General features: G+C 39.7%; 4 protein-coding genes across 8 annotated transcripts in view; 3 read left to right on the top strand and 1 right to left on the bottom strand.

Moving 5' to 3' along the window:
- Window positions 1–1,188: 1,188 nt before the first annotated feature.
- Window positions 1,189–31,661, top strand: Scyl3 (SCY1 like pseudokinase 3). Its single transcript, XM_036201819.1, has 14 exons — window positions 1,189–1,552; window positions 5,391–5,588; window positions 12,143–12,328; window positions 13,973–14,086; window positions 16,036–16,092; window positions 17,184–17,286; window positions 18,353–18,464; window positions 20,608–20,685; window positions 21,584–21,723; window positions 22,999–23,180; window positions 24,356–24,527; window positions 26,930–27,094; window positions 27,846–28,531; window positions 29,316–31,661. Exons 2-14 carry the CDS (start codon window positions 5,424–5,426, stop codon window positions 29,370–29,372), a joined length of 2,217 nt encoding a protein of 738 aa, XP_036057712.1. The 5' UTR covers window positions 1,189–1,552; window positions 5,391–5,423; the 3' UTR covers window positions 29,373–31,661.
- C11H1orf112 (chromosome 11 C1orf112 homolog) lies at window positions 29,803–72,852 on the bottom strand. 5 transcript variants are annotated; one of them, XM_036201814.1, is made up of 24 exons: window positions 72,663–72,852; window positions 69,161–69,200; window positions 68,432–68,520; window positions 67,179–67,283; window positions 66,483–66,623; window positions 65,249–65,411; window positions 63,356–63,440; window positions 61,600–61,738; window positions 57,674–57,754; window positions 56,082–56,146; window positions 51,634–51,782; window positions 51,271–51,388; window positions 48,537–48,723; window positions 47,417–47,499; window positions 46,758–46,809; window positions 44,903–44,992; window positions 41,887–42,072; window positions 39,621–39,743; window positions 37,245–37,340; window positions 35,169–35,282; window positions 33,473–33,577; window positions 32,927–33,007; window positions 31,257–31,376; window positions 29,803–30,301 (listed from the first exon to the last, which is right to left on the bottom strand). In XM_036201814.1, the coding sequence occupies exons 1-24, from the start codon at window positions 72,771–72,773 to the stop codon at window positions 30,104–30,106; spliced, it is 2,721 nt and encodes a 906-aa protein (XP_036057707.1). In that variant the 5' UTR covers window positions 72,774–72,852; the 3' UTR covers window positions 29,803–30,103. The 5 variants fall into 5 exon arrangements, 4 of the variants coding, with proteins under 4 accessions (XP_036057707.1, XP_036057708.1, XP_036057709.1 ...); XM_036201815.1 differs by having other exon boundaries at window positions 39,657–39,743; XM_036201816.1 differs by having other exon boundaries at window positions 65,249–65,357.
- Mettl18 (methyltransferase like 18) lies at window positions 72,788–75,355 on the top strand. The gene is made up of 2 exons (XM_036201820.1): window positions 72,788–73,052; window positions 73,933–75,355. Exon 2 carries the CDS (start codon window positions 74,130–74,132, stop codon window positions 75,222–75,224), a length of 1,095 nt encoding a protein of 364 aa, XP_036057713.1. The 5' UTR covers window positions 72,788–73,052; window positions 73,933–74,129; the 3' UTR covers window positions 75,225–75,355.
- Window positions 75,356–116,570: 41,215 nt separating this feature from the next.
- Sele (selectin E) overlaps window positions 116,571–121,896 on the top strand; it is a 13,407-nt gene continuing 8,081 nt past the window's right edge. The window contains exons 1-4 of the mRNA XM_036202634.1: window positions 116,571–117,301; window positions 118,333–118,519; window positions 120,857–121,008; window positions 121,332–121,415. Of these exons, the coding sequence (XP_036058527.1) occupies window positions 121,358–121,415 (58 nt within the window). The 5' untranslated portion in view covers window positions 116,571–117,301; window positions 118,333–118,519; window positions 120,857–121,008; window positions 121,332–121,357. The remainder of the gene's footprint in view (window positions 117,302–118,332; window positions 118,520–120,856; window positions 121,009–121,331; window positions 121,416–121,896) is intronic.

The raw sequence follows: 121,896 nt of genomic DNA, 5'->3' as shown, positions 1-121,896 counted from the left end.
CTGAACAGAATGATCGGCATTCCTATTAGGGGGAAATGTACAAGTAAACCTGTGGCCTCAAAATATCTGGAATCTTAATCCAGAGATTTAAGAGGTGATTTATTTAGAGACCTGAGTGACATCAGGGATAGTTAAGTGAGTAGATCACTACTGGGGAGGGAAAGTATTGAGTGTGTCTCTTCCAGTCCTCGTATTCCTTCAGCAGGAAACTTTCTTTTATTGTTAATTTTGGAGGAGTAGGTGACCGTCGTGTTTGGGAAAAGAGGATACAGGCTATCCAAGATCCCATCCACAACTGGACTTGGATTAATGATCAAAGTATGGATGAGAATGCCGGCAAGAACTCGGGGCTAGGGATGCTGCATAGAGGGTGAGTCAGGAAAGTGTGTTGATGGCAGATTTCACGTGCTGGGTGAAGTGACTCAAGTCTACTCCTTCAGGAAAAAGGAACAAAACAAATTGATGGAGAGAATCCTGTTCTTTCCGTCTCTCACCTCACCAGTCTCAGCATGCTGACTTGCTTTACAGCACTTGGAAGCTGCTATTCATTCCTGTCCACATTCTTTACCAGGCAGGCAGAGGCTCTCTATGGTGCACTGACCTTCCGCCTAGAGCATCTACACAGTTCTGCTGTGTCTCATTGGCCACCTGCGGCCACCCACACGCAGTTTGGGGTGGTCATTTGGTCTGAGGCTATTATACTGAAGGTTGAACAAGCGAGGAGATCGAGAACGTCAGCGGATGTCGGAGCTAGTAACAATATAGTGTGTACCGTCGCCTTTTCCTCCTCTTCCTCCTCTCCCCTCCTCTTATCCCTTCCCCTCTTTTTTCCTCCCCTCCCTTCCCTCTTCTTCGGTCTCGAGGAGTAATATTCCTTCTAATTTTGCTTTTCCGCTGGATTGATTCTAGGCTTTCCATCTGAAACCTTAAGTCTTAAGCCTGAATCACCATGATTTTGACAACTTCAGTAGCTCCAATCTGACAAGTTCAATAGTTTAGGGAAAAATAAATAAATACAAATAAAAATCTCCCCAGGTAGCGCGGCCAATCAGGGTGGCCGGGATGCAAAGAGTCACTACCGGAAAAGTTCTGGCTCAGCCCCAAACTCCTCTCCTTTTGCCCGCCCCTTTACTATCGTACTTGTCTGAAGCCAGAGGTGGCCATTTTGGATTCGGGCGGAAATGAACTCAAAACCGACCGGCTAAAAACCCAAACATTAAAACCAGGACACTGTGCAGTCGAACTAAAAACACAAGCCGACAGGTTTCTTTGCAGCCAGAGTAGGCTGCTGGGAGCAGGCGTGAGGCACGCGGCTTCCCTGGCGCCCACACCTAAAGATGACCCGGACCGGAGCATCACCTGGGCGGCCGCTCTAGCTCGGTTCCGGGTTCGCGCACCTCGGTGGTGGCGTCGGAGGAACTGAAGGCCGGTCTGTTGACCCGTTTCCGGGCCCTTCTCGTGCGGTCTGAGCCCGGTCCTCGGGAGACTGTGGGTGGAGGGGCCTAGGCCTGCGTGTCGGAGCCAGCCGCCAGCCTGCTCCCGCCGCCCGCAGGTAAGCGGGAGCCGAGCGGCCGGGGCGGCAGGGCGGGAGCGGGGTCGCCGCTCGCGGGGAGAGCTGGGGCGGCCCGTTGAGCGCTGCTCCGGATTGATCGGGGTGCCCCCTTCTCGGGGGACCCCCGCCGTCACGGCCGAGGCCTGGAGTCTAGCGGGAAGGTCGCGCGGGGCAGGGTCCCAGACAGCGCCAGGCCCCCGGCGGCTTCCTGCGTGGAATAAAGCTAACACAGTATCTGCCAAAGTCGTTTTTTGCTGACTTTTGGGGATCGCAGTGACCGCTGGTTTGAGGGATTGGTGTGTATCCTGAGCTGGGGTCAGACGGAGTACTTTTAATCTATTCTGTCTACATGACGTTTTGCTTGTCAGCTAGCACTGTGGCGTTGAGTTCTTTACCGGGAACACACATGGCTGAAACACACCAGAGCACGGGGCTGCTGGTAAGGTTTATCACCCAGTAGCTAAGTGCCAGCGAATAAGGCATACCCTTAGGACTCTTGGGGCAAGTCATAAGTTTTGGAACTTTGAAGCTAAGGGAACTGGAGCCAAGAGACTCTACTAATTCTTGGGAGAAGAACCAACAGGGATGTATTTCTCTCAGAGGACACAGGTTTTATGGTTGAGTCCAGAAGTTGTTCAGTGACTTAGGCAAGGGTGCTTCCTAACTACAGGTGGTCTCTAAGCCCCACCTGAAGCCAAAGAAAGAAAAAGTTGGAAGAAAATAGGTAAACACTTTTTTTAAAAAATTTTTTAAAGACAGCTATGGTGTATATTCACATCGGAGGAGACTGTCAACTCAACGTTTCATTATAGAAAGTAGTAGTGTATTCTGTAAAATGTCTGTGCTATATTGGAATATTTTTTTCTACCTTCATGTGACTTTGCATTTCAAATCTACCTGACACTATTTCATATTTTCCTCCTTACTCCTCAAACAAGGAAGAGTATTTGGAGCTCGGAGTGTTATTTACATCTTGCATTTCAGTAAGTTCCTTTCAGTTTGGTTCTCGGTTGGTTTTAAAAGCACTGTTTATGCCAGTAGCGTCCTGCCTCTTACATACAGTTGTGGGAAGAATCAGTGACCACTTTAGGGTGTTCTCAGACCCAACCATCAGTACCTCTTCCCTGCTGCATTAGGCACAGAACTCTGCTCTTTGATTGGCCTCACATTTGATGGTGTCAGTAGACATCACTCAGCATGGCCAATCTTTCAAAACAACAAAAGTACAAGGCTTTCCACTCTCTTCAATAGGAATTGAGCCATCCCTTTTTAAAAGTGATTTTTCTTAGGGTCATAGGCAGTACACTGCTGTGAGAAATGACCACTTTTAGTATCTAATATTTTTGTAAATCTGAAGTTATTAGTTATCATCTGTTTGTATTTATAATATTAAATTAAAGGTTAATAGATATTCTGAGGCCCAGTATTCCAGCAAGGACATGTTTTACTATTGGAAATAAGTAAATTAAAAATGTCTACTGTCCTTGCCTCCAATAGCAGAGAGCTCATGAATCTTGGTGAGCACAGTATCTCTTCAGGACTAACGATGAAACTCAGTAGTATGATTTCCTGCCAGGAAGGTACTCATCTGCTTGTAGTTCCTTGTTCTGTTTTTCCTTTATTGTTTGTTGATACTGAAAAGTTTTATTTTGTAGTGAACCAAGAATGCAGGCCAGCTTCACATACTTTTCATAGTAATCCTTCCTTAACTGATGCCTATGGTCTCACTGGTGTTTTAAGCAGGGCTTAGAGTAGAGATGTCAGCTGGTTTCAGAGAACATGGGCCCGTTCGAGCCAGTCTGGAAAACTGCACACTCTAAGGGTTAGTCAGTGAAAAGGCTGGATTAGAAACTAGCTCCTCATCCTCCAGGCCTGAGACAGGTCTGAGATGGGGATGCTGGTATGCTTCCATAAAAAGCCATTCTCCCGGCCTGAGCTTGTTATCCCACTGACCACTGACTTCCTGGGGCCCACCAAGTTTTTGCTCCCACATGGCCCTCGTTTACCATAGCCCCAGCTCCACCTCCTGGTGCCCCCAGCTTCAGATGTGCTACTAGTGATAAAGAAAAGCCTTGCCTAGTTCAGTTTCATGGAGGAGACAGTGGCCTGCTCCTCCGTGCCAGTTCTGGATACTGAAGGTAGTCTGTCTGTGAGTTGACCGCTCTTTGACCCGAAACAAGTCATTAACTGTGGCCAGGAAGCAGGAGGAAGGCCCTCTCTGAGCAGGCACTACTGTATCCCCAGATAAGTAGAGTTGCATTTATCCATTACCCCAAATGCACTGTTTTAAAAAGTGGGTGTTTCTTAGTCGGGCGGTGTTGGCGCAGGCCTTTAATCCCAGCTCTCGGGAGGCAGAGCCAGGCGGATCTCTGAGTTCGAGGCCAGCCTGGGCTACAGAGCAAGATCCAGGACAGGCGCCAAAGCTACACAGAAAAACCCTGTCTCGAAAACAGACAAACAAATAAACAAACAAAAAGTGGGTGTTTCTTAAAATTGAGGCTGTTGGATATTTTAGTATTGTTCTTAGTGTCACTTCTGGTTTTATTTTTATATTTTGAAATTATACCTTAATTATATCATTCCCCTCTTTCCCTTTCCTCCCTCCAACCCTTCCCAATCATCCCCCTCCCCATTGTTCTTTCAAATTCATGGTCTCTTTCTTTGTTACAGTGTGTAACAAATAAATAAATACATAACTACAACCTGCTCAGTCTGTACAATGTTACCTGTATATATATGATCTCAGGCTTGACCACATGGTATTGGATAACCAGTTGGGAACCCTTCCCTTTGGGAGAACATGTCTCTGGTTCTCAGCATTCCCCAGTTGCCTGCAGTTCTTTGGCTAGTGTTGAGGTTGTATGAGCTTTCACTTTTTCATGTTAGCATGTCCATTGGTGTCCTTGTTTGGATCTTATTTAGGCAGCCATGTTAATGAGTCCGGATGGTATCGTCTCTTTGACTTTCTAGGAGATACAATCTCACAGCAAACTTCCTGTTCCTCTGGCTTTTACAAACCCTCTTTTCCTCAGTAATCCCTGAGCCTAAGAAAGATAAATTGCTAGGTATGTATGAAAGAGCTCAGGGCATCTGCTAAAGAGCAAAATTAGTTCTTTCCTACAGACATTCTGAGATTCTGAAAAACTAATTCTCTGTAGCTTTCTGCCCTAGTACATTTTCTGTCCCTCGTGTAGTAATGTGTGTGCATCTGTACACATTTTAAATTCTATGATAAGCTTGTATTTTAAGCATCATTACACAGATAACAAATTATTCTGTGGCTCTTCATCCACGTGGAAGGAAAATCTAAGTTGAGAGACTTGTGTCATGATTATTAGGTTTATATTTATATAAAGACTACTTTTTTATGGGGTCAGAGGTTCAAGACAGGGTTTCTCTGTGAAACCCTGGCTGTCCTAGAACTGACTTTGTAGACCAGGCTGACCTTGAACTCAGATATCCACTCTGCCTCCCAATATCGAGATTAAAGGTGTGAGCCACCACCACTGTCTAAGACTACTTAATTTTTAATAAAATGTTTTACAAGCCTTTATAGAAATTTGTGTGTGATTGGGTTTGGGAAGGAAGTACATGTGACTATTTGGAAACACACATTTTCTCTGGAGTTGTTTGTTAGTTGTTAATTAACAAGCATTCCTGATAACTTGCTTTCCATTGGCCGTTCATATTATCAGAGGCAGTTGTTAGCACTGCAGGAATGACTAAGTTTGAATGGACACTTTGGACTAAGCTGGGTAGCCAGCCTGCTTAGCCTGCTCAGCCTGCTTAGCCTGCACATAGATGTGGAATGTTCTCACTTGTTTTCTGCTTGTTTTAGATCTGTTTGATTTGAGGAGGAACTGCAAGAGGGATGGGATCAGAGAACAGTGCTTTAAAGAGCTATACACTGAGAGAACCGCCATTTACCTTGCCCTTTGGACTTGCTGTTTATCCCGCCACACTGCAAGATGGGAAATGCGCCTCAGTATTCGTATATAAGAGAGAAAATGAAGACAAGGTTAACAAAGCCGCCAAGGTACTGTGATGGGCTGTCTTCACAGGGTTTCTAATTCCCGGCTTCCTCTCACATGGACTTAATAAAGGTCCAGGGAGATATGGTCCCAACAGTGGTACTTTATTACTCAGTGTTTCATAAAAACAGTTGTTCCATCTCTAACATACCGTCCCTACAGCCAGAGAGCTTCACCAAACTCTTTGTGATGGTTTCTATCACAATGCTTTTAATGAGAAAGGTAGGCAGGTGATTTCATATGGCCAATCTAAGAGATGGGATTCATCTAGTTTAACAGAATTGCTGATCACTGGTATTTTAATTAGTGTGTTGATGTGCTTGAAAATAAAGCACTCTAGGAATTTTATATTATCTTTCCTGCCCTGAAACACTGTACTGTCACAGCATTTTACAAAACATTTTATTTTTATTTTTTGTATATGAACGATTTGCCTGTATGTATGTCTGTGGGCCATGTGCGTTCACTTAGTAGCCAAGGAGGTCAGAAGAGGGCATCAGATCTCTTGGAACTGTTAGGGTTAGGGTTAGGGGTCATGTGAGTTCTGGGAATCATACCTGGGTCCTCTGCAAGAGCAGCCAAGTGCTCATAACTGCTGAGCCATCTCTCCAGCCTTTGTCCCAACATTTTTAATTTGTGTGTTAGATCAGATGCCACAGAAAGAATGTTTACCCTGCCTTTGGTTCTTGGTGAGAGACCTTACAGGGTCGTAGACTTCTGGAGGCATCCATTTTTGCCCCAGTAAGAAAGTACCTTTCGCCCCTGGTCACTGCCACCCTTCATTGAGAGCATCATTGCAGTCAGTTTGCTATGTGATTCAATGTCAGGGGACATTGACAGTAAGAAGAAATGATGCTTAGGCTGGTGGTATAGCCCAGACATGTAGTACTCCCATGACATGGTTAGTATATGGATCTAGCCTCAGCACACACACCAAAAAAAAAAAAAAGTAAAAGAGAGAAAAGGAAAAATACCACAGAAAAAGAATGATCCCATCTTGGAACAGTATTCAGTAAAATAACCACTTTTCTTAAAGAAAAGCAGTGCTGTGTGCTGGTAGTTCCATGAATAACTAACTTTTGCATATTTTCTAATTCAGAGCATCTTCAAGGAGTAGTTTCTAGAGAGAATACTACAGTTGTGTTTATGAATGAACTCTTCAGTGTTTCTGTAGTAGAAATGGGAAGTAATTCAGTTTGAACTGATACCTGGTTTGTTTGAATCATGGTCTGTATCAGTAAGAATTCCTTTTCAAAAGTCAATAGATGTAGAACATTTCACAAGCTCTTTAAATGGTTTCTTTCTTTAATGGCTTTAAAAGGTTATGTCAGTAATATTGATATTTCATTGCTCACACTAATTAGTTACTTGATGCCATATCTTTGATTAAACACAAAATTGACACTTAAATGGTTCCTAAGGAAAATGACATGTGAAACAGTCTTCTCAGTACACATTTTTTTGCAAGCGCACGTGTGCATTCATGCTCTGGGAGTGGTACATGCTGGGTAAAAATCATATTTTTGTCTCTTCCACCCCATCTAGATATTGTTAATAATTCCTATTGTAATTTTGCAAAAGATGGGACATCATACTTTACTCTTACATGCAGTTAGCATTTAATGTTTTCACTTACTTTCATCTGTTAGACTGGGTGTGTTGTGTTTTATTATTTAGAGTGACTATAACCAGTGAGGCACTACGCTTTAGTTCTTCCTGTTCTTAAGGCTATCAAGAGTTTTTAATTACTACCTTTTGTAGCTTATGGACCCTGAAGTAAAAATAACACAGCTCATAAATTTTTTATAAGAAAAAATCCCAGAGATCTGCTCTTGGTGATGAAGATTTCTGTGCTGTAAGAATTTTAAAGCTTAGATAAAGAATTTCCTACCTTCAGATCCCCTGGCTGAGACCTTGCAGGTAGCCCCCACTTGTTTCTTCAGCCCTACAGTGAGAAGTTGGGACAACAACAGAAGGCTAAGGAGTTGGTATTATCAGGGAGTCCTGGAGTCTGAAGAACTGGTCATGGTACTTAAGAAGTATATGGCATGTAACATGTTAACTTTAGCCAGGCGGTGGTGGTGCACGCCTTTAATCCCAGCACTCGGGAGGCAGAGCAAGGCGGATCTCTGTGAGTTCGAGGCCAGCCTGGGCTACAAAGTGAGTTCCAGGAAAGGCACAAAGCTACACAGAGAAACCCTGTCTCGAAAAACCAAACCAAAACAAAAAACACGTTAACTTTAGGGATGTAATGTCCTAGATTTCTAAGTACTAAAGCAACTGTAGTTAGCAGCCCCTGTCTCTAGGGTGGGTTCTTGATCCTACCTCTGAGAGCTTCAGCTATTACTAGGGAATAATTCTATTCTTTCTCTATCATTATAAATTAAAAATCATAACCATACTATATTGTTGGCCTCTGGAAGAAGAAATGTAGCCATATGGTTTGTCACAGAACAATATATGAAGTAGCTAAGTCTCTCCAACCACATTTTATCATAAATTCATCAACTGTAACTAAAAGCATAATCTTCTCACTGGGATTAAAGTTCAGTTCTAGCCTATGGCCTGAAAGAAATGAAACATCCTAAGAATGTGTCTGGTTACTGTGGTCTGCTACAGTCCAAATGCAGGTAGGCTTCATGGGAATCACAAGCTTGTAGAGATGATCCCAGAACCCATTGGATTCCAGCACAGCTGCAGAGCTATTCTTCGTTGTTCTCTTTGGCATCCTGAGGTACATAGGCTCTTCCTGGTGGAGTGTACCCCAAACCAGTAGATGCCCACACTTACTGTCTGCATTTCCACCTGCCTGTCCATTACCTGAGTCTCCAGAGTAGACGTCGTTCTTCTTTGTTCCTTGTCTGCATTTGTTTCCTAGTTTGTGATCCAACTCTCAGGCCATCAGTATTTAAAACAGCGTATCTGCATCCTTGTCCTAGATGCACACACATCTTTGAGGAAGAGGAACAGGCCATCTTGGTTATTTTATTATATTGGTGTCCCAGCCTAAGTGATGGCCTTCTGTCTAAGAGCATATGCTTGCATTTACACTGTAGAGGAGAACATAGAGTGGGTCAACTTTATGAAGTTCTGAAAGTTTTTTCTGGACATGTGTGGGAGGGGAGGCAAAACTAAAATTTACCTGGGTCAGGTGACCACTTAATGACTTTGTGTCTTCCAGCCAGCATAGAATGAGTGTTTTCCTGAGTAGTAGGAGAATAAAAAACAGTACACAAAGATCAAAGGAGGGCTTGCCAGGGCTTAGCAGGTAGAGGTGCTCACTGCCCTGGCTGTTGACCTGAGTTCAATACCCAGGACCAAGTGGTTGGAGGAGAGAGTCCACTTCTGCAGGTTATCCTCTGACCTCATCCACACCATAGCCCGTACCCACACGAACATAATAATAAATGTAAAAAGTATTAAAGAAGAGAGGAAATTAATTAGATCCTTAAGACATAAAGGGGGAATCAAGAGTTTTTCTTAAACAGAGAAAAGTGAAATATTTCATGTTTAGTTTGAAAATTATTTGAAATAACTTAAAAATTGGAAGTATGAAGGAGGTTACGGAGGGTACATAATTTTATATAGAAATTATAGTTTAAAATGTACATATAAGAAACTCTCTCCAATCAGCCATACTCATTTAGCCAGCCCGCTGTCAGGAGCTTTGGCTCCTCTAGGTCCTCCTGTGCTCTCTGTGACGGACTGTTTTCAATGCAAGTAGTCAAGTTCAAGTTCAAGTCAGTAGCTTGTGATTACCAGTTAAATAAAAATTTCTTCATGTTTTTTTGTTTGTTTGTTTGAAGTAATTTTGTTTATTTTAGTTTGTTTTTATCGAGACACAGTCAGGCTTGGATGACACTTTGTGGAATAGACTAGTCTCAAACTTGCACTGACCCTCCTGTCTGTCCCCACTAGTGCTGGTTAGAGTGTACATCCATACATTGACCCTGCCTGTCTGTCTGTCTGTCCCCCAGTGCTGGGTTATAGTGTACCACCACACACTGACGCTGTCTGTCTGTCTGTCCCCCAGTGCTGGGTTATAGTGTACCACCACACACTGACGCTGTCTGTCTGTCTGTCTGTCTCCACAGTGCTGGATTAGAGTGTACCACCACATACTGACCCTGTCTATCTGTCTGTCTGTCCCCACAGTGCTGGGTTAGAGTGTACCACCACACACTGACGCTGTCTGTCTGTCTGTCCCCACAGTGCTGGGTTAGAGTGTACCATCATACTCAGCCAGTAGTCAAGTTAAAATTTCCATCATATGAAGCATGTACTAGGAATAGACAATCCAGAGCGACTAAGGCTGTAATAGAACCAGCAGTAGTGACTGTCACAACACTCAGTTAGCAAGCAGTTGACTTCCTTATTTGGACCTCAAGTTTCCAGTTGCTTTCTCTTGTCTGCCTCTGAGTGCTAGTTCCAATCTCAGCTCATATTTCAAAACCAAAAAGGGAAGAACCACTGTGATTTTAACAAAATCAAGCAAAAGGGACTTGTACTTGTCATCCTTTCATGTATATTGTCTGTCTGCTAAGGAAACTGATAGGGTATTTTATATTGGGGATTTCTAAACATGAGACCAGAGGCTTCTCCATCATAATTCATTGTAGTTTGAGGGGAGTGGGACTGGCGACTTAAACTCCTTCTTATCTTTTAATATTTGGGTATTTAGTGTGTAACCCTGGCTGCCCTGCGATGCACGATGTAGACCAGGTGGCCTCCCGAGTGCTGATTAAAGGCATTTGCCACCATGCCTGGATGTTGTTTTCTAGTACTATGTGTTAAATGTAGGTGTACTTATAGCATATGAGGCATTTTTGTTGGTGAGACATGTAACTGAAAAAAAGCATGGCAATCACTTTTCAGTTAATGAAACTTTTTAAAATGTTGAAATATTTTAAAAGGATTTGATATTTGATAAATAGGTAAAAAGATAATAAAATACAATGTTTAATAAGAATTATATATCCCAGTGACAGGGGTCAGCAAATGTTCAGGGCAGGATGAGCTGAGAATATTTTATGTTTTTCGTTTGTTTGTTGTTTGTTTGTTTTGTTTTGTTTTGTTTTTGTTTTTCAAGACAGGGTTTCTCTGTGTAGTTTTGTGCCTTTCCTAGAACTCAACTTTGTAGACCAGGCTAGCTTCGAACTCAGAGATCCGCCTGGCTCTGCCTCCCAGTGCTGGGATTAAAGGCGTGCGCCACCACCACCTGGCTATTTTATGTTTTTAAAGAAACTTTTAAAATTTGGCCCCAGAAGCCATATGTCCTTTAAATCTAAAATGTTTATCCCACCAGGTGGTGGTGGCACACGCCTTTAATCCCAGCACTCGGGAGGCAGAGGCAAGCAGATCTTTGTGTGTTCGAGGCCAGCCTGGGCTACCCAGTACGTTCCAGGAAAGGCGCAAAGCTACACAGAGAAACCCTGTCTCAAAAAACAAAAAAAAAACAACAACCAAAAAAAAAATGTTTTTATCCCATTCTGTGTTAACTGAAGTTCTTAAATTTGTGTATGGAGATTTGGGCCAGTTTGTATTTTTAGTAATTATGCTTTCTTTATGCTCCTCTTTGCCCTTTTGAGGAACTTCATTACCTGCATTGGACCTTTCATTATCGTCACACAGGTTCCGCTGGCGCTGACCAGTAAAACAAACAGGCGTTCTATTCCTTGGATTGGTTAACAGCTTCATGTCATATTCATACAGTTAATCCATACCTTGAGTTTTTAATTTCCCATTAAAATTGGATCACATTCTCAGGCTGAATAGATTTTGGATTCCTTTTTGGATATTTTAATGTGGTGTGGCAGAGATTATCAATTCTGCCTCCAGTTCTCTAATAAGGCTCTTTTCAGGCTTCAGTTAGAAGGCAGTTAATCTTCCTTAGGTTCAGACCTCAAATTCCCAGGAATAGCAGTTCAGATTTCCTTTCCTTCCTTGAACCTTTGCCCTCCTGGTTAGGTCTTTCCCTGTGCCTGCTTGCTGTTCCACAGTTTGAGGATTTGTGGCTTCACAGAAGGTCAGGCCTTTCCTTCCCCAGCTCGCTACCCTCTGGGACAATGTCCTCATACTCTGCCCTTCCTGGGCTCCTTTCTGATTCTAGCCTGAAAGTTGAGATTTGGGGTGCAGTTTTAGTACCTTTACTCCACTGCTTCACAGCTGAGGCCTGCTGTTGTTCATGTGTAGTTCGTCCTAAGAAGAGAGACCCAATTCATCCTCGGTATTGTCCTCACTGCTCCATAATGTGGATGCCTGCAGAGTCCTTGGGTCATTTCTGGCTTTCATTTCAAATTCCTAGCAATGATAGTTGGAAGGCGTAAGGGCTCGGGAGACTTTAAAGGGAATAGGAAGTCTCTGTAGTTACTTAAATATTGGTAAGTTGAAGAAAGTTAGAACAAGTTATAGATTCTTTTTTTGTCCTTGAAATTTGGGGTAATATGGGGAGGTAGAAGGGACCATCAATAAAAGCATGACTTTTATTACAGTGTGTGTGAAACTAATTAATCTGGTTTGAGTCATTAACTTCATCAACTCTTGTATTTGTATTTTAAAGCACTTAAAGACCCTCCGTCACCCTTGCTTGCTAAGATTTTTATCTTGTACTGTGGAAGCAGATGGCATTCATCTCGTCACTGAGAGAGTGCAGCCTTTGGAAGTGGCGTTGGAAACCCTGTCTCCTGCAGAAGTTTGTGCTGGAATCTATGACATATTGCTGGCTCTTATCTTCCTTCATGACAGAGTAAGTGGTTTGACAGTCTCCCTCACAGCATTGATGGGGACTGAAGTGACCCTCTGGATGGTGGTCTTTAGAGACCGGTACAGAGAGAAACTGAGACAGAAAGTGGAAAGAACAAGAGATCCTACAGAGAGTTTGTGGAATCAGCAACTGGTTCACTGTCCTTGAGCAGTTGTTTAGACAGTTTTCTCTCAGTTGACTGTCTTCCTCTTGTTTTAAGTAAGTCTTTATCTAAATAGAGCTACAGTCAGTGTTGGGTAAGAGAAAGGTCTGCCAGTAGTGTTGCTGTAGACCAAGGCTCTTGTTGGTTTCCAGTTCTGCTCCACTTTAGATTTCAAAGAAAGAAAGAACCGTTTCTTGGGAAGAAGTGGTGTTTCCGTTTGGGTGGGTGAATCCAATAAAGAGACAGCCCCGAAAAGAAGGTGATATAGCCAGTAAGCCTGCCTCTGGTGATGTCTAGTTGGGATGTTGGTTCTGCACTTGCTTATTTATGTCTGTCTGTTGCCACTGTTCTGAGCTGCTGTCTGTGGTGTTTACATTCTGAAGCGTGAGGTCTTTGGCAGTCTGTAGAGATGGGACAGCAGCAACGCAGGCGACACACCCAGCACCAGGCTCATCTTAGTGTCTAAAGCTGTTTCTGTCAGGGGGAGACAGGCTTTCCAATTCCAGACTGTTGAGGTTCACATGGCAGCAAGAGTTATTACTGTCTCGTTGGGGAGGAGTATTTTTTTGTTGAAGAAAATGTATCAGTAATAGAAAAGCAACAGTATGAGGGCAAGCTAAACCTCGGTCTCATCTTTGGATCTAATTGTCCTCCAGAAGCAGCTGTGGTGCTCAGTGCTTTATTCTAGAGAAATTTTGTGTGTGTATCAAGCAAATATTCTGTTTATTCTCTTATTTTTCCCCAATGGAAGCATATCATATATTGTAAAATCTTCCTTTGCTATATATCAGAGTCTTCTGTATAAAATGCATACACATTGGATCATGTGACTAGAATATTTAGTGTACTTTTTGTGTACTGGAATGAATGATTCCTGGTTTGAAAAAGAAATTTAATTACTCAGGCCCTGTTTTCATTTTCTCCCTTCCTCATTTTTATTGAAGTTATACTTTTTTTTTTTTAATAGTTTTAAACTTGATTCTTCTGTGATGGGTGGGAATTTTTCTGGTGGTCCTTGTTCCAGTTTCTCCTCTTCTGGAGGGATTTTGTTAATGTCTACTGACTGCCCAGCTTTCAGGTAAAGCAGTCTGGGTTCCTGACAGATGACAGGCAAGAAAGACTTTGGGGGAAAGTGACAGAACCTGCAGGAACCATCACTCTGTTTAAGGAATTGGAAGCAAGCGATCCAGGCCATGGAGACTTGTGTATGTTTAAGGACACACATGGCTCCTGATTCCCAAGAATGGGATGATGCTGTCTGTGCACTGGCTTTCATGTCTTTCTGACCTTCCTGCCAGGCAGGGAGCTAGCGGAGCCTTCCCTCCTCAGCTGCATCTCGTTTGTTCATTTAAGCCCAGCTCCATTCGGTAGCCTCCAGGTGCCAAAGACCCCATTGCCCTGTGTGTGGTAACCAGTGTTTAATTGTTTAAAACCTTCAGTTTGGGGTGTCAGTCTTCTTCCTCTTCCGTTTGTCTCTTTCCCAGGGACATCTGACACACAACAATGTCTGCTTATCATCTGTTTTTGTGAGTGAAGATGGGCACTGGAAGCTTGGTGGCATGGAAACAGTGTGCAAAGTTCCTCAGGCCACACCAGAGGTGAGCCAGCTGGCAGCCCTCTTCCTCATGGAGGGTATGATGGTGATGTGAGATGGGGTTATTACCTGGGCACTCTCCTTCACTGTTAGGATTTTAGATTTGAAGACTTGAACTTTCTTCTGTTAATGCTCATGTTCAGAAAACTGAATGTTTATTCCTCAAAGAAGTTCTGAGGTTCATGTCCCTTCTCATTTAGTAGGTAAGGAGCCGAAGATGGAGAGGTAAACGGTTTATTCAACATTGAAGCCAGGTGCCTGCCTCTCTGTTCCCTATAAGTACTTGTGCTTCCTTAGACGTATGCTCAGGGCTGAGGTCAGCTTTATGCGTCCCTTCTGTCCCAGCAGTTGAGTGTCGAACTCTTTCTGTCTCCCCCTGGAATAGCACCTGTCTGTCACAAAGGCCAGAAGTACTCACTGCGCATTGTCTCAGTTGCCCAGGGTCAGAACACTGGATTATATGGAATTGTGGGCCGAGTTCTTGCTGCTAGGGTACTTTCTGTACATTTCCCTCCTGGTTGACAAGCTGCTCTTCCCAGTTTTGTTTCTTTTCACCTTTTCATGCTGTTTCTGGCTCACTTTTTCTAAAAGAAATAAAAGTCACTTCCTTCATAAAGTCTCTGTGGAAGTATTGGCTCTTTTTTAAAGGTAGGGTGCGTGCGTGCGTGCATGTTCTACATCTGTGCAGATGCCCAGGGCGGCCAGTAGAGGCTGTCAGATCCCCTGTACCTGGCGTGATAGGCAGTTGTGAGTCACCTTAATGGGTGCTGGGAACTGGCCTCAGGTCCCCTGGAAGATCGAGGAAGCACTCTTCACTGCTCTCTCTTTGATGTGTTGGTTCAGACTGTCTTCTTGAGCTGTTTCTACACTTGACCTTCATGAATGGTACTCTGTTCTGATGCTGCCAGTTCTGTAAATATTCTCTCATTACTTCTGTCTCTGTTGCATACTTTCTTCTATGTAGTCCACAGCATAAATTCTTTGTAATGCATACACAACTCTTCACAATACCTGTCCATCCTGTCTCAGCTCTGTTTAGCACCCACAGTCCCATGCTCCTGAGCTACTGCTTACACAAGCAGCTCTGCTGCTTCCCTGTCTGCTCTGATGTGATTCTGCTGCTGGACCACCTTCTTCCTTCTCATTGGCCTCCTAAAAAACGGAAACACATTAAATCGAACCTAAGTCCATCTCTGAAGCCTTCCCTGTCGAGAGAATTAATCGCTCCTGTGGGCTTCATGGCACTCAGCTATTAGAGCTGTTAGCTTCTCTCCAGGTTGTAAGCACTGGTTTGGAACAGGAGATCTATTGCATCATTTCATAGTCCTTATGCTTTAAATGATGTTTTGGACATGTAAGCTTTTCAGAAATAATCTTTGAATAGGTGAGTAGGTATACCTATTTTGGGGTGTTGTTTTTATCTGTGCAGCCCATAGGAGCCTCGGCTTTTATGTCTTGTGACAGCAAAACTTAAGATTCCCATCATTTAGTGACATGTGGTAAATTTTTGTCATGTGCTGACCAGTAGCTTGCTATTTTTTTTTTTTTTTTTTTTTAAACAGGCTCTCACTGTCATCCAGGCTGGTCTTGAATTTACAGGCTGAAGTAACCTTCCTGCTTCAGCTTCCTTACTAGTGGGCACTTACAGGCATGTGCCACATCTCACCAAAACACCTTTCAGTTATTCTATCTGCGGGAAATAGGTAGTTCCAGGCGCTTCGGACACCAGAGCATGATGGGAAGAAGAACAGCTGGCATATTCTTCCTAAGCCTGGTGCTGTACTGGGGCCATATTCACACTGAATCAGGAAAGTTTTAAGTTTGTGTACTGGATGTATGGCCTTGATTTAAAGGTTTCATGGCTCCTGCTTCCACTGCTTATTTCTTTTTTAGGTTGAACTAAGATTAACTTACCCAATACGTTATGAGTTCTTTTTCTTGATTTCTGTCTAGTTTCTCAGAAGTATCCAGTCAGTAAGAGACCCAGCATCTATTCCTCCTGAGGAGATGGTGAGTAAAGGCCCCTCTGTGCAACTCTAACTCAAGACTCTGCTGTGTAACAGAGTCTAAAACAAAAGCCCCTTGCCATTTCCTCTGCCCTTTCTTTACTAAACTATGGATGCCCCATGATGCTTCTGACCTTGAAAATGTCCGAGCTTAATTTTACTGTCACAGTTAGGGATATCGCAGCTTATGGTTTTTGTTTATACAGAAAAAAAAAAAAAAAAAAAGACGGAAATGCCCCAGTGTGGCAGGAGTGTCGTATTTATTTCTTAAGTCGCTGTCCTTTGCTGGAGACCGTGATTATGGGGACGCAGTGACCTCATCCCTCCCTAGCTAGCACTAGCTGGGACTCCGTGGCATGGAGAAGAATGATAGTCAGGTCATGGGACGGAAAGGGCCATTTACTGCAATCTAGAAAGATGAGCCTTACACAGTTTTTACAAGCCCTAAATTAAGCACCAACCTCCAGACATTGTCAATGTGTTCTAGAAATGCAAAGCCCGACTGTAAGCTTCAGAGACCTAAGATTTGCAATCTCAAGAGTTAGCCAAATCTGTTGTATATATGCGTAGACTAGGGGTCTTTAAAACTGATGACTTATGGATTTTAAGTCAATTGATTAGCATTTTGAAAAAGTTGAAAATATAATATCTGGGCATTGCCAGATTATAAGAAAACAAGATTGTTTTTTGTTGTTTTCATTGTTTGTGTATACCTATTGGATTACGTATAGTATTTTTTACCCTGGGTTGTAATCAGACACATTTCAGAAAGCCACAGATAAGCATTTTCTTTTTCTTCACATATGATATTTTTAAATCTTTGATGGGTTCCATCAACTAATATTTCAAAGTTTTCCCATATTTGAGAGAGACCTACTATTTCCTAATAGTTCAGAGTTTCTCCATTTTTGAGAGAGACCTACCATTTTAATTGACGTACAGTTGTACCAATTTGTCACATACTGTGTACTAATAGTTCTTAAAGCCTGTGGAGTATGGTACCGTTAGATTTGAGTATAATAAATGCAAACATGGGAGAGCGTTGGAGACAGCTTGTAAAGTAGATCGTCTCATTCTAAGTCTTACTGCATTTAGTCTCCAGAATTTGCAGCCCTTCCAGAGTCCCATGGACATGCCCGGGATGCCTATTCCTTCGGAACTTTGGTGGACAGCTTGCTCCCCATCTTGAATGAGCAGGGTGAGTTGGAGCTGTACTGCCGAATGCACAGATTAAGTAGGAAAGGCATCCCCACCCGCAGTGTGGAAATCCAAGGGCTACCTTTAGTGTGGTGGGGAACCTGCTGCTTACCAGTTTACATAGGACAGCAGCAGCAGGAAGCGGGAAAGCTTGGGGTTCTATAAGTATGAATAATAAAAAGGAATTTTAAGTAGGAAGCACTTCGAACAGTGGCTGCCCCCGTCATGTGTGATTGTCTTCTGAGTTCATTATTGAGTTATCTTGTGGCAACTAAATGCCCTTAGTAACTGAGCTGCAATAGCTTGAATAGTAGAGTATGACTCCAGTGTTCTGTTAAATTAATTCCAAAACCAGGCTTAAACTCTCTTTTCTTCCAACGTCATTACTTTTTTCCTACTATAATTTACTTAGTATTTTTTCTTGCATGCCCTCTTAAAGCCCAGGCTACGTAAAGACAACTCTCTGCTCCCTCTGTGTTCTCTAATTGCATGCTTGGCAGCTGTGTCCCTCTCCTGGGATGGCCTCTGGGACATTAGTTCTGCACCTGTGAAGGTCACTGCGGTGTGTACCACATTAGGTCCTTCAGTGCTCTGTCTCACTCTGCTGACTCTTCAGCAGTCAATGGAGCTTCTACTGGGATCCTAAATGTTTGAGAATTAGAGCCTAAGGCTCTGTGGCATTGCTCTTTTTTGAACTAACTACTCTCCCATGCACCCATAATGGTGGCAGATGTGTAGAAGAATTGAAAATATAGGCATTCGGTCGACTCTGTTGTGAAGGACCTACCCAGGAAAGACCTGCAAATGTGCCCCTTTGAACCATCTTTTTGGATCAGAGGTGGAGTCAGGAAACGGGAAGCAGTAGAAGGGAGGCACCTGAGGCAGTGTTGATCATGCCGGCAGGACAGTGCTGTATACCTGCCTACACGACAGAAGTCATGTAGCAACAGCCGGGGCTTTGTGTGCTTGGGCTTTTACAGGTTGGTTTTTGCTCTCACCAGACTCCAGCTAGAGAGGCCCGAAAAGAGGGAGAAGGCACTGGAACTAACTGTAGCTCTGGATTTCAGTTTCAGCGGATGTTCTCTCCAGCTTCCTACAGACCTTGCACTCAGCTCTGCTGAATCCCCTGCCAAAGTGTCGGCCAGCGCTCAGCACCTTACTGTCCCATGATCTCTTCAGGTGAGGGCATCATGTGATGTGCTGCAGAGAGAGAATTTGGTTGCCTCTCAGGTTCCTATCACAGAAAGTTTTAGGAATTCTTAGTTGTTGTGAAGGAATTCTATCCAGATTCATAGGGATTTTGATTATAAAGAAACAAATCTGTGTGAAATAGTTTCCAGTTGTATGTTAATTGAGAAAGTCGATAAACATGGCCTCTCCTGTGTGCTGTCACTGCATCAGTGGTATGTTTTGGGAGGGAGGCACGTTGGTGTTACTTATGGCAGTAGACTTTCCTCTGTTCCAGAACATGGAGAAGTCAGTTAGAAGGAAGGCAGGGCACAGTGTAAATAAATACTTCCTAGGCTCACAGGTGGTATTGAACCTTCAAGGTTAATTTTAATTTTATGTTCTTCATTTCTGTGAGCACAGCCTTGTGCCCACATTAGTTCCATGTTTGTGGACTTTATTAGCAGAGCTCACCTGATGTTTTGTAAACAAGACATCTTTCTGTGTTTGTGCGTAGAGAGCTTGGAGGGAAGCACAGCAAAGGAAGGCTGTGCAGCCCCACGACAAGCCACCTGAGAGGCATGTGTGGGGTGGTTATTGAAGTCATGCCTGCCTACAGTTATCAGGAGCCAAGAGTTGCCATTTATGTTTCTGAGAAAATATTTTTAACTTTTCCAGTGCAGCAGGCTACACCCTCCATTTATTTCTTAAATTGACAAATACAATTGTATACATTTAGATTTACAAATCTTACAACAGTTATTACAAACATGTATTTTCTTGTGTTTGTAAATGGTGCTTCATGATATAAAAATCTCTACACAGATAATTCATTGTAGTGAATTGTTACCACTCCGTGTAATATAAGTTCTTTAAGAAATGTGTATTAGTATAGAGGGAAGAAAAAAACCAAAGAGTACTCCAACCCACACTCACACATCCCACTGTGGCATGAGGAGTAGACAGGCCGGAGGCAACAGGATGAAGCAGCCGCCATCCATCACCGAGGCAGCTGAGGCAGTTCCATTTGACTAAAGACACTTGTCCCTGTGCTCTGCTGACTCTTAAAAGACATGGGGCCAGAGTGCACAGATCCACTTAGATTTGACATGAATCTTTAAGGTTTAGAAAATTGAAACTGAGACAAATTTCATAGCCTAGAAATATCAAAGGAAGAAACGTGTGATGAACACATAAAATATACTCTATTTATCATCTGGGTCCATGACGTGTAAACAAGTTGCCCTTATAAGAAGTTAAAGTTTATGAACACATACTCATATATTTATAGACCATATATGCTACCATTTGCAGTGAGAGATGTAAACAGATGTAAAGATGTAGTATTAAACCATAATTGCAGAAAAACTCATTGGAGCACATATTGCTGGTATGCTATAGTATTGGGTACCGTCCTGAAACAGCATGTGATACAAAACATTTCTAGAAAAGCAGAAAAATAGCTTATGTAGTAAAAAGTGGTCTTTTGAGTTTCTTGAGTATTTTCCTAATGATGAGTTGTCCAAGGGTCTCATGGAGGTGTTCACATGGGAATAGATGTGGTACCTGTGCATGCCATGTAGGCTGCCAAGCTTGCGTGCTTAACTGCCATGCAGTAGTTTCCATATGGTAGGATGTGAGCCATGCTCTCTTGGAACAGAACAGTTTACAGGTTTTGGACTGTCTGTGGACTCCTCAGAAACTGACCTTGCCTGACTGCAAAACTCAGAAAAGAAAGAAAATACCTGTGACTCCTACAGAAATTCCATTTCCCAGGTGTTTTCACTTCACCAAAAGAGAGACTTGGGAATCAGCAGCTTCTGTGAAATGGTTATGCCATTTCTTCCAGGATAATCCTTTTACCAGTGTCCTGTTACAGTGAAAGATTTGGAAAAGTATGGTCGCTATCGAAGCCTAAAGTACACTAGCTTATGCATTTCCATTTATATCCTCTGGCAGGTGTTTTTGGAATTATTAAGTTATTAGGCTCTTACAGGTTTGTTCCACTGTATTTATCTCATAAGCTACTCTGAATCTTGCATAGGAAATAGAGAACATTTCTTCATTGAAAATGGTGCTATGGTCTGTGATAATGGCTTCAATACTTAACATGCCTTTAATCTATTGTCCTACCATTTTATCGCATTGCATTTAGAAATGATTTTCTAGAAGTTGTGAATTTCTTGAGAAGCTTGACATTAAAGAGTGAAGATGAAAAAACTGAATTTTTCAAGTAAGTTCAGAAAGAAACTTCACTAACTTAACTTATGTGAGCATGTCAGTGATCCAGGGATGACAGACTTCTGACTTCACAGTCGTTATTAAACTTCCTACATGTCATATTTTCCACTGTGCCCGGGACAAACTGTACTGGTAATGCCGCCATAGCTAGACTAGTAACTGAAATGTAAAGGTGGGTGTGAGTCTTGCTTTGCTGGGAGGGAGGTCTTTAGAGAACCAACAGGAGTAAACGCACAAAGGTAAGACCCACTGTGATTGGTGTAGCAAATGGCAAGCACTGGAATCCTGCTGGGGGGCAGACTCCAAAACAAGGACAGGTAAGAGGTGATCCTCGAATAGCAAGGCAGAGTAGTGTAGGTAGTGGACTTCTTGCCTTGAAGCCACAGAGGGAGTGAAGGTAAACCATGAGATAGGTAGAGCTCTTTTTACTTATCATTCTGTTTGTGGAGGCAGACTTAGGTCACGTGAGGCTTGTGTTGGTTAGTATATAGTGGTTCAGTCAGCAGGTAAGAGGGTGATGTAAGAGCATTGATGGACCAGTGAAGGAGACACTGAGATAACAAAGATATAAAAGATAAAGCTGGGAGGTTTGTAGGCTGAGGGGAAGAACCTGTATGAAGTGGAGGGAGCACTTAGAATTGCAGTAAGGCTGGAGACTGAGCAAGTGCGTGGGAGAGGAGGAAGAAGGTAGAGCAGTGGCCAAGGAAGGCCATGTATTAACACTAAGCATGTAACAAGCCAAAGTTAAAGAGCTAACAGTCAGCAGCAGTTAGAAGCAGGAGATGGATAGCAGAACACCATCAAGTAAGGTGATCAGCACATCTAGCAGAGAACAGAGGGGACATCACCAGATTGGAGGCCAACAGCATCTCTTCTTCATCTGTCCTCAGATTTCTGCTGGACAGAGTGAGCTGCTTGTCAGAAGAATTAATAGCTTCAAGATTGGTGCCTCTTTTGCTTAATCAGTTGGTGTTTGCTGAGCCAGTGGCTGTTAAGAGTTTTCTTCCCTATCTCCTTGGCCCTAAAAAAGGTGAATTTTTTCTTAGTATTACTAGTTATTAAGGAGTCTGGCAATTATTAGTCCATTTTTTGAGTGGGGTAACATTGCAGTATTCCAAAGTTAATGTTGGCACAGAACAGCTGCTCAGATGATAGCTTCAATTCCAGCTCCAGTACCAGTGCCCATGGGTGAATGTGGAACAGCTTACATCTCTTCCTGGAGAGTCATATTCACTGCTGCAAGCAGTTACACACACACACACACACACACACACACACACACACACAAATGCAGGGTGGTGCATATATGAGCTTTTAATTGGTTAACACATGTTTTCAGGTTATCTTTTCAGTGATTCTTAGGTCTGTGCTTCCTAAGATACTCAAAGCAACCCATGCTGTACTTTAGTAAAACGTTTGAAAATCTCCAAGGTCACTTTATTTCTTGGAACTGTGGGTTTCTGAAACATAAGATTTATAGGGGTTAGGGATTTAGTTCAGTGGTAGAGTGCTGGGTTCAATCCTCAGCTCCAAAAAAAGAAAAAAGAAAAAAGATTTATAAGATGATAGTCTTTTTTTTTTTAATCGATGATAGTCTTTAGATGGTAACACATCAGATTAGAGAACGCATTTTTAATATACTAAAGAATTTAGAGTTAGGCTGGGTCCTGCTTTAATAATTCATTTCTTAAATAAGTTTTTTTTTTAATTTAGTTTTATGTGTATGAGTGTTTTACTTACATGCGTGCCTGGTCCCCATGGAAGACACAAGAGGGCACTGGATCTCCTAAAACTGGAGTTAGGAAGGAATGATTGTAAGCCACTATGAATCCTGGGACCTGCACCTGGGTCCTCTGCAATCGCCATTGTTGTTAACCAATGAGCCATCTCTTCTGCCCCCACAGAGTTCATTTTCTTAAATGGTGCCATCCTAACAGATACTATGGGTAGTTATTTCAGTTTAGACTTGCATTTTATCTCTGGATTGAACATATTTACTTTAGCCTTGATTTTTCCCTTAAAGCTTTCTGTCCTCACTGGATTTGAGGGAGAACCCATGAATCACCTCAGTGCTCTTCAAAGATCATACCTGACCCACTAACCAGGAATAGACAGGATGCAGAGAGCACTTGAGACAGTAAAGCCTTCAAGTAATTTTGAATCTACCTAAGAAATTCCTTTAGCTCGGGGCTTACAATTGTAGACAAATACATAAGCTATGTGTAAAATTCTGGACTTGGCTGACAGATTATGTTCTTTACCCTTTTCGCTGAACGACTTGTCTGTACCCTCTGATTTGGGGTAGAGAATGCAGGAGAGACTCCTTGCTTGCTCTCGCCAGCACTGTTCCAGTCACGGGTGATCCCTGTGCTTCTCCAGCTGTTCGAGGTCCATGAGGAGCATGTGAGGATGGTGTTACTGTCCCACATCGAAGCCTACGTGGAGCACTTCACTCAGGAACAGCTGAAGAAAGTCATCTTGCCACAGGTCAGGACCAAGCTGGCAGTGGGCCGATGAGAATGCAGAGTGCTGCCACTTCAGGAATGAAGGAGAGACATGGTTTTCAGATAACTCTCACAAAGCCTTGAGATGGCAGCTGAGTTTAAAAGTTACTAGAATATAAAGGGGTGAAATTGTATTTTCATTCCAGTCTTCTTGGCAAATTAATTAACCTAAGATGTTTAGTCTTAATCTGTGAGCAACTATGATTCTGTTTGCTAATCTTGGAGATAAATAAATGAGAAGACAAAACCAAGCCCAAGCAGACCCATGGCCCGTCACTAGCATTTGTGGAATGATAGTTACATTATGGTAATTGCCCTGGAGAGAACACGAGACTGTTATCAGTGATTTTCAACCTGTTTGCCCCACCATAGGAAATGTTAGGATTTGCGCTCAACCAAAGTTTGTAATCATTTTTTATGCCATAAATTATCAGAGCTGGGTGTGGTGGTGCACACCTTTAATCCCAGCACTCAGGAGGCAGTGGCATGCAGATCTTAGGAGTTCAAGGCTAGCCTGGTCTACAGATCAAGTTCCAGACAGCAATGGCTGTTACACAGAGAAACGGTCTCAGAAAAAAAAAAAAAAAAAAAAAAATCACAGTGATGTGGATCAAATAACAAAAATTTTTCAGGAGCTCTGGAGAACTAAAGTGTGAAGTCAGGTGCAGCTGCTGCTGAGGGCCTGCATACAAGCCTGGATACTCCACTCCCAGCAACAGTACTTAATGTATGTTGTTGGGCAGCTCTGTCAGGCAGTCCACACCCATTTTCATGGAGCCTTTGCTCTGGGGCTGGCTCATAATTTGGCTATTTAGGAGTCAGGAGTCGAGAGGTATGGGTGGCAAGCCATGATATTTTGGGAGGGCAAAATATTGTTTCTTTCCCATAGTTAGTTGGAAAACTGCTGACTTAGAAATGTTCAGGAGCCCTTTTCTTTTTCTGCTCTCTTCCCTCCGTGCGATCAATATCTCTGTCTCTCTCTCCCTCTTTCTCTTTCTCTCTCCCCCTCTCTCTCAATAAAGCTCTAGAAAGGTAAAAAAAAGAAATATTCCAGAAAATATCATTCATTTAAAGAAGCATTATGGTTGCAGGCCAGTTGCTCCTTTCTGGGAGAGAAAGGTAGTAGTTGTCTACACTCATCCCCAGTTCTGCTCCTAGGTATTACTGGGCCTTCGTGATACCAGCAATTCCATTGTGGCAATTACTCTTCGTAGCCTGGCAGTGCTGGTATCTCTGCTTGGACCAGAGGTGGTTGTGGGAGGAGAAAGAACCAAGATCTTTAAGCGCACTGCTCCAAGTTTTACCAAAACCAGTGACCTTTCCCCTGAAGGTAAGATTAAACATTATTTTATTAGGTTTTTATTATGTTGATACAGGTTTATGTTGAGGTCAAGAAATATGAGGAAAGTGGTTTCCCTTTTCAAATTCCTCATAGTGGGTACCTTTAATGTTTCAGTAAGAATCCATTTTTTGTAAGCCCACAAAGGGACACAGATTTTTTACATACTCAATGTATGTGTTTTTTATAAGAGTATATTTAATGATGCTGTGCACAAGTCTAAAGCTTATTTTCATGTATTCCATATTAAAGATGTGTTCCCAGGCCAATACATAAAAACCTACCTCACTTTTATACCTGCCTAATATTTCCCTGAATCCAATTCAGTTATTTATAGTCATAGCTGTTGTATCCACTGCTAGATTTTTGACCAGTGTATAAACTGTAGTACCATAAACACCCTTACATATGCATCTTTCTTATGTGGGATTCCATGCCTTAAGGTAGTCTCAGAAGGAGACTATGTGGGTCAGAGGGTATATTTGAATTTTAGTTGGGACTATTAAAAGACTGTTATTCTTTTTAATACTTAAGTTCTTTTGACTTTATTGGACTTTGGGTAAAAGCTGTTTTTGTGTACTTCAGGAAATCTTTGATTTTGGTTTGTTCCCACTGTACTCTATGGGAGAGGTAGCATGAGAATTTTGTATCAACAGTGTCATTGCCTTTTTTGCTACTTTGTATGACCTTGAATGTGACCATGATTTCATTACAAAATTCTGGTCTTTCTCATGCAGTTCTTTGGCTTGTAGTGCTAGGCCCTGAGGGCTGAGGGTGAAGAAGAGAGAGGTGCTATAGAGAGCTGAAGCCTTATAATGACAATTGACTCCCCTTACCCTAGCTTTAAGGTAGGGGAAATATTCAGCTGTAATTTTACTAAATCTTTCTGGTCAATATCCAGTCTTGAATATAAGCTTCCTGGTAAACTGTTAAAGATAGCTACTTTCCTCACTCAAGGTCAAATATCCACAGCATAAGTTATTTTAATTATTTTCAATATATAGTTATGTGGTATTAAGTCATTAATATTGTTTGTTCAGCTTGTACTCTTACTAGCCTTTTATTCTTAAAAGGAAGTTAGAATCAAGGTCTTAGATTTTAAGGACTGTAACTTACCAAGGTTTCCTAAAGATTTTATCTATGTAATACTTCATAGTTCTGTCCAATCACCACATGTTCAGTGGACCCAACCTTATCAAATGTCCCCTGGGTACCTGCCCCAAGGAGATTTCTCCCAGAGTCGGGAAGATGCTTAAAAGCACCGGGATTCTAATCTGAGGGATATCAAATGAATCTGCCTACACCAAACTCTTTCAGTCCATTCACTTTATTGTTCTAAGTTAATTCCCGGATCTCTTTGCTGTTCTCTTTGTTGTCTAAGTCCACAGTGTCTTTTCACCTCTCATCCTTCTCTTCCCTGATTTTCCATATTTCTAACAGGAGACTCCTAGCAATCCTGAGAAAAGTTTCAAAACCCTCAAGGTCATAGCACATTCCTAGAATAGACAATAAGGAGCAGAGCCATTACCATGGTAATGCAAGCTTCCAAGGTCTCAGGAGGGAGCGCAGTGCCCAATGCAACAAATAAACTCTGAGACATAGCTTTTTATCAGCAGACTTGGCAAGTGAAGAACTGACAAGCTTTTCTTAGGGTATTTTGTATTAGTATCCTTGGTGAGACTCCTGCAACTCTGACCTTATAAAGTTTTAAACTTATGATATATTTACAAAGGTTTTTAGTATAGTTTGAGCTTCCTCTGATGTAAAAATGAGCTAAATGAGTGCAGTTTGTGTTAGACTGAGGAGCGATTATTATTTTCTGTTAGTCTGAGCAGAAGGAGCAAAGCAGGCTTTAAGTGTCTACAGTCTCATGGGACAATGGATCTGGCTATGAAGGATATCCTAGTATATTTTCTATATATCAAAATTATACAGCTAAATGAAAAGCCATCTTCCTGATCATCCACAGATATATGTGCCAATAAGACAGAGATGTAATCATGAGATTACATATATACATTTTGTGAAAAGGCATGGGTAATGGGAAAGCTATTATTGCACAAGAAGTTTACAACAAGAAACAGCCAATTCATTCAAAAGGCAGTTAACTCCAAAAGCCTTGGGTTGTTTCCTCCACCAGAACCCTTGGTTCTGACAGGTTGACCTTCTGAACATTAGTTGTCATCTGCTGTATACTCCCATGGCCTTTTGCCACCAGCGGCTCTCAATACAACCTGTCTTAAACCTTCAGAGCCAGGCAACCCATTTAATAATAGCTTTTGGTCAAAGAGTTGATGTTCTTTTATCAGTGCTAGAGACCCGTTTCCCTTGACTGTTATTCACCAATCAAGTGCTAGATCAGTGAGCATATCCACTTCCTTCCCTTTCTTCAGCTTCTCCCATGCATGTTGTCTGCAGCCAGCAGAGTCAGATCTCACAAGTCTTGGAGAACCCCTCTTCTAATGCATTCCCTAAATGGCTGTTTTCTGGCAACATGCCTATCAACAGCAAGAAGCACATACAAGAAGAGTGTTACAATAATACTCTTTTACAAACAGGTAAGAATTTTAACTGAGCTTCCCGTTACCTCGATCTATTCCTGAGAATATTAAGCTTGAATTTTGAAAATCAAGTGCACTTCAGAGTTCCTCTATGCCTCTCTTTTTACCTCTCCTAATTATTGGTTATATACCTAACCTTTCCAAATAATGAGTTAACATTACTTGAATTCATTTTTTTATCAGATACATCCAATGCTTCTGGCCTCTGTGGGCGCTGCACTCACCTGTATACCCACACACAGACAAACACATAATTAACAATGGATCTTTGAAAAATAAAATGGGCTGGGAAGATGGCTCAGAAAGTAAAAGCACTTGTGGTGAAAAGCTAGTAACCCAAGTTCAATTTTGGGAACTCACATAAAGTAGAACCAACTGCATGATTGTCCTTTGCCTCCATACCTGCACTATGGCATTCATGCACCCAGAATGTGAGGGGACACCCCCACAGTAAATAATTTTTTAAAACTTACTTGAGCACCCATTTTTGGATGTAATTACAACCTCAAGGGTAAGAAGACTGCATCTGTACTTATTTACACCCATGAGTGTTTGGATATTTAGTCAAAGGTCTAACAATTAGTTATTTGTGACATGCTACGCTTTAAGTTAAATATATTTGGAGAACTTATATGGCTGTTTGCCTAACTTTTTTGCTAGTGTGCACGGATATTTCTAAATAATTAGACCTCTACTTATTTGCTTGCTCTTAACATTTTATGAGACTAATTCTTGCATATACCCATAGGTGATCAGTTTTCCCACTCTATTAAATTCCCTATGAATGGAATCTCAGATGTAAAAAACACTTCAGAGGACAATGGAAACTTCCCAGCAGGTTCTAGTAGTAAGCCCGAGGAGTGGCCTGACTGGAGTGAGCCTGAGGAGCCTGAGCACCCAACTGCCAATATTCAGATACGGCCCCAAGAACCCTGTGATGTAGCAGAGTCCCGGCACATGAATCTGAACACAGAGGAGGAGTCCTGGGATGACTGTGAGTCTAGCTTTGGTACTGAAGGAAACACAGTGGCTGGAGCCTCTGCTGCCATTTCTGTTACCTCAGGGGAGCAGAAGCCTACTGCAGCAGCTTTGCTTCCCCTCACTCAGGAGTCTAAGCCTTTGAAATCTAGTCCTTCCTCAAAGACCAATCATATACAGCACGGGGAAGTCAAACCACCAGATGTAGCCCAAGAAAGACCACTTAAGGTTCGGTCAGAACTTGGGTTAGGAGAAGAGTTTACCATACAAGTCAAAAAGAAGCCAGTACAAGATCCTGAGTTGGACTGGTTTGCAGATATGATCCCAGAAATTAAGCCTTCGGGTACTTTGCTTATTTTCCCTGAACTGAGGACAGAAGTGATGGTCCCTGACAAGGATAACATCTCACCAGTGATGCAGTTTTCCTCAAAATTTGCTGCAACAGAAATGACTGAGGTGAGTTCATTCTTTGTACCAAATGTGCTAGTCAGGGTTTCCTTGGACGTCCTAGTTAACAATAAACAAGTAGTTTTTTCATGAAAGTATTATACACAGCTGGTTAAAATAATCAAATTAAACCTAGAATCAACAATGCCAGTTCCTAGAAATGGTTTCTTTTCATGGTGCTGCCAAAAAAAAAAAAAAACAGGACTAATCCCTCAGGCACGTCCAACCTATTGCACAGCATTGTCATCTACAAAGTTCCTAGTTCAAAACTGTTCAAAAAATCAAGTTACCAAACTAAAATCTTGGGGTTGGAGAGATGGCTCTGTGGTTAACAGTACTGGCTATCCTTCTAGAGGACCCAGGTTTGATTTCCAGCACCCTCATAATGCCTCATACCTGTCTGCAACTCCTGTTCCAGGAGGTTCAATCACTCTCTGACCTCTATAGGCACACAAGTGGTGCATAGAAATGCATACACATCAAATAAAAATAAATCTTTAAAAGAAATCTCATTTTAAACCTTATGTGTTGTGCCTTGTGTATGGCTGTCCTGAGCCATGCCTGTGCATGAGTAACTCCTTGACTTGGGAAAAGAATCTGACTGCTTTTACTGGACTGCACAGTTACTTTCCATTAGTTGTGGGATATAACATTACAACCAACGCAATCTTGCTCTAACTTCGGTTAGTTTTATCTTATTGTGAAGCAGTCTCTTCTGACATAAACAAATGGGCCATTTTCGAATGCTTAGTGTATATAATCTGCCTCAGATAGTTGGTGTGTTCTGTTGCAGGGAGAGGCAGAAGGCTGGGAAGAAGAAGAGCTGACCTGGGAAGATAACAATTGGTGACGATGAGGAAGAGCTTACATTTCAGGAATAATTCTTAAAGAAGTAATACCTCAGAGCAAGCTGCATGGATGTAGAACCCCAAAGCAGCTTGTGTTCCCCATACCAGAAGCTCTTTTTGCAGTCTGTGCCAACTCAAGCTGAGACCAACCTCAAGTTGCTGACTAAGCCCTGGGTGGCAGAAGGCTCGGTGCCGGATTCTAGGAAGAAGAGCCTGTGTGCACTTGACCAAGGCCAGTTCCCATTGCAAAGTAAGTAGCTAAGAAGTGCTTTTTCCAGGACATTCTGGAAGTAAAGAAAATAAAAAATTCAAGCTGGTAAGCTTAATTTTGTGCCATTTCTTTAAAAGTAAGAGTAAAGCTCTATTGTGAAATAATGACTTACTAAAGAAAAAAAGATTCTAGCTGTAAATTATAACTTCAAACTGCTAAGGTTCTTTAAGCAGCTTATTTATTTGTTTACAGTTTATCATCTGAGTAAAAGAAGGTCCCTCCTTTGGACCTGGGCAGTTACTGTTTCACCTGTATTAAACTGTACCAAAGTTCTCAACGAGAAATATCCCCCCATCTTGTTCTCTATGTCAAATAAAGGTTATTTTCACATTTATAAAAGTTTTATATGTGCAATGAAAATGTACAAACAATTTACATTCGTAATTTCATTTACAAAACAGCCAGGCAGGGCAGCTGATGAAGAATCAGTCAAACCCAGTTCTGTCGACTACGAGAGTCCATTCATATACCCTCAGGTACACAGCACTTGAGCTTCTCAATCTTTTCTTGCAGTGCCTCCAGTTCCACTACCAGCCAGTCTGGAGCGGGGGCCTGCTGGAGTAACATCTCCGTTGTCTCCAAAGCCCCTGCTGCTGCTTGAAATGCTAACCTATACTCTTCTTCAAAGGGCAACTCATGCCGGGCTCTTTTTGTACAAGGCTGGAAAATAGGGAAAGCATGAAACAAGTAATACCATAATACTCATTCTAGAAATAATTCAAGAGAAACTGTAATCCTGGGATCACAAAGAGCACCCTCCCCATCTACAGTAATACCTAATCCTAATTGTCTGTGGCAGTCCAGGAGAACTCTCCATGCTGTCTTGCCCAACAACTATCAATGAGTGTTCTTTAAAAACACCATTAAGAGAAATCAAATGTGATTTTCCTAATATTAAGTTTATAAATGATGAGAACTAGTTTTCAACATGCTTTGGGGGCCAGCTGAGGAAAACTAAGGCTCAAGACATCTTATACAGGGAGGAGTAAGAGGAACTGAGACCCAGACATATCTAATAATCAGTTTTCCAAAGGGATGTCACAATTTAAATTCAAGGGCTTATGAACATAACTGACTTATATTGAACTTTATGTATTTCAGGCTTACAGCTACATCTTAAAAGGAAAGACAAAAACAAAAATTACTATTGCCTGAAATTCCAAATTATATTATACTTATGTTAAAAACACAATTTTGAATTACATAGTAGTGTCAAATTTGTGCCAATCAATAGGTACATGTGATAATAGAGAAAGGTAATTATGAGGCTGGCTTGATGAGGAGAAAAGACATGGGCTATTTGCTGATTGTTATCTGTGAGTCAGAAAATGCATTTATGTCATCATTGGTACAATATGTGACTTCCAATAATAAAAGTATATTTGGTATAATGTTTACAACTATTTTTTGTAGTTCTTGCCTGTGTTGCTAACACTTCAGGAAAAATATATGGTTTTGTTTTTGACGTGCAACTAACATAAAATGGGAATTGTATGTGTCTAGATTGTACTTGATATTCAGCACAAAGACAAGAATCAAACTAGTTTGTTTTATCAGTAATGAGGGCAGCCGTTCCATTGTTTGACCATTAACCATACTGAAAAGCAGCCCATACCTGTAGTGCCAACCCATTGGCTTCTCCTCCAGTCACCTTAGCAGCAGGTTCCCAGAAGGTGCCTTTCTTCTTTTTAGCATGGTCCACTATGGCAGCTTCAGTTTCATCTACAAGTCCTGTCTGTCAGAGATCATCAAAAACCACTGACACATTAGCATTCTCATACCACTTGGTATCTAGTGAGAGTTAGAAGAAGAAACTGACTACTTTATGTACATGTCTATAAGTGCTGAGTGTTAAATCATTCTGGCTTAACCTGTGACCAAGCAAATTCTAGGTTAGGTAGACTTCTCTTTTAGTATAACCTGAATACAATCCCCTTAGAGCAATGTTCTCACCCTTTCTAATGCTGCCAACTTTAACACAGTTCCTCATGTAGTGGCCCCCCAACCATAAAATTATTTCGTTGCTACTTCATTAACTATAATTTTGCTACTGTTACAAATCACAAGGTAAATGTCGGATATGCAGGATATGTGATATGTAACCCTGTGTTGGGAGGGTTTTGACCCACAGGTTAAGAACCAGAGTGTTCTTAGAGAGCCTTAGAAGATTCTTCACTACAGAATTGAGAGTTGTCTCTCCAACTAAAGTATGCTAACATTCAACTTATTGTTCAGGGTGTGATGCTGGCAAAAGTTACTTTTACACATGTACTAACTGTAACACATATGCATATTTATGTTTAGTAACAACTCAAGTGAGTAATTTATAAACTACAGAGAACCCAGTTAAATATGTGCTTAAGTATAATTTACATTTCCTAGTATTCTAAGTTTGACAAGTATGCTTATTAGTATATCAATTACCCCCTTACATCATAACACCAGAGTATATATTGGATCCCTATATTTAAAAGTTTTTTGACTGTACTCAACTGTAGAAACACCACTTTACACACCCTTAATTCCAGCACTCAGGAGGCAGAAGCAGGAAGATCTCTGAGATCAAATCCAGCCAGGGCTACACAGTGAGATCCTATCTACAAAAATAAAGTCTGTCTCTGTATATTAGAAACACATTCTGAAATCATACTAAAACATAGTAAAAACCATAATGCTAGGACTTGTAATCATGTGTAGTCAATTATAATCAGCAATGTTAGAGATCCATACTTTTTCATCTTGTTGACAACGTTTAAGTCACTGTACCCATAAGATATAGCATAAAGTCATTTACTTCTCTGATATACACTCTTAACTGATTCATACAAGTTGTGGTTCCCTTTACATTTATACAAAAAATGCTTCAGATTTCTTTCACAAACAATCAAGATACTGTGGGGACAGGTACCAAGTATGAACATATACCATCCCTGAGGTAATTTTATATAATATTTTTAGTAATTTTATGCATGAAATAAGGATTCACTGCAAGGTATTTTCTATGTTTCTTCCTCATATTGGTGGCTCAGAAAGTTTCAGATTTGGAGTACTCTGGATTAGGCATGCTTACTTAGCCTATCTGTATTACCACTATGCAAAACACTAAATAGTTTAAGGCTTGGGTTGTAGCTCAGTAGAGTAAAGCGCTTGTCTAGTATATGCAAAGCCCTGGTTCAAACCCCAGTACCAAGAGGAAAATGTTGAAGCTAAGGTAATTATAAGTAGACAATTCAAAAATATATGATAAAGAGTAAAACATGGACTTGATACATAAGTAATAAATACCTTCTCCAAAAAGGCTACAACTTTGTTCTTGATTTCTTCAGAATTGAGACACTGTGGAACTATGTCCTCATGATTTGTTCCCTATTAAAATATGAGTAAACAAGACATCACTCATAGTTCATCAACTTGTGGAGTCAATGAGTTTTTAAATTACTACCTTAACTGAAAACTCATTTTAAAAGAAAGTAGTACCCAAGGATTCTCAGAGTTCTGCAGAGCCTTAGGTAATTTTGGCTTCTATACACATGGTGCTGCAAGGGTTAACTACTTGCATCACTCTTGAGCAAAAGGCATGACTCACAAAGGAGAAGTTCCCCCAGTAATGCTGAAGGCAGTGTCTTAGTCAGGTGTTGACTCCAAATGCTTAATCCTTGCTAATCAGAGAACCTTGGGAAAAGGCACTTCATTTCTTTAGATCTTATAATGAGGCTTTGTAAAGCAGAAAATTTTACAACTGAGATATATAAGTAGCTTAGTATGTTTAAATGTTTTAGAATATTAGAAATATTAAAATACACAGAGATCAATATGATAAACTGGTCTTACCTCAGCAAACTGAGTAAATGCCTCCAATGTATGTTGCTCTAGCAGCCAATTCTTGTTGGCTAGCAGTAAAGCAAAAATACAAGACAGGTTGGGCAGCACTTTGTCCTACAAAAAGAACCAAACCTTGTTGGAGAAAAAAACATCTTCAATACAGGACATTGTCAACTTCTGGGACACATTATGTTCTCTATTCCTTGCTCAAATCCTCCTAATAACTTCCAATTTCCTTCAGCGAAAAACCCAGATGTTTACAATGATCTGCAAAGCATCACTTATCTGTCACCTAGTAAGGGCTTCCTTTTCTTATCCCCCTTTGGAACTACCCCTCATATTGTGCCCCCTTTCTGCTTTACTTTCTCCATAGCACTCACCACCACTTATTATACTACATATAGCATGACTTTGTTGTCAACTCAGCAGACCGAGACTGCAGTTAAGTTACTACACCCCCAGCATATACTTATTTGAACCTGTCTTAGAGCTTTGCGTGTTGCACATGCTCATCAATCTCCCATCTCTTCAGGACCTGCCCTTACCCAGCCAGGTTTATAAGGCACTGCTATTCTGACAACAAAGCATTTGATGTATGGGTTCTGCAGCCAAGCATCACCTAGATCTGCAGGAACAAAACAGCACTCTAGAATAAACTTATTTATAATAAAGAGTATGTGTCTGTAATCTCAGCATTCTGGAGGTTGAAACGGAATTGCAAATTTGAAACTACCCTGGGCTACATATTGAGGCCGTTTCCAAAAAAGATGAAAGCTCAAATGTAAGTTGGTATTTCTGTCAAAAAAAGAAGCTGCCACCATCATCTCATGAAACACAAGTTTACATGATGGAAGCAGATGAATTTGTGCCATTTTCTTGTGAAGAAGTAAAAGAAAACTTTTGGAATTCAACTTTGTTCAAGGATTTTTATCCATATGTACTGAAATACAGTCCATCTTGCACCTTGAAAAGGGTCTCACCAGAGAGCATTTTATAATCTCTTTGAAGGTAAAACAAAGCCAAGAATCTAGAAACACTGGGATTTTATTACAAGAGTAAGACAAAACTCCCAGTTTAAGAGAATCTAATTTTGTCAAGAGGTCTTAAAATTTGGTAGTAGTCTTTCCCCAGGCCACCAGAATATAATTTTGGAAGCAAAATACACACTTGTCAGCTACACATATTTTACAATATTGTTAAAATACTGTCTCTAAAAATCAATGCTGTTTCATGAATCTACCCACACAATAACTAATTCCCAATTTCCTCACTGGACACTATTGCCTGTAAGACATGAGTGCTTTCTTCCTTCAGATACTAGGACACAACAGACTATCTCAGAACACAGTAGGCAACTTGGTAAATTATTTAAATGCCAACTCATATGTTTTTTAAAGAAAATGGTTTAATATGTACTCTATTTTGACAATAACCCTTCCTTATCAGGAAGTATTTCTTTTCCCACAACTTTGTTAGTAAATGCACAAGATTTTAGAAATCAAAAACCTATACTCAGTGTGGTTCACACCAGTTCTGGCACTTAAGGAGGCTGAAACAAGGGACTTGCCTCAGGTTCTATGCCAGGCTAGGCTAGAGTGTGAGACTGTCTCAAAAATAACCAAACAAAAATCAAAAGCTTAAAATTTCCCCAGTTAGTACAGAGATTGCTTTTAGATTTTGTATTTTTATTAAAGAGTGTTATTACCTGGATAGCCTGAGGTATAAAAAGTCTGCCCAGAGAAGATATGAAATCCAGCGCTGCCAGAGAGACATGGTCAGGAGGCTCTAATTTAAGTAATGAGGTCAGTAAAGTTACTACCTGATGAGGTAAAAACACAGAGCAGTTGTAAGAAGAGCTGCTGCCAAGGTGTAGTTGTGTGGAGAGGGGGAAGATGACAAAAGCCCGTCTACAAAGCCTCAACTGTGGAAGCTGAGGAAGAACATCAGAGAAAAGAGGATTTCTTCTCACCATCATCTCTTACCTTTGCTTCACTAATAAGCAATCAGAATTTTGTGTGGGGGTTAACTGCCCAGGAAATAGCCAAAGTTAGGAGTCCTGGTGGTGTGCTAAACTTCTTCATTCATATAGTACTTTAAAAGGCACCGTTAGCAGCTAGCTATGAGGTTACAGAAAACTGCCACCATGAACTTAAGGGAGATCCTCTGTTTCCTTGAAAAAAAAATAAGACTGTTTTCAAAGACTGGTACTGCTGAATTCCTTCTTTGGACCCCGGCTTATTTGACTGAGCATAGAGACATCTGTGTACCAAAAATGTGTGCCAGCTAAGCATTTTGCATTTTCAATTCTACTGAAAGAAGTTCATTATTTAAAGCAATGATTTGCAAACTTGTTCTATAAAAAAAACAACCAGTAAATTTAGGCTTTATAGGTAACACATTCTGTGTTACATATAAATATAGTTATGGATATTACATATGACAAATATCATATAAAACTAATATATATTTAACAATCTTTAAAAATGTAAAAAGTTATTCATTGCTCTTAGGTTAAAAGTAGTAAAGTGATCCTCAGCTCAAAAAAAAAAAAAAAAAAATAGTAAAGTGAATTAAATCAGGAGAGCTTAGTCAGCTCCTGATAATGGAAAGGGACAAAAGTGAAATCTACAAAGAACACATCCCTATTTGAACAGTTACATTATAGACCTTAGTTGCTTAAAGCTTTTTAAAACTAAGCACTTCTTAAAATTATCATATTTAATTTCAGTCAGCAGCAAATTCAAACATTACTGCATTCAGTATTTGTTTTACCTTCTTTCTTTACAATAGTTCACATTACACATAATTAGTATTCGCTTGCTAAGCTAATTTCTTTATATATACAGTTAACAAGAGTTGCCTGAAACCAAGCTTTACCACTACTTTTAGTTTTATGTTTCAGTCCATCATATATGATGACAGATTCCACCTCTTTCATACTCATACTAAATAAGAAGTTATTTCTACTGTTTTTTTTTTTTTTCCTCTGCTTCCTGACCCTGTCCAATATGGACTCATTCCAAAGCTCTCAGTCACTTCAGATAAAAGGAAGACACTCCCATGTTTTGTTGCCTCAGAAGCACCACCTTAGAGACACTCAAGACAGTAAAGCTGCCTATGCTCATCCAGGTAAGCTGAGGTCCAAAGAGGAGAAATTCAGCAGAACCAGTTTTTGAAAACAATTTTACTCTTTAAAGGAAATAAAGACATGGCAATGTTGCATAATCTCAAAGCTAGCTGTTGACAGTACCTTTGCAAGTGCAATAAATGCAGAGTTCAGCACAACGCCAGAACTCCTAACTTGGTTATTTCCTGGGTTGTGCCACACAAAATTCTGACTATGTAATAGCAAAGCATAAAGCCTAACGGTGACAGAGAACAAATGGAGGCTGAATCAACAGCAAGAACACTAACAGACGCAAGAGAGACATTAGGTGACAACCTTGATGAACATAAGCTGACACACTGAGTTGACAAGGAGAGGACTACACAGATGGTAGAGTGCATGCCAGGTATGCACAAAGCCCTGGATTCAATTCCCGGCACTGCAAACAAACTTGGTGTGGTGCCACATGCTTCTAAAGATAAAGGACAAGAAGTAGAATGGTATCCTCTGCTACATAATGAGTCTGAGGCCAGTCTGGGTTCCAGAAGACGGACTGAAGGAAAGAAGGACAGGCAGGCAGAAGGGACAAAGGATTAAAGGGTTACAAGTAAACCAAATAAATCATTGTAGATTCACAAACAATAAGCAAAGAACCAACTTGGTCACTGTTATTACCTGACTTATCAGCTGTGGATCTACAGTTTGGATGAAAAACGCCAGTAGTTGAAGTAAAAGGCTAAATGCCTGTTGAACATAGGGTTGACTGATTACCTTGAAAAGAAACAAAGTAATTTTGGTGAGAATTTTCAATTATGTAATGTAAGAGTTAGTTTTTCATCAACATGATACAAGCTACTTATTTGGGAAGAACCTCAATTTAAAAAACACCTCAGGGCCAGGCAGTGGTGGCGCACACCTTTAATCCCAGCACTCGGGAGGCAGAGCCAGGCAGATCTCTGTGAGTTGGAGGCCAGCCTGGACTACCAAGTGAGTTCCAGGAAAGGCACAAAGCTACACAGAGAAACCCTGTCTCGAAAAACCAAAAAAAAAAAAAAAAAAGAAACAAAAAAAAAACACCTCAGGCCTAGAGAGAAGGCTCAGAGGTTAAGAACACTGGCTATTCTTCCAGAGGTCATGAGTTCAATTCCCAGCACCCAAATGGTGGCTCACAACCACCTGTAATGAGAGCTGGCTCTCTCTTCTGGCTGCAGGGTTACATGCTAACAGAACACTGTATACACAATAAATAAATCTTTAAAACAAAAACAACAAAAAAAAACAAAACAAAAAACCCTCTATCAGGCTGCCTGTAGATAAACTGTAGGGCATTTTCTTGATTAATTATTGATATGGGAGGGCCCAGCTCTATGTGGGCAGTGCCACCCCTGGGCAGGTGGTCCTGGGTGTTATAAGAAAACAGGTTGAACAAGCCTTAGGAGCAAATCAGTAAACATCACTCCTCCATGGGGTCTGCATTAGTTCCTGCCTTGAGTTCCTGCCCCTGACTCTCCTGGATGGTGAACTATAAGATGTAAGATAAAATAAACCCTATTCTCAAGTTGCTTTTGGTCATGGTGTTTTATCACAACAGCAAGCCTAACTAAGAAACATGAGAATAGCTACAATAGTATTTTACTAAGCATTTATTATATACCAGTCAATCTGTGGTTTATAATTACTACCTCACCTATATGCTTTAAAACAACTAAGTGGTAGATAATATCATACCCATTTTATTTTTGTTTTTGTTTTTTGGTGTCCATTGTAATAATAACAAAACAGGGTGAAGAAAGTATTTGCTCAAGATCACATGGCTAGGAACAGAGGAGCCATCATTCAAATAGATGATTTAAAGGGTCTAATTACCACTGTCGGCCACTGAAAAACTTGTATGTCCATTGGTGTTGGTCAAATTCGACCTCTTCATAGTGTTTATGTCAAACTGATGTGAGGCCACATCTCAGGACTGGGTTGCTGAATGGCTACTAAGTGCTATGTAAACATCAGTGGCAGGCTCTTACTAAAGTGACACCACTGCAAGATGATAACATGACCATAAAAATGGATCATGAAACCTAGTCTTTCTGCAGGGCTAGGTTGTAGCTCAGTGGTAGAGCACACAGGAAGCCCTGGGGTTTGACTTCCAGGAAACCTGAACATCTAAGAGCCACTATCTGCAACATGATTTCTATTACTTCCCCAGAGATTGAGTTTTGCTCTCAGCTTCCACTGGTTGCCAGAGGTCACATGCTCAGTTAAAGAAAACAAACATTGTACTTTAAATGTTTAAATCTTTAAAATAAGAAACTTAAGTTTATAACCATATGTAGGGGATATGTTCTAATTTTAGCCTAATAACCACTTGATTTCCTGGCTTTGCTGGGGAAGGGGAATACAAATTAGCCACATCCACTCACTAGCCCCTTTCACTTTAAAGTCAACTTACTATCTTGTCATCTGAATTATTTAAAAACAAACAAACAAACAAACAAACAAACAAACCTCAAAATGACAAAGACATCAATCCAACAGGGGGAAAAGAAAAGGTGAAAATTAATTTTTAAAAGGGTCCGACAAGTTCATAAACGTAGATAGATAGACTGTGGTTGCCACTATGGTAGGGTCTAAGATTAATATCACACACTAGAGAAAAACAACAACAACAAAAAACTGCCTGAAAGGGCCAAAGGAGATGGCTCAGTCAGTAAAATGCCTGATGTGCCAGCACGAGGACCTGAGCCCCAGGAGCACACAAAAAATGAATGGCAGGGCTCATGTGTAACCACAGCACTTTGGGAAGAAAGGGGTAGCAGATGTAGACACGTGCACATGCATGGGCATGTGCACACACACCAAAAACCATGCATATACTCCTTTATCCCCACACACATATATAACAAATGCCTGAGAGAGAACACAATTAGGTGAATTCTAATCACAACTTTGACCTATCGCCTCAAGAAATTAGAAATTTTAATCTATAGGGAGATTGCAATATTCTCTTGCCAATATTCTGTAGTTTTCAAAGAAATGATGAGTAGCTTTCCTTACTTGTTGAATGTTTATAAAAGCCCAAAGCTGACTCACAACTTCAATAACTGTAGTTTGCTGTCTAATATCCAAAGCATCACCAGCAGAATTACATACAGTAAGCAAAGCAGAGAGTGCTGTGTTCTAAAGGGGGAGAAAAGAGAAAGTTTCAGTTTACAAGTCTAGTCTAAAGGACCAGGGGCCCAATTGTAAACCCTGTATGAGTTACTTACAACTGTTCGTAACAATCCACATGACTAAGAGATAAAGCCATCTTTTCCAGCTTTTTAAAACAAATACATATTAAAGTTTTAATACAATTATATTAAAGTCAGTTTTCCTTGCACATAAAAGCATGTTCTCCTTTTAGATTGAAATTTTCATTTAAAATAGCAACAGCATTGACTTTTACTAGGTTTTTGTCCTGTTTTTCTCTTGTTTTTTTTGTTTTGGTCAACTTGATAAATGCTAGAATTATCTGGGAAGAGGAACCTCAATTAAGAAAATGCCTCCATCAGATTAGCTATAAGCAAGTGTGTAGGGCATTTTCTTGATTGGTTACCGGTGTGGGAGGGCTCAGCTAACTGGGGGTTATGCCACCCCGTGAGCAGGTGGTCCTGACTGTGGATGAGAACAGGCTGAGTAAGTGATGGGGAGCAAGCCAGTAAGTGGTGCTCCTCCATAGCTTCTACTTCACTTCCTGCCTTGAGTTCCTGCCCTGATGTCCCTTCATAAAGGACTATGAGCTGAAATGAACCCTTTCTTCCCCAAGTTGCTTATGGTCATTGTGTTTGTCACAATAAAACCTAACACATAGTGAGCAAGGTTGGCCTAATTTAAAATATTTAATTTTTCATCTGTACACACAGCAATCTGCATAGGTTACTGGATTTTTTTTTAAATTATTTTTGGTGTTTTACCATGAGATAATACAGAAACATTACATTTTATATAAACTATAAATAAAGTATTTAAGAATATGCCATCTGAAACAGAAAACAACCTTTTCTGGATTCATTCTTGATTCTATATACAAAAACTCAGATCTCTTTCTGGCTTGTACTAAAGTCTGGGGGTGGTGTGTATAGGAAGAAGGCCATACTAGAATCTAATAATCAGTAACACTGACTTGAATCCTATATTTCAGTATCTACACCCATGCTGGAATTGCCTTACACCATCTCTTTCAAAATTAATCTACTTCCCTTTACAAATAAATACATTTAGCAAGTTTTGTACATAGCTTAAGGAGTTAATTTTAGAAAACCAGTGCTTCTACCCAAAATATTTTCATTATAAAAAGTGTAATGCATATTGAGAAGTCTACTAAGTTCGCTGAACAATTAGAAATTAGTGAATATTGAATACAACCCATCCATGATTAGCTATAATAAATAAAATAAAGCCACAAAAGCCTTCTTTGATTTTAGGTAGATGTTTTAAACTACCTTAATAATTATGGTCAACTGCCATTTTACAACAGTACAGAAGAACAACTTAGTATGGAAACATATGCCTTGAGCAACTTCTAATCAAAAATTAAAAGAAAGCTTCCAAGTGTTTGAATGTATACTTTATCCCTGCTAAGTTTTTGTATACTTACCATAGAGATACTTATTATACTGTGTACTGCTTAGCTAGAATACACATCTATACGAAAAGGAGGTTTCTTAATTTTGTTTCCTGTTATATCTATCCCCCAATAACTAAAACAAAACGTAAGAAAACCAAGTTTATTTGGTGAATAAATGAGCAAACAAATGAAGACTGAAGTGAAAATCCAACTGCATGTACTATATCTAGTTCATCTTTAAAATCATGTATCTTCTAATTCCAGATGAACTGTTTGTTTGTTTTATGAGGAAACAAACAGAATGCTACATAAAGGCTCAGAGCAGTTTTCCATAAAATGCCTGTAGTATTATGTCAAGTAAAAAATATCATGTCTAAACTGTCCGTAATGCACTAAAGAGGCTAAGATCCTGAGTTCAAAGCCATCCTGGCCTATGCAGTAATAAGATCCTATATAAGGGGCAGGAAGTGAATCATATTTGCTTCATCCAGATAGGTGCTACCAGAAATAGAAAATGAAGTGCTGTCATGTTTTCCAAATGGGTCTTACCTCAGAGGAAACCTTCCTGATCAGTTTACAATAATCAATTAAAATTTTCTCAAAGGTCCTTTTATAATGTGCAGATCTAAAAATATTGCTAGGTTTTGAAAGAGCACATCTCAGAGACTGTAGCTATCAGCTGAAACAGTGCTGAATTAATCAAAACTATCTCACCAGATAGTCAAGTTCTGCCAAAGTATGACTGCTGCTCAACCATTTTATGCACTGTGCTGTGCATACTCTGATCACTTCACACGCAGCTTGTTTCCTAAGATCAGCAGACAATGACTGGAAGGAAATACACTGCCATAGAGGCAAGTTGTCAGCTTCTTTTGGAGAAAATCTCCGGATAAATTCCACCTGAAAGAAGTTGAGAATGAAATGAGCAACTTCAGACTAATGGATGACTGGACATACAAACAGTGAAAATTAACTTCAACACTTATGCCAGGTGTGGTAGTATATACAACTCCAACATTCAGGAGACAGAGGCATAAGTATCTCTACAAGTTTGAGGTCGCCCTAGTCTACATAGTGAATTCCAGGGCAGCCAGGGTCACATACTGAGATCTTGTCTCAACCACCAAAAAATTTTAAAATCTGCTTCAGAAATGCATAGTACTGGGTACTAGACCAACATAACATAAATGAACATGATTATTTTTGTTGCTACTGTATTTGTTTCCAAAATGAATAGTGCATGTTATAAAATGCACTAAGGAGTGTTAAATAATATATTTCATTATTATTCACATCAGATATTTTATCTTCTTTCTACCCATTAGATCTGCTATCTTCCAAGTACTCATCACCTTATACAGTTAAGTCAAACTAATATCCAGATATGGCAAGGTTAATTCACCACTCTCCTGGCTTTTAGCTTAGCTTACTGCATTTGAGAACATGAAGCCAAGATCATAGGTCCAGTTTTCAAATGATTAGCTCGCTCTGCTCTGCCTTAGAGGACATACTAAATGAGTCTTCCAAAAGAAAGCTACAAAACAAAACAAAACAAAACAAAACAATGATGTGATTGTTAAATCCATTCTTTCCTGAAATATAATCCAAAGTGCTTATTGCTTTAACAGAAACAAAATACTGTCCTGTTAAAATGCAGATGTCAAGACTCAAAAATAGGAACTAAAGTTTCAAACACTAGTCCAAATGTTAGATTCGAAAAATGGTGAATTAACTGTTAAATTTGTAGAACCTAAGAAGAATACTAGTATATTTTTAAACAAATGAGACAACTTTATTTATAATACTTAAACTTCACTAACTATAGGCAAACTTGTCATACAACAAAAGCTAAACAAAAATCCCTTCTAAGCCCAAAGCAATACAACATGACACTTGATAGTGCCAGACCTTTCTATTATCTATTTGTATATGTAGCTGACAAAACAAGCGAGAGATTGTGGTCACCTGCTGTGACAGAGCCTACAGTGAGAAAAAGGATCCTTCAAGAGCTCAGTGTCCAGTATAACAAGCAGCTTCAGCAGAAAACTAAAGTGCATCAAGAAAGCCATGATTTGGTTGACTGGAGAAACCATTCTTTTTTATAGTAAGGTTGAATAAATCAACAAACGGGTCCCCTTTCAAAAAATAAATGACATACAATAATGTCCTATGCAGTAAAAATATTTTTTAAAAGGTGTTACCAAAACTGATCACTTCAGAGTTCTAGACTATCCTGAGGTTAAAACATCACTTTAAAGATTTAAAGATTTAAAGGGCTGACAGTTCGAGAAGAGTGGAGTGTAAGGAAACTGTAGAAAATACAGATTCCACTAAGAAGGGAAATATACCTGTGGGCTTAAAATGAAAATGTAGTAATTGTTACCGTACATAAAAATAGTATCGGGCTGGGAATTTAGCCTAGCAAGCGCAAGGCCCTGGGTTCGATCCTCAGCTCAAAACAAACAAACAAACAAAAATAGAAGCACAACATGATGGTTACCTTCAATTGCAACTTAACACAATCTAGAATTAGCTGGGCAGAGTCTCAATATGGAACTGTTTACATTGGGATTGCCTGTCGAGGCTGTCCTATCAGGTTACTGATGTGGGAATACCCACCCTACTGTGGAAGGCACCATTCCCTAAGCAGGGAGTCCTGCACTGTGAGAAGAGTGGAGAAACTAAGCTAGGCACAAGCAAGAGAGCCTGGCTGCATTCGTTTCTCTTTGTTCTTGGCTACAGATATGATATGACTAGCGGTCTGAATTTCCTGCCTTGACCTCCCTGCAAGGAGGGAGGAATTTCAGCCAAATCAATTCTCTCTTCCTTAAAGTTGCTTTCTATCGGTGTTTAATCACAGCAACAGAAGGGAAACTATAACACATAGTTATCAGTATGTTTAAATAAGGTATAATATTTTCCCTTCAATCAGGTAGTAACTAAAATAAGAGTGCTGAGTTATACTACATATGCAACTGTTATTCCCATGGAAATAGAAACACATCTTAGCATGTGTCAGTTGTTAGTAAAACATATCCATTCTGATGTGTGTTAATGCTGCGTCACTGATATAACTCAGGATTCAAGCCAAAGCCAAAGGCTTTATGGGCAAATTTCTTTTGTGTATCTAGTGGATTCCAAGCTCGACTCCTTGTCAGAATCACGTTAAGTGCTTAACAACAAAAGCAAATTGCTGAGCCTTATTCACACCCACCACTGCGTTTACAGGTCAGAGTCCATATACTTGTTTTTAAACACAAACAAAAACCCTGCTATGGGAGTTCCAATGGTACCCATCTACCAGACTGCACAAGGCTACTCAAGCCCCCTCAACAGGAATCTCCTCATTCCTGGCAAATCTTGTTGACTTCACAACAGCAAGCAACTGAGGCTTATCATACTTGTAATTTTTCCTTAAAAATCAATTATTTACTCTGAAAAACTGAGATGCATCATTCAAGGCATAATAGAATTAATAAGTGGACTAAAGGCACAGAGCTATCTCATTGCCCACAAATATCTGAAAGACATAGGGAAACAAAAAAAGGAGAACTGAATCAGATTTTATCTGTAAGCTGAAACAGGGACATCAAAATCTCCACCAACCTAAAATCAATTACCAAAGCATCAATGTGAATTTATGTTCCTGTCACACTCCATCTAAACAAGGAGGGATCTGAACTCCATTCTCACAAGTTACTGAAGACACTGACACAGACAATACTCTTGCCTGATGGGGTGGGCTCATGAAGAAAAAGAGACGCCTCAACAGTAATGTCAGGTTGGTAAGCTGAATACACTCTCCAGGGCAAGATTTTATCTGGAAAGACAGGAGAGAAAGAAGAGAATGAGTTAAAACCAGAAAATCAATTTCTAAGACACAATTATATGCCAAAATACTAATGACTCTTTCTGAGTGATAGGACTATAGCTAATTTTAATTTTTAATTTAGGGCTGTTAATTTCTTTGCTTCAAACAAATCTGGTTGCTTTAATAATGAAAAAGGAACTCTTACGTTGTATTTAAAAACACAATAATTGCCACTTTGACAATAACTTGATATGTTAATGTCGCTATGCAAGATAATTTATGTAATTTTCAAGATCTAAGCATACTAATGTTCAGCAAAGCTGAATTAGCATTTATAAGGTAATCCTAGCCCTAGGAGGCTGAGGCAAGCACACATGAGTTCAAGGCCAGCCTAGCATAAATAAGATATTTTGGTCTCAAAAAAAAAAAAAAATTAAGAGGGACTGGAGATGGCACAGCATTAAGAACATGCAAAGGACCCAAATTTGGTCTCCAGATTAGGCCACTTACAAACCACCTTGTAACTCTAGCTCCCAGAGATCTGATACCTCTGGCCTCTGTGGAAACATGTATTTACATGCCCGTACATACAGAGGCACATATAATCTAAGAAAATAATGTTTTTATTATTCAAAAATAATAAATGTTTTTATTTTAAAGAGTACGTAAAAAAGACTGAAGCTGTAGGACATGTAAAGAATCACTCTCTTGCGCAGCAGGTGCCAGGCCTTCCACCAGTAAGTACCAGGCTGTGAGCTAGAGAGGTATAACGTCAGCTGCTCAGGTTATGCTCCTCATCACGGGAGCACACAGTCACTAAATAACATGCAGAAATACATGACACAGTAACTGCTAAGAAGCAAAGGGCAGACCGGTTCAGACATGAACATTATCAAAGGCTATGAATAAAAATAGCGACAAAAAGGTAATAAGCACTTCATACGGAACACATCGCATAATTAAAAATCACCGTTAAAGATAAAGAAACCATTAAGGCCATTTATGCTGGTACTCAGTAACAAACCAACTTTCTTCTCCTAAGAACAATGATCACAATCACTGAATCCCTTTCACACCATACTGACTAAAATACACAAAAACATAGGAGACCTCAAGTTATATTAAAGAAAAGATGGGTACTTAGCCAATGTCACATTTTCACTTTCACTTTACATTCAATTTTAAAGACATTGTCAACTGACTGAGACTTTTTCCCCCACAATAAACTAAAATTCCACTGAATTCTAAAATTATGAAAATGACAAAATTCTCCACTTTATATGGTGGGGTTTTTACATTTTTTTGTAAAAAAAAAAAAAAAAAAAAAAAAAAAAACTAGCATTAACATTAAATTTAGCTATTATTGGGGCTAGAGACATAGTTCAGTGGTTAAGGGTACTGGCTACTCTTCCAGAGGTCCTTAGTTCAATTTGGTGGCTCCCAAACATCTGTAATGAGATCTGGCGCCCTCTTCTGGCCTGCAGGCAGAACATTGTACACATAATAAACGCTCAAAAAAATTTTTTTTAGCTATTATTGCTCCCATTTTTATTAACATCCAAACAATATCATATCTCTTTCCAGCACTTGGGAGGCAGAGGCAGGCAAATCTCTGTGAGTTCCAGGCTAGTCTGGTCTACAAAGCAAGTTCTAGGCTAGCCTGGGGTATTACACTGAGAAACCCGGTCTCAAAACAAACAAACAAACAAATAAAAATCTTATCTCCAAAGAAAACATAGAAAGTGGGTGTTTTAGGCTGTTTCATTCTACTTACCAGATGAGCCACTAAGGTGACATGATGCATACAAAGTTCAGCTGTTCCATATCTATGACATTAAAAGAGTCACTGAGTTTCCAGTTAGAAGAGCAAGAAGCCAGAAACACCCTCATGAGGACATGTGATCTATTACAGGCTGAACACCCTTTATCTGAAATGTCTTATACCGGAAGTGTTTCAGATTTTAGATTTTTATCAGATTTTAGAATATTTACATATATGTAATGAGATTTGGGGATGAGTCTAAATCTAAACATTAAACTCATTTACCTTTCATAATTGGCTATATACATAACTTTTATTTAATATTTCTAGTAATCTTGAGCATTAAACTATTTCAAGGAATGTAACTTTTCACTGTTGGTACCATCAGTGCTCAAAGTTTGGGGGTTTAGACATTTTGGATTTCAAATTAGGTATGTTCAAACTAGATGCCCATCACCAAGGAACATCAAAATATATAGATTTGCCTAAACATTCACCTACTAGCTTAAACATTAAAAAACCAAAAGGGACACCTGCTTCCAAACTTAGTACAGTGACATGAAATCTAACCATGAAATAATTACAGAAGCAGAACTTTTCTATTAACTTTAAACCATTTACTGTTGGCCACTACTAGAACTCTATCCAAACACAGAAATGGCATTTTTTACCGAGCAAGGAAACACCACACATCCATCGCTAACAATGAGGTGGTCATATTAACACTAAGCACAGCATTCAACAGAGCAGCATCCTAATGAGAAAACAGAAATGTCAATTTATTACTAGGCAGATGTTGGTGAAATATTAACATTATGTTTTTCACACTAAATCAGAACCAAAATACGAGATCCTCAGTGGGATATCTCTACATGCTAGTATCTAAAAGAATTCCAATGCCATTCCTTTATCTGTTGAGGAACCACTATATGTTCCTCATTGTGTTGAGCTGAGAGGGAACAGAAACCAATCTTAAGTGTGTTAACTCAGCCCTTGTGAGCCACAAAGACCATTCTCTGAAAGCTTCCAAGCAATACGACAATTTTTTTCTAAAATATTTTCAACCTTTTAAACAATAATTTATTAAAATTAAATCATCTATAATAGACCAAGTATTACACATTCCTATTTACTTTTTATGAAAGAGCACAGTGGTTGGAAGGAGAAATATCCCCCACAGGCTCAGGTATTTGGACATTTGGTCCCCAGTTGGTGACATTGTCAGAAGAGGTTATGAAACTTTTAGGACATGAAGCCTTGCTGGAGAAAGTACATCACCGAGGGCAAACATGGAGAGTTTATGGACTTGCTCCACTTCCAAAGAGCTTTGTTTCCTGTGTGTGGTTGAGATGTGATCACTCAGCTTCCTGCTCTGGCCACCAAATGCCATACCTCCCCAGTCATTATGTGGACTAGTTTTATGGAACTTTAAACCAAAACAAACTCTTCCTTTTTTAAGTTGCTTTTATCAGAGCAACGGAAACATGACTAGTAGGTTAGGTAACACCCCCTTCTTACCTTTTCCACTTCTCATGGGATTTTCTTATACCCCACACAAAACACAAAGGGTTTTATCAAGTGTTTTAGCTAAGTAGACCATCTAGTATTGGATGAGCAAGGATTGCCATTTCTTAGGACACAAATGAACCAGAGGACAAAATGTGCAAGTTGAGGTGACTGAAGTTTACTATAGTCATTAATTCTCATTTTGTTCTTCTACATATCAAATACAAGTTCAATGAGAAGAAAGCAAAGTGTAAGCTCCACTTTTCAAGTTTGTAGTGCACTTACCAGCTCCGGAAACAGCGAAGTATGAAAAGAAGCCACAAACGCACACAGATGAACACAAGCGTGCTGATACAAAGTGACCGACACCTCAGCTTGCCTGTTATCCTTTACTCCCGGTAAAGGAGCAGTGAGAGAGAGTTCACCAGAACACCGCTCAAGACTGTAGAAAATGGCTTTGATTAGGGACACCCTGCAGGAAAATTAAGAACATGGAGACCAGCACTGTTAGGAGTTAACAAGTAACAGGTAAAATAATGTCATATTACAGGGCTACTTCAGAGAATCAAAAGATCAGGTGATTAAAAAAAGTCAATAGTAATTGAAAATGCATATAAGTATATAGACACATAAAAAATAAATTTCCTGCCAGAAAAAAAAAAAATCTTTAAAGAATTTTCCTGAGCCGGGCGGTGGTGTTGTATGCCTTTAATCCCAGCACTTGGGAGGCAGAGGCAGGCGGATCTCTGTGAGTTGGAGGCCAGCCTGGGCTACAGAGTGAGTTCCAGGAAAGGCGCAAAGCTACACAGAGAAACCCTGTCTCGAAAAACAAAAAACAAACAAACAAAAAAAAGATTTTCAAAATGGGCATGTAATCTTAGGAAGAAAGAGACAGGAGGTCTGCCAAGAGTTCCATGACGGTCAGGGATATACAGCAAGACCCCATCTGAAACAAACAAACAAACAAACCAAATAAAATAAATTAAAAAAAAATCCCCATCACTGACAATAATGCCAAGTTACATGAAATCAAACTCAAAAGTTTTTCATGGAGCTTAGATAAATTATTATTTTTAAACATACGTGGAAGGATCATTTTAAGATAGAAATAGTTGAAATTTTTATGAAGGTTTCAATCAAAATATGAAAGCCTGTAAGAGATAAATTAATCTGATATAATTGAGTTCATGCTATCTTAAAAATAAAAGAGGAGTTTTAAAAAGCCAGAGCATGGGAGAAAAGGGGTCAAACAGTGCCTTCTGGAAAGAACACGATAGTGCACTTATAAACTCACTGAAGTTGTGGTTGCCTACACAAGACCTGTACAAGATCAAGTTAATCAATATCCTCACATGGGTTTGGAGGAGACAATGTCTCAACAGTCCCTGCTCCTGACAATAGATGGCTTCTGACAGTCTGTTCAAGGGTATGGTCCCTGGTTGGTCAACCATAGTCCACTTAATGGCCACAGACCCATGGTTATATGAAAACACATGAGGACACAGAGTTGGGAATGAATGGGAAGTCAGGGAAATTTTAGGGTAAAATGGCTGGGTGAATATGATCAAAATATATTGTATGCATGTATGAAATTCTCAAATGACAAAAATATTATATATATATATATATATATATATATATATATATATATATATTATATATAAAGGAATCGGGTATTAAAGTCAACAATAACAGAACAGGTTGAAAAATTTCAAAGTTGGAACATTACTTCACTTTAGAGTATACCAATTTGAATCTCAGACTGCGGAATGAAAAAGTAGGAGCATGGCAATAATCCAGTTAGTAACAAACTAGCACCTGGACTACAGTGGTGTTAAAGAAGGTGAAGACAAGTGACATTTCCTGGGAGACACTGTACAGTATCACAGTATTTAAAAAAAGGTGTAGGCCAGGCGGTAGTGGCGCATGCCTGTAATCCCAGCACTTGGGAGGCAGAGGCAGGTGGATCTCTGTGAGTTTGAGGCCAGCCTGGTCTACAGAGCTAGTCCAGGACAGGCTCCAAAACGACAGAGAAACCCTATCTCGGAAAAAAAAAAAAAAAAAAAAGGTTTAGTTTTATTTATGTATACACCTGTGTCTACAACTGTGTGTGTATCTGTACATGTGTAGCCAAGGAAACCCGAAGGTGTCAGATTCCCTGAGGCTTGAGTCACAGGTTATTTGTACGCCACTAGACACAGGCACTAGTATCCAAACTTTAGTCCTCATGACTGAGCAACAAGCTCTCTCTTAAAAGATATGCCACCTCTCTAGCTCCTATTTTAGCTCATTTTTACAGGCTATTATTTGCATCTATCTCCATCATAGTCAATGTTTTTACTGCCAACCAACGGGTAATAACCAGTGAATAAAATTAAAATACTTTTAGCATCTGTTATAAATATTTTATATCTTTTACATGGCAGTTTTTCTACACAATAGCTATTAAGCAGACTATGACAAACTGATTTCAAAATGCTAGGTTCAAGTGCTTCTCTGTGTCAGCATCCTGCAGAGGAGAGATTATAAGAACACACCATTATAACATGAATTGCCAAATGGCCTTATTAATAAAAAAAAACCCGGAGGCAGATACTGGGGTGAAAACTGAGAGATCAGAGGAATATAACAAGCCAAGCTACAAGTTCTTACTACTAGGAAATCCTCAGCCCAAGAGACAGCTACTTCCTGTATACTCATTCCTATGTACCTTTCTGTGATCTGCCATCTTACTTCCTTTCTCTGCCCTGCTTCATTACTTCCTCTTTCTGCTCAGTTCCATCACTTCCTGTCTGTCTGTCCAGACCTCCAGACCTCAATGTTTGGATTAAATGCCTGTGCTATCATTGCTTTATTTAATATAGTATCTAGCTTTTTCCTCTGATCCCCAGATAAGCTTTATTGGGGTACACAATTAAAATATCACCACAGACCATGTATGGCTTAAACTAAATTCAAGGCCATTTCAAATAGGCCCCTAAGCCACTGGTAATATGATTACATATGAACAAACTGTTACCTAGCCATCGCTTCTGTGCTGCACCACAGGGTCTGGACATCCTTAGGCTGAGAGGGCAGTTTATCCACAACAACAATCAGGAGTAGGACATGTGAGAGCTGCAGTTCACAGGGCAGGTCTTTTCAGAAATAAAGTCATATATTAAAACAAATGGTAAACATTTCTAAAATATTTTCAGCAGAAATTTAATAGTTTAATACAAAGAAAATAGAAGTATGACTTAATAGATAATATTTCAATAAAAGTACAATAAATTTTAAATTAAAATTTTAAATTTCACAAAATGGTAACTACTTAAAGGGAAACAACTGTATCTGACGTGCCATTATTAAGGAGATGATTTAAATCTGTTTTGACGCTTACCTAGTTTACTATCCAAAACTGCCTGCACAAAAGACTGGGATGTAATCAGCTGACCGATGAGTGGGTCCAAAACCACAAGGAAAGTGCCTGCTATTTCCTCCTGCTGTGCTTTGGAAATCCTGGCAGCACATAGGTTTGGGGGAAACTTGCTGCAAATAAAGGTAAAAAAAACCTCATGCATTTAATAGCTATCTTCTGGATTTAAACAAATGTATTACAAGCTCATGTCCCAGTAGTGAAAAAGCAAAAAAAAAGTACACATTTTATAGGAAAAAAGCTCAAAATACTGAATTGGTAGCAGAAAAATATGAAGATCTAGAAACTAAATAACATAGCTTTAATTCTATAAAGAAAATATTTTCTGGAGAAATCCAGTACTATTTTGAGGCATTGTAATACCATTTGATGATGGTGTCCTTAAAAAAAGTAAAGGTAAGTATTAAATCAACTAATAAAATCTATGTAAGAAGATAGGTCTGATATATTCTGGCTTAGTTACTTCTATTGAAAGTTGTTAAATAGCTTATCTGTAACTTCAATATTCAGGAGGCTGAGGCAGGAAGACTACACTGGGTTTGAGGCCAGAGTTCAGACCCTATCTCAAACAACCAAAAATAAGTAAGTTAAATTAAACTAAAAATAAGATAAAATAGTTATTTTAAGATAGGAAAATTCGTTGGGCGGTAGAAGTGCATGCTTTTAATCCCAGCACTTGGGGAGACAGAAGAGGGTGGATCTCTGTGAATTTGAGGCCAGTTTGGTCTAAAAACGTGAGTTCCAGGACAGCCAGGACTGTTACACAGAGAAAAACAAAACAAAACAAATAAAAGGGGTAAATGTTGAATTTACTATAAATTTTGTTTCTTAGAAGCTAAGCTTTTTAAGAAATAATATAAAAACACTAAAGGGGATTAAAACGATTTTCATAGAAATGTCTCAGTAATGGATTTAAGCTTCAATTAAAACCTATATGAGATATGTACTCAATATTTTTGCAGTTACTTGATATCTAATTATGGTAAGTGTTACAATTATAACCAAACTGTCTAACATGTAATCCAACATTTAAAAGGATGCACCTAACAAATACTTGAAGTCTTTCGAAGTGTGACAAAGAAAAGTACTACTCCACATGTAGTCAATTACCTACATCACTTTGTTTGTTCACTCATCTGACCTCCTTAATTCTGTATTCCTTCCTCTGTGACACAGTTAACAAGATGTTTAGCCGGGCGGTGGTGGTGCACACCTATAATCCCAGCACTCGGGAGGCAGAGCCAGGTGGATCTCTGTGAGTTTGAGGCCAGCCTGGTCTCCAAAGTGAGTTCTAGGAAAGGTGCAAAGCTACACAGAGAAACCCTGTCTCGAAAAACAAAAAACAAAACAAAACAAAAACAAAAAAAAAACCAAGATGTTTAATTGTTAAGAATAAAATAAATAAAAGAATAAAATAAAACACAAGTAATGAAATTCCAGAGACGACCACTAAACATCTAAATACTTTATTTTTCAAATATGTATTTGTACACTATTTCATAAATGTTGAAATGTCTATGTAGCAGGATGCATTGTTCGAGGAGGAGGTTCTATTGTAGTGCTAAAAAGAATATAGAAAACACTTCCCTCTACATGGTTTACATTTTAATGAGGGGACAGTTAATAAAAAAAGTAAACTTGTATAACTGTCTCCTCTCATCTATGACTTGTTTCTTGAAGTAACTGTCTGAAAAATACTAATTGAAAAAAAAATGCAGAAAAAAAATGTTTTTAATTGTGTGCTGTTCTTAGTGACATGATGAAATTTCATACCCTCCTGCTCTATCCCACCTGTGATGTGAATCATCCCTTTACAGTACAGCTTTGCTGCATACATTAGCCACCATGGTTCACTAGGCAGCTTCTCGTTCGTCAGCTCCACTGCTGAGGTATGGCATACTAGTTTTCAAGTAACTTTACACAGTAGCCTATGCCATGTCACATTAACTGTGTCATTCACCTCACTTCACTGATCCACAAGACATTCAATCATCTCACAGCAAAAAAGTCACTATAGTAAGGCAAAATATTTGAGACAGACCAATTCACATAATTCTTACAATACACTATTACTATACTGGTTCTCTTGTTACAAATAAATGCTATTATAGATATGTATTTACATATGCATGAGAAAGCATAGTAAAGAATTCAGAACCATTTGCCTTTCAGGCAACAACTGTAGGTTTTTTAATATATTCTTCATGAATTGTGGGCCTACTATAATACCAGATGTTAACTGTTACACAGAAAAAAAAAAAAAATCAAGGAAAATGAACAGGAAAATCTATGAGGAAGTCATTTGAGGACTGAAATGTAGTGAAAATGAGAGCAAATCTGGAAAAGGACATATACTTGAGGGACTATTTTGTACTGAAATGGGGAAGATAGGAGATGCTGTTACATACTCATGAAAATGATCCAGTAGAGAGGGCAGGCTGATGTCACAAATGAGAAAAGGGCTACCTGTAGGAATTGCCTGAGCATGTAAGAGAATTACATCCAGAACACAAAGAGGCTAGCCTCAGGCACACGTAGAATTAATCCAGGGCAGTGAGGGAATTACTGTACAGACCTAAATACAGGTACAAGGAGAGAGTATATATAAGCTCTCTTCTAATTGCTTCCATTATTCTCAGTGATAAAGGGAATTAATTATTAATTAACATCAAGGAACAAAAAATGTTGGGGATAGAAGTTTAGGACTTTTGGACAAATGAAATGACAGATGTCAGGTTTCAGTATTAAATTTGAGCTCTATTAAGACAACTGCTGGGCTGGAGAGATGGCTCAGAAGTTCAATCCCCAGCAACCACATGATGGCTCACAATCATCTGTAATGAGATCTGGTCTCCTCTTCTGGCCTGCAGTCATACATGCTGTATACATAATAAATAAATAAATAAATCTTAAAATAAAAAAAAAAAAGATAACTGCCAATGTGATTAACCCCTAACTAAAGAAGACCTTCTGAGATGGTTTACAAGCCTAATTTAAACCTCATAAAAGTATAATAAAAACTAGTAAAGACAAAGTTATGACAACATACTTGGACAATATGAAAGGCTAACTCTTAACTCCTTGAATATTCTAGCTTCCTAAAGCTAGCTGAATGAAAAATGAGGAACTTGTGTGGACATGGCTTCTTAGTGCCTTCATACAGGCAATTCTTTTAGGTTCCAACACTGGCAATGAGGCAAGAAATTGACTGTACCACATCAGGGCACTTCGTACAAGTTACCATCATCAAAACAAAACCCCTGAAGTAGAAACTATTATTACCTCAATTTCCAGATGAGAAAACTGGACAGCTGAAGATGTTCTTCAAATTATACAGAACTATGCTTAGTTTCATACTGAAGCTAAATGAAACTTTATGGCCAGCAAGGTGGCTCAATGGATAAAGGGCCCTGCACTTGGGTCCAAAGCCATACAAGTACATGAAATGAACTTAAATATCCCGAGGAAAGGCTCTCCCACTATCCCATGCCCTTTTATTAAACCTTCCTGACTCTCAGCACTTTCTTTCCAACTGTCAACCACCTCTCTGCTTTTGCATTTCTTCCTCAGGAATGTTCCTAATAAAACATTAATGGATAAAGTTTAAAATAATGAGTCTTACTCAGTGCTGAGATAAAATCCACAAATAAAAAAATGTCACCTCATGGCATTAACCTATACAAAACAAGCAAAAAAAAAAAAAAAAAAAAAAAAAAAAAAACCAGCCGGGCAGTGGTGGCTCACGCCTGTAATCCCAGCACTCGGGAGGCAGAGGCAGGTGGATCTCTGTGAGTTTGAGGCCAGCCTGGTCTACAAAGCAAGTTCCAGGACAGCCTCCAAAGCTACAGAGAAACCCTGGGGGCGGAGGGTAAGAATCCATTGTCTCTTCTTCTGAATCTACAGATATGCATATCAGGCTATTTTACATTCTCATACATGCCCTTAATATTCTGTTCTGCTTGATTTTAAGATTACCATTCCTCCTGTATATTGTGTTCCATTTGCTGCTAAATGCTTCTAAATTAACTTTATAATTCTAAGTAAATTTCCAGATCTACCAAAACAGAACTATGCTGATATAAAATGTGAATATACATTATATATATGATACTCTGTATATATACATGTGTATATTATGTATTAGTATCTGCATGTATGTATATACATGTGTGTATATACATACATACATATATAATATATAAAAAATACACCCATATATAAATGCTTTGGTATTAATCACATGGACTGTATCCTTCAAAGGCTTCTATTTCCCAGTATTTTATGCAAGTAGGTAAAACCTTACTGAAACATTAAGAAAAATCATTCTAATATTTTAGTTAGGTAAGTATGTATGTTTACATGGACCGAGTAGCACTGTTACACTTTAGTAACCTTAAGGCACATCTTTTTACCTGTATATCTGAAGATAAAGCTGGTGCAAAATACAGCAAGACTCAGACAGGAAAGGAAGAAATTCCTAAAATAAAAAAATTCTATTCATTCTTTGTATGTCACATGACTTTCTAATTAAGATCCTCCCCCATAACATACAGAATAAAAACTTGGAGATGCCACATTCAAATATAAAAAGAAAGCTTACATGAAAATGGAGCATTGATGAGGCTAAGCACCTTCTTGGCTGCTAGAGCCACCATCACCCACAATTAGCAGCTCTCACTTACTGAGAACCATCTCTGCTGTTCAGTTCTGGCATTTCTTGTTTTGTTTGCTTTTTCTTTTGCTTTTTTAAAAAAATTTTGTTGGAGGGGGTTTGTTATTTTTTTATTTTTTTAAAGAGAAAGAAAATAAAGTTGGGTGGCCAGAGAGATAGGGGGGCATCTGGGAGATGTCAGAGGAGAAAAAACAAAACTTTTTCAAAACCTTAAAAAAAAAAAAAAGACATCAAAGTAGGAGGGGACTTGGGAAGAAGTTCTGAAGGAGAGAGAGGAGGATGAGAAAATTAATGGAGAGTGAAAATGACGAAAACGTATTATATATGTGTATGAAACAACCATCAAAGAACTAAAACAAATAAAATTAAATTTTTTTTCCACACACTCTTGGAAAACTTATTCTATTTTTTTTCTTCTTTTTGGTTTTACGAGCCAGGTTTTTTCAATGTAACTGCCCTGGCTGTCCAGAAACTCTGTAGGACAGACTGGCTTTGAACTCACAGAGATCCACCTGCCTCTGCCTCCCAAGTGCTGGGATTACAGGCGTGCGCCACCACCGCCTGGCCTACACCTTTTTTTAAATACTGTGACAGGCTTTATAAATAGTATTTAAATATAAACTATGTCATTTGCTTCAAACTAGTTTATGCTTATAGAAAATGATTAACTTACAGAATTAATTTTCAGAAAATTAAATAAAAATATCAATGATGATGCTAACAATATAATATAACAGAAGCTCAATATTTAATAATAAACAGTATTAAACCATAAGATCTTCAAAATTAACTTCAAAAATACATTCAAGCCAGGCAGTGGTGGCGCATGCCTTTAATCCCAGCACTCGAGAGGCAGAGCCAGGCAGATCTCTGAGTTCGAGGCCAGCTGGGCTACCAATGAGATCCAGGAAAGGCGCAAAGCTACACAGAGAAACCCTGTCTCAAAAAACAAAAACAAAGAAAAAAAAAAACTTCAAATGACTAATTTGGGCAAGCTGAGGAGTAGGGAGATAGTTAACTGGGTAAGAATATACGCCAGGAAAGCAAAAGGACTTATAAAAGCCAGTTATGACACAGCATACTATAACCCCAGCATTGGGAGATAGAGCTAGGCAAATTCCAGGAGCTCACTACCAAGTCTACCAAAAAAGCTATAGGTTCAGGGAGAGACCTTGTCTCATAAAACAAGGTGGAGAGGAAGAGAAGACACACTCCATGTCAACTACTGCCCCCCACATGTGTACACACATGCAAGCCCACCCTGCCATACACAAAAGGACAATTTAAAATTTTGTGTTTGTTTTAGTTACGTATTACAAAAATGAGCCTTACCTTAGTGTAGTGCAAAAGGGAATTAGCAAAGAAACGACACAATTTGAGTGTTTTCTGATATATTCTGTAGTCAGCATTATCCTGTTCCATAAAGAAATAAGTACAATAACACAAAATTAGCTAAACCTGTGAGACAAAATTTTCTAGAATAACTTAGTAAACAAAGTGATAATAGAATTTTTCATGAAAATATAATTATTCTCTGTATTATTTTATTCCCACCAGTTAATAAGATACTTTATGAATTCTGCATTACTAAAAATGAACTTGTAACTTATCTTACTGATTTGAAAGTGAAATTTAAATAATTTATTTGCTATACAGGAATCAAATTAATCAAAAGGAGGTGATTGATATGTAAAAGGTAAAAGAAATGGCAATGGGGAGAAAAGAGAACACAAACAGCCGATGAGTAACACTGAAAAAATGTCAACCTAATTATGTATCTTTTGGGAAAAAAGGACTGAAGACTATTTGACTAGCAAAGCTAAAAAAGACATGATACATGGTATTCATGAGCTGGGGAGAGTAGGGGGTTAATAAGGACTTTCTCTAATTGCTAGTGGAAGCATAAAGTAATACCGTTCACTTATATCAGGAGTTAAGCTGTTAAAATTCTTTGACTAGCAACTTTGTTTCTGGATCTACACACCACGAAAATACCGTACCAAGTATGTAATGCAATGTTTTTTAACTGAAGGGAGCCAAGCATCCATCACACAGAGTGATTAAAATACTAATGACATACTCAAATACTATAATCCCAGGTAGTATGAAGAACAGGGCAAATATACTGATATACTGTCATGACACAAAAATCTCAAGCCCGGATAAAAGAGTTTTAAATTAGCACCCTAAAGTTAAATCAAATGAATTATCTTTTTTTTTTTTTTTTTTGCCATAACTGCGGACCGAACCTAGGGCCTTGCCCTTGCTAGGCAAGCGCTCTACCACTGAGCTAAATCACCAACCCCCAAATGAATTATCTTTAACTTTGAGAATTATTTCACATAATCTATCTTAACATTAATGTTGACTATGTTTAGTTCTTTTCCTATTATGGCAAAATCCTAGTTTAATCTAATCAAAATCTGAGTTATCCATTAATGGAATAATCTACTTACATCTGACTTTCATTACAAATAATTAGAAATGGTTTTCTGCAATAAAAACTGTAAACAGGGTTGGGGATTTATCTCAGTGGTAGAGCACTTGCCTACCCAAGGACCTGGGTTCGATCCTCAGCTCAAAAAAAAAAAAAGTGTAAACAGAAATTCACATTTCTTTTATATTATCAACATGAACTCTGTTATACAGTGCTTTCCAAGTAAAAAATGCAGAGAATAAAAGCTGGAGAGATGACTCAACAGATATAGGTGCTTGCCACACAAGCTTCAAGATACGAACGAGTTTGATCCCTGGAATACACATAAAAGTGGAAGGAGAGAAACAACTCTACATAACTGCCCTCTGACCTACACACACACACACACACACACACACACCATGAAACATGCACCACTCCCCTGAGTAATTTTTTTAATAACAGAGATTAAAAGATGAATCCACTCTAATGTTAACTTGTATCAGCGCAGACTCTTAGCAACTTGACACTGCCAAGAAGAGTGAAATAGAACACACTCTCAACCAGTTCTCTCTTGTGGGGGTCTCTGCAACTGTGGGAGGCAAAAGTAGCTAGTGTTGATTCAAACTTTGGTAGTCTGACCCTGAGTAGTTTATCTTAGGCATATTTAAGCATAGCACAATTTGGCGAAAATGTTCCTGGTGATATTTAACTCAATCCTTGAGGAACAAAGTAAGCTTAAGAAAGATCCAAAATGACTATGCTAAAACTCTGTAAAGTACATGTGACATCTTCCATAAAGATGAGCTCTACAGACTGAGCTAAGAGCATGCCCTTACCATATCTCTACCTGTGACTTGACCTTGGCCTTCCATGACTTCAGAACTATAGAACTAGATTGCTGCTATCTCCAAATGACTTCATTTTAGGTATTCTGTTGTCAAAAGAACAGTAGACTACTACAGATGATTACTGCTTGGGAAGACATCCTAAATATCAACAGTGAATAGTGTACTAAACTATAGTGAGTGAAAAGGCTAGAGACATATAAGCTACCCCAGAACTCCCTTTCAGTCAGTGAATGGAGTTGGTCACATTTATCAGTCCAAAATTTGCACAACTAAGTCAAAACATGAGAATCTGGTTGAGAAAGTTTCAATTTAATTCTGTTTTCATATAGCCAATTTATATATATATATATATATATATATATATATATATATATATACATACATATATATATATATGCTACTCTCATCTAACCTAGGAACCTCCCAGACTTTCTTTCGGCTTGCCACTACAGGCTATACTATTTGGGGGGCTTTCCCTGTGAGTCTGCAGTGTCAAGCAAAAAGGAAACTGAAAAGAAGGATGAGACTGCAGATAGGTCTATATCAATGGTTCTCAACCTTCCTAATGCTTCAACCCTTTAATACATACAGTTCCTCATGTTGTGGTGACCCCCAACTATAAAATTATTTTCATTTTTACTTCATAGCTGTAATTTTGCCACTGTTATGAATAATAATGTAAATATCTGTGTTTTCCAACCGTCTTAGGCGACCCCGGTGAAAGGGTCATTTGACCCCCCACAGGTTCCAAACTTCTGGTCTAAATCAGGTGAAAAGGGGGACAAGTTCTCTGCATCTACAGGATACACAAGTAAGCTCTTCTATCAGCATCTTGAGAACCAGAAAGGGAACCAGGAAGTGAGAAAATAAAAAGGGGGAATGAAGGCATCTGAAAAGAGAAAGGAAATGCAAACCTCTTCATACAACTATGCCTCACTTCTGTAGGTTTCAGAACTCCTTTTCAGACTCCTATGTCCCTGTGGGATCTGTCCTTCCAGATTAGCCCTGTCCTAGCAGTAGCTGCCACCAGTCTGGGAACTTTGATAGAACTTCTACCCTTCCATCCCCAAGGTTGTTTGGTAGGGAAGAAGACATACACAAAGGAACCTTCTATCAGTTGTAGGTCATATTACTGCTATTTGGGGAAAAAACAGTCAATTCATCTTCCCATAAAAGCTACATATTAGTTCCTGGGTCCATCAATTCTGTAACTCAGGGATGTTTAAATAAACTTATAGTAAGTCTAAATCAAAAGTCACTGTGCTTCTATAATACTTTTATATGAAGATAAACTGTAATTTCCAACAACCCTATTCCACATGCTTAGAACACAGTCTTATTTCATAAAGGTGATGCCAATTCAACTCTGTAACTTCTTGAAATCAAAACAAATGTATCTATCAATTTTTAAAGATGAATAAACACACACACACACACACACACACACACACACATATTGTTAAAGGTTGTGATGCATTAGTGACAGAAAGGTTGACAACCTCTACATTAGGAAGACCTTAAATAAATGTAAAACAGAGAAACCACAACTTTGTTCTAGGTCAGAAGAGAACAAAAGATTCTGAGGAGAAAGTTCTGACCAAATAAGTCTGTAAAAACAATGGGCAGGTCAATGCTATAGAAAATGAAAGTGAATGTGATACAATGTTCTAGGTAAAAAGTAATTATGAGTTGTAAATAATTCTACAGATTTTTTTAAGAGAAAATAATTAAAACCCTAGACCATACCCTTTGTGTTCAATAAGATTTAATAACTGCCTGGCAGTGGTGGCACACACCTTTGAGCCCAGCGCTCGGGAGGCAGAGGCAGGCAGATCTCTGTGAGTTCGAGGCCAGCCTGGGCTACAGAGTGAGTTCCAGGACAGGCACCAAAACTACACAGAGAAACCCTGTCTCGAAAAACCAAAAAAAAAAAATGTACTAACTGCCAAAATCCTAAATCCCCTTTGTAGTGTTGTTAGATTATATTTTACCTGTGCAGCCGGCTGTACCATCTGCTCAGCTAACTGTAAACAGGAATGGAAGGAGAAAACAATGTCTTCACACAAACTAGAAATAATTTCCTTGTGTTTCAACTGGCTTTTTATAACCGACTGATGTTTAAGGCTCTGCCTAAATGGATAAAAAGAGAAGAATTAAAATCACCAGGTTGGGGATTTAGCTCAGTAGTAGAGCACTTGCCTAGCAAGTGCAAGGCCCTGGGTTCGATCCTCAGCTCCAAAAAAAAAAAAATCACCAGAAGTGACATGTGGTCACATCAACTCAGGCCCAAAGAACACCTACTTTATAGAACATTTTCATCAACACAATGTATTACATATTAAACATGGTACAATTAAGATGTGCCAACTTTATCTTCGAAGCTAGTGGCTAAATTTTTGTCTTTGTAAAATATTAATTGAATTTCTATTTGTCAAACAATCTGCTGGGTCTTGAGGATTAGAAATAAATCAAATGGACATAATTTTTGCCCTATCTATATGGAATATATGGCCTAATATAAGAATGTTAAATAAACGTGAGATCAGAATAATTAGTTGTGGTAAATGCTAAACTGAGAAAGCTCTATGTACTATGAAACAATTACAAGAATATGAATGTTGTACCAGGGAACGAAAGATAAGCAGAAGCTTACAGTGCAGAGCAGGAGAGAGGAACAGCCTCTGCAGAGGGCAAGCTGTAGAAGGCCTGGGACAGGGGAACTTCCTGCATCTGAAGAACTGAGAGCAGAAACAAGCAGCAGCAGAGGGGCTGATAAAGGAAAAGTGTCCAGAAAGGCTTAAGTTGTTGCTCCGTATGGTAGGAGATTTTAACAAGCTGGGTGATATGATCCTATTTAAGTTTGAAATCCATCACTCTGAAAACAGAGCACTGGAAAGGAGCAAGAATGAAGGGCAGCTGACAGCAATGCTGGTTTGGTGGGATGAGGATGACCATGTGGTTAACCCACTGAGCATTCACAGGGGTCATGTGAAGTTTCAGCAATTCACAATGGTGAACTCAGTGTTCAGTGCAATACTATCAAAGCAGTGCTATCAGTATCCTATTTTAAGATGAACAAACGAAGGTTCAGAAGAACTAACCAAATTGTCCAAAACTCAGAAGGACTCAGGTACACATATTATGGCGAACAAATGACACTCCTATTACTTTTTTGCAGGTTAACATCCTGAGGGAACAAGCAAGGTACCTAAAAGGAGTTACACCAACTTTTCATACATTATACATGAATAACAAAGTAGCTTAATTATTCCTGCAGTAGAGGATGCCTCTTCTCACCCCTCAGCATCTAATAACTACTACAGGTACTCTCCCAATTAGCCCTTTCCATTTAAGTACAAAGTCTTTGAAAAGTAGAATTAGGGTGGAACTAGTCAACTGTATATAGCAAAGATTAATATCAGCTCCAAATATAGTTACTAATTTCTGACTTAGACACACCATATTTGATCTTGAGAATTACCTAACAATGGTCCATTATTTCAGAGCTACCAGCTAACTAACTACAACTGTAGGGTTTTTTAATTTGTTTGTTTTTAAAAGATAGCAGTATAGAGGAGTTCAGTTTGGTTTAGAAGCTACCTGTCAATATCTGAATTATCATGCAGCAGAGCCAATGAGTATTCATATAACCACATAAAATTTTTCAAATGTAATCTATAAACATGAACTATTTAGAATTTGAGATATAGAAATTATAGTATGAAAAAGGGAGTCTAACAAACTTACTTAATTATAAACTTCCATGTATTGGCATGAAATGCTTGATCCATAGTGGAGATAACTGAGCAGACATCCAATAAGGAATGAATAACTAAAAAGAAAGATAACACGCCTCTCAGGATAATCAAATGTTATATGAGATGATATTCTTTTATATTTGAATGGATCAAGTAAACACCTTAATACTTGACTGAATTAAAGTATGTACTAGTTTGAAAATAAACAGGTCAGCTGGGCAGTAGTGGTGCACACCTGTAATCTCAGCACTTGGAAGGCGGAAGCAGGAGGATCTCTGTGAGTTCCAGGTCAGCCTATACTACAAAATGAATTACAGGACAGTTAGGGCTACACAGAGAAACCCAGACTCAAAACAAAAAAGAAAAAGAAAGAAAGAAAAAAGAAAAAAAGAAAAGAACCAGGTCAAATAATTACTGAAAATAAATTTGCGGTTTATAGCTACCAAATGACAATTAAAACCAAAAACGTTCAGTAGAATAAAAGTTATATCCTACTGTAATTGAAATATTCTATAGATACAATTCTAATTTTTAAAAAATGACACTGCTGAGGAAACTTAACAAGAACAACTAATTTACACTAACTTACATTCATCAAAGTGTTTTTTTTTCTGGTTGTGCTAGATAACTGGCCCCAACTGGCCCTCCTGAAGCCATAATACTATCTTCAGGCATAGATCAGTAACTTGATTTGATAAAAAGGAACAATAATCAAAGCAAGGCAAACCAAGATTTGGTGTGCTGGGACTTGTCCTCCCTTGCTATTCTTGGAAACCCCAAAGCCACAATGATGATTGAGCCTGTGTTAAAATGTACATGACTTTCTCACCACTTCTGCCTCAGCAAATAGCCAGAGGTGAGTGAAGTTCTTAGCTGCAAATGCAAGGATGAGCCAGCTACACAGAAAATTACTGCAGATAATGGGAGTCTAAGTTGCAGGCACATGGAATTGTGAATAAAACATTTTAAACAACAGATTTTCAGGTTGATTACTTAAAGAGCAAAAGGTACCTAATAAGTGCTCCCAAATCAACCTAGTCTCTTAACACTAAAGTTAGGAATATAATCTTTACTTTCCTATATTAGTATATATTTTTTTTTTAATTCTAGATCATAATGCATTAATGAGTGATGAAATCAATGACACAGATTACAATCAGTAACTCCATTTTGTGCTATGTTCATGAGACAGGGCTTTACTATGTGGCTCAGGCTTAACCTAGAACTTCTAAGTCCTCTTGCTTCATCTCCCCAAGTGCTGTGCAGGCCTGTGCCATCACACCTGCCTAATAATTAGCAAGCCTGTAGAATAAAATAGTACATCCAAGGCCTTGGGCTTAATTCCCAGCAAAGAAAAAAAAAGAAATAATAAAGTAATAAATGTAAAATGAATATTATTTTTATTATAATAAAAGTATCTTATACATTCATAAGCCCCCCACTACATACATATACACACACACACACACACACACACACACACACACACACACACACACACACAGAATTCCAGAAAGGAATTTCAACTCTCTCCCCTTTTCCCTTTTTGTTATGGGTTAAGGGAAAAAAAAAAAACTCTAAAGGCTGCTTTCTCAGAATGTAGAGTAGCTTAAAGGATATAAAGCTAGATACATCCTTATTTGTTAAATCTTGTGTGAAAATTACCAACTATAAATTTTACCTCGATATTCAGATCTATAATAAAGTATAAAAACTAAGTTTTACAAATTTAAAGGACAGAAAATTTATCTAGGAAGATTTAGATTATTTTTTACACATAAGCAAGAGAGCATGCATCAACAGAAACATTAGTTTGATAACTTAGTTGATTAGTGAACTATAGCCATTTTTACCCTATTCTAATCTATGATTCTTTGCTCACCTTCCACCATCAACAAAATGTTATTTTCATCTACTGAAGGGTCCATGCAAACCATGTCCAGCAGTCCCATCAGCTTCTTCTGGAGAGAATAGGCCTCCCTGAAAAGACCCTGGAGAAGGTCTGACAGTAGGTGTAAGCGCCCAGAATACAGAGACTCACTATTCTAATCACAAAATATAAGAAGAGAAACTGATCACAAACATCTCAAAATTCAAATTTATTTTAGCCCATACTATCAGAGACTGAGATCATAAATTTAATGTTCTGACAGAATCACACTTTATTAAATGTTCTTTGATAAATGCAAGAATGTAAAAAGTGCATTTTAGGGCTGGAGAGATGGCTCAGCAGTTAGTAGCACTGACTGCTCTTCCTGAGGACCAGGGTTCAATTCCCAGCACCCACATGGCACCTCACAACTGTCTGTAACTCTAGTTCCAGGGGACCCCACACCCTCACATAGACATACATGTAAACAAAACACCAACGGACATAAAATTTAAAATTTTAAATGGTACATTTTAGCACTCCATCACCACGTACAAGTCTAGTTAAAGAGCAATTTGTCATTTACTCAACAAAACATCCATAATGAAACTGCCTGTGTCCTGCAAATTCAAGCCATCTTTTGTGCTTTAAAACTGCTTCAGTGTAGTGGGTAGCCATCCCAGCATTGGCCTGGAAGTTCCAACCCCCATTGAAGCTTCGGTAATGGTCACGCCCACAAGGCAGGGCGGAGGAGGAAGCAGAAGACCCAGGATCAGAGAGGTCGCTCTTGGTTCTGCGACACTGGACACAGGAGGTAGACTGAGCAGAGTTCTCCAGAGAACACCGCCGGACTGTGCCATACCTATCCCTTCATTTGTAAGTTACCCCACAAAATAAACCTCCCTTTAAACTACGTGGAGTGGCCTTAATAATTCCACCAATACTTCAGTAATGTTAAGATGGACTGTGTAAGCCCCTTTGTCCAAGTCTAACACAACAATTTCAAGACTCCTGTGGTTAAACATAACCATTTTCTTTAGGAAGGGAAAAATTCAATTCCAAAGCCACTTTTTATTCACTTGTGAAACAACTGTGTCTATCTTTGGTCCACAGAAAAGGCTATCCCAGTAATATCAACTAAAATGTAAAATCTTATGCATAAACATTTATTCAGTACTCCTGCCTGAATCCAGGCCATTTAAACTCTACATAGACTTTATCTAAGTAGATACATACATCTACTCACCTTACAATGTACAAATGTCTTTTTAATTATATGCAGGATGGATGAGGGAAGACTATGAATATTTTCTAGAATGACGAATTCCTGTGTGGTACATACATGATGAACAAATCCTGTAAGGCCTCCTAAGATCTGCGCCATTGTCTGGAAATCAGGAAAGGTTGGTTTAAGATATACTTTTATGTAGGTGACAAAGAAATTAGGCAGCATTTTGAGTGTTGGACCTATAACAGTGACAAAACATTCTATGCCTCTCTCTTTTCAGTGACCTTCGCACCACTTAGAATCATGACCGAATTCAGGGTGCTATCTTGATCTGTCTTCTAAGATGCTTAACATAACATCATATAAAAATTCAGAAATTGTCTTTCAATTTTTATTGAAGTCCATAAATTTAATTCTAGAATCATGCCATTTCAAAAAGAATAAATGGTTTGTCTTTTTTTTTTTTTTTTTTTTTTTTTAAATTGAAGACGAGATTTCACTCTCTAACCCTGACTGGCCTCAACTCAGTAATCTTCTGACTTCAACCTCCCTAGTACAACAGGCAGGCATGAGGCACACCACCCCTGCTACAAAAAACTTTATTTTTTTTGAGACAGGATCTCACTATATAACCCCATTTGCCCTTAAAGTCAGGCATCTCCTGCCTTAAGTATGTCACAACACCCAGCTCCATTCTCTTTCTAATACACTTACTTGTAAAATATTTCTTAGGGTGACCTGGATTTCTAAATTTTGGCTTGAGAGTTCTGTGGCTTGAGTGGTTAATTCATCTATCATTCCATCAAACAATTTTATAGTCTGTGAAAACAAATCAACTTATAAACAGGAATAGAAATCACTAAAAAAAAAAAGACTTTGAAGGAAAAATAAAGACAACAAAATGATCTGATTATTCATTAGTAACATTTACCCACTTCACAGTTAACCACTGTTCCTAATTTAAAAGTACCTTTTTTTTTTTTTAAGTGAGGCAGGACCTCTTTTTTTTAATTTTTAAATTTTTTATTTTTATTTTATGTGCATTGGTGTTTTGCCCGCATGTATGTTTGTGTGAGGGTGTCAGATCTTGGAGTTATAGACAGTTGTAAACTGCCATGTGGGTGCTGGGTCCTCTGGAAGAACAGCATGTGCTCTTAACCACTGCACCATCTCTCCAACCCGCTTAAAAGTACCTTTATAATAGAGTCGCTAAACAAAGCCTCAAGCCTTGCTTTGCTTTTCATTTCTGTGGTGTCAATGTATTTAGTAACTGAAAAAGAACCCATTCAAAGTTCATTTGGGGGTCTGACAAGCGCAGTACTACTCTATACAATAAAAGACAATGACCTTAATCAAACAAAACTGTTGCTTTACAAGGGCATTTCTTGATATTGGTTATGAATTTATATTGAAGTCTTATATTTAGAACCCATTTATAAATTTTGTTTTTGTTTTGTGAGACAGGGTCTCTATATATAGCCCTGGCTGTCCTGGAACTCTGTGTAGATCAGGCTAGCCTTGAATTCAGAGATTTGCCTGCCTCTGCCTCCCAAGTGCTAGGATCAAAGGTGTGCGCCATTCTGCCAGGCATTGTATTTTGACTAGTTTACCTTTTTAAATATAAAAATCACTTAACAGTAATGAACTGACATATAGAAACATCATGCAACTAGATTTATGCAGCTACTTGAACAGTTATCTAGTCCCAAATGATACACATCCCCATGAAATGTTACACTACAGAACAGCTTTATATATATAAAAAGCTTAGCTGTATTATACCCCTAGTCTATGAAGGATATCTCGAATTACTACAAATGATGAACTATTTTTACTACTTATTTGCACTCAAATATGTTTGATATATTAGAAAAATAAGAGAATTAAGAAAATTAGGAACAGATTATACAAAGTTAAGACCAAATTTTAATAACTTCTATAGTGTGTAAATTAACATAAAACTGTACCTTTGGTAAAATTTGGGAAAAGACACTCTGTTCCAGTGTCAGGTGATTCACATGAGGCAAAAACATATCAGTAATGATTTTCAAAATTCCTATAAAGCAAAAATAAGTTAAATGGGTATGGATACCTGTACTCGACAGGATCCACTACTATTAAAATACATTTTTGAAAGATGTGTTTCCAAAATGGTGAAAATTTGAATTTTAACAATTATAAAACAGTTATATATAATGACCCACAGCTGGGCTGACAGGAATGTAAGGAATGAAATGACACAGTCCCCATCATAATCTAAAAGTAAATTCTGTATACATGTTTGCATGTGTATGTTCATGGACACACATGCCATAGCATGCATGGACATCAGAAAACAGATTTCTTATAAGAAGTCATGAAAACAGATGGAGACTAAAAATTTTCCAAATGACAAATTTATCATCATCTAGAGTCTACACAGTAAACTTTTCCTAATTCAGAGTATTTTCTAAATATATTAAGAGGCTGAAAGTTATAACAGACTGAAATGGTGTTTTATCTTGGTCTTATCAGAGCATAAAATTTTCAATATGCTAATACATCATTAAAAATGGAATTTAAAACTTAAAAACACTATGATTGGAAGGAATTATCTCATTTTATATAACAGGAAGTTACCAAAGCTATAATAAAGATTAAGATCTTATCTAATGACATATGTATACACATCATACACACAAAATATTTTTACTTACGTATATGTTCAATCCAACTCTCAGAATGCTGATATATAGAGTAAATATAAAATAATTAAGGAATAAATTCAAAAGGGACCCTTAAAATTTACCAATAATTCCTAAGAGACTAAAATTATACCCAAATCCCTGATTTCTTTTACCTCTCAAAACTTAATGTCTATCAAATAAACAAACGTTTTGTGAAAATTTTAAGGAAGAAGTTTCAAAACTACTTAGAGCTAAGTAACTTTCAAACTAAGTGCAGTCATGAGATACTTATTACTGATGGAAGACAGTACTGCAGCAATACTGAATTCCAGCTTCTATGATAGGAAAGAACCTCTCCTTAGCATCTCTACCCTTTGTATCTGGCTTAATTCTGCACATTACTTACCTATCTTACCAACCTTACCAGACTGAAAATCTTCTGCTGGTAGCAGGAGCTTGCAAATTGTTGCAACTTAATTATAATATTAGTTAATAATAAACACAATATAAACTATACTTGTACATCACTGAGAATAAGTAGTAATATTTTATTGTAAAAGCAATAAGAACCCTTGTACAATGTCAAAAAAAAGTTACCCATTACTATCACAAAAATCCCTCTTCTAAATTTTAACTTTGAATATTTTATAACTGCAATTAAAATGAGGTAACCTAAAACTTTTCAGTTCAGGAGGGTAGAATCTGCCAACTGGAACAATTCCAGTTTAAATTCAGAAAGCTTGCTACTCCATAATAATAAGTTATGAGTAGGCAAATATTCAGATAATGTCTGGACAATAAACAAAGTGAAAAATATGAAACTAGTTTTGGTAGGTGATAAGATTGTGATCTACTGCACTTTGCTTCCATTTGTTGTATAGGAAGAAAGTAAAATACTAATATTTGAAAAACTACTTGAGACGTTTAGGCATTTTTATTGAACACATATGTGCCAGTCACTATTCTCAGTGGTGAGGCTAAAACAATGAGCAAAACCAAACGTCTGCCTCTATACTTGACAATGCAGTTAGGGAAAAAAATGAGGAAGGAGCAAATAAGTTAAGGATCAAATGGTCTCCAGGAAACCATAAACAACACCATAAATGTAATTGGCTGGTATGGCTAGCTTTATGTCAAACTGACACAAGCTAGAGTCATTTGGAAGGGACTCTAGATGGAGAAAATGCCTCCCTAAGAGTTGCCTGTAGGCCTATAGTACTACACCCACCCCGCCTGACCCGCCACTTTATTGAAATAAGACTCATTTCTAATACGATATATCTTGATTACAGTTCCCCCCTCCCTCTATTCCTCCAAGTACCTCCTTCCCTCCTCTCCCCTCAGGATCTACTCTCTGTCTCTCATTTGAAAAGAACAGGCTTCTAAGAAATAACAAAATAAATTGTAACAAGATAAAACAAAACCATCACACCAGAGTTGGATAAGACAAACCAACAGAAGGAAAAAAACACCCTAAGAGAAAGCACAAAAAAGAATGAGACCCATTCATTCACACACTCAGGAGTCCCATGAAGATAATAAGCTAAAAGCTATAATATATACGCAGAGAACCTGACACAGACCCGTGCAGGTCCTATGCTTGCTGCTTCAGTCTGTGAGTTCATACAAGCTTTGCTCAATTGATTTGTAGTGCATTTTCTTAACTGATGATTGATGTAGAAAAGCCCAGCTCACTTTGGCCAGTCCTCCCCTGGGCTGGTGGTCTTGGGTGCTATAAGAAAGTGCACTGAACAAGCCACAAGGAGTAAGCCAGTAATCAACTCTCCTCCCTAGGTCCCTGCTCTGCTTGAGTTCCTGTCTTGAATTCCTTTGATGATGGGCTGTGATATGGAGCTGCAAGACGAAATAAACCCTTTTCTCCATCAAAATGGTTTTGGTCATGGTGTTTTACCACAGCAATTGAAACCTTAGACAGGTTTCAGGGAGCTACCTAAGACTGAGGACTCTGCAAAGGCTCCTCTAAGGAAGTAACACTGAGGAAGGCCAGAATGAGATGTTGAAAGGCTGGAAAACAAATTCGTCTGAGAACAAAGATTCTCAAGTAAGTCATCTAGTGGACGAGGTGTAGCTAGCTAGGTATGACGGAAGGACTAGGTTCAAATTATGGGGAACCTTGAAGACAAGTTCTGACTTGTTCTTAAAAGTAAGCCACATAGGAACAATGAAGAAGAAATAAAGTGAATTGTTTTTCACTCTAAACTTTGTAAGAATGGATGATAGAAGAGCTGTATAGAAACAAGGAGAATATCACTAGTCCAGATTGTCAAGCTTGGAATCACAGTGGCAGCAATGGAGACAGGTGCATTTAAGAAGTAATTTAGAATCAGGAACAACAATTTGCTGGTTACAAAAGAGTATTCAAGGTTTACTTACAGAAGAAAACCTGGAAGTGAGATCTGAGTTCTTAGTAGGTAGCAAGGTAAGGTAGAAATGGTGCTTTGAATTTAGTGAAGGTGCCTATAAGATTGAGGGGAGAAAAACATCCTATCGTCATTCCCCCTAAGCCTAGCTTTATACCAGACACACATTATATAACTAAATGTCTTTGAGTAGGTAAACAACTGTTTCCAGGAGGAAATTCCAAATTCCTTCCAGGCTGGCACACATATAATTCCAATGCAGCAGACACAGGATCATTGCAAACTCAAGACTAACCTGTTTTGTATAGCTAGTACCAGACTAGCCAGGGCTACATAGCAAGACCTTACCTAAAAAGCAAAATAACTCCATATCCGCACAAGGAGTATAAAAAAAACAGACACTGGTACCACGTTAAGCTAAGCTCTAATGAATGACTACAATGTGCTAGAAATACTTAAGTTATATTGATTGTGAAACATCATTCGTGCAGGGTTTGCACTCTAGAAAAAGTGATGGTCGTGTGTGTGTGTGTGTGTGTGTGTGTGTGTGTGTGTGTGTAATTTTACATCTAAGGTGGAATCAAAGACGTAATACTAAAATCACCGTTTAAAATGAAGGGGGTCGACTTCCAGTTACAATTACAAAGTATGACACTATCATCTGCTCCTGACAGCACGCCAATTCCATCGCGATGAAAGTCAAAACCTGAAAAGCAACGCTTTCTAACTAACAAGGAAACAAGAGGTTGGAAAGAGGAAAGCATTTTTGGCGTACACAACATCCTTTAAAGATACGGTCCCACAGAATAACTACGACTACACCCTTCACTTCTCACACTTCAGATGCCGAGCTGGGCCAGCGCGGGCCGTGGAGCTCAGGCCTGGCATCTCCCATACTCGGCAGCAAGCACGGCCTATGGGAAAAACGAAGGAACAAACTAAGGCATGAGAACGCCAGTCATCTTGAAACGTTCCAGTCGCAATCGTCCGCCAATACCAGGCGGGCCTAGGCCCTGCACCCACTGTTGTCCTCGCTCCCTCCACCGCCACCTCGGAAAGGAATAGGGTTCGAGCCCGGCCACAGGCCGCCCGCTTGGGAAAGGCAGGAGAAGGATTGCCGCGGCCCGCCCCCCAGCGTCCTGCAAGGATATGAGGAGCCGGGGCAGCGCCGAAGGCAGTTCCCGGCGGCACTCCTCCCGTGACCAGCTGCTGAATTTCTCCAGCACGACCCGGTTCGCCTCCACATCGTCGTCCTGAGACATTCCGGCGGCGTCAGCCACGGACGAGTGAGCCCAACTCCCGCCACAAGTTAGAACGGAGGTGACGCCGTCCCAGCAGGCTTTGAGAGCGCTCCGCCCACACCAAACCATAGAGAGGAGGCCCCTCGCCCCCAGGCGCCCGGGGCTTCTCTAGCCGCCGGAGGACTCGTCTCGCTGGTGTGCACGGTGGGCTGACGGCGAGCTTCGCCACGAGTTTCGGACCCCGCGTACTTCATTCACCTTGACGTCTGTCATTAGAGTGCTGAGACCAGAAGTCTTCAGGTGTGTTACCCTCTGTGCCGGGGGCTTTGAGACTCTGCGCGTGGGGTCAAGGGTGAGCGGGACCTGTAACCGGGGATGACTCTCCGCCCCACAGTGCAGAGGGTTGGAAAGTAGAAATGATTTCAGTGGAGCGACTTCTTCTGTCTCTACAGCTCCTGCCAAGTGAACAAAGAGCTTACCTTCCTGAAATGTGCAGATTAAAACAGGTGTTATAAAAGTCTGGCACACTTGCTGAAAATGTTCCTATACAATTGATTTTACTTCCTACGGTCCTAGTCTTTATTCATTCCTCCTGGCACGTGCCGTTTAAAATTAACGGATCTGGATTAAATATGCCGCGTGGATGAATTTACAAACACCAGGTCACACCTGTACGTGTTTGAAAATAGGTGTCCTTCTTTCCCAAATGAGACCTTAAACTGGGGCCTGGGGATTTAGCTCAATGGTAGAGCGCTTTGCCTAGCAAGCACCAGGCCCTGGGTTCCGTCCTCAGCTCCGACAAAAAAACAAAAACACACAAACAAACAAGTCCTTAAACTGGTTTTGGAGGCAGATTAACAGACAGAGATGAAAATGTATCGGAAATTTAAGGGGCTCAAGGCAGCTAAAAGACACCGAGTAGCTAGCTAGTCTGACCTGTCTAAAAAATCTTGGGCTTTATATTTTGTTCTAGTAAAGGTGGTTGCTGTTATGGCTATTCTTTTGTTTGTTTTTATATTTTATCTTCTACTTATGAATACTTAAGGAATCTATATTTTCCTAAATCACCCCCTACACACACACACACACACACACACACACACACACACACACACACACCTTTTTAAAATAATTATCATTTTCTCTCTCTTTTTCTCTCTTTTTTTTTCCCCACTTCCAGGGCTGAATTGAAAGAGGAACAAAGGCCTCTGAACAGTCTTTGGACGCCTCTCTAAGTATATCCAGTGGTGGGTAAGCAGCTAATGAACATCGATCCCAACAGAACTAATTGATCATGTGAATCAATTAAGCTATTGAATCCGATTTCGTAGTTGAAGCATCATCCTCTGGTAAAGACTGTGTGCATATAAGAAGAGGATGGCCTTTCAGTTCAACTTCAGCGTAGAAGAAGATCTGGAAAATAAATTAACACCCCTTGGAGATGGAACTTTGAGCCTGGATTCACCAAAGGAACCATCAGTCTCAAAAAGCCAAAAAGGAAAGCGGGACAAAAAGCGTTCTGCAGAACCGTCAGAGTTTCTTCCGGGTCGCTTGTCTTCCGCTGTCTCTGAAGACACTGGCCACCTACTCAGTGCAGCTGACCGGTCAGCTGACCCAGAAGCATGTGAAAAACAGCCCTTCTTGAGAGTTGCTAGAGAACATGCTATGCCTGAAGATTTAAATCAGGTCTTAGAAAATAAAGCCATGGAAATGTTGCCAAGTACCCAGCATGTTAACATAGCAATAGTGAAAACCATCTTGTTGAAAGGAAAGTTCCCGGGAGAAAACATAGTTTCAAAAAGCTTTTCTTCTCATTCTGATCTGATCCCAGGTGTTTATGAAGGAGGCTTAAAAATCTGGGAGTGTACCTTCGATCTCTTGACTTATTTCACAAAGGCAAAAGTGAAATTTGCTGGGCAAAAAGTTCTGGATCTTGGCTGTGGATCAGGGTTACTTGGAATAGCTGCATCCAAAGGAAGAGCTAGAGAAGTTCATTTTCAAGATTATAACAGTTTGGTGATGGATGAAGTGACCTTACCTAATGTAGTTGCTAACTTCCCTGTGCAAGATGAGGGTAATGATGTAAATGAGCCAGATGGGAAAAGACAAAGAGAGTCAAAAGTAGCCCAAGAAATAAGTAAGTGTCGGTTTTTCTCTGGGGAGTGGTCTGAGTTTTGTAAGCTTGTATTAAGTGAAAAACTGTTTGCGAAATATGACCTCATTCTCACTTCTGAAACCATTTATAATCCAGATTATTACAGCACTTTGCATGAAACACTCCTCAGACTGTTGAGTAGGAATGGCCGGGTACTTCTGGCCAGCAAAGCACATTATTTTGGTGTTGGTGGTGGTGTTCATCTCTTTCAGAAGTTTGTAGAAGAAAGGGATGTATTTAAGACTAAAACACTTGAAATAATTGATGAAGGTCTCAAGAGGTTCCTAATTGAAATGACTTTTAAATACCCCAGTTAATATGCACTGGGCGGCCTAATGGAATAAACAGAATAACCCAGAACTTATGACTGTTTAATTTCTTTTTATTATTTTTTCTAAAATGATGGTGTTTGTATGGTTCTGCTTATTAAAATAATAAGTCAAGTAAAGTAGCAGCCTTGTGTTTTCCATGTAAAACTGCAAGTTTGCCTGAGAAGTTGATGAGCTTTTGAATCACTTTGTACGAAAGTTCTTTCTCCACCTTCATTCAGTTGACCTTTCTACCATCCCTAACCCTCCATATAGGTGTTCCCCTTTCCTACCAAGCTTGTGAATCTCTCTGCAGTCTTTGTTAGTTCCTTGTTCACATGAAGTGCCTGGCTAGATTATTAAGGACTACTTCATCCCTGAGTAATACTGAATGTAAGTGTTTGGTTGAAGGCCTATGTAACTAGGAAGACGTTTTTATTGATTTGCATTGTGTAAAAGCATTAGCATGCTGCACAGTTGAATTTGCATTCAGGTGAACACACAAGAATCTGATACAGTATGAGAAAGTGGCTGGGGATGCAGTTTGGTGGTAGAGTACTTGCTAGCATGCAGGGGACCCTCTGTTCCACCCCCAGGACTTCAACAACAACAAATGTGTGGATGGTAATAGAAGGAACAGTACTGAAAGTTGGCTCTCACCCCTGTAAGCCAAGTATGAGACCCTGGGACCTTGGTTGGAGGACAAATAGGGAAGAACAACTTCAGATTCGGGTCTGTAAGCTCCTCAAAAAAGAAAGGGCCAGGTGGTGGTGGTGACTCCTTTAATCCCAGTGCTTGGGAGGCAGAGCAGGTGGATCTCTATGAGTTCAAGGCTAGTCTGGTCTACAGAGCGAGATCCAGGACAGGCACCAAAGCTATACAGAGAACCCTGTCTCAAACCCCACCCTACCCCCAAAAAAAGAAGAGGAAAGAAAGAAAGACAGGGAGGGTGGAAACATTGTACTGCTTGGTTGAGGCTGCTACAAAATTTTAAATCACTTCCAAAATTGAGATCTGCCATGTTATCTCAACTTTTTCTTTCTTGAAGGAACCCTAAATCATACTATATCTTGGGTTCAATGTGGTATTTATTGGAGCCCTGACAACTAGGTACCATGTTTTGTATAGTATTTTACTTAATAATTATACTCTTGCATGTCATTCCCAGTTTAGTAATGATTTATCATCCTCAGTTATGAAAGCTAACAGTTTGCAGCTTTTATTATATGCATAGTTGATGAGTTATATAATACTATTATTCAATACTATGAGTAGATTAGGTTATAGTAACTACCCTCGCTTTACAGGTAAGTAAGTTGATTGCTGTGGAACAATCTTTTTGTACACTATGAATATGTACTACTCTCATTGGTTAATAAAAAGCTGACAGGCTAGTAGCTGGGCAGAAAATTAGGTATGAAAGACAAACTGAGAATGCTGGGAAGGAGTCACCAGCCAGGTGCAGAGGAAGCAAAATGAGAATGTCACACTGAGAAAAGGTACCAAGCCACGTGGCTAAACATAGATAAGAATTATGAGTTAATTTAAGTGTAAGAGCTAATTAGTAATAAGCCTGAGCTACCTGCTGAGCATTTGTAAGTAATATTAAGCTTCTGAGTCTTTATTTGGGAAGTGGCTGCCAGGTGTTTGGGAGTTGCTGGCAGGACAGAAACTTCTACATGCAGTTGAGACTCAGAAAGTTAAGTTGTCCTAATCACATTTTTACCTTAAATCATAATGTTGTATTTATTTTATGTGTATGGGGGTACCTTGCTCTGTAGCATAGACTGTCAATCAATTGACTATATAGCACAGGCTGACCTTGAACTTATAGCAATCCTCTTGTCTCAGCCTCTCTACTGTTGGGTTTATAGGCAAGGGCTATTATGCCCTTTGCTTGAGTCAGAATCTTAAGTCCTTTAAAAACTTTACAGTTTTCAGATGTCTCAACTTATCAGTGCCTGTTTTGATCATAAATTTTAATACTCTTATTCAGGAATGATGGTTAAATGTACATCCCCACAAATCCCATAGATGCATATGTATGTATCCCTAATGTATATGTAATTGTGTATGTTTCCTAACTTTTAAGAAGAAAGTAAATCAAATACATTGACTCTCATCAGATAAATCCACAGGTGTATCAACATAGAAGATACATAGTGTGCCAGATGCTTGAACAGACATACTGTCAAAATTGCCACAGCTAACAATTCTAGAACCTGCCCCCCCACCCACATGCACACATACAGACACACATGTAGTAGATAACAAAACAAAGACACCCTCCTGCCTGAACTGGCTAACTGAGGAGTTGGAAAGCATCAATGCTTTGATAATCAGTATTAAAGTTTTTGAGGCAGCCAGGTGGTGGTGGCGCATGCCTTTAATCCCAGCACTTAGGAGGCAGAATCAGGTGGATCTCTGTGAGTTCGAGGCCAGCCTGGTCTACAGAGTGAGATCCAGGACAGGCACCAAAACTACACAGAGAAACTCTATCTGAGAATCTTGAACATGGGGCACATTTTTTAGGGATTTGCTTTTGTTTCCTGAGCTTTCCACAAACAGAACTTTATTTCCTGTTTGCTTTACTGAACTCAAACTCCTTCAGGATTTTCACAATTAAGAACAATTTTCTCACCTCTGGAAAACAAAGAGGAACATTTCTAGGAAGGGTGGTACAGATGTTCCCAACACTTCCATTTCATCTCCTTTAACAGGAAATGCATCCATGCCTGAATATTAAGCATTAAAATAACCACATTCTTAACTGCTTTTCATTTTCCCCAAATGAGAGATGATGTCTTGTTGTATAACTTCCCTACCCCAAACTTCAGAATGTTATCTTGACTCCTAATATGCTTCAATATAAGGAGAAAAGTTAGATCAGATTTAAATTGTTAGACTGCTTTGTCTCTTTTAATTTGTTGGCTATCATTTCTTAGTATCTTGTAGATGTTTTAGTCTATTGTATCAAATTAAACAATGAAGCAACTGCAAGAAGTTCAATTTTAATACTTTTTCTCATAATTGTTCCTGAATGAGCCTGCTACTCTAACCTACATAATGCATACATTTTTCTGGAGTAGTTTGGGAAGAAATAAGTTCCCTCAACCCTAGGAGACCCATGGTCTAGGCACTCTTCCCTTTGTAACCAAACAACTCTAGCTTCTTCTGACATCTGCAATCATTCTCATTATATCAAGAATTCTCTGAGGATTGCCTGGATCTAGAGTCGACAATGTCAATCCTCAGAAATGTCAGTTAATGACCTGTTTCTCGTGAGAGATGTTTGCCCTTGTTCTGTATAGGAAGTCAACACTTCCAGTCCTGCTGCATTTCTTGTGAGCCTTTCATAAAAGCAGAATAATGAGCAGATATGTCCCCAGTCGTATCTGTGCTTTGTTTCATGTTGTACTGCGACATGTGCATTTCCTTTGTTAATCAAGGGACTTTGTCAATTTTAATTCATAAAAGGTGACTATTCAACAAGGGGAAACATAACAGTAGATAACTAACGGCTTTGAACCCAAAGTTTCCTAGAAGAGGAGAGATACACAAAGAGCCAAAGACCGAACGAACTAAATAAGAAAGAAGGGAAAAGAAAGAAATCAAGAATGACAGAGGGAGATATGGCTTTTATTAATTAAAGTTTACAGTGAGGCCAGGCATTGAGGTGCACACCTTTAATCCAAGCACTTGTGAGTGGAGCCTAGCCTCGTCTACATAGTGAGCTCCAGGCTAGCTACTGCTGAATAGTGAGACCCTTTCTTCAAACAAACAAAGTAGCAGGAAGTGCTGATACAGGTAAGATAGTTTAGCCTAAGATAGAAGAGCCAGTAATTAGAGAACCAAGAGGTTGACTGGAATCCACACAATAGTTGGATTTTGTTTGTTTGTTTGTTTCAAAGATAGGGTTTCTCTGTGTACTCTGGCTGTCCTAAAACTCACTCTGTAGACCAGGCTGGCCTCCAACTCATAGAGAGCCTCCTGCTCCTGCCTCCAGAGTGCTGGGATTAAAGGCATGTGCTACCACAACCGGCTAATAGTTGGACTTTTAAACAAGAGATAGTTTGGGATTACCAATAGCTCAATGAATAGGAGACAAACAAGGCAGAGGTTAGCAAGACCCCATCAAGAAGCACTTAAGACAGCCCAAGGGATCCCTCTGCACCCTTTGCATATCACCTCAGTGGGGGTTTTGTACTAGAGACCGATACACCTAGATTTTTATGCCTAGAATAACCTACATCCCAATTGCCCAAGACAGGCCCAGTTCATAGGTTGCCCCAGTGTTCTAAGTTTACATTCTAGTACTCTCAAGAGTGCACTGAGGGCTGGGGACAGAGCTCAGCTGATAGAACACTGGTCTTGCAGGATTGAAGCCTGGGTACTGAAAACAAAAGATGAATCCTCAGGACGGAAAAGCAAAAGTATATACTCATTATCCTTTGCAAATTTAGGTCAAACTTACGGCTGTATTAGGACCTTATATTTTTGTGGAATGAGCCATGAATGTTTAAAAAAAAAAATCACCCACTAAGTATCAACTTATGTATCCAACACTGAACCTAAAACTGGGTTACAAACATGAATACATTTTTGCGTTTGGGAAGAGCTACCTATCTAGGTTGGATATAGAAGTGAAGATGTTTCATGTATTATGTGTGATGTTTGCTCTCCATGGCCAACTTGACAGGATTTAGACTCAGTTGAAAGATGTGTTTCTGGGGATGTCTGTGAGGAGAGCAGCTAAAGAGGTTTAGCTGCAGAGGGAAGAACTGATTGTGGCCTGGGGTCCTGGACTGAAGAAAATGAAAGATGAATGAGCTGATTGGCCCAGTTCATCTTTCCGCTTCCTGGCTCAGATGTAATATAGACAGCTTTCTCATGCTCCAGCCTCCACAGCTGGGGAGCCTTTCACCATCACACTGTCCTCAACACAATGCACTGAACCGTCTCAAACTGCGATCCAAAATAAAGCCTTCCTTCTTTTAGTTACGTTTGCCTGTTATGTCACAGCTGTAAGTAATAGAACTGAAATGCTGTGCAAGTTTCTGGTAGAGCCATCTTGTTGAGCTAGAGAGTGAAATCATGTAATGGCATGTACAGAAAAAAAAATATGAGGAAAGGAACATAACTTCCAGCATCAATCATCTGAGCATGATTTTTGTACAGAAATAGAAGCAGGAATTGGAAAGCTGATTACTTTTCTTTTGACTGAAGAGTTCCAGAAACTATGTTTAATGGGGAGGGTATGGCTTTGTTCAGTACAGGATGCTTTGTGAGGAGCTGTAGACTGAAGACAGGTTACTTCCATCTCTTACTTGGAACTTTAGGTGGGTACTTTTCTTCCTTTCTCAATGATGGTTTCCATTATCCCACTGCCAACCCCAAAGGGTAGAGATTTGATTTCATTAGGAAAGAAGACTAATATCCTGGTACACACATAGGCAGGCAAACAACATGAAAAGGAAGGGAAAACTAGCAAATAATGGCAGTGTTGAGACATTACTAGAACAGAAAAAGGAGAGAGACATCTTAGGAGATAACAGTTGTCCTTATGTCTACTGTAAGTGGATTTTCATCAGACTGCTACAGGAGTAGACATGGGGGTATTGAGAGATTGGCTGGCAGAAAGTACTGATTTCTGGAACATGTTAATTCTTTAATTCACTGAGTGTTTAATGAACACCTGCTATCAGAGAGGCATTTTTCTAGGTGCTAGGAGACAAAAGGCAATTTTGCATTTCTAATAGGCTCCAAGAGGATCCAGTGGTCCTGGTTTATGGGTAACATCCTAGGTAGCCAAGCTGCAAGTCATTGGGTAACAGGACCTCAGTCAGGTGTAAAGCTGGCTCGTTGGTTAACAATAGCCTTCCAACTCACATCTGTAAACATAGTACTTGGATGGTAGAGACAAGAGGATCTAAATTTAAGGTTATCCTCAGCTACACAATGAGTTTGAAATTACCCTGAAATAGATGACTATTACTACTCTGAAATAGATAGATAGTTGGAATGTAATTAGTCCCCATAATCTGATATTAGGAGGTGTGCTTTATTGGAGTGTGTATGGCTTTGTTGTGTGTCACTGTGAGGACAGGCTTTGAGATTTCCTGTGCTCAGGATATCACCCAGTGTCTCAGTCAACTTCCTACTGTCTGCAAGGTGTAGGACTCTCAGCTTCCTCTCCAGTATCATGTCTGCCTGTACGCTGCCATGCTCCCCACCATGATGATAATGAACTGAACCTCTGAAACTGTAAGCCAGTCACCCCAATGAAATATTTTTCTTTAATATAAGAGTTGCCGTGATCATGGTGACTCTTCACAGCAATAAAACCACTAATTAAGACAATGACAAGATGGTCTTAAAAGGGTTTTCATCAGCTAAATATCTTCAAATTCTCATTTTAATAATTTAAAATAAAAGTGTTCTACAGACACTTTTAACTGTTGGTAAATTGTTTAAAATTTTTTGAAGCTGGGCATGGTGGCACACAGGGTGGGGGGATAGGGGGAAGACAGGTGAATCTCTGTGAGTTCAAGGCCTGCCTGGTCTACATAGTAGGTTTCAGGACAGCTGGGGCTACATAATAAGGCCTGTCTCAAGAAAATAAAGAATAAAAAATTATTTGAGAATTTCATACACACATATAATGTGTTGATGAAATCTGCCTCCTATTCTCTCCCCTCAAATCCCTCTATATACTACCATCACTTTTCATTGCAAACTTTGTGTGTTTCTTTTAAAAGCCACTGAGTCTACTTAGTACTGCCTATACATGCAGTGATGTAGGGCAATCTACAGGGCATGAACAGCCTCGCAGGCACATTTTTTGAAGAAAACTGTCTCTCCCTACCCGAGTAGCCATTAATTGTCAATAGCTCCTCAGCTATAAATAGGACTTCATGATGCTGGTCGGTGGTGGTGCACGCCTTTGATCCCAGCACTTGGGAGGCAGAGCCGGGAGAATCTCTGTGAGATTGAGGCCAGCCTGGTCTACAAAGCAAGATGTAGGACAGGCACCAAAGCTACACAGAGAAACTCTGCAGGACTAACATGGTATGTACTCACTCATAGTAGGATACTAGATGTAAAACAAAGATGACTAGACTTCTACACAACTCCAGGGAGGCTACCTAGAAAATGGGACCCTAGGAAAGACACAGGGATCACCCAATGACAGAGAAATGGATGAGATCTACATGAACAACCTGGACAACAGTGGGAGTAATGAAGGGCAAGTTTCAAGAGAAAGAAAGCTTAGGGGAGCAGGAGATCCCAGCTGGATCAAGAACAGAAAGGGAGAACAAGGAATAACAGACCATGATAAATGATGACCACATGAGAACAGGAATAGGCAGAGTGCTGGAGAGGTCCCCAGAAATCCACAATGATACATCCTCTGTAGACTGCTGGTCAAGAGAAAGCCTGATCTGACCTAGTCTGGTGATCAGATGGCCAAACACCCTAACGGTTGTGCTGGAACTCTCATCCAATAACTGATAGAAGTGGATACAGAGATCCTAGGCCAGGCCCCAGGTGGAGCTCCAGGAGTCCAATTGTCGAGAAAGAGGAGGGACTGTAAGAGTGAATTGTTGAGACCAAGATTGGAAAAAGCACAGGGACAAATAGCCAAACGAATGGAAGCACATGAATTAAAACCAAAGGCTGTGGAGCCCCCAGCTGGAGCAGGCCCTCTGGATAAGTGAGACAATTGAATAGCTTGAACTGTTTGGGAGGCATCCAGGCTGTGGGACCCAGACCTGTCCTTAGTGCATGAGCTGGCTGTTTGGATCCTTGGGCGTACACAGGGACACTTTGCTCAGTCTGGAAGGAGGGGACTGGACCTGCCTGTACTGAATCCACCAGGTTTAAATGAATCCCCAGGGGTGCCTTGATCCTGGAGGAGATGGGAATGGAAGGGAGGGACTGGGGGGAAGGTGGGAGTGGGAGGGGGAGGGGGGAGGACAGGGGAACCCATGGCTGATGTATAAAATTAAAACACAAATAGAATAAATTTAAAAAAGGAAAAAAAAACAAAACAAAGAAAAAAATCAAAAGATAAATAAATGAATGAATGAATGAATAAATAAGTAATTAGATAGATAGATAGATAGATAGATAGATAGATAGATAGATAGATAAAATAGGACTTCATGAGCCCTTCCTATCCATATGGGATTCTGGCTGACCTCATCTTGTGCAGGTCTTGCATATGCTGTCACGGTGTCACTGTCACTTTGAGTTCATGTGTGCAATGGCTCCGTTTTGTTGAAGACACCCACATCCTCTGGTGCTTACAATCTTTCTGCCTCCCCTTCTAGGGTGAGCACTGAGCCCCGGGAGGAAGGATGTGATGTGGATGTCCTATTTGTAGCTGCTGATCATCTGAAAGTCTCTTATCCTCTGCATGTTGACTAGTCTCGGGTCTCAGGCCAAAAGAAGCTTCTCTGATGAAGACTGAGAGATGTACTAATCTATGGACTTAAAAATAGAGCATAGGGGATACTTTATTACTATTTCCATTTAGCAGAATAATCAAATTGGGTTCCCCCCCCAGGGCCCTTGGCGTAGCCAGTCATCGGGTTTTGGCCAAGTTAATGGTACCAGACCTGAGTTTTGTCTTGTGAAATAGGCATTAAATCCACTCAGAAAGTGGTTGGTTACTCCCATAACGTTTATTCCAATAAGGTATATCTAGCCAGGCCAGTTATTACTGTAGTTTGGAGTTCACACTGGGTAAGTCTGTTATTACTTTTCTCCCCCAATGGTGTGCACAGCACCTCCCAGCAATATGAAGGCTAGCCAGTAGGGATGAAGATTCCAGGTTGGTACTAGCTGGATTTCCCCATGTCCTTCCTGCGACTCAAGTACATGTTGTCTTCACTAACAGGATCTTACCTTCAAGTTCTGAAGGGTAACCAAGAGCAATTACAATAGCCTATGCTATATTTAAGGAGGGAGGTCTATGAGACCATATGGATCAAGAGTTCAAAAAGTGATAACCTATACTTGGTGTTGGGCTTTTTATTTCATAGCCTATGGTGTCTGGAGGATGTCCCCTTCTTATATGGTAACAAAAGTTAAATTCATTTTAGATGTGTATACATTTTAGGAAGCTCCTACAGTAAGCAGTAGGTTTCTACATGGTATTTTCCTTTTTGGTTTTTTGAGATAGGGTTTCTCTGTGTAGTTTTTTTGGAGCCTGTCCTGGATCTCACTCTGTAGACCAGGATGACCTCAAACTCACAGAGATCTGCCTGTTTCTGTCTCTTGAGTGCTGGAATTAAAGGCATGCACCACCACCGCCCAAGATGAGTTGTTGGTTTTTTGTTTGTTTGTTTTGTTTTGTTTTCCTGAGACAGGGTTTCTCTGGGTAGCTTTGGAACCTATCCTGGAACTCACTTTGGAGACCAGGCTGGCCTCGAATTCACAGAGATCAACCAGGCTTTGCCTTGTGAGTGCTGGGATTAAAGGCGTATGCCACCACCACCTGGTGTGGGTAAAGATTTTTTTTCTGTTCTGTAAGTGTATTTTTCCTTTGTTGAACAGATGCGTTTTAGTTTTCCAAAGTCGCATTTGCCAATTATTGGTCTTATGCCTGTGTTACTAGGATCATATTCAAAAGTCCTTTCCTGTGCAATTAAGTTGAAGCATATTCTCTATCATATGTAGGGAATCAGGCCTTATGTTGAGGGCCTTTGTCTATTTTGAGTCGACTTTTATGCAAGGTGAGAGATAAAGGTCTGATTTCATTCTTCTATGAGTAGCTATCCAACTTTGGCTTGCACCATTTGTTGAAAATGCTGTCATTAGTATGTATTTGGGGGCTTAATTCTCCTCCATTAACCAATGTGTTTGTTTCTATGCCATTACCATAATTTTTTTATTATGATAGCCTCATAGCATGATCTGAAAAAGCAGATAACGGTACCACTAGCAGGGTTGTTAATTGTTTAGGGTTGTTTTTCCAATCCTGGGTCTTTTTTGTGTTTTCATAGTAATTTTAAGATTTTTTTTCCCATTTTCTTGGAAGAAGTACATAGAAATTTTGCTTGGACCTGCACTGAATCTATCGATTGCTTTTGGTAGCATGCCCATTCTCTTGATAGTAATCCTACCATTCATGAGCAGAGGAGGCCTTTCCATTTCCTGTAGATTCTCTTTTCAGTGTCTTAAAGCTGCCATTACATGGGTCTTTTGCTTCCTTGGTTAGATTTATTCCAAGATATTTTTTGAGGCTATTGTGACAGGACCTTCTTAAAAGCTTACAGCATGGGAGGGAATAGGGTGGGAGGGACTGAGGGCTCCTGGAGGAGCCAGGAGATCTTTAGTGTGTAGCAGAGGATTTGTACCAGTGGCGCAGGGAAATAAGACCACAGAGGAGCTGCACTGGCTATGGGATGGGAAGAAGCAGAGCCTAGCACAGGCAGGGAAGGATGTACCAGACAAGGGGTGAGAGGGTGGGCTAAGGGCATGGAGGAGCAGACCTAACTGGAGGTTCAGGAAAGGATTAGATGAACCATTAGGGTAGGAATGAGGGGACTAAACTGGTGGTGCAGGGGAAGGGAAGTCCTGCATGAGTAGAGCAGCCTTGGGGTAGTAAAGAGTATATCTCTGTGGTGTCACAGCAGGAGAAAATCTCAGAGGAATCTGGTGGGCCTAAGGGAAGGAGAAGCAGGCCTACTTGGAGGAACACACAAGGTGAGTTCAGGCAAGCCTTTGGGTTTGGAAGAAGTAGACCTGGCTGGTGGCTCAGGCGTTGGGGGTAAGGAGCCTCAGAGGATCTGCAGGGGCCCTAGCAGTGAGAAGGAACTGATCTAGCTGGAGGAATGGGAGAAGGAAGCGCCAGAGGATCCTGATGAGCCCGTGGAGATGGAAGGAGCAGGCCTACCTGGTAGCACCAGGAAGGAACAGGCTTTTTAAGCCTTGGTATTATTTTTCCAACAGTCTAACTCAGTTTAGTACTTTTTATTTTATTTTTTATTTTATTTTATTTTATTTTTGTTTTGTTTTGTTTTTCAAGACAGGGTTTCTCTGTGTAGCTTTGTGCCCTTCCTGGAACTCACTTTGGTAGCCCAGGCTGGCCTCGAACTCACAGAGATCCTCCTGCCTCTGCCTCCCGAGTGCCGGGATTGAAGGCATGTGCCACCACTGCCTGGCCTTATTTTTTATTTTTTGTGCCATGGCACTGTGTGGAAATCAGAGGACAACTATAGGAGTCAGTTCTCCCTTCATATCATGTGGATTATGGGGATTGAGCTCAGTCAGGCTTGGGAACAATAAAATAAAGGCATGAATCGTGCCTTTACCCGCTGAACCATCTTACTGACCCTAGTACTTCGAATTCAAACAAACACACAGTTCTCACTCTTTTACAAAGCTATCTGCACCCCAAATTCAAAGTCAAAGCTACCCTTTCTATAAGGCACATAACGAACTTTGAGCATGAACTCTTGAATTTTCTTACTTTCCTTGCAGATCAATATGTAAAGCATTTTGTTTTCTATAAGAAATGACTGTGAAGTATCTAAATGGAATTTAGCCCCAGGCTCATTTTGATCTACGAGAGTAAGGGTCTGGAATGACTATGGAAGCTCCAGGGAAAGTCAGAGAAACCTTACAGGTTGGTTTTATTTGTCGACATCTTCACTTGGGGTGCTGTGGCTTTTTCTTGATGCTTAGTCACTAAGAGGATCTCAGAGGCAGCAGCATCAAACCAGTGTAAGAGGCCACAAAAGGAGGAGGTGATGGAGTGTGGTGGATAGAACATATAAAGAGAGGCCAGACAGACTCAAGTCCTTGTCTAGACTCTTGTCCTTTGTAACCGTGCACACTTTCATAGAATGGCAAAGATTTGTCTAATGATTGCTTTGGTCAGATGTTGGTATTTTTTCCCATTCACCTCACACATCAAGGATTTTATCCTTAAAGACATCATTTGTAATTCATACTTCCTTTTGTTTCCATATTTGACTAAAACAAAGTTTTGAATACTGTTACTGCCAATAATTAGTCAGTTGCTTCCTTTGTTTATCTCTCTCTAGTCAAAGATTGCCCCACTTATCCTAATGTCAATCATGCAGTCCATATCACAAGATAACAGTTTTTCTAATGTCAATTGCATCCCACCTCTTTCCTGATTAAAATGTTCAACAGCTTCCCATTTTCAAAGACTATAACTGCCAAAGTGAGTATACATGACATTTCATCATAATTCTGGAAGAAAACACCAAACCATATACGTGTATTAGATTTTTAAAATATACATAAGAAAAACATGCAACTTACAAAAACATAAAACATACGAAAGAAATTGATGTTTAATTTGTCTCCTGTGGTATAAGATACACCATAAATTTAGTACAATCTCATAATACTCCACCAATAAGATAGATAAGAGGGCTCCTGATGTCTTCATAAGGAAGTTATACAAGTGGGGACATAATGGAATAGCTCTTTCTGAAGGACATTTTAGGCAGAACTTGCTTCTTGTGTTATGGTTCCTCCAAAGCAGCCTTTTCCTAGGAGACTGTTGAAGAAATACCAAACTCTTGAGGAAAAAGTTAGGGTTTTAGCATATCACTCCTTCACTCAAAAGTTTTCCAGGGCTATTTATTATCTCAAATATTTTTGTCTTCATTTAAAATTATCCTTAATTTAGACCAAACTACCATTCCCATCCTGTTTTAAGAATACTTATGGAGAATCAGTCTCAAAACAAAACAAACAAAATAAAATAAAAGGAATACTGTGGCGGCTACAGTTGTCGCCCCTCCCCTACATCATATATCTCTCCACCATACAGGATATGTCATCAAAATCCAGCACACTTATTTAGAAAGAAATGAAGCAGTTTCTTTTTTTAAAAATTTTATTTATTATTTATTTATGTTTTTTGAGACAGGGTTTCTCTGAAGCTTTGGAGGCTGTCCTGGAACTCACTTGGTAGCCCAGGCTGGTCTCGAACTCACAAAGATCCGCCTGCCTCTGCCTCCCGAATGCTGGGATTAAAGGCGTGCGCCGCCGCCACAACCACCACCACCACCACCACCACCACCACCCGGCTGAAGCAGTTTCAGTAACCTTGATTTCTAGGCAGATAACTGATAGGACGAGGATACCCAAGATGCCCCAAGAATGATGTGGTACATTCAGACTGGAAATAAAACTGTGCCCCATGGGGAAGGAAATCACTTTTATCCTAATAAGGGTTTGATAAATTCTGTCCTCTGTCACTAGGTAGCAAATGGTAGTGTACATGTGAACTGCAAAGGAGCCTGGGATTTAATGAGTGTGTGGAAGAAATGAGAAAGAAGACTGTTAAATGAGTGATGTCAAATGCTGTCAGTTAGCCAAGCAAGGCAAATACCACTGGATCTAGCAAAGTGGAGGTCGGCAGTGATGTTGCCATAAAGAGTTTTGGTGGAGTGATCAGAATGGACATAAAGGGATTAAGTTCAGAAGAATCTGGGAGTGGAGAACCAAGAAGTAGAAAACACATGTAACTTACTAGTTTGAGTGATTTTTTTTTTCCCTAAAAATGAATAGAGAAGTGAAGTGATATCTAGAAGAAATGACATCTGGAGGAGCATGCCCTAAAACGTAAAAGAAAATAAAACACAGGATTTTGCCTGCTGATAGACAGTCCTACAGAAAGGACAGAGAGAGGTAACTGCCAGAGACACAGTCTGCAACAGCCAAGAGTAGATTATATCCAGAGCTTAAGTGGGGGAATTGGCCTCACAGAGGCACAGATATGGTGTATCCTTGGCAACAGTAGGAATCACAAAGTGCATGGAACAGGGGTGGGTAAGGAAGGCCAGGAATAGGGGTAGGTAAGGAAGGCCAGGTCGGATGGGGAGGGTAGAGAAGCTCTGTTTAAATGCATCTGTTTTCTTAGATAGACAGGAAACAGGGTCATCACTTAAGAATGAGGGCAGTGGAGAGGATGGTGGGAATCAGAGGAGACAGGGATGGTTCGGAGCAGTATCCTAAAAAAGTAGGCTAATAAACAGACCTTGAGAAATGTATGCTGATTAGCTGACAGCATTGAGAGGAATACTTACCACCAGTAATTAGGAATTTGAAAGGCAACTAGTAAACAAGGATCTGTAGGTCTTTTTTTCTTTTCTCCCAGCTGTGACCAGATATAAGGGGAAAAGACCCAGAGGAGGACAGGAAGAGAGTGGGGTTTAAGCAGGGCTGATATTTAGCCAAGAGAGACTAATGATCAGAAGGTAGGGTAACAGTGGCCAGTACTTACTCCTGGACGATGTTGGTTCCTCAGTGCAAGGGGAGGATGAGGTAGATCAATGAATCTACTCTGAGAAAAAAGATGAAGAAATAACAGGATAAATGGGTACATCACTGAATCTACTGTAAAAAGAAAAAGGAGAAGATATAAAAATGACAAAAGGTAGATTACTGAATCTATTATGAAAAGAAAAAATACTTTTAAAATGGAACTACTTGTTTTACATAGGAGAAGTAACAAAAATTTTTTTGTCTGAGTTTATCAAATGTTACTGGACTGGACATTGTTATATCTAATGGAGTTTTTTGCCTGAATCTGTCAAATGTTAATGGACTAGACATCATTAATGTAATCTTGACTGTATATTGTATATACTTATTGGATATGATTTTTCTTGTATTAGTTATAAGCTTTTTTAAATTTTAGTCAAAAACGGGAAATGTGGTGGTATTGTGTTCTCTGAAATATTGTGTGTTCCCCAAAATAAACTTATCTGGGGTCAGAGAACAGGACGGCCACAATATTAAACATGAAGTTAGGCAGTGGTAGCACAGGCCTTTAATCCTAGCATTTCAGAGACTGAAATACCTCTGGATCTCTGAATTCAAGGCCACATTAGAAACAGCCAGGCGTGGTGACATAGGCCTTTAATCCCAGAAATCCGCCTTTAATCCTAGGAAGTGACAGCAGAAAGTAGAAAGATATATAAGGCGTGAAGACCAGAAACTAGAAGCATTTGGCTGGTTAAGCTTTTAGGCTTTGGAGCAGCACAGTTCAGCTGAGATTCATTTGGATGAGGACTCAGAAGCTTCCATTCTGAGGAACCAAGACAAGCTGAGGAACTGGCAAGGTGAGGTAGCTGTGGCTTGTTTTGCTTCTCTGATCTTCCAGAGTTCACCCCAATAACTGGCCTCGGGTTTGATTTTATTAATAAGAACTTTTAAGATTCATGCTACAGGAGGATGCTGAAACTGTCAGGTCGTTGGTGCTAACACTTGGGATCCTCACATTGTGTGTATTGCTCAAGGCAAACAAAACAAAAACCAACACACAAAAGAAAACAAAAGTGTGGCACTTCTGAGTTTAAAACGTGATCTAGTCACGACAGCCCCTCATAAGAAACACTTCTTCATTCAAATTTCCACTCATTAGTGCTGCCTTTTTTTTTTTTTTTTTTTTTTACCATTTTCTGGGTTGTATCAAGATGAGTAGTTTGGCTCCTGCTGGAGGGATTGTTTCTAATGCCACTATTAAATGTTTTGTGTTTTCCTGTATGGGAGAATTGCTGTTTCCTCAGTTTTGATTGTTGGTGAGAACAGACTAATACCTTCTCTCTGTGGACTCGTGAATATTTCCAAGCATTGATTAACCCTTCGTGCATGCTTACCAAACTGCTTCTATGCACAAGGTCAAGGCTGACAGAAGAATAGTCTACTTCCCTGATGCTGAAGACGTTCGAATCTTACTGGGTAAGCGGTAAATACTAAAATGCACTTTATCTACATAACAAACAACAGAAACACGTTTCTAGGGTTTCAGAAAAAAGCCCCAAGCTGGCTGTATAGGGTAAGGCTCCTCAGATGTTGGTTTTGAGCTATAGAAGCTGCCCACTGGGGCTAAAGGGAAATGTCCTGGGAGGTAATTTTGTAAGGAAGAGGCTTGGGCAGGGTAAGGGTAATGGACTGGGGGGGGTGGGGACATTGCCTCAGCCTTGTTGGGGCAGTGCCCTTGGAAACAGAAATTTAAATCAAATTACAAAGTCTTAGGAAGTCACTAAGGAATTTTAATTTTCTTTGAGACAACTAAAAACCATTTAAGGTTTTTAGCGCAAGAGTGTGGTGTGAGACTGGAAGGTCTCCATGGGCCTTTCTTATAGCAGAATGCTGTTAGGGAAAGCCATAGTGTGAAGATGGGCTGGACATCAACATCTGTATGATGTTTATTGTGTGACTTCATCATAACTTACAGACTCAATCTGTATGTTTTAAACATTTGACTCCATATTCTAGTATTAAGAGCTGATAGGCTTTTTTATGTGTTTACCTATATGCTTTCTTGCTATCTATTTATTTATTTTATATATCAATATATATATATTGATGCTGTTGAAAGTGATAGGTATATGACTAATTTTTCATTTATGTGTTATCAAATTACTGTCCCCAAATATATATCAATTACATGCACACACATTGATGTATGAAAGTATTTTATTTTCCAGAAACTTTTTTGTCTAATCTTAACCCTAATCCCAGTCCAGAAACTTTCATAAGATGACATTCCAGCATACTTTTGTTTCTTTTGAAGGGGATCCATTTCCTTTTTCAGTGTATGTTTCTATGACTGAGAGTTGGGTTGAGCTTTCTCACATACGTATATGGATGGCTTAGATTTATTTGGTTGGTTTGGAATAAATTTTTCAGCAGTTTGTTTAGTCATAGGGAGCATTCATTGTTTTGGGTTTGGAGAGGGTATTTGTACGTGTGTGTGTGTGTGTGTGTGTGTGTGTGTGTGTGTGTGTAATCAACTTTTCCCCCTGTTTTTCATTTGCCTTTCAACTTTGTGTATGGAACTTCCTGGCATAAATTACATTCAAAACTCAGCATTTTAAGCCGGGCGATGGTGGTTCACACCCTTAATCCCAGCACTCAGGAGGCAGAGATAAGGGGATCTCTGTGAGTTCGAGGCCAGCCTGGGCTACAGAGTGAGTTCCAGGAAAAGGTGCAAAGCTACACAGAGAAATCCTGTCTCAAAAACAAACAAACAAAAAGCCCTCAGCATTTTAAACCTTCTGTTTTATGATAAGGTGTTATGTTTAAAATGTCTCACTCAAAGATTAGATAATTCACAATTCCTAATTCCATTATTTTGTTGTTTCTTTCATTTAAAAATATACATCCAAAATTAATATATGTGTAGTGTGAGGAGGGACCCTAACTTTATCCTCTGACTGCCTCCCCAGTGACTAGGCATCTAAACTGCCTCTAGCCCTTCACTGCTGTGGCTGATGCTCTCTGCCTCACATGCAGCAGCTGTGGACCCTCTGCCCTACAGCTGCATTTTGTTGCCTCCCAGGCACTAAAATGTTTTACCTCTAGTGGGATTCAGACCTCTCAAACAGTTCTCCTTACTCTTTTTCCTTTTCACATCTTTTGGAGGCGTTATTAGTCACCACACAAACAGGCTTATCCATACCCCACCCCCCAAAAAACTCTTTGCAATCATTCTGACAATTTATACCAGTCCTTTTCCTATGCTTGACAACACATGAAATGGACAGAGTACTTTGACAAGAATTGAGATGCCTAGAATATTGAATATACTAATTTGGCACAATGCTATAACTAACTGCTTGTTTTTATTCTTCCTTTTTTTTTTTTTTTTTTTTTTTTTTTTTTTTTTTTTTGGTTTTTCGAGACAGGGTTTCTCTGTGTAGTTTTGGTGCCTTTCCTGGAACTCACTTGGTACCCAGGCTGACCTCAAACTCACAGAGATCCGCCTGGCTCTGCCTCCTGAGTTCCTGAGTGCTGGGATTAAAGGCGTGCACCACCAACGCCTGGCTTATTCTTCCTTTTTTAAATAACAAAATGTTGTTCATACTTTATTCAGTCAGCTAATTGATGCCCAGTGGGAATTCCCTAGAAGCCAGTGACATGCCCAAACTACAAAAACATAACCAAATATGCCAGTTTTGTTTAGTATATCGACAATATTTATAGATTATCCTAAATTCCTTCCTGTTGAGAAATAATCAGATTTTATATTTGCTGGAGTTATTTTCATATCACTACTAATACTTGTGTTTTGTAGTTTAAAATGTAAATCATAATCTAATATGCATTTTGTCACATTTCTTCATGTCAAGGGATTCATCAGATTAATATCTCTTAAATCTCAGACAGAGAAAGCAAATTATTCTAAAAATTCTCATTGCACTGAATACCTGGTATATCTGCTTTAATATACTTTACTTTCTTTATGAAAACATGTGCCCATTCATTAATGACATAGTTCATTCAGCCTCCAATCAAACATTGCTCCAATCCAACACACGGGAAATTAATCGTCCAATGCCAGTAACAGTCATTGAAAGACCCCTGGAGGAGATCTTCCCTCAGGAGAGACCCCGAACCCAAGGAACACACCGAAACCATCCATCAGATGCAAAAAGCAAGAGGGTTTATTTGAATACACAGGTACCTGGGGCGACAAGTCTCTCGGAGGACTTGCGCGCCTTCCTAGGGAAAGGGGGACTTTTTATAGGATCCCAGGGGCAGAAGCACGGTTACAGAAGTGAGAAGCATAGTTACAGGGTTCCCATTGGTTGATTCAAATAAGGCCAGGGTGAACTTGGGGACATCTCGGAATTTGGATGTGTATGGCTGACCTGGCCTTGTCTAGGGCACAGTGGTGTTTTCCTAGCCCAACTGTCTATTCTCCAAGGCCAGGTGGCCCACCATAGATATCCTGTTTTGACTCAACGGTTTCTCTCCCAAGGCCGGGTGGCCGACCACAGTTATGAACTCCTGTTTGGCCTTCTTCCCCTGAACCGCAGATATCCTGTTCTTTATGTTTAAGCCTTGCAAAATGGCGTTGCAGCAGTCAAGCTAAAGCTATTGTAGGGGGTCTTTCATCATGAATCAAATAAAATAAAGCATGCAACCATGAATCTTGGCAGCTACTACATTCTAAAATATATCTTTCAAATATTTATATTGGAAAACAGTTTGAGCATAGATTTTTTTTTATATGATTTGATTCCAAAATTTCACAATTAAATCATAATCTCAGAAATAAATAAATAAATAGAAAAAGAATGCTGAGGGTGGAAAATACAATAAAAAAAAAACTGTGAAATAACCTTAACCCTAATTATCCTGCTTTTTCCCATCTATTTAATATTTCTAGAACTCTAGAGTTTGTAGAAAAGAAAAATGACATGTACGTTGAAAATTACAGAGAGAAACTAGGACTCTGCATTTACCCGTCAGTTTTTTCACTGTGTTCTGAAGTAGGTTGTCTTATTTCTAGTTTTTTTTTCTTGGGACTCTGTATGCTTTTCCGTTTCTCCACATGCTCTGCAGATGTCTGGTTATCATCCTTAGGTAGCTTCTATTGTTCTTAAGGTATGAGAGTGAATGGATACCCCACCCAATGTATTTTCTAACTAATAATTTCTGGTAACTCCCACAGCTCTTTTGGACATTTCCCTTCCATGGAAAGCTCTCCCTCCCTTGCTTTTATGATCCTTCTCTTTCCTGGACTGCCCAGCGTTCACCTGAGGAGGCAGTTACCAGCAGCGGCACAAGCTTTGGAGTGAAAACACATTTCTGACGCGTGGTTCTGCACCTTAGTCATGCTACTGCCTTGAGCCTTTTTGTAACCGGCTCTGGATAGCTAACTGGACCTAGCATTAGTTAGATCATAAAACTAAACTCATCATTTTCCTGTGAGTATTAAGTGAGATTGCAGGCTAAATATATGCTAAGATCTAGTTTTCAATCTCATGTGTAGAAGAGATGCTCCATAAACGTTCATCAAACAGATAGTGTCAAGAGAGAGCCTTAATTCATTAATGGTCAACTGCAAGCTTCTTTGCTTTTACTTTTTGTTTGTTTGGGTTTTTTGTTGTTGTTGTTTTTGTTTTTCGAGACAGGGTTTCTCTGTGTTGCTTTGCGCCTTTCCTGGAACTCACTCTGTAGCCCAGGCTGGCCTCAAACTCACAGAGATCCACTGTCTCTGCCTCCCGAGTGCTGGGATTAAAGACGTGCACCACCACTGCCCGGCTCTTTGCTTGTACTTTTAAGAGAAGAAGCTAATGTAGTATTAGTAGATGGCTTACAAAGCAACTTCTAATCTGCAGTCTAACATTATGAGTGAACAGCCTCAAAAGTAAGCATTGAGAGATTTACTGTGAGGGAAGTGGATATGAATGGGAAACTCCTTGTTCACATACCACCCGCCCATCACCCACCATAGCTGAGAGGATATACAGAGCCTGCTGTGGGGCCAGACAATGTTCTGCTCTTGGATTTCTTTAGAAAACACAATTATATTTAGACACTAACAATTTCATATAAGTTAATGTCTCAAATAACTCCTCATCCCATACAGTTGATCCAGGGGTCACAATATTCCTGATGTCCATGGAAGGAGAAGGCAGAAAACATGGGGATGAGGAAACCAAAGAATTCATTTCACTGTCATGATATTTCCTTCATAGTCATTCTGGAAAAGGAATCCTATCTGAAAATGTCCAACTCTCATTTTCAATTCAGGGTATTTCCATTATCAGTTACCACCATGACTTATAAACAATGAAATTTCTCTTGAATTGGCCCTTAAATGGGTGTATGAATCTGGCCATTTCAGGAACAAAAGGTCAAGAGGCAACTCTAACACACAAAGGAATGAACTAATATCCTTTGTCTGGGCATCTTAGTCACCAAAGACTGTTGTCTGGTTGCTATGAAAAGTGTCTCCTTCAAGCAAGCCTATATCTAGACCTGTCAGTACAATAGCGGTTTTCTTGCTATTGGCAGCAAAAGTTAATTCCAAGAACCCAATAGAACTTGGATTTTCCAAATGCTTCAACTTTTCTGTGCTGAATAGGAAGCAGTTTGTTTTTTTTTTTTTAAAGATTATTAGTTACAACTGGTAAAACACCAAAATCCCCCCCCCCCAAACCCACCAGTATCATTAATCCCAGGCTAAACTTTCAAGCCAGTAGTCACCACCAAGTTCTAGGCACTCTTGCTTGTTCATGTCTCTATGGGATCAAAGTTAGCATAAAAAACAAAATCTTCTTCTCTCCAGTTTGTTTTGTGTCTGCTGTCAGTTGGAATCTCATAGGCAAACCAAGCCTTTCACTACACAGCTGTCCACCTGGCCTTTGGCAACTGATAACACACTGAAGAGAATAGCTGCTGGACACCAGATAAGGTAGTAGAGCACAACAAAGCAGATGTGACTGCCTGTACCCAAAGCAGTTGTCTTTCCTCTAGAAAAATGTCATGCAAAGTTCTATGTCTTTCTCTGTGTGTCTTTGTCTGATTCTCTGTCTCTGTCTGTCTGTCTGTCTGTCTCTCTCACAAACACACACACACACACACACACACACACACACACACACACACCTGCCTTTAAAGAATTGTATAATTGCCATTTATATTTCCTAATTTTTCAAATTTACTTAACATTTGAATTGGGTTAATCTGTCTCATAACTCCATTCAAAGCGCTTACTAAAAGGCCCATTATATTCCCAAATCCCATGGTTATTTCTGGACTTATTATTGAATTCCTCTAAGGTGTCGTCCCTGAGAAGATTTCTCCCAGAGTCCTGGGGAAGACACTACAAGTGGCTGGGATACTAATCTGAGGGATATCAAATGAATCTTAGCACACTGAGTTCTTTAGTCTCTTCACTTCAATCTTCTAAGTCAGTTCCATCCACACACAGAGCTTCTTTTCTGTTCTCATATTTAGCTCCTCTCTGTCCCTTCTCCTGCTGTTTTCTCATTGTTATTTCTTCTTTCCATCTTCATCCTTCCTCTAGTTCTGCAGTTTCCAATTTATATACACACACAATCAGCAATTCTCTGGATGCGCTGCTTTCTAGTAGGGCAGGGGAAGTTTACTCAGTTGCTAGGCAACCTAAGTCTCAATGTGTAGTATTTGCTTAGTAAGCACTTTTGCTCTGAGTTAATTGCTAAGGGGGTGGGAATCTAGAACTGAGATCAAAGAATGAGGATAAAAGTTGGATTTGTACAAGAAATGAAGCTTGGTACATATCATCTGACTGGCTTTATCAGTAGTCTCCTTGGGTCAGTGGAGAATAATTACCTTTACACAGTAACTAGCAGATAGCCAAAACATCATCCCAGAAATGTAAGCAGTAAATCTCTTAAATTAGGGTGTAAATAAACCAGGGTGAAGGTAACAAATTGAGGATTCAATTGTTAGTGCTTATTTTCTCTTATCTGTAGGTGAGATGAGCTAATGCTTATCTATCTGCAGTTTTTCCTTGAATGTAAAAAGGTATCTTAGCTGAAATACTTTTGTTTGGAGAATGGCCTTGGCCAGATGTTTGCTAATGAAGAATAAACACAGCTGGGCAATGTTATCCAAATACCCCAAGTGTATAGGGGAAGTTGTGCCCAAATAAATGATCGATAACACTGTTAGAAGTTCTTGTGAGAGTAATCAAATGGGGAGGCTACAATGGCACACAAGAAATTCACTGCAGGATACAGCTAATACTTCCAAAAGCCAATATCAAAAAGACTCTTGAGTTTTGGTTTTCCTCTGGAAAAACCCTTGATTCTTCCCAGTAATAGCTTTTGCCATTGTCAGCTGAATTCCTACTTCATATTTCTGTAGCTCACACCATATTATGGAACTACTCAGGAGTCATCGACTGCTTATTTAGAGCCCTGTCTTCTCTTGTCTTCTGTGATGTCTCTTCCTGGTTTTCCATTTTGCTTCATCAGCTTCTCAGCCTCAACCTCTTGGATCTTTTATTATTTCTGCATTAACCTTCTAAATGCACCCCTGAATTTCTGGACTTCTTTGCTGGGTATCAACCCTAATGTATGTGTGTGCTAGAGTTCATTCTACCACTGAGCTGCATCCCCCACCCCCTTCATTTCTTCATATCTTTGCCTACTTTGGATAACACATCTTCACCCTTGGATTAAACTGCAATGCATGTGCAAATTACTCTCAGCTTAACATCTCTCCCCTTACCTTTCTACTTAGCATCACTCATATACAACCACCTGATAAAAATCTCCACATGGTGAACTAATAGACCTCTCAAAATTAATTTTACGGTCCAAGCTTGCAGTTGTTTTTCTTGCTCTTTACTTCTTCTATCTCCATACACAGCACCCATTCATTCAGTTGCTCAGGCACAGATGTAAGAAGCATTGTTAATACTCCCTTTCCATATTCTCATGTATTATTAGTAAAACAAATAATTCTAGTTCTAGTTCTCCATGTAAAATTGTATCTTTAATATGAGCTACTTTAATTTATGTATATGGTTACAGTCCTAGTTCAAGCTTGTTGGAACTACAGAAACAGCCCATAATTTATTTAACTACTGTTCCCTATGTATAATTAATATTCCAGACCTATTTTTTTTTTTTGTTTTGATCTGTTTCACTGAAACACAGCCTCACTCTATATCCCTGACTGGTCCAGGATTTGCTATTTAGCTCAGGCTGGTCTCAACTTTACAGTGATGTTACTGCCTCTGTGACTGAGTGATGATAGACTGACTACAACAAATATGTGCCCCTATCCCTGGCCATAACCACATAACTGTATCTCTACATCTGAAGAGATGGCTCAGAAGTTTAGGGCACTGTTGCTCTTTCAGAGGAATCAGGTTTGAATTATAGCACTCACATGGTGGCCCACAACTATTTATAACTCCAGTTCCAGGGAATCTGACCTCTTCTTCTGAGGCATGCATGTGGTACATATACATGCACATAAAATAAAAACTCTAATTTAAATATATATGTATAATTTATCAAATATTCTGGAAATAAGATCTAATTTCCTATTATGGCCTATAAGGGGCTATATTATCTGGACCTGCTTATAATTCTCATCTCACCATATACCATTTCTTTCCCTCCTGGCTCAAGGCATTGAAGGCAACTAATATTCTTTTGTCCCTTGAATAGACCAACTTGCTCACCTAATGGTATTTATACTTGTGATTCACCCTAAAAGTTCTCTCTCTGCATCTTTGCATGTAAAATGCTTTTGATTCATGTTTGTTTAATGACCAAATGAAAGACTTTTCTGCTGCTCCATCCAATGTGTATTGCAGGGCTTACCAGCTAGCCCCTTTCTTCCTCCTCGAATCTTGTATTTCATTACCGAAATCCCCTTCTTCTTCTTGACTTTGACCATGCACTAACAGTTTTCCGTGTATGGATTTTGGCGTGCATTGTTCTCTTCCTTGGTATGCTCTTTCACTCTTTGTATCTCTCTTTATCCAGTGAATTTCTACTTGACTTCAAGCCATAGCTTGGACACCATTTTCTCTAGTGGTTGGTGATCTTGCCCATCTGTTTCCTCTTCATACCAGAAAGCTTGGCGTCCTCATTTAGAAAGTTCAGAGGTTTCCATGTCTTCTTGGAAGTAAATTATTTCCATCACTGTCAATAACAAGAAAAATATTGGTGGTTTTTGTTGAGACAATGGTGTGACTATTCCTGATAAAGGCTTGTTTTAAGTCAATTACCATAGCAATCAAAAAATAGCTATAGTGACTAACAGAGCAATAAAAGTGAAAAAGTTAGACTGTGCAAGGTGTTTCCTATGCCCAAGGCTGGGTTTTGATTTCTTGCCCCTGTGTCCTTGCATTCCTTAGCCCGTTATAGCATACATTTTTCTAAGGAGAGATCAAGTCCAGGAATTGGTTTCCAGTCCGCAAGTCTCAAGAGACTGTTTCTAAGTCATACCAGATATCTAATTAGTTGATGACTGAGCAGACAGGAGTGCAATGTAACTCATGGCATAAGATCATGAAGTCCAACCATGCCCTGTCAACAATGGAGAAAATGTTTAACATTCATAAATGCACAAGTATTATGCTACAATTTTATTTCAGGAAAATTAATTTTGGAATGTGGAGTGTGTTTAAGGATGAAGAATGCAAAGTAAACCTGGGCATGGTGGCACACACCTTTAATCCCAGCACTTGGGAGGCAGAGACAGATGGATCTCTGTGAGTTCAAGGCCAGCCTTATCTACATAATGAGTTCCAGGACAGCCAGGGCTACATAGTGAGATTCTGTCTCAAAACACAAACAAACAAACAAACAAAAACAAAGGATTGGAGTTAAGAAAACTACTTGGAGACCCTTGAAGAAGGAAGGGAAAGATTAGGTTAATCATAGCTTGGGAAGGAATGCTGGCATGAGAAGGCTAGCAACCAGAAGTAGAGATGAGAAGTGCCATGGAGGTGGTGATACACTGAGATCTTAAAAGAGCGAGCGTTGTTGACCTCAGGTTGGGTTTTTGGGTCCATACATTCTTCATGTATCTGCAGTCTCCTACCACCTTTATGATTTCTAAATCTAAATTATAAAGGAAGATTAGAATCTTCTTCCCTTCCTTTCTTCCTTCTAGCTTTTTTCTCCTTCGATAAATGTTAACAGGCATGAATGACATGATAGAAATATAATAATCATATATCTAGCACCCCCAAAGTTTTCATGTGTTGCTTTCTTAACCCCTCCTCCCTTCCCTGCACATTCTGTAACCTCATCCCCTACGAAGCCACTAGATTCTGCTTTTGTTACTCGAAGTTAGTTTCATGTTCTAGAGTTTGTTTAGTTCGTGTTTCTTTTTGTCCACCTTTAGTCATGTGGTGTCAGAAGGAGGGTTTCCATTATGGAGTGAAATGAGTAGAAATGAGAGACTAAGGCATATGATTTACACGAGATAGACAAAGCTACCTTTTGGGGAGACTTCAATTTACTAGCAGAAGAGATCAGACTGCTGGTTTAGGACAGGGGACAGTAGATTTCTCTCACTTTGATGGTACTTTCCATTAGTTCTGAAGAAAGATGTTTTCTTCTCAGGAATAAGCATCGTGGCCTTGCTCTGGTGGACTATCTGATTAGCTTTTCTCAGGAACTTATGAGTCACCATCTTGCATAAGTATCCTGGCTTTGCTGTTTGGTGTGGCCCTTATGATGACGATGAGATGCGGCCAAGTGTTAGAACTGCTCACAGGTAAGTACTAGGTGAACTTGGAATGTTAAACACAGAAGGTGGTTCCTTCAAAGGCAGGGATATATAACCTGTTATCTGCCCAGAGGGCTGGGAGTGGACCTGGTTAATAGCCTGGTGACTTTTGTGCTATCTCTGTAATGGAGACCACACTGGATCCTCCCTCAGACCATTATCATAAACTTGCTTTTCTTAGTCAATATATAGAACCCATTTTATGGAAGGTGTCATAAGAACTTTACAAAAAGTTCCAATGTAGTCATGTGGGATCTTTATTTAGCTTACTTTGTTCTTCAAGGAGATTTATGTATGCTTTATTTTGCACACAGGATTGAGTTAATTATCACCAGGAAAGTTTTCACCAAGTTGTGCTGTGCTTAAGTATGCCTAAAATAAATTCCTTGGGGTCAGACTTTCAAAGTTTGAATCAACACTGGCTACTTAGCTGTTTTGAACTGAACTGCCTTCTTGGCCCTCTGGGATCATTGCTTTGCTGGTTGCAGAGTCTGCCCTGCCCCCCTCACACACATACACAAATAGCACCCAACATGGAGCTCAACCCTCAGAGAAGGTAAGAAAATTTTTTCTTTAGATAGAAGTGGAGGGTAGGAGTTCTGCCCTTAACTCAAGAAGGACAGTAAGTGAGAGAATGAAATAGACTCTTCTCAGTCCTCCAAATCAAAGCATTTTATGCAATTACTCAGAAGTCTGTTAAAATCCAGGGGAGCAAAATAATCAGAGTAAGAGCTCAGCAACTTTGTACAAGTGACTGTAATATTCGATCCCACATGACTACATTGGAACTTTTTGTAAAGTCCTTATGACACCTTCCATAAAATGGGTTCTATATATTGACTAAGAAAAGCAAGTTTATGATAATGGTTTCCTGCACAAGGAGACACAGGTGCTGACAACTGGAAACATGTAGGCTCTAATGTAAAAAGAGGACCGGCCTGTGGGTATTGTGTTCCCTGAAATATTGTGTGTTCCCCGAAATAAACATATCTGGGGTCAGAGAACAGACAGCCACTAGAACAAAGCCAAAAATGGTGGCTAGAAAATGGGAAGAGTAAGCCCTAACAGAAGTTGGGCGGTGGTGGTACACACCTTTAATCCCAGCACTTGGGAGGCAGAGCCAGGTGGACCTCTGAGTTCAAGGCCACTTTAGAAACAGCTAAGCATGGTGACCGACGCCTTTAATCCCAGAAACCCAACCTTTAATCCCAGGGAGTGGGGGCAGAAAGAGAAAGGTATATAAGGTGTGAGGACCAGGAACTAAGGAAAAAAGCATGTAGTTAGTTAAGCATCTGGTTGATTAAGCATTCAGGCTTTGGAGCAACACAGTTCAGCTGAGATTCATGTGGAGGAGGGCTCAGAAGCTTCCAGCCTGAGGAAACAGGATCACCTGAGGAACTAGCAAGGTGAGATAGCTGTGGCTTGTTCTGTTTCTCTGATCTTCCAGCAATCACCCCAATAACTGGCCTCAGGTTTGATTTCATTAATTAGAACTTTTAAGAGTCATGCTATGCCGGCCATACAAGGGGCATAAAGTCCCTGTCCATTATTTCATAATCTGAACTGCAGTAACGTTTTGATTGGACCTTCTCAGGAAGATCATTAAGAAAGTGAGCCAAGTGGACTCCATGGTCACTCTGACTTCCCCATGGTTGGTCACCAAGCCAGGTGTGTGTTCTGAGACCTAGGTCATGCCACCGTGGTGGTCTTTTTCACCTGACAGAGTCTGGCTAGACAAGGCATGTCCTGGGATGGATGCAATGGCAGGTGGGGCTGCAGCAGAGCAGGGGCACCAGGTTTCCACCATGGTAAATAAAAGTAAAATCTGAACAAAGCACCATATGAAATATAAAAGCAATCACCTTACAATTATTTAGGATATATTATTACTCAACAACAAATTTGCCATCATCCTCTTAATTTAAAATGTATCCTCAATTACTTATAAAAAAAAGTGTTGGTCCATGTCAGTTTGATGTGTTTTATCTGCCTATCATGACTATGGACTTGGCTCTGGTCTTTAAGTTGCTTTTTGGAGACTCCTGGTTAAACTCTGTAAAAAAAAAAAAAAAAGCATAACACCTAAAGCAAAGTGAGTTATTAGTTTATTAAATAATGCTGCTGCTAAAGTGGTAGTTCATGGAATTAATCCCTTACTTCCTTATCAATTATCCTTCCTCCTCATCACTGACTGGGATTATATATCAACAAGGTAACAGTATTATAGAAACTTATACATGTCATAATTCCCCACAATGATCTGTAACTCCTTATTTATAAAAAGTTGTAGACTTGATAATGATGGGAAGGACATGTCTTAAACAACTTACTAGTAAAGAGCCTACAAAAATGATCATGCCATTAAATAAAACACAGGTTGATTAGGTTCCACACAGATAATAATTGGGAGGTACCATTAACCTGTTACTTGGGATCTATAGATAATCATTATCCTAAAGATCTCCTTTTAAGATATTTTGAAGATACTCCATGGCTCTTACCTGAAATTACATCTAAAAATCCTGCTTTTAATGCTTTTAACAGATGGCTCTTCAAAAGGAGCTTATGTTTTACATGCAAATTCTCCAAAAATGATTGTACCCCCCAACTGTTTTGTTTTGTTTTGTCTTGTTTTGTTTTGACAGGGTTTCTCTGTGTAGCTTTGCGCCTTTCCTGGAACTTGCTTTGTAGACCAGTCTGGCCTCGAACTCACAGAGATCCGCCTGCCCCTGCCTCTGCCTCCTGAGTGCTGGTATTAAAGTCATGCACCACCACCACCCGGCTTCAGCAACTGAACAGTCTGAACTCAGCTGTATTAGATGTTTCTTAGCACTGAATATTTGAACTGACTCTGCATATTATGCTCAATCTGCTTCTCTTTCAGAGACTGCAAAACTTGAACCCAACCCCACTACTAACATTTTTTCCCAATTATTTCTCTTCCTTCAGATATCTATATGACAACAAACCTTCCTTCACAACTCATAGTCATGCTCATTCTAATCTGTCAGGTTCGTTAACACCTGCCAATGGTCAAGCCAAAGCACTGGCCTCATCTGTGCTCCTGGACCTCTTCACCTTCTTGACTCTTCATTCACACTACTGCCATCTGTTGGCGGAATTAATTCTTGGGGGCTTAAAATCTAGCTCCATTTGTCAGATATACTCATACCACTGAATTTGGACATTTAAAATATGTTCATGTAACAGTTGGTACCTTTTCTAATATGATTATTGCTTCTGATCACAGGGGTGGAACAACCTCAGATGCCATTAATCATTTATCACACACCTTCTCCTTTCTAGGGCTCTTATTATACCTAAAAACTGATAATGGTCTTTCTTCTACTAGAAAACACTTTAAGGAATTTTGCAATTTATGGAACAGGTTCTCTTGGCTCATGCTTTGAGAGGATGAAGTCCATCACAATGGGGAAAGCACGGTGGAAGGACTCCATGACGGAAGGAGCTTGATGTGACTGCCTGATTTTTTTTTTTTCTCAGTAGACCAGGAAGCAGAGAATTAGTGCTGGAACCTAGGCAGAGCTATGCCCTGTCCTAACACAGTATGAAGGCTATCCTGTAGCCATGACGAGTGGAATTTTACCAACTCTTCAAGTGACCTGGGAACTGTGTCTCCTTCCCTAGAGAAAGGAATATCATGACATTTTAACTTCAGTCAAGTGAAACCTGAGTTAGAATTCTGACATGCAGAACTTTAAGATAATAGTCATGTTGGAAATCTGTTGAATCTGTGGTAATTTATTGCTGTAGCAATGAAAATCACATCTTCCTGTCTTCTTTTTCCACTGGACATTGGGTGGTCAATGCCACTTAATGGTGAAATATAAGTCATTGACCTTTTTGCTCTTAGTATAAATGTGCACTAAGAAGTTGCTTGTGTTAAAAGAAATCTATTTATTGCATGTCCTTAGATATCATGCAGTATGACTACTTGGCATGGTTGTAGGTGAGGAAGCCAACCTGATTTCCTAACAGTAAGACATGTGTTCAGGAAGTGTCCCGTTTAAGTTCATTTCCAAATGGCTTTGTATGATTGGTGTCTTGGGACATTGTAGGGAGCCGCCATTCTAAGATGGCACCGACTTCCTGACAGCTTTGCTGTAAACAACTCCATATTTGGCTATGCTTGCTGGGCTGCACGCCTCGAGGCTTGCGCATGCACGTATATGGTAATTTGGCCTTATGTCCTCAGCCTATCCCGTGGCTCCCCGTGCTTGCATTCTGGTGGGATCCAATCACAGATTGACCCGTTCGCTTGGTTCCCTATATAAGCAGCTGCCTTTTGGTTCTTGGGGCCCCTCACCTCCCGCTCTCCCTCAATCAAGAGGCGCTCCAATAAAGTGTGATCTAAGAAGAATCCTCGAATGGTGGTTGTTCTTCCTCGCTGGTCGAGGAGCTCGCCACAGGACATCAGAAACCTTGGGAGACTGAGCCACTGGTACTGTTATTTGCTTCACATAATCCAATTTCAGGTTTCTATGACCATTACTAACAACTCAAAAGGGAAAGATTCATATGACCCAGGATGAGAACTCTGAGAAGGTGAGACCATATCCTATGCCTTGATTTCTTGATTGTAATTAAAAAAAAAAAATCAGTTGGAAATCTCATCTTTTCTTCTTCCCTGTTCACAGGCCAATTTTGACTTTTTTTTAAATTTTAAGTCAAGGTTTCTCTATAGCTTTGGAGCCTGTCCTGGAACTTCTCTGTAGACCAAGCTGGCCCCAAACTCATAGAGATCTACTTGCCTCTGCCTCCAGAGTGCTGGGATTAAAGGTGTGCGCCACCACCGCCTGGCCAATTTTGACTTTTCTATGCATAGAACTGACATTAGGTAATCCGAAGGAAGTGAGGCTGGAGTATAAAACATACTAGTTTCCCAAAGAGCCAATTAATCTAGGAAGGGTAGCTCTGGACTAGACATTTTCAAAAATATCAGGGGAGAGTTCCTTTTCACCAGGCTCGGCATGGCCATCTCCATCATGAAGCAAAATTGTTGTGTGATCTATACAGCTAATAGCTTGGTCTGTGGTAATGAGGCTGTTAGTGGTCCCTCATGGAAGAAGGGAGCAGGCACCAGACCCTCATTTCAGTCACCAACCCTCCTGGACAGGCTGCATATGGTTTGGGGGAGTGATGAAGTATATAGGAATTGAAAGGTGGATTTGGGGTTGAGACTTTTCAGTGGTGATTCATGCTGCATCATCTATGTATGGGATAGAAATTCCTGTTGCTGTACCTACCCAAAAGTCACCCATGCTCCTTTAAGTAACCCAAAGAAATGTATTGCTTCAGCATACTGGACTTGGACAGGGTCCTTTTCTCAGTCCATTGGCTCTTTAAAGAGTAGCTATTTCTTTCCTGTCTTCCCAGCAAAAGGTATACAAAGTCTTCTTTCTCCCTCGATATATCTGCATCTGATTTTCATCCCTGTGATAATAAGTTACCACAAATTTAACAGATTTCCAATGTGACTATTATCTTAGAGTTATGCATGTCAGAATTCTAACTCAGGTCTCTAGGGAAAGGGACAGTCCCCGGATCACTTGAAGAGTTGGTAGAATTCCACTCATCATGGCTACAGAACAGCCTTCATGCTTAGCCCAGGGCTTTCCCCAGTGTTCCAACAACACTTACACTCCTTGTCTTGTGGTGCTGTTCTTTAATCTTTGAGTTTAGTCTTGTGTGAGGCGTCATTCTCACACTTCAAATCTCTCCCCCGTTTCCTTCTGTCTTCCCTCTCTTCAAGCTGTCAAGGAAAGGTTTTCTGCTTTAAGGTCTCAGGTGATTAGTCTGGTGCTGTATAATCCAGAAGAGTCTCACAATCTCAAGATGTATACCTTTAACTGTATTAGCAAAATCCCTTTTGCTACAAAATATAACCTATTCGCAAATGCAGAAGATTGGAATTTGAAGATCTCTGGGGTCCATTTTCAATCTACCATTAAAAGGAATAAGAATTCACACTTTTTCCTTCAAAAAAAATTTTTTTTGGGGTTTTCAAGACAGGATTTCTCTGTAGCTTTGGAGCCTGTCCTGGACTAGCTCTGTAGACCAGGCTGGCCTCGAACTCATAGAGATCCGTCTGCCTTTGCCTCTCAAGTGCTGGGATTACAGGCATGCGCCACCACTGCCCAGCTAACCTTTTATTTCTTGCTAACTAAATGAAGTAAATATGCTTCAATTTAGTGTCTACTATATACGAGATAACATGTGAGATGCTGAGTGTTCTGTCCCACACCCTTTGTGAACTGTGCAGGGTGACAAACATTTGCAAGCTACACAACTTTATTGGATTTTCTCCCCGAGGCACATGGTACCATAAGGAGAACAAGACAGAAGGGACCGACACCATGGGATCCAGCTCAGTCTCCACAGATTAGCAACTGGGGTGCAGTGAGGCCTTAAGGGTGGGAATACTGCTGCCACAGTAGCACTGTCACAGTTATTAGACAGGAAAGAATCAGTTGACCCAAGTCACATGGTGATTTTGATGTGTGCTGTGGTGTCAGCCTAGTGTACATACATACATACATACATACATACATACATACCGCATTTGTTTGGTAAGAACTCACACTTGAGTTCATGAGACATGGAGCTCCAAGCAGTTTGAATGCAAAGCAGAGTGCAAGTCCAGGTATTGAAGGGAAGGTTGTGCATGCTTTGTATCCGTGGGAGCTTGAGAAAGTCACAACCAATGGGAGCAGGACATGGAAACTTTTTCTTTATTTCTGTCAGCAGGGAGTGCCTTCTGAAGCGGAGGAGTTGTTGGAGGGGAGATCAGAATTAAAAATTCCATATGGTGGCCAGGGCACTTCACTAATAGATGAGCAATAAACAGAAGACACTTCTGCCATTACATATATTTTCTCTATTATCTGTTTTCTCTCTTGAAAATGAAAATCTAGAAGTTAAGTTAGAACCAACTGTAAATGCCCAAAACACTAAAGACACCAAATACTAAGAAAGATAAGGAGGAAGAGGAATGTCCACCTTTGCTGATGAAAATCCAAAATGGTAAGACTACATAGAGAGAAAGTCTGTCATTTCCTGATAAAACAACACACACTCTTTTTAATGATCCAGCTCCTTGATACTTACCCACAAAAGGGAAAATTTGTGTTAACACAAAAACTCTCACACAGTTGCTTACAGCAACTTTGTACACAATTGCACAAGTTTGGAAGCAAACAGGCTTCCCTTCGGTAGATTAATAAGTAAACAAGCTATGGGACACTTGATGGAATTTTGTTCAGTGCGTGTCATACTTAGGGTTTCTATTGCTATGATAAAAAACTAGGGCCAAAAGCAATGTGGAGAGGAAAGGTTTTGTTTCAGTATGTTCGCCGTCTATCATAGAAGGAAGTCAGGGCAGGAACTCAAGCAGAGCAGCCACCTGGAGGCAGGAACTGAAGCCACTGAAGGCGTACTGCTTACTCACTTTCTCCCCTTGGCTTGCTCAGACTGCTTTCATATACCACTCACAACCACATGCCCAGGGCTGGCACTGTCCTGCTGTGGGCAGGGGCTGCTCACATCAGTTTTAGTTAAGAAAATGCCCTACAGACTTGTCTCCAAGCAGTCTGTCTAGGCAACAGGATGCTAACTAACACAAACAGGAAATATGGAAGCACAAAATTAGCTAAGGGCTCTTTTCAAAGAATGCTGCCGCAGGTCAGCAGTGCTGAGGGGTTCTGGTTCCACATTTGAAGGAACTGTCCTGAGACAAACTCTCCGGACAAACAGCCTCCAACTCTGGACCCTGAAGAACAACTTCAAACAACGGGGATGTAGCAATGTCCATCCTCAGAAGGAGGAAATAGCATGGAGACAAAAATGTCCTGGGTTTTGTTTGATGTTTCATAGATTTTTACTTAAGAGAAGACTAAAAGTTAAAATTCAGACTCTGCTAATGACTGGATCAAATCATTGGATAGATATAGTAAAGTCAGGAAATTGAAAGTTAGTTCAACAGGAACTCATCCAACATGGAGAACAGAAAGACTGGGTGCGAAGGGGAAGAAAGCTTTCATAGACACGTGGAACTCATGCTATGGAGGTAAAGTGTGAAGAGATGTTTTTTTTTTTTTACCTTACTGACCTTGCATTTTCTGCGTTTGGAATGCATGTGTTCGCCTATACTGTCTTGTCCCTTTCAGTTTTGAGTCGATTCCCAGCCCACAGCTTTCTTTCCATGAAGTTTCCTGTACCCATTGGCCTTTAAGGTTTATTTCCTTATCTTTTACCTTGTAGATTTTTAGTTTTATTGTATGCATGCATTAATACACACATCATAAAGTGTACATAGGATTCTGATTTTTTTTATAGTAAAATGCATTTTATAGGATAAAACATACTTGTTTTAAATCAAGGAGTAGATTGATCACGACTTCAGACTAAACATATGTATATGTTCCCAAATACAATGTGTAAGCAAAATAGTATGAAAGATCATTTAAAGATAACAAGTGTAGCTGGGCAGTGGTGGCGCACGCCTTTAATCCCCACACTTGGGAGGCAGAGGCAGGTGGATCTCTGTGAGTTTGAGTCCAACCTGGTCTACAACGTGGTCTGCTTCCATGACAGTCAGGGCTGTTACACAGAGAAACTCTGTCTCAAAAACAGAACAAAACCCCAACTGTATTAAGACACTAGATATTGACAAATTGTACCTTTGTGTTAGAACAACTTTGAGCAATTCCAGAAAGACTGACGTCAATCAGAAACTAGATTAACACAAATGCCCAAAATAAAGTCCAAAAATGTGTGGAAAAGTAATTTTAAATATAAGAATATTTAAGAAATATTAAGAAAACATAAATTTTCCAAAACTAATAAAAATTTAAAAGTAAAGAAACCCCATTTAAAGGTTATATAACCTCCCCCAGGCATCACCATTTAGGGTGTTCATAGTGTACTATGGGGGACATGTCTCACTCAAACCACAAAACATTATTTAGGTGCTTCCTAATTTTTCTTTTTGTATTACAAACAATATATCAATGAACAACTTTTAATTTACAGCCTTATTATTATTTCTGAAGTATGAAATGTAATTTCTGGGTTAATGAGCAATTCTCTTAGCTATTGACAAGTTTCTGCCTGGCTATCTTGTAGCAATGTTTAATCCCATAAACACAGCCTATTATCTTGTCATTTAGACCATTAAGTTCTTATAGACATATCCATCCATCTATATATCAACACTGTTAGTAGACAATAAATCTGTGGAGCCAACTTACTAGCTGGAGAATTCTGTAAAAGATGAATATTTGGGCTGGGAACATGGCCCAGTGGACAACGTGCTTGGTCTGTAAGCATAGTGACTGGAGGTTGTGGGTACAGCTGCAGGTATATCCTGCCTCAGCTGGAGAGCTATCAAAGAAGACCGCCAATATCAACCTCTGGCCTTCAGGTGTGTGTGCACACCTGAGCACATATACCTACATATAGACACACACACACACACACACACACACACACACACATTTGCACCTATACACATACAGACATGCACGTACACCACACATGCATTAAAAAAAAAAAAGAAAAACAAGAAGTGAAAATAACATGCCGTTTTCTATTTCCCTAGTAATACTGCTCCAGTATAAGTTACTTTCTGTCCCCTTCAAATGTAAGAAGTTTGTACGTATGGATGTCAAAAGCTAAACAAACTTCATTATTTGCTTTTGAGGTAGAATCTACTATGCAGCCCAAATTAGCCCCAAGCTGGTGCTCCTGAGTGGTTCTCAGCCTGTGGGCTGCAACCCCATATGCGGCTCAGATATCCTGCATATCAGATACTTACATTGCAATTCATAACAGTAGCAAAGTCACAGTTATGAGGTAGCAACGAAATAATTTTATGGTTGGGGGTCACCACAACATGAGGACTGCATTAAAGGGTCGCAGCGTTGGGAAGGTTGAGAACCTCAACTCAGTTGAAGAGTCCTCTACTTCTAAAGTGCTTGGATTACCTCCATGATGTCCAGCTAATTAAAGAAAAATTAATACTATCCCATTGGGAGTAGAATAGAGATGTTCATTATACACATGAGGAAATGGTAGAAACTACAACAAAACAGAACAGTCTAACACAAGTCTTTTCCCCTGTAGGTGATAAAGATAAGTGCAGAGTCTTTAGTATTTAGAATTAAAATAATGTATCAAAATGTTGCAAGATTAACTCAGCAAAAGATAAGACAAAGCAAACAAACAATCCAAAAACCCAACCCTGATTCTACCACTCCAGCACAATTATTTTGTGCTTCCTCTTACGTCTCTATGTCCCCCTTTCTCCAGAGCAGTTGTATTTGGAGTGCATGTAAATTTTGTGCTCAACTTTCACAATTTAACATCATAACCCTCTTTGGTTTCCATCATCTTCATGAGTAACTTAGCAATTGCATAGTAAATGGTTTCCCCAGTGGACCCTTAGGTTGTTTCCCGTGTTTGGTTGTCCAAGTCAAATTACGCTTTGTACTAATAGCATTTTGTGACTAGTAAATTATTTCCTCAGAAAAAACTCCCAAGAGACACATTCTTGAATAAAAAGGCTATAAACATGTTTATTGTCCTCACTACATGGCACCACATTACTAGGCAAAAGGACTCTAGGAATCCCAGTGAGTGTAGAGTCAGACCTGTTAAAAAGAACCCATGCTATTATTTTTCATTTCTGACAATTCAGTGAGTTAGAGACATCAAAAGACCCTCTAACTTAAAATATAACCAAATATTGAATAAAACATAAAAACCATCTGCTTAATGTGAATTACTGAACTGTCAAGAAAATAAGGAACCTAAGATCTTCACAATGAATCAAAACCAACCACTCTGGTTTACAACAAAGCTGGCAATCACCCCGGGGGCTTTGTAGCACACAAAAGGAAATGTGTGTTGCATCCTTCCTGGTGCATATCTTTTTTTTTTTTTTTTTTAGTACGCGGAGCTGAGGATTGAACCCAGGACCTTGCTACCACTGAGCTAAATCCCCAACCCCCTGGTGCGCATCTTATTAGGAGACAAATGACTCAGTGTGACCGGCTACTGGTGGTGGTGGTTTAGTCACTGGCTAGCTTTCTCCATCATGAAGGGACCATAGTTTTCCATCTGTAACCAACAATGAGTAGAGTGATTCCTTAAGACTATGGATACTCCTTTCCTCAACCATCTTTACGCAATGGTAATACAGCCATTAATAAAGCTGTCTTGATGCCTTACCCACTCTGAGGAGTGGATGGGGGCAGAGTGGGAGGGAGGTGAGGAGGCAAGAGAAGGGGAGGGAGGGGAACTGGGGTTGGTATGTAAAATGAAAAAAATTTTAATAAATAAATATAAAAAAATAAAGCTGCCTTGAATTGATGATTACAGTGGTCTTTTAACAATGAGTTTCTTTAATAGTCTTCAAACAATTAGTGTCTTTTTTACCTTTATCTGTATACTTGTATTTTATTCTTTCATGATCTATTATTTTTAATATTCCTTTTGATTCTCAAATTGTTTCCAATATAGTCATCAAGGATCACTTCAGGTGGCTTCATGTATCTGCTTATTCTATTCTGCAAGTCTGTGAGCACTTCCTTACTCCTGGTCCAGGCTTACCGACCCCTCCTGCTCAAGAGCTGGAATCAGTAGATTTTCCAGGGAGATCCTGGTTCTGTTAGTAGATGACAGCATTTGTAAACTAAATTCTGGGCAATAACTCACTTCTACCAGAATATCATTGAAGGGAGACCACTTAAGTGGACAGAGCTAGGATATGTATTCATATATATAATAAGTTTGTGTTATTACAAATTTATTAAATATGTGTTTATATTTTCTTTTCCCACAGTGATATTGGTTCCAAGCAACATCAATGTTGTCATTTACTCAGTCATATAATACTCAAAAAGTTATTCCAAAAGTAGCGTATCAATGATGGTGCTGCCCAAATACCACAAGTTCAAGTTTAAGGTATTTTTTGCAAATTACTTTTCTTATAATTTAAGTATCATTTACAGTTAAGGGACTATTTCTGCTAACATTTGAGCTTAATTTTCTTCCCTGAATTTATGTTATCAAAACTTTGACTTCCTGTTACAGTTATTTGTTTGCACTCAATGTTCGTTGTTGCCCTTTTTCTTTTCTGATTTATCTTTCTCATACTTCGTAGTAGTAGTAGTAGTAGTAGTAGTAGTAGTAGTAGTAGTAGTAGCAGTAGTGGATTTTCGAGACAGGGTTTCTCTGTGTAGTTTTGGTACCTGTCCTGGATCTCGAGCTGTAGAACAGGCTGGCCCCGAATTCAGAGATCTGCCTGGCACTGCCTCCTGAGTGCTGGGATTAAAGGCATGCACCACCACAGCCCAGCTCTCACACTTATTTTTTATGAAAGCAAGTAGTTTTATAGGTATTAACTTAGTTCCCCTCTCATATATTAAAGGTGCTATGTAATATACTCTTTGTTTACTTGATTTGTTTCTAACAATTGAACCAAATAGTACCCCATTCTATGGATGTATTACTATACTGCATTCAATAACTCTTCTGTTTGTCCATTTATGTCCTCAATATTTTGCTCTTAAAATCAAACTGTAAAGAATAACTTGGTACATTTATGCTTGGAGGGTGTCTTCACTACAGATTCCTAGAAGTGAAATCGATTGGTCAAAAGCTAAACATGTATATTCTTTTGTTAGTCATTGCCAAGTTCCCCTTTAGGGGGATGATACTGTCTACAGCTGCCCCACTTGTTCTAGTTAGCATTAACTGTCAGTATGACACAGATTAGAATCATCTGGAGGGTAGGAGAGAGTCTCGGTTGAATAACTGTCTTCAGCAGGTTTGTCTGTGAGGGACTGTTTTGACTTTTAACTGATGTAAGAGGTCCCAGGCCACTGTGGTTGTACCATTCCCTGGCAGGTGGTCCTGGGCCACATAAGCAAACAAGGCAGCGAGCGCTAGCCGGAAGTAGCCAGCAGGTGGTGTTCCTCCATGGTTTCTGCCTCAAGCTCCTGCTCTGACTTCCATCAGTGAGGGACCATAACCCATAAGCTGAAATAAATTCTTTTCTCAGTTAAGTTGCTTTTTATCAGAGTGTCTTTATCACAACTACAGGAAGAAGTGAGAAAATCGGTGATGTTTGATTTCTCCTCAGCCTCTCACGAAAAGAGTGTGTCGCCAAGCATTTAAAGATGCCTTTGCTTTAAATAGTTTGCCCTCATATTTCCTCTATAACACACACACACACACACACACACACACACACACACACACACACACACGACACCAGATACAGCCCAGACTAAAAGTTAACCTTTGACTTGGAACTTCTTTACTCACATTTTGAGAAAAGCTACTTAACTAGAAACAATTTTGTCCAAAGATAGGAAGGTTTTGCTCTCTGTCTAAAAGAATAAGGACTCCAAAACTAATTAGCTGTGAAAAATTCACCCCATATCATGTTGGACTTCACAAGGAGAAAAGGCAAATGTCCTTTAACATTCCATCAGTCAGCAAAAATAGATTTCCAAGTAAGTTTTTCTTACCTTGAACTTTTACATGGTATTTGTAAAGGGGAAGATGAGTTTCCAAGCCAGCATAAAGATTGCTAGATAGGTGGAAAATAGCAAGAAAACAACTTCCATTCCTGCTTATGCAAGTAGAAATGAATCCTATTCTGAACAAAATGTTTTATGTATTTTTATCAACAGCACTTTTTTTTTTCTTTAGAGGAGAATCATTGCTTACAGAAACATTATGATGTTGGAATTTGGGTTTTGTTTTTTTTTTTCAAGGGCCGAGGACCTAACCCAGGGCTTTGCTAGGCAAGCGCTCTATCACTGAGCTAAATCCCCAACCCCTGATGTTGGAATTTGAATTCTGTACTTAGCACACAGAAAGGTAAGTATATGTTGCTAGAAATCCCCCAGCTAGTGAGGGAACCATTTTTTCTAGGAATGTTTCTCTTAATTACATATATAACGTGTATATGATTTATGAAATGTAGGATATAGTGTTGCCTGACTCTTATAAAGCAGAGGCTGCAAAGGGTAGAAAGCAGTACCAAGGAAGTGTCACACAGCCAGGACGTAAGGCTTCCTCTTAAGAACTCATATAGACTGTGGTTTAGGTTAATGATTAAGGAAAACCATCTAGTCCCACAAGTTAGCTCAAGTTCTTTTTTATATTGGGAAATGTGTTCATGGGTGTGCACCACATGTTTCAGTGTGCATCATAGCTAAAACAAACCTTTAAACAATTGATTTCATGTAACTAGAAACCAAGAATTGGAGGGTTAATTAAGATACTGGGACAGGACTCTAAACTATGAAAAGTGAAACTGGTAACCTGCTTCTCTGAAAATTAGAAAAACCACTGCCTATGCAAACAGTTGTGGCTGGAAGGCTCCTGATCCATGAGAAGTCTGAAAGACAAATGTTTAACTGTACGTGAGTTCTTGGAGGTAATTTGTTCTTTTCCCCTGTAATATGTAAAATGTTGAATCATGTAAGGGAAATGAGAAACATGTTGGTTTTTAAACTTGTATTTATTGTAATCATTTTCACTTAAAAATAGAATGTAACCACATTGTAATTTTTATATTGCTTGTAAGATTCTGCTGCGGTATACAAGCTGCAAAAGAAAAAAATAAAGAGCTTGGGAGGAAGACATCAGGGAGTAGGGAGAAGGAAGCCGTCAGGACAGAGACAGAGGGAAACATCAGGGTAGAAGACCAGAAGAGAAAAAGAAGAGAGGAGAACAAGAAACAGGAAGAATAATAAAACGAAAAGGAAACTTTTCCCCTCAGAAATGAAGTCTCTGTGTTTTTCTCAACGACTCTGCATCTCATTCCCAGTCTCTCTGACCTGCAGAAGGATGGGCCCTCTGTCACATCAGGGGACCCTGTATGCCGGGTGTTACACACATCATCGTCACCTCTCTTTTTTTATTTATTTATCCTCCTTTTCTTTTTGAAACAGAGTCTCATTCTGTAGCCCAGACTGGCTTGGCATTCCCTAGGTCACCCATCCTGGCACAAATTCATGGTAATCCTCCTGCCCGAGTCTCCCATGTGTTGGGATAAAGGCATACATTCGGATTTATACTTCTTTGTAATTATTATGATGTAAAAAAAAAAAAAAAAACAACTCCTGTTTTTATAGCTACCATATCAGATTACACACAAAGAACCTGAAATTCAGAGAGATTTAAAGTCTTATTTGGGGTCACATAGCCTGCTTAATGCAACACCCAGAAGATTCTGTTGGATTTACAGATGTATGGGCCACTGTAAAGAGATTTGTCTTCTATTCCAAACCAAGTCTCAGCGATTTGGCAAAGTGGAAACTTTAGTGTATTAGACAATGAAAGCCCAGCAAAATGTACTTAGGATTTGATTTTCTGGGCATGCCCATGTGCCTGAGTTACTCATTCCCGAGCACGCTGAGGGTGCCTGACTTCTCGCAAGCTGTCTCATGGCAGGCATGGTGGTATGGACATGGCTGAGAAAAATGTCTCTTTTCTCAGATTCATTAATTAAAGGAAGCATCTCACTTGTTCAAATCATAGATAAAGACTCTCCCATGCCTATTACCCTCAGCCAAACTGACCGGAGGTATCCTTTAATGAGATAAAACGATAAAGAGGAACTTCTTAAAAGGTATTATTCATCTCTTGCTATCTGCTAGGAGCAGAGACAAGGGCTTGATGGCTTAGAGAAATTACTATCTGAATTCCTGTAACATTCCCCAGGGAGGCATCTAGGAGACTTAACTGTTTATTCCCCAAAATTAACATTATTCAACAACACAAAGGAGCCACTAAATATCAAAAATCAAGTGTCAACACTCAGAGAACAAGGAAATTGTTTTGAATGCCAGCCAAACATCTTCCATGGTCCCCTCTCTGGATAATATGGGCCCCATTACTCATCCACAGATGTGTCTGATCCACAATCGAGGTGCTACTGTACACACACATTAGCTTTCAACCTGGTACACTGGTGAAGATGTTTACGGACGCAGCTGACATCACAGGTAGGTGGCTTTGTCTGCAGACAGGACATTACATTGGCAGGTGGTGCCAGGGTGGCTGGTGCAGTTGGAGTTTCCATACCAGGCACAATGCCCATTTTTCTATCTGAATGTTTTCCTAAATTTCTGTTAGCATTGTCCAATTTAGATATAAAGGTTAGAATCTGGTGTGTGTTGGGAAGGCCCAACTTATTCTTCTCAGAATTTTAATACACTTAAAGGGATTTGATGATGCATTACTGTTTTGAGAAGCACAACAGTTAGTTTTTGCCAACTTTCCATAACGTAGTATCACTAGGAAGAGGGTCCCAGTGAGGCATTGTCTAGATAAGGTTAACTTACGGACATGCTAGGTGTGCATTCATTCTCTCGCTGCTCTTGACTGTGGAAGCAATGTGAATGGCTGCCCCAGCTCCTGCCTCTCTTCTCCACAACGGTGGGCTACATCCTAGAGCTGTGAGCTGAACTAAGCCCCTTCTCATCTCAGTGGCTCCTTCTCAGTGTGTTTGATCACAGCAACAGAGATAAATTAGAACAGAAAGGGAAGGAGGCATGAACCAGGCAGTGTAGCTGGTTCCTAGCTCCTGGCCAACAACAGCCAACAAGCCATAAGAACCTCTGTTTCAAGTCCATAAGAACTCCATTCTGCCTACATTTGTTTGTTTGTTTGTTTGTTTGTTTGTTTTCTTCCGAGACAGGGTTTCTCTGTGTAGCTTTGCGCCTTTCCTGGAACTCACTTGGTAGCCCAGGCTGGCCTTGAACTCAAAGAGATCCCCCTGGCTCTGCCTCCCGAGTGCTGGGATTAAAGGCATGCGCCACCACTGCCCGGCTCAGGAAAATTCTTTAAAGAATTTCTGGCAGGAAATTTATTTTTTATGTGTCTATATACTTATATGCATTTTCAATTACTATTGACTTTTTTTAATCACCTGATCTTTTGATTCTCTGAAGTAGCCCTATAATATGACATTATTTTACCTGTTACTTGTTAACTTCTAACAGTGCTGGGCTTCATGTTCTTAATTTTCCTGCAGGGTGTCCCTAATCAAAGCCATTTTCTACAGTCTTGAGCGGTGTTCTGGTGAACTCTCTCTCACTGCTCCTTTACCGGGAGTAAAGGATAACAGGCAAGCTGAGGTGTCGGTCACTTTGTATCAGCACGCTTGTGTTCATCTGTGTGCGTTTGTGGCTTCTTTTCATACTTCGCTGTTTCCGGAGCTGGTAAGTGCACTACAAACTTGAAAAGTGGAGCTTACACTTTGCTTTCTTCTCATCGAACTTGTATTTGATATGTAGAAGAACAAAATGAGAATTAATGCCTATAGTAAACCTCAGTTACCTCAACTTGCACATTTTGTCCTCTGGTTCATTTGTGTCCTAAGAAATGGCAATCCTTGCTCATCCAATACTAGATGGTCTATTTAGCTAAAACACTTGATAAAACCCTTTGTGTTTTGTGTGGGGTATAAGAAAATCCCATGAGAAGTGGAAAAGGTAAGAAGGGGGTGTTACCTAACCTACTAGTCATGTTTCCGTTGCTCTGATAAAAGCAACTTAAAAAAGGAAGAGTTTGTTTTGTTTAAAGTTCCATAAAACTAGTCCACATAATGACTGGGGAGGTATGGCATTTGGTGGCCAGAGCAGGAAGCTGAGTGATCACATCTCAACCACACACAGGAAACAAAGCTCTTTGGAAGTGGAGCAAGTCTATAAACTCTCCATGTTTGCCCTCGGTGATGTACTTTCTCCAGCAAGGCTTCATGTCCTAAAAGTTTCATAACCTCTTCTGACAATGTCACCAACTGGGGACCAAATGTCCAAATACCTGAGCCTGTGGGGGATATTTCTCCTTCAAACCACTGTGCTCTTTCATAAAAAGTAAATAGGAATGTGTAATACTTGGTCTATTATAGATGATTTAATTTTAATAAATTATTATTTATAAGGTTGAAAATATTTTAGAAAAAAATTGTCGTATTGCTTGGAAGCTTTCAGAGAATGGTCTTTGTGGCTCACAAGGGCTGAGTTAGCACACTTAAGATTGGTTTCTGTTCCCTCTCAGCGCAACACAATGAGGAACATATAGTGGTTCCTCAACAGATAAAGGAATATATGTTAAGTAGTGGCCAATGGTGGTTACTCATTAATGTTGTATTTAAATATTCACTATTAGCAATACAAGCATTTCCAAACAGAGAGCATTTGTCTAGTGAACAGTATCAGTTATGGTTCCCGTGACTAACATGGATGTAAAGAGGCCTAGAATCTTCAGGTGTGTTCCTATTTCCCTCAAATCACCTATTTTTAATTTAGAGGAAAAATGACCCTTTCCCCCAGGCCCTTTGATACCATTTTAATGCTATTTGAAACTGCTAAATTTTCTTTCTGGTAACAATAAAAAAAATTCAAAGCTATCTTCTCAAAAATGACCAGACTGAGGTTTTTCTAGTAGGAAGGACTGAGAACAAACCTAAGAATAAATAGTTCCTGAGGGGGAAAATCCAAAAAACCCAACTTTTAAAATAAGCTGCACAAGTGGCCAAGGGGAAGAGACCTGGGCTTTTCTCCCATCCTGAACATTCTCTCGCCCTTGTTAGCCTCAGCCAGGCGGTCTGGCTACACTCAGGAAGAGTTCAGCTAATTAACCAGCCCACACCCCTCACCCCCCTGTTTGCTTCTTCCACTTGGGGAATTCACCAGAGTTGGCTCATTTAGAAGATATTCCCATTAGTTATTCATTAAATCCCCAAACAGAAAGTTTGGAAGCTTTGAGAGAAAGTGCTGCCAAGCAGGAAACAAAGCCGTGGCAAGCAAGGAACAGAGCCGTGCCAAGCAGGAAGCAAAGGCACCTTAAAACCATAAAGTCTCTCATCATCTCGGAAGCTCCAGGAGTGGGGCTAGAGAGTACAGAGTCCTCCTAAACCCAGGGGAAGATAAAGGTGAATAAACTAAGAGGAAGGGTTGAGATAGCAATATTATTTAGAAAATGCAAGATGGCAGGAAGGTAGAAAGGGTACGTTTTTATCTCCCACTTAATCCTATTTTGTAGAAACAAGCTATTATTTAGAACGGACACGTGAAGCTTTTTTTTTTTTTTTGTAAGTTTATCGTAACTAGTGAGGATATATGTGAGAACAAACATGCTTCATGAATCTCTCTGCTGAACCACAGTACCTGTGGGAACGGGCCAAGGTAGCAGGTGAATTAAGAGAAAGTGAATGCTGATGACAGCCATGCATGAGAAAATTGAGAGTGATAGATCACGAGTAATAATACATTTATAGCTTGCTTATGGTTATGAAACTAATTCCTACATGTAAGTGATAACAATAATCACACTTTTTGACACAGGAATTAAAAAATCACATTTGCATCATATTTAATAAAATGGCATACAAATTATAAGAGCCTAGAAAAGGGATTAGCTTAGAGGAATAAAATTTCTGACATTTCTATGAAAGTTTTTTTAATGTGGTGGGTATTCCCAGAAAGCCTTTTGGAAGTGGTTGAGGATTTCCTCTTTACCAGATTTTGATAATAATGTCCTATGACTCACAGGAAGCCAGCTCCCCTATAAAGAGGCTCCAGGAGAAGCAATCCTCAGTGGTCCTTGATTAACTACACATCAAACCTCTTAGGAGAAAAGAGAGACGGAAGCAGAAGCAGTACACCTGAGAAATCCAACACCCCATCAACCATTCCACAGAACAGTAAGTGCATATTCCAAGCCAGAGGAGCCCAAAACATAGGTTTTTATGTGTGTGCATATATGCAAATAGCCTTCTGATAAAAAGATCTGTCTAAGCTGTTATAGCATTGTAATTAAAACCCGCCTTTTCTCTTTGTTTAAAATGATGAAAATCTTGAAGTTTGTATCTCTTCACCACAGTAAATGTCTTTGAAATAGGTAGTGAGGTACAGGAATCCTTACCTAACACCTCATGGTGTTGCCTTAAATTCAATAATAAAAGGGTGTGAGTAACCCACACTTAGATTTTTTTTTTTTAACTAATTCTGCACTTTCTCTCCTCAGAAAAATATCTCCAGTCCAATTTCTGGATGAGAGGAGCTGCTGGAGTCATGAATGCCTCACGGTTTCTCTCCACTCTCACTTTCGGTAAGCTGGAGTCATTGCAGACCAGGGTCTCTCATCTTCACCCTATTGAGTCTTAAGAATAGGATATTTTGTTGTGTGGGGCTGCTCTGTGCTGTGTACAGTGGTTAGCAGGACTGCTGACTTCTCCCTGTAGGGTTCTGCCCTCTGGTAGGAATAGTTAGTTTCCCTACATGGGAAGGATGGATCCTAAGTGACCAATTCAGGTATTGTAAAGATTCATTCATTTGGCTCCTGGAATGGGGCTCAAACAGGTGTCACACAGCATCCAATGAAACTTTGTTTTCTCTGACTTCCAGTGTGCCAGGAAGTTGGAGTATTGTGTTGTGGTTGTAATACAGCACAAGGGGATGGCCGGTCACACAGTGCTCCACAGAAATGCTAGACCCTCCAGATGTTTCTCTTTTGACTTTTAAAAGCCATAGTTTGGGCCATCACAAAGCCCCCGATAAGCCAAAAATAAGACAACATAAAGCAGGACTAA

Source organism: Onychomys torridus, chromosome 11 (assembly GCF_903995425.1).
Source record: "Onychomys torridus chromosome 11, mOncTor1.1, whole genome shotgun sequence".
NCBI lineage: Eukaryota > Metazoa > Chordata > Mammalia > Rodentia > Cricetidae > Onychomys > Onychomys torridus.
Note: the sequence above shows the minus strand (reverse complement) of the source record. Positions and strands in the feature narration are given on the sequence as shown.

Bases quoted from the DNA above. Each gene is read 5' to 3' on its own strand.
- Scyl3 (XM_036201819.1), top strand. From the start codon at position 5,424: ATGGGATCAGAGAACAGTGCTTTAAAGAGCTATACACTGAGAGAACCG. The intron at 23,181-24,355 runs GTCAGGACCAAG...TTCTGCTCCTAG, and splicing joins AGAAAGTCATCTTGCCACAG to GTATTACTGGGCCTTCGTGA. The intron at 28,532-29,315 runs GTGAGTTCATTC...GTTCTGTTGCAG, and splicing joins CTGCAACAGAAATGACTGAG to GGAGAGGCAGAAGGCTGGGA.
- C11H1orf112 (XM_036201814.1), bottom strand. From the start codon at position 72,773: ATGTCTCAGGACGACGATGTGGAGGCGAACCGGGTCGTGCTGGAGAAA. The intron at 67,284-68,431 runs GTACAGTTTTAT...TTGTTTTCACAG, and splicing joins TTTCCCAAATTTTACCAAAG to ACTATAAAATTGTTTGATGG. The intron at 51,389-51,633 runs GTAAGCGTCAAA...ATTTCTGAAAAG, and splicing joins AGTTTTGGATAGTAAACTAG to ACCTGCCCTGTGAACTGCAG.
- Mettl18 (XM_036201820.1), top strand. From the start codon at position 74,130: ATGGCCTTTCAGTTCAACTTCAGCGTAGAAGAAGATCTGGAAAATAAA.